Source organism: Lepidochelys kempii, chromosome 1, assembly GCF_965140285.1.
Source record: "Lepidochelys kempii isolate rLepKem1 chromosome 1, rLepKem1.hap1, whole genome shotgun sequence".
NCBI lineage: Eukaryota > Metazoa > Chordata > Testudines > Cheloniidae > Lepidochelys > Lepidochelys kempii.
In genome coordinates this window covers 244,526,036-244,670,214 of record NC_136380.1, presented here as the reverse complement: position 1 = coordinate 244,670,214, position 144,179 = coordinate 244,526,036, and the positions used below count along the sequence as shown (strand labels likewise).

General features: G+C 41.7%; 2 protein-coding genes across 12 annotated transcripts in view; both read left to right on the top strand.

Moving 5' to 3' along the window:
• Positions 1–47,068, top strand: part of CAPRIN2 (caprin family member 2) — a 73,981-nt gene extending 26,913 nt beyond the window's left edge. For 4 of the 9 annotated variants that reach the window (XM_073321318.2, XM_073321344.2, XM_073321302.2 and 1 more), the window contains 16 exons: positions 3,880–4,044; positions 4,739–4,782; positions 6,482–7,387; positions 8,295–8,336; positions 8,725–8,844; positions 18,246–18,377; positions 18,602–18,689; positions 19,603–19,658; positions 21,104–21,214; positions 24,157–24,270; positions 27,877–28,029; positions 37,520–37,703; positions 41,343–41,525; positions 42,603–42,703; positions 44,168–44,234; positions 46,155–47,068. In XM_073321318.2, coding sequence (XP_073177419.2) covers positions 3,880–4,044; positions 4,739–4,782; positions 6,482–7,387; positions 8,295–8,336; positions 8,725–8,844; positions 18,246–18,377; positions 18,602–18,689; positions 19,603–19,658; positions 21,104–21,214; positions 24,157–24,270; positions 27,877–28,029; positions 37,520–37,703; positions 41,343–41,525; positions 42,603–42,703; positions 44,168–44,234; positions 46,155–46,723 — 3,035 coding nt within the window. In that variant the 3' untranslated portion in view covers positions 46,724–47,068. The other 5 variants (XM_073321310.2, XM_073321334.2, XM_073321369.2 and 2 more) reach the window with 5 other exon arrangements.
• A 10,747-nt stretch (positions 47,069–57,815) lies between these two features.
• On the top strand, positions 57,816–126,466 carry IPO8 (importin 8). Of its 3 annotated transcripts, none has more exons than XM_073321276.2 (25): positions 57,816–58,105; positions 66,615–66,696; positions 69,084–69,240; positions 72,593–72,751; positions 75,558–75,714; positions 83,374–83,463; positions 85,919–86,013; positions 88,353–88,437; positions 90,829–90,963; positions 93,150–93,249; positions 95,047–95,123; positions 97,886–98,002; positions 98,662–98,751; positions 100,008–100,173; positions 100,739–100,899; positions 101,756–101,881; positions 103,823–103,889; positions 104,581–104,706; positions 105,197–105,294; positions 105,968–106,063; positions 107,623–107,843; positions 117,846–118,051; positions 121,055–121,276; positions 122,146–122,262; positions 123,052–126,466. In XM_073321276.2, exons 1-25 carry the CDS (start codon positions 58,022–58,024, stop codon positions 123,147–123,149), a joined length of 3,132 nt encoding a protein of 1,043 aa, XP_073177377.1. In that variant the 5' UTR covers positions 57,816–58,021; the 3' UTR covers positions 123,150–126,466. The 3 variants fall into 3 exon arrangements, with proteins under 3 accessions (XP_073177377.1, XP_073177392.1, XP_073177385.1); XM_073321284.2 differs by lacking the exon at positions 57,816–58,105 and adding an exon at positions 68,676–68,811 and having other exon boundaries at positions 66,294–66,696; XM_073321291.2 differs by lacking the exon at positions 66,615–66,696 and having other exon boundaries at positions 58,037–58,105.
• The last annotated feature ends 17,713 nt before the right edge of the window (positions 126,467–144,179 follow it).

Below are 144,179 nucleotides of genomic sequence, written 5' to 3'. Positions count from 1 at the left end.
AGCTGTGATCGGCCAAACCGGCACAAGCAGCAGGTAAACAACCGCCTGGCCCACCATGGGGTTTACCCTGGTGGGCTGAATGCCAGAGGTTGCCGATCGCTGCTCCAGTTTTAGCCAGCCAGCCAAACAAATTTTTCAGGACTCTGCCAGCCTTTACTTGGTCTTGAAGGTAATACTTGGTGCACTTCATTCCCACCCCTGCTCCCTTGAAGTGTTGTCCTGCAGTATGCAGCCCATCACTGTGCCCACACAAATTTCCAAATCTGCAGTATGCACACCAGCCTGTTAGCTCAGCTGAGGAGTCACACTTTCATATATTTTGCGCTGAGATGAACTTACAATAAAACCAATAAGTTTATTAATAAAGAACAGATTGAAGTGATACCAAGTGAGGATAATAGGAACAAAAAATGGTTACAAATAAAACAAGTATAACATGCTTTCTAGTGACTAAAATATAACTAGCTGAAATCTTTATCAGCTTCTTACTGAGCCTCCTCAATATCACATGTCCTTAGAGCCAGTATTCAGCTATCATAGATACAAAAAGCATTTTGCTTTACGCTCCCTCAGTGACAGATCATCACAATGCCTTTTCTCCCTCTTCTTATAGTCCAGGAAACTTTTGAAATGTGTCCTTTTGAGGTGTACTACTGGACTAAGTTCCTCTCCCCTGCTGTTTGTTCTTTGGGGTGCAGATGCCATGTCTGCTGCTCTTGTTATCATTCTGTAAACTTGCATTTTCTGTTGACTCGGTATGCAAATATAATTCCCATTGTCTCTGGCTCACCCAGTTTCATTTGCATTCAAGACTTGGAGAGTGAGGCAAGTCAATATTCCTTTGCCTGGGAAACCCTTATTAACCCTGCCTGGCTTACACATCCCATCCATCCATCAATCTTGCAAAGATCATGACCAGCATGATAGTTTTTTGATATATTACATGACATTCTTTGTCAAATACCATAACGATGTGTTAAGAGTTGCCATTACATGCTAGCGAACCCTCTGCCAGGGGGCATTGAGGGCTCTAAAGCACTGTAGTCTTATTGTATTAGAGGAGAGATCTTCTGTATGTTACTTAAACCCTAATAACTTTCAACCCATTTTCATTCTTTTCCTGAAGCTGCTCTGTCCATTTAATCATCCAGTCCTAGACCAAGCGCAAGCTGGATTTTACTCTGTCAACAAGCACTTGCATAGTTAACATTGTTGAAGCTGGCAGCTCCTCTTCCTCATTCTTGCCGACACTAGAGCATAGAATCCTCTTGGACTTTCTTTATGTGGGTTTCTCTGGCTCTCCTGTCAGTTTCACTTATTTCATCACTTGTTGTCTGACTGCTGTGCACCAGGGTCCCCTCATGACGTTCAGTTCTTGACACTTGGCTCTTCTGTGTTCTTTGTCACTATCTTGGCTAATAATCTCACCTAATGTATTGTTATATAGATCTAACTGATCCAAGGACCTCTTAACGCTAACTAGCAGAGGGCACAGGTGTACATAGTGGTCCAGAGATCCTCTGGATTGCCCAAAATGGGGTGTTATAAGCTTTCTGCTGAAAGCACATTATGTTGGTGGTCATAATTATTGAAAGATGTACAGAAGATATCTAAAGTTGTGTTTATACTGAAAATTATGTTCTGTAGGACTTCAAGTGACTTGCCTTTAACTACAAGGTAGCATGTATTAGACAAACTTCTCCAGGCAGGAGGTGGGGGGAGACTCATCTTCTTGGTGGGCCATTCTGTATTGTGTCTCAAAATAGAAATCTATTAACGTATCAAGTCAAATGCTAATGACTTCAGAATAATTACCAGGAAAGGGGGGTGGGGGGGACCAATTTTGCAAGTAAAGATCAAAAGATCTGGTATAGTATATTTAGGGTGCAGATTCACCTGCCGGTATCCTTCAGTCTGTGAGGGCAAGCTGCCAGTGCGCTTGATCTCATGAAAGGGATCTCAACAAACCTGGCTGAAAATTATGGGAAAAGAACTATATGGGTAAGCTATCCTGTAGGAGATAGGAATGTCTTGTGAGTTAAGGCTCTAGGCAGGTTATGATTTCAATATTGATTGTCATTTGAATCTCTGTTCTTAAACTTATTCTTGTTTTAAATATAAATGTGTGGTATGTTAAGTGGGGGGTAATTCTGAGTTCAAACTATCAGGCTCGTGTGTACTATTTCTTTGGGAGTAATGAATCTGAGAATTCAGTGGCACAGGAGCTGGGCAAAGCAGAGGAATGTCTGGTGTGCCTATTTCTAGCCTGTACACAGAAACTGAGGTCTACTGAGGCCTGGGAAAGTAGTACTTGTGTTGCCAGAGGCTGGTGGAGTCAGAGCTGATCCACAGCTGGCATAGACTAGACTTACTCACACTGAGTAGGGGGCTAGCAAGGTGCCTCACAAGCTTGCATACCCTGTGAAGCATCACACTAATGCCACAGGCTTGACTAAGAAGCTTTCTCAGCTTCATCTAAATGTCTAGGCAGAGAAACATGTGTACTCCTTTGACTACATGATCTCCAGCTCCTCCTTGGAACTCACTTGCCTCCTGTCCATTACTGTTATCGTTGACTGAGCTTTCCTTCTGGCAACCTGCCTCTTCTGAAACCCTTTCTCAGATGTGTCTCCCTCTTGCCTTGAAGTCTCAGCCCTCTCTACTCTAGTTTGTCAAATTGTACTGTCTGCTTTCTTGCACACCAAAACTAACACGCTATGCATCTTCATCCCCCTGTTGGAGCTTTCCTTCATGATCCTGTTAACATTTGTCTTGACTTCTACAAACTTCAGCCTAATATATCTGCTCTCTTTTTCTTGTCCAGTACTGCTCCTCGCTTCTCACTCATCTTACCACTACTAGACTTGCAGAGAAGTCTTCACCTGCTACACTATCTAAAACATCCTAATACCATCTGAAAATATCTTCTCCTTTACCTAGATGTTGTAACTTGTGGCTCAGTAATGTTTTACAGTTTTGCGTGATTAGTGATAACTTGTCTAAAATGCTATACAAGAAGTTTTTGCCTTTTGGGGTTGGGCTAGACCAGTGGTCACCAACCAGTAGATCTCAATCGACTGGTCAATCCTGGAGCCTCTGCCAGTCAATTTCAATCTCTGGCTGCTAACAGTCCAGTGACACAGCAGAGGTGGGAGGCAGTCAGGTCCGCATGCTGCTGCCCCCGTTCTGACTCCGCAGATATCATTGGCTGTGAACTGCAGTCAATGGGAGCTGCAGTTGGTGCTGTGGGGCGGCAGCAGCAGCTTATGCGGAGTCGCCTGCCTCCTGGCCCTTTCCCCTGCGGCCTGCAGAAACATGCCAGCTGCTTTGGGGAGCAGTGTGGGGTCAAGGCAGGTAGGGAGCCTGCCTTATGCCTGCTGCACCGCTGACTGGTAGCCACCTGTGGTAAGCACCTCCCGGCCAGAGCTTGCATCTTGCACCGCCTTTTGTATCCCTGCCCCAGCCTGGAGCCCCAACTTGGACCCAAACTCCCTCCCAGAGCTTGCACCCCGCACCCCTCACCCCCTCCTGTACCCTGCCCCAGTCTCTCCGCCCGGAGCCCCCAATTCCAAACCCCTCAGCCCCAGCACAGAACCTGCACCCCTGCCCCAGGCTGATGAAAGTGAGTGAGGGTAGGGAGAACAAGCAAGTGAGCAGGGTGGGGCCTCGAGATAGGGGCAGGGTAAATCCTGGGTCTTAAATTCAAAGTGATCTTGTGTGTAAAAAGGTTGGAGACCACTGGGTTAGACATTGTAGTTTCAATATAAAGCAGCTTCAAAGGACACATCTTCAGATTGTAAGTTGTGAACTTTTTTTAACCTGTCTTGCATATCAACATTTTTATATTTATATACATATATAAAATTTTTTACTCTTCAGATAAACATATGAAGGAACTATTATCCAAACTCTTAAACTCCAGATATTTTGAAAATATTCCTGTGCCTCGCAACATGCAAGTAAAAGAGGAATTGGAAGAGGAAGTAATGAGAAAATCTGAGAGACCAAGACAGTTTCCAAAAGGAGAGTCTGTCAAAGAGCCAGGTTGAGTATATTTCCAAGTGTAATTCCTGATCCATGTTAAGATAAGCTTCTCAAAGAGCTGAGTGTTCAGAGATCTTGAATAGCCTAGTTTTTATCAACTTAATCATATTGCAAGTATGCAGAAGCTTAATCCAGTGGATTTTTTTGGACTACAGTACAGCTAAATTCAGTTGGCAGATCAGTAACTAAAATATACTGTACAAAACTTGCAACCGTATATGTTGGTTTGAACACCACATAACACCAGTAAGGGAATGGTTTCACCGATACTAGTATCTCTTTGGATCAAAAATTCAGTTTAATCTATTTTCTTATCTAACATATGCTGTCTGTGCTTTTGACAACCTCATTGTTGAAGCTGTGGGAAATGCCTGTTGTAGGTAAATGTCACTTTTGAGTGCACTACTACAGTGCTTGGGTTATCGATACTGCAAGGGAATGTTTTTCTGAATCTTTCCTTTTTTTAATTTGTACTTTTAAGTTTAAAATTTTTACAAAACCGAAGTTTGGGAAGACCTAAGCTTCGTGTTTAATGCAGAACATAAATTATGAATGTTTTAGAAAATCCTTCAGATCAGCAATTGACTTAACTGTCAAATCAGTTTTTTTTAAATGGACTTTGTTGGGACACTGAAAGGTTTCATGTTTCTCTCTGTAATAATCTGAAGCAAATTAATGTCCTCCCTCTTTCTAGAACCCCTTATGAAGCTTTTGCAGTCTGAGATACAGCCACAAGAGGTAAAATACTGAATTTAACTGTTAGAATACATTTAATTGTGTTTAAAAGTAGTTACGCCTCTGGGTGGTAACTTAATTCTGATATTAGAGTCTTAATGTATTGTACAAAAGTTGTGAAACACTAGGAAACTGCTGTCCAGCAAAATTTTAGCCAAGATCTTAGAACAGAAAACCAAACAATGGTCTAGATATGCTGCTTCCAAAGTAGAAAAATTAAAAACTTAAAGCTCTAACTTTTAGCCTTAATCCAAAGGAACATTAACATTCCAGAAATATATGGGGTAGAATGTAAACCCCCCTGCTAAGGCTTAGCATTGAGCAGGAATGGTTTAATACGTTTGCTGACCCTTTGGAGCATTTTTATAAATTCAGTGGAAAAAAACAAAGCTTCAGATTGTGTAGGTTCAGCTACTTGTGTCTTTATTCCTGTTTCGAGAAGATGGATTCTCTAGTACTGCTGCATCAGACAATACACAATTACAAATACAGGAGTCTTCTAAAATGTTAAGCTCTTAACTTTTATGTTACCTAGATTTAACACTACGGCAGAGTTAAGAATGGTGTTCTGGCTTTGTAAAACCAAAGTAGGGGTCCCTAGATATTGATTTGACTATTAGTAGTTAATTGATACCGTAAAATTGCTACAGAATTTGGCCCAACAGTCTGTACACCACAAATGTCCTTTAAATCTGCTTCAGAACTACGAGCCTAATCATACATTTCAATAAGCAGCATCATAAAGCAGAAACTTTTTTTTGATACTTAATCCTGAAAAGGGGACCTTTTTGGCAGTTTGAAATGAAGCAACGTCTTTGTATCCCAACCTTCCAAATATCCCACTAGAGGGAGTATAGCAAATAAAACAGATTTTTTTATAGTATACTAAAACTAAAATTTAGTCTTCTAGAGTTTGCCCAGCCAGTTTAGACTTCCAAGTCTGTGCTGTAACTAATTAAGCAGACAGAACACAGCCAGTAAGTAGTAGTCTGTCATGTTCAGATCTTTACTGGCCTGTAGGCCTACAATAGCATAGCTACTAGCCTCTGCAAGCTACTTCCAGTTTATATCTAACTTCCTGGCTCTGAGCAGGAATGCACTGAGACTCGTTCTGGTGATTCAAACGAATTTTCTCTAGGATCTGGTCATTAGCTATGATCTGAACTTCCAGTAAATAGAAGAGCTAGTTTATTATGAGCTTTCAGGGGATCAAATAAGCCAAAAGAGCAAGGTCTTGTTCTTTAATGAAAGAAATAGTATTTGTACTATTCACACCAAGGTGTTTTAGGTGCTATACAGGATGAGGTCAATGTCCTGCAGAAATTACAACTGAATTTTAAACATGGCATGATTGTGGATAACAAATAGAGAAGCCATGGAATGAGGAAGGACAAGGGTAAGAGCAATAAGATTATATGGCTACTCAATTTGTGCATATTTCTAGATGTTTAAGTGTTCAATTCTGTTTCATTGTGGTGCTTCTCTACAACATGCTGGAAAGAGTAACTATTCAGTGTCTGCAATATTGTAGGATAAAACCAAGTCTCTTTGTACTGAAACAAAGCAATTCTTCAGCTGGCTGCCTGTTGTCAGTTTTGGTTAGGTCACTCAACTACAGAAAGTTTTTTTTTCTCACTAAAAAACTGAGCTAAACTCTGGTAGCAATGTTTTTCTTGAGCCACTAAATTTCTTTGGTCTGTAGTTTCTCAACAGGCGCTATTTGCCTGAAGCAGAATGCTCTATCAAGAAGCCTAAAGAATGCAAACCGTGGGAAGCAGAGTACACTAAAAAGCAAGAACCTCCAAAATCCTGGGAAATGCTTGTTGATATAGAAGAACAGGAACAAAAGAAGCAAAAGCAGGAATCTCTGAAGCCTTGGGAATCTTGTGGTAGGCATCAGGAACAGAAGAAGCAGGAATCTCCAAAGCTCTGGGAAGCTTGTGTTAGGGAAGAGAAGGGACAGAAGCAGGAGTCTTCAAAGCCCTGGGAAACTAAGGTTAGGGAGGAAGAACAGAAAAAGCAGGAGACTCCAAAGCCTTGGGTAATGCATGTTAGGGAGGAGCAGGATTCCCCAAAACCTTGGATAACAAAAGTTAGGGAAGAGCAGGAACAGAGGAAGCAGGAATCTCCCAGACTTTGGTCCACAAAAGTTCAGGAAGAGCAGGAACAAAGGAAGCAGGAATCTCCAAGACCTTGGGCAACAAACATTCAGGAAGAGCCAGTCCAAAAGCAAGAATCTCAAAGACCTTGGATAACCCAAACTAGGGAGGAACCAGAGCAAAAGAAGCAGGAACCTGTGAAGCCTTGGATAACCCAAAATAGGGAGGAACCAGAGCAAAAGAAGCAGGAACCTGTGAAGCCTTGGGGAACGCGTGTTAAGGAGGAACCAGAACAAAAGAAGCAGGAACCTGTGAAGTCCTGGGAAACACGTGTTAGGGAGGAACCAGAACAAAAGAAGCAGGAACCTGTGAAGTCCTGGGAAACATCTGACCAGCAGCAGCCAGCATCATCGCAGCAGTTACAGAATACTCCAAAGTCATGGGGAGCGGCAAATCTTATGCCAAAGGAGCAGATTGGGCCAAAGAAGTGTGATGTGGAACCCAAAGATGTGAGTTGGCATAGGTAGTATTAACTCTCATTAAGCTTATAATGTGAGTATTTCAGACTAAAGCAATACAGTAGTCAGAGGATTTGTAAGACTTGCATTGTGGAGTTCTGTATTCAGATTTCCATGTCACTTCTGAGTGGGTTAAGTCAGATTTTTAACTGATATCCTAAAGCTTGATGCATCTGGAAAGCAAAATGCTCTCCTTGCTTCTTGCATCAACCCCAGTAATACTGCGGTTGGGCCTCAAATGAAAATTACATTTTTGCATAAGACAGAATAGAATTCATTTAGCTCTTCTGCAGCTGATAGCTCTCTAAATGTCCACTTGCATTAACACTACAAATCAGGTACGACTCAAAGATCAGATACTTAAAGTACTATGTACAAATAGCACTTCAATAAGTTTTTAGGTTTTTAACTAAAATAGCTTTTAAGGGGTATTTTTACTTGATCTAGAAGTTAATCAACTTAATTGATGCTTAGGTATGCATTTCCAGACGAATCAATATGCTAAACTACTATTCTGGAATGTTTTGGAAACTCTAACACAGTGGTTCAGTTTAGTAACATAGACAATGCAAGGTTTTGCAGGATCCAACAACATTCCAGCTTAATTTTAAATTTCTTCTCCCTCTTCCCCAACTGTGTACACAAGTAGCTTGGAGAAATCGATAGAGTGAACAGATCAGTATCTGGAGAGGCATGCTTCCAAAGTAGAAATTAGGCTTGATCTAAATTTTAGTAAGACCATAGATTGCAAATAGAGAGCCACTGAAGTGGCCTGTACACAGGTATTGTCCAACTCTACTTCTTTTTAAAGCTGTCTTTCTTCAGTAAATGACTAGATTAGATGGACAAGATGAATATAAGATCCACAATACTGAAAAGTGGATATTCTTGTATCTAGAGACGGGATCGCAGACAGAAGCATGAATCTGAAGTGAAACGAGTGGGTAACGTAAAACAGTGGGTGATAAAGAATGTGGGAGTAAGGTTATTTAGCAAATCTTGAACACTTATAGTTAAAATGGTCTTCATAAACACTTTTCACTGTGGTATATTGTAAAGTTGCATGCTTCCACTCTTATTGGCAGTATGGGAGGAGAGGCTGATTTTTTTCCAGCTGATAAATCTCTCTAAACGTAATGGCACTAGTGCTCATAGCTATGTGCATAACTTGATACTGTACTAAAAATAGTTCAAAGCAATGTAGCCACTGTAAAGTACTCAAATGTTCTTAGCACTTTAAGATGGATTGGAACTTCTAGTGTTGGTTTAGTTTCTAAAGCTTATGTTTGAGGTGCTTCCTAATGAGATGGGCCTCTTATTTTATATAGGATGGAAAAACAGATGGATTAAGTGGTGGACATGGCTTTGATGCAGTAAGAAAAAAGGAGGTCCTCCAATCCGTCGGAGAGAGTTTTAAACTACCTAGGAGTCTCCAAAGCAATGTACAGGTGTGCTAGTCGGCCATATCAAACTAAAATGAGTCAAATATTTTGAGTATACAAAAACTGGGATATCTTTGTAAAGCAGCTGAATATATTTGATGTACTGCATTAAATGCAGCATACATATGTCTAATTCATCAAAATCTTGACCTGTGGAGGAGGGAGATGTGTTAACTGCCACATCACTTTAGCCTTATGTACTGGAACGTCAACAGACTTGCATTGTGCCTTGCAGCTTACTGTCAAACTGCATTACAAAGGAACAGTGATTTAACAGATAAAATACTGACTATAAGTTGACAGCATTTCACTTGTAAAATTAATAAACACTTAAAACAGTGGTCTCAATTCCATAAAGTAAGGATACGGACATAATTTAATCTGGCATTTATCTGGCTTATAGTGTGAACACTGTATACAGACTGATCTCTAACCAACACTGAGGATGAATAGGATAAAATAGAAAGGTGTGGCTTGTGTGCCTATGTTTAGAAACTAAGTTTTATTCAAGCTTTTAGAGCATTTGAGAAACTGATCTTTGAGTTGCTGGGGCAAGAATGAAGAAAAATTGCTTATAACTAGGGTCTTCCAGGGAGTTGAAAGAAGCCACTACATAAAATTAGCTTGTACAGGTTTTGTATGCTAGAAAGTAGAAAGAACCTTGTCATTCCCTTGTACACACTGGGAATAAGTTCGCTTTAATTCCCCCACTTTTCTGTTTCAGAATATGGATGCTTTTCCAGTGGAGTAATGTAGGTTCATTGAATATAGTTGTAGGCGCTGAGGACTATATACTCTCCTTTTTATTTATATAGATTTATTTTTAAAATATCCATCTAAAGCCCTTGACCTACCAGGTTGGGACTGTGGAATTTAAGCACTAAGTCTTAGGCCTCGTTAACATAGAGTTGCATAGGTTCAGAGGTATTGGTGTTAAACCAGTTCAATTATTGATGCAACTTTGTGTGGACACTCCTAACTTGATTTAGGTTTGGTGTGTTGGTTTAACCTACTCTTACCCTAAATATAAGCCAGATGACCACCTGTATGTCTACACACTGGCTAAAAGGGTACTTTGCAGTGTGGGTTGGCAGATGTGCTAGCTTTGCTCAATCTGGCATGCTAAAAATACTAATGTTGCTATAGAAATTTAGACTAGCTGCTGCCTGAGTGCAATCTCACTGGAACCCCTGGATACATAGTGGGCTGCTAGTTAGGCAGCCACCTCTGCCACAACAGCTGCTGCTATTGCTAGCATGCTGGCCTGTCTACCTATATGGGGAAGCGCTCTCCCAGCTGGTGTGAAGGCGTGCCCTTAGTCTGAATATTCTATAGGCTGAACTGACATACTGAGGATGAATATTAATTGTGTAGGCATGCACTTAATGTTTGCAAAAGCTTTAACTGAAAAATAAGTAATTTAGATATATCAAAGGCTAAACTAGGATTGTGTTCTGGATCCAAGTGCTTAAATTGTAAAATTGGAGGTCTTTAGTAAAAGCACAACTGACTTGAGTAAGCAAAACATTTTTAAAAGGGAAAACAAACTTAAAACCCTTACGTTTTAATTGAAATAGGCTGTCTTAATGTCAAACTCTCCTCTGACTTAAGAACACACATGAAATTTCAAGTCAAAACAAGTTTTTATTCAACATTTGGGAGCAAGTGGTAAAATCAGACTTACAGTGGAAATTATTTCAGCTTCAGTTAGGCTTTTACTACTGCTTGCTACAGAATCCATAGTAAGTCCACTAGTCTAGTGCTACTCAAAGTGGTGGTCTGCAGACCGGTGCCGGTCCGCGAGCCATTGGCTGCTGGTCTGCGCGCACATTGGGGGAGGAAAAAAATTGCCGGTGCCCCACACAGCTTGAAAAGCACTGCACTAGTCAGTCCCATAATGCCAGATGCAATGTCTAATTCCAAATCAGGAAGTAAACTTGGCTTAGAATCCATCTCAAGCATACACTTTGACCAAGAGCATCACTTGGATATATAAGCATATCTACTTCTGCTGTTGAAGTACTTCATCACCTGTACAAATCTAAAAACATGTTTAGAAAAGGCACCATGCAGCATGAGATGCGCTAAATAGTGTGGTACCTTCAAAATAGCCTAGTTTGTAGATATTTTCATCTCCTAGTTTGAAGTACTGAGGAATGACAAGCAGTGAACATTATGGGCTCTTTCCCACTATGTAAATTATCATCCAGTTGGTATGCAGAACTGTGCTGTATGATCATGCATTCAAATATGCTTAAATGTATGTAGTTATGGGTAATATCAGTATACTATTGCACTGTGAAGGTAGTTTTTATGTCTGTAAGCCAATACTGGATGGTACAGTTCCTTGTGCCTTGAATTATGTATGACCTGGCATAGATTCTCTAAATCGGAAAAATATATTAAACTGACATGGCTTCAGTTGCATGTGTTCTCAAAAGCAGTTAACTTTATACTATGGAGGTGACAATATAATTAGCAGTGCAAACTTCTGGCACACTGGAAACAGTACACCTCAATTACAATTGCCTGATAAGTGGACAGAGACTCCCCTCCACATTCAATTTTTGGTCTTTTCAGGCTTAGTTATAACTATTATAGATGTCTGCCCAGTGGTCTGAACCCACAAATTCATTTAGAGGCAAGCCACTGAATAGTCAGTGGATGATACTTTGTCACCATCAGCCAAGGTTGGATTTAAACAAGTGATTTACAGCTGAAAGAATCAGTAGTCCACTACCAACCACCATGAACATGTTGTGATTGTTGTGTATTTGCATTTTAGTAGGACTATCTGGAGTGTGGCAGGGAAGGAACATGCTTTTAACCAATCAGCTGTTGCATCCAATAGTGAATATTGTTTTGCACTATTTTTGCTTTTGCAACTAGTCTGAGTAATAGCCCTCTTGATTGTCAGAGGACCTAAAAGCGATCTGCAGCTTCCTAATCAGATTTCGGACTGAAAATTGAGCAGGGTATTGTTTTCAAAATGGGAATTAAATAAGCTTTAATGTAATAAAGACCTGAGTTTTCTTTCATAGTCCACCTGTTAGATTTGGATCTAGTGTGTTTAGTTCAGCTACACATTAACAGGAAAGTTCCCAGTTAGTATTGCTGTCCATTTGTAAAGCAATAGTGAGAGTTAAAGACCCAGGGGAAGCTGTTTTCTCAAACACTGTGGGCTTTTACTATATTACTTTAAAGTGAGGCTAGGCACAAAGAGTAGTCGGTCTTAAAGTCTAAACTGTCAGGTAACTCGTGTACCTTTCCCTGAACATACATGAGGCCTCTTTCCAGGGGTATACAGCAGTACATAGCTAGTTTAAATTCTTGAACATATTGGAGAGTTGGAGTCATATTTGGGCTGCATTATCCAAAGTACTTTTCTCTAGTGCTTAGGAGACTCCGATGCACATGTTATAACCTTGAGACTTTTTTTTTCTACTGAAGTGTTAATGACTAGTTTGGTAGAAACACACAAGTAAGATATCTGTGAACATTTGTGATCTGGGGAAGTAGCCCCACCTTGTAAGCTAAAGGAGCCTGTGAAAATTGATAGGCACATCTTAACTTTGCTTTCAGTAGCAGACTAGACAAATTGCAATCACCTGGGGACCAAATTTCCTTCTGGAGTGAATCAACCCTAGCCACTTCTGTAGTGTTCTTCTGGAGCGCTGCTTATGCTCAGTTTATTACTACAAAAAGTGCTTAATAGGCTGTAGCATCAGAATTGTGAATACACACTTGCCTTCATGAGGTGCAAACCACATGACCATGTAGGATCTTTCAGTGCCTGTCTTGTCACTTGAACTGATACACATTACATAACTTTGCTAACCACAATATCCTTCACACCTAAGACAAAAGCCACCTGGTATATTTTGGTAGAAGTTGTTCCTCAGGCAGACTACATCTGAAAACAGACAACTTTGTCTGTAAAAGGAAGATGCAAGGACTATGACTTTATATATTTTATGATTTAAACTAGATTTAAATCAACTTCACCTTCTCCATTGGTATTCTGTATCAGAGGAAACCTATTATTGCAGCATAATTTAATAATCAAATATAAGAATATATCCTGACAGGTATAAGCAAGAATGCTAAAATGGTGGTGGTTGTACATTCCAAGTTACTTCATGGGGTTACTTAAAAGCTAACTATGATAGCCAGAAAGCTTTTTAGGTACCATTTTATAAGACTACTTAAATTGAAGTCTTGAAGTAGCTCACAAAGTATTTATAAAAACTTCACAAACAACTTAAATCTCAGGCCATTTCAGTTGGCATGGTAAAACTGGAACAGTCTGTAGTAAAGTTCCAAACTCTTTTTGGGTGGGGGAGCAGGGAGAGGGGAAGCTTTTTAGAAAACCTCTTGCAACCTCACTCATAACCTTACAAAACATGGAGACAAACTGGTAGCTTTGTCTTTGAAGTCTCAGCCTCCTAGAATGCTAGTCCTACGACTGGAAGGGACTCAAGAGGTCCCCTGCACTCAAGGCAGGACTAAGTATTATCTAGACCATCCCTGATAGGTGTTTGTCTAACCTGCTCTTAAAAATCTCCAGTGACTGAGACCCCACTACCTCCCAAGGCAATTTATTCCAGTGCTTAACCACCCTGACAGGAAGCTTTTCCTAATGTCCCACCCAAGCTGCCCTTGCTGCAATTTAAGCCCACTGTTTCCTGTCCTAACCTCAGAGGTTAAGGAGAACATTTTTTTCTCCCTCCTCCTTGTAACAACCTTTTATGTACTTGAAAACTTCTCAGTTTTCTCCAGACTAAACAGACCCAGTTTTTTCAGTCTTCTCTCATAGGTCATGTTTTCTAGACCTTTAATCATTTTTGTTGCTAGTCTCTGGACTTTCTCTAATTTAGCCACATCTTTCCTGAAATGTGGTGCCCAGAATTGGACACGATACTCCAGTTGAGGCCTAACCAGCACAGAGTAGAGCAGAAGAATTACTTCATTTTCCTTACAACACTCCTGCTAATGCAGCCCAGAATGACATTTGCTGCTTTTTTTTGGTTCGCAACAGTGTTACACTGACTCCTCTTGCTTGTGATCCACTGACACCGCCCCGATCCCTTCCTGAGTACTCCTTCCTAGGCAGTCATTTCCAATTACGTATGTATGCAGCTGATTGTTCCTTCCTAAGTAGAGTACTTTGCGTTTGTCCTTACTGAATTTCATCCTATTTACTTCAAAGCATTTTTCCCATTTGTCCAGATTTTGAATTTTAATCCTATCCTCCAAAGCACTTGTAACCCCTCCAAGCTTGGTATCGTCTTCAAACTTTATAAGAGTCCTCTCTATGCCAGAGGTTCTCAAACTGTGGTCCATGAGCTCTGTTCAGATGGTCCACAGATAGTTCCCTTTAAGGTGTGTGCGTGGGTGGCTGCACACAACTTTGTCAGTTCCATAATGTGGGGCTGCCACGGCGGGGGAGAGGGCACATCCATCGCATGAGAAATGTAAGATATTACTGACATTAAAATGAGTTGCTTTTGTTTGTAGAACAGAAAGAATTAAGGTTTTATATAGTGCTTTTTTCCAAAGCACTTTACAATAGTTAGCTAATGGTACAAACATTTGGAAAGATCATTAAGTGGTCCACCAAGACCCTCAGCGATTTTTCAAGTGGTCTGCAAAAAAAGTTTTAGAACCATTGCTCTATGCCATTAGGTAAACCATTGATGAAGATATTGAACAGGGATCAGTCCTGGATCTGGTTCTGTAGGACCCCACTTGATAAGCCCTTCCATGTTGAATGTGAACTACTGATGACTACTCTCTAGGTACAGTTTTCCAACTAGTTATGCACCTACCTTATAGTAGCTCCATCTAGGTTGTATTTCTCTCGTTTGTTTGAGAAGGTCATGCAAGACAGTATCAAAAGCCTTACTGAAGTCTAGAGATACCACATCCACCGCTTCCCTCCTTGTCCACAAGGCTTTTTACCCTATCAAAGAAAGCTGTTGACTCGCTTTGACACAATGTGCTCTAAAGAAATCCATGCTGTTACGTACACCTATGTGTCTGCAAATTAATTGCATAACTTGCTCCATTATTTTTCCAAGTGGTGAAGTTAAGATGACAGGTCTGTAATTTTTCCAGTTGTCCTTATTTCCCTTTTTATAGTTTGGTGGTATCTTTGCCCTTTTCCAGTCCTCCGGAATAACTCCCGACTTTTTGAAGAAAAGCATTAATGGCTCATATATCTCCTTAGTCAGCTCCTTGAGTATTCTAGGATGTATTTCATCAGGCCCTTGTAATTTGAAGACATCAAACTTGTCTAAGTGATTTTTAACTTGTTTCCCTATTTTAGGCTCTGATCCTACCACATTTTCACTGGCATTCATTGATTTAGATGTCCAATTGCTACTAAACTATTTGGTGAAAACAAATTCATTGAGCACTTCTGCCATTTCCACATTTTCTGTTTCTTTCTCTCTCTCTCTCTCTCTCTCTCTCTCCCTCCCTGTGCCTCCCATCACCCACCGAGTAACTGACCTACACTGTCCTTGGTCTTCCTCTTGCTTCAAATGTATTTGTAGAATGTTTTCTTGTTGCCCTTTGTCTCTAGCTAGTTTTAATTTCATTTTTTGCCTTGGCCTTTCTTCTTTTGCCCCTGCATACTTTGTGGTGTTTATATTCATCCTTTGTAATTGGACCTAGTTCCTACTTGTTGATGTTTGGGAATGGAGGAAGGCAATATGGAATGCCAGGTTGCTTTTACAAAATTTCAGTTGGTCACAGCTTTGACTGCAGAAAATGCTTGCCATACTTTTTTTGGTAGTAGAACATAATAGCTTGCTCTCTCAGTAGGTGAAATCTTGTTCTATAGACTAGTGTCCTGACATTCAGAAGTACTGAGCACTTGTGGCCCCAAATTATTTCAGCAGGACTTTTGGCTGCCCAGCACTTCTGAAGAGTAGGCCAAAGTCTTGTGCTTATTCTTTCACTTAAACTTGAGTGTTACTGGAACTTGACTTCCAGCATTACACCAACACTGAAGTTACTGTAAATGAAATTGCAACTAATATCTGAAAATAGATACCAAAGAGATTCCATTGTATGAGTGCATACACTACTTTGTAGGATTGACACATATTCACTTAAGCACACCAAGGCAAAACTTTTGTTGGCAGGGAGTTAACTCTATATAAAGAGTGACCTAATTTCAGATCTTATCCACAATGTGGATAAGGTGGAGGTTATTACACATGAAGAGGCTAGCTCTTGCTAATTCTATACCCACCACTAATTAACTATCTTCAGTAGCTATATGTTGAGACGAAAAGGTAACTTTAATTCTGAAGTCCTCCATTTTACTTTTGGGTTCTCTTGTACACTGCCATTCTGCTTTTTGTATAATTGTGGGAGAAGATTTTCACATCTATGTGAAAGCATGAAAAGCCCTTTTTAGCCAAAAGTCCGTACAACGTGAATAAGAAGAGCACTTTTTGAAAATGCTTGTCAGGAGTGATGGAGAAATCTGTACATGGATGGATAGGAGGGAAGAATTGAGCAGAGAGCTGCAGGTGAGCAAAAGCCGATGGATGTAATATTGGGGTGGGGGAGGGGAAGAGTGAATGTGAAAGGCCCTAAAATTCTCTAGGGTGTGAGAAGGTTAGCAATGGCCTTGAGCTCCATAAGGAATAACTCCAGGCCCCAATCCTGTGCTCCACTAACATGGATACTGAGAAGCCAACCTGTACATACAGCTGCTGAGTTAGACCTCCCCATATGGTTGAGTCAGAATACCTCCCTACTAGAATACCTCCCTACTAATTGTGTAGCCATAGCATTACTGTGACTTATGTAGTGCTCACACTTACATAATTAAAGATTAGCAAACTCAAGTTCATTGCTCTTGCATAACTTGGACAGAAATTGATCTTCTCCACATAAGGGTATCCTATGTTTAATTGGCATTGTACATTCATAAAACTAAAGTAATATGGCTACTCTTCACCTCTGAAGGTGCAGCTGTCTAGCTACACAAACTAGAGAGCAGTGTACCTTTGGAATCTCATCATGTAGGATTGTTCACTTTCACGTTTTCCCATTTAAATGACTTTCCTTTTTCCAACTCTTCCACTTTTGAGATTACCTGGGCAGTAAATAAACACGCAGAACTCTGCAAGAACACACTCTAACCTAGACATGGCATGGAGTATGAAACATGTAACTAACTGGGGAATGCTTGCAGAAGGTACTGAGTAGCATTCAAATAAGACTACAAAGCTTTGGCTGTTTAGCCAAACTTTTGATGGTGGTTACTAGTGACTCTTGCATGCCTGTAGACTCTCCTGTAGTACTCCATTTCCGTCTGACCCGATACCTTGATCTGTCTCATCCAATGTAATTGGAATCAGGCCAACTTTCTTCCTGTGGCATCTTTTCCATCAAACTTGTATTTCAGAAGATCTAATACATAATCTAGTCAGTGCTAATACAGCATTGTTTCTTACAGTGCATTGTTTAGTTTTAAAAGTTCTAAAAGTAACAGCAGTTCTGCTATGTAACCAATCTGTTTTTTTCTGTTGAAAATTTCCCCTACCCCTTTCTTTGAATGATCCCCATTGTGGGGGAAACAACCACTCTACAGACCTTGGAATAAGCCAGAATAGATTCTGTGGATTGATCTGAATATATAACAAAGGTAAAAGACCAAAAGGTAAAGTCTGAAATGATCCACACAAAGCTGCATTCAAAAGTCTTTTTCTTGAGGACTGGGGTATGTGTATTTCATGCCCAATTCTGAAACTTGTGCTAATGCAACATTTTTGTAGGAAATGCCACACTTGAAACTTCAGACTGTAAAGGGCAAGTTTTTGAGATGTTAGTGCCAAGCAACCTTGTTTGTAGCTCTACCTACTTTTAGCTGCTGTTTCTTTAAAACACCTGGCAATGCCACCTCCCAAAAGACATGTACTCAGTATCTTATCACCCATGACTCTCTAATTGGCGGGAGGGGAGGAGGTATACTGCAAAAAATTTTTTGAGAATTGTGCAGCGTAGTTTAAAAATGCAATTCCTATCCAAGTTTAGTTTCAAAACTGCAGAGTGTTTAGCTGGACCGTACTAAATTTTGAGTGTTACTTATTTGGCTGAATAAATATACCTAATTTTGTCTTGAACAAAGTATCGCATATGTGGAAAAACGTAGTGAATTAATGCCACAAGCTTAATCCAGTGACTAGTAAACTGATTTCTGAAGTGAACAGACTGTGAACTTGTGCATCAAGTTTTATTCAGGAAATGCCAATAACCAGTTTAGCACTTCCTATTCTTTGGTATTTGATTTCTTAAACTTCTCTTCTTGTGAAGACACTTGTCAGAGTACTTACTGCAGGTTTTCCTCCTGCATCAGTTTATATCCTTCTTTCATTACATATTAGGTGCCTAAACCTGGACATCAGTCAACTGCAGAATTTTGCTCTACTTCTACTCTTCCAAAGGATCCTATACTAAGGAAGGAAAAACTGCAGGATTTGATGACTCAGATACAAGGGACTTACAACTTCATGCAGGTATGTGTCTTGTTTATCCTGCAATAACACCTGCAGGGCTTGGGTCCCCACTGTGCCAGTGGTGGTAATGTAGTAACTTGTTTTGTTAGTGGAGTGGACCTAGATACTATTGACTAAATCAATGAAAGATTTTAGCAGACTAGAGAATATTTAACTTCTGTGATGTTTTTTGATCTGAACAGTCCTAATTTTTCCCATTTCATGAACTTGGTAATCTTTCTAAGGAGTCCATCCTGGATGTTGATAAAGCTTCACCAAGTGCTATTTGTTCATCACAACCACCTTCAGTAACTCCAGCAGGTAGTCCTGTAGGTAGGTAGACTCTTACATAGAATCCAGAGTTCTTAAGTTGAATGGAGCAATATTTCACTTGCACTGTGCATCACCAATAGGCATAATGGGGGAACAAAATTCTATCTAGAATGACCATCTCATCCACAATGTCTAAATCTAATGGCTAACATTTCATTAAATGGCCAACAGAATAACTTACAGCAACACTTAAATATGCATTATGCTGCAGGGTTGTGGAACAGTTGTTGTCTCGCAACCTGAGACTTATACATGGTCAAGTTCTTATGGCTCAATACTTTCACCTCCCACCTAGGATTCAGTCCTTCAGATTGTACTTGTATACCTGTCTACAATACAGAATGTTTTATAATGAACTCTAACAACCTATGGAATTCCTACACATAGCTATTACCTCTGCAACAGTTAATACTGAACTGTCTCTAGTTAGTTATGCTGGTGCTATTAAGGCTTTAAAATAGTCCTGTTACCCTTCAAATGTATGGAGAAACTGTGTATTACAAAACAGGAAAATAAGTCAGTCGTAATGGGTATTGGGGAATGAAAGAATGTTCGTTCTACCTCTGTTGAAACTTTGAGTAAATTTGTCTTGAATAATTCAAGTCATCTTAGTGAAATAGCTGTTCCATACATAAGTCTTTCTGTTGCTGGAGACTGCTTTGACCTTTAACTTCACAAGATAAAACTACACTTCCTAAATGAGTGACTTACTTTAGGTTTTAATTTATTCAGCTTTCTGGTATGCTTACTGCGTGATGTATAGTAAGGGCAGTGTAGCTGTCCAAATTTCAGATTTTATTTTTTTTAATTTTTTTGGAAAAAAATCAATCTTTGAATTATGCTGAGAAGCTGTAGTTAAATTTAAGGCAAATATATGTTGCTTGACTAATCCCTTTCTCTTATTTTTACAAAGCTTCTAATGAACAGAAACTGCCAAGTCAAAATGACTTTCTTCAACAGCCACCACAGGTAAACTTAAGAGTACTGGTCTATAAAATTAAACAATTGTGATCTTTTTTAATAAGATATATATTGTGCTTTCAGAAATAACTGAGGAATTGTATAGGGAAATTATGCCAAAATAAGTCTGTCACAAGACAGACCAAATTTGATTTGGCCTACCAAATTAAGAGTATAGAACTTGATTTTAAAGTTTGTTTTTATAATCTCTGCAAAGTGAGCTCCCACCAGATATATAGCTCATACTCCAGGCTATATATCAAAAAAGCATTGTATGCCATCTTAACTTCAATGTAATAGCAGACGAGTGAAAATAACATTTTATAACCTCCATTTCACAGTATGGAAGATGTATTTGGATTTAGCTTTCAATTACCAGCGCAACTAGTAGAGAGAGAGGTGGGTAGGACCAACTTCTGTTGGTGAAAGAGAAGCTTTCGAGCTTGAGCTCCTCTTCAAGTCTGGAAAAGATAACCAGAGTTTTGCAGCTAAATAAAAGGTGGGGACAAATAGTTAAGCATAAGGAGTTAATACAAGTTGCAAGAAACCACTTAAAATGAAGTGAGTGGCTAATACCTCTGCAGTCATAAGACCAAGGAATGTTAGTAGGTTTTGAATTGTTGTAGTGAGCCGTAAAACCAGCGTCTGAGACCATGTCTGGCAGAGTTATGAATTTAAGTTCCCAGGCTAATCTTCTGAAGGTGTTGTGTAGGTTTGCTTTGAGAATGAGGACTGATAGGTCAGATATGGAGTGATCACTTTGAAAAGTGTTGGCTCACATGTGATAGGGTATCTTGTCTTGTCATTTTTTTGAGTGAGTTCATTTGAGAGTGTACAGATTTGTCTGGTTTCGCCCACACAGTTGGGGCATTTGATGGACTGGATGAGGTACATCCTATGTTCTGAATAGGCACATGTAGGATCTGCACCAATCTAGGTAATATGCAAAAATCAAGAGAATTGTTTGCATTGCCTACCTTAAATTTATAATAGCCAGGAGATGCAGTTGACTTTGCCTTGTCAGTGTGCCTATTACAATATTGTCTGAAGAGTAATCAAGCAGCATCCTCCAATAACTTTATAAGGAAAAAATTTCCATTTCACTTGTCATTTCAGACCACTAGCACTTGAGGTTTAAATAAAACTGTTCAAGTGGCTCAGCTAATATATTTAAAAGCAAATCTAAGAGCAACTTGAAGAAAAAAATTAAGACGAATTTTCAAAAATACTGGATGGCCAGTGTCCTATTTAGAGCAATAGCTAAATGTCAGGAACAGTATATAATGGCCTATAGGCAGACATAACTGTTAGCGAAATACCAAGCATTGGCACGAAACCACTCATTTATAAACTAAACCATGCACTTTAACAAAACTGTGTTTGAAGGCTTTTCAGAACTACTAGAGTTGTTGCCTCCAATCAACTTTATCTGACGTAGTTTCTCTCCCTGCCAGGCTGCTGCTTCTCCCATGACTCTGCATGGCTCAAATACTTCCTTAGCATCTGCTGATCACACTCTTTCTGGTTCTGAAACAGATGATCTTATGACCCCACAGATACCGCAGGTAAAATATCAAGACAACATTGACACTTCCCACTGGAGTTTCGTTGGCCTTCATTATGTTCCATGCAGGCTGGATTTGATTTAAATCAAATTGATTTAAATCACTAGTCAGGAAGACTCCATTTAATCATGGTTTTCTACATAAGTGCATTCTTGTTGGTGGTTATAACCTGAATACATATTCTTCACAATTCAGAGATGTAGGTTTTATTTTTAGAAGGTGTACACTGTACATTTTTAAACAGGGATTTATTTTAAAAAGCTTTCAGATGAGTTTTACAACTATATCAGAAAATGAATGATTGGTTATTTCATTAACCAAAGGTAATTGAAGCAGATACTTATGAAGTCATTGGGAGGTGAGCTGTCTCCAATTCAACAGGTTAATCTTTAATATTTGAAGGATTTTCTTGCCATGCTGTATTGGGAGGAGAACATCACCAGACAGACGTCTAAATTGTTTTATTTAACTGAAACAACAATGTTAAGTATTCTGAATCTTTTTCTTCAACAGCAAACATACCGTATTTTAACAAAACAAGCATATGTCCCTCGCTTCTGACATTTATCTTCAGACTTCTCCTTTTCCAGATCTATTCCACCCAACAATCTTCTATTGTTGAACTTCTTGAAACTTTGCACTTTTAGGGAGGTAAGGGATTGACTCTGTGTACCCAAATTTGCAGAGGGACAATAGAGTTGCAGTCTGTTTCTCAATTCTATATATTTAAAAACGTTTTTGCTGTTAAGTGTTACCTCTGGAGACACACATCCAGTTTGAGAACAGCAAAACTAAGCCTCTCTGGTATCTTCCAATCTAGACTGAGTCCTGTTGGGTAGATAGAAAGATTTACCTAAATCTGTACAGAAGCCTGTGGAACCCCATAAGATTGGGTCCCTAATCCCTGAACTGTTGAAATTCATTTACAAAACTTTTTTCGTAAACATTACTTGAATATATTCTCATACTATAGAATTAAAATATATAATCCTTATTCCATGATGAGATACCTTTGAGCTATAATGTATCTTAATTAACACTGTCTTTAGATAGGATTTTTCCTCAGAGCATTTGATCAAAAAAATCCAACTTAAATCAAAAATGGTTTGTTTTTGTTTAATTGATTTTTATCCACCCTGGTTCCATGTGATAACTCTGTTCTTGCAGAAACTATTTGGGGCCTTCTTTAGAGACATTGACTCCACTCAACTATTGAGTGGTATTGCTGATGAGTAACACGACTACCTTCTCTCCCTGTGTATCGTCTTGTTTCCAGGAACCAAACAAGTCTCTCACAGAAATTCAGAATTTCTAAGTCATTACACCAAGCACTGTTTTAAGGAAGTTTAGCATAGCAAGCACTGGCAAATACATATGTAGTATTGTGCAAATATGTTTTGGTTGTAAAATACTAACAGCATAAAAGGAAATTGGGAGGCGGGGTGTGTCAATTTTTTACCACGTACAGGAATTATCTCCTTTGTAGTGGCTTGAAAATACTCTACTGCCTTCAAGCCTGTAAGTTAGACAGATATTTGATTAAACAATAACCTACGAGGAAATGATTAAATAGGACAGTCTTGCTTTTTGAGGGAAAATTATTGATTTTCTGGGTAATAACTGGCTAAAGCAAACTAAGAATTCTGAAGAAATCCTCCCTTTGTGTTCACATTAAATACCTAAATATTAACATGAAAAGACATTTGCCTATCTGTATAGTCCAGCATCTACAACTGGCATGTAGCAGCACTGCTTTACAGCATGATGGTTTGCAGAACCATCTCCTTAAACTGTAAAGTAGTCCTGAATAGTTAAAAAACTTCCAGCTTTTGAATTGCTTTTCCTAAACAAAGTTGAGCTGCTTCCATTGGATGTAACTGCACTAGGTTTGGATGTCAGTTTTAATGAAAAATGACTACTTATTGTACTGAATTTTCATATACTTAAGGCAGACTAAATGGTTCATCAGTTTACACTACAAAACAACTTAGGACTAGTTATCACACTTCCATTGTTAAGTTGTAATGCGGAGTTAAGTGCCAGCAAATATTTCCACACTCCCATTTCCCCCTCTCCCTGGCTCCTTCTCTCACTGCCCAACCAATCCTGTCTCCTCCTCCATTGTCTCAATCTACTCTTCCCTCCCTCTGGTCTGGCTCTTGTCCCCTCAGCTTTCATGTCAGGTTGCTTCCTCCCACACTGTCTGGGTAGCTGCAGGGGGTTACTGACAGCACAGGAGAAACAAGCATCCTGGCCCAGAGCAGCTGGGAAGCTATAGCCTTAAGAGGGAGCATGCTTAGTGTCTTTGACGCATGTGCAGTCTGGATTAACAGGTAAGGGTCATGAGGGTATGCAGTATTGCTTACTGAGAATGGAGTCTTTGGAGCTAGCTGTTAAACTGAGAAGTTTTTACTGAATATGTGTAAACTGATCTTTCAGAGCTTTATAACTTGGCCCAATTTGCATAGATTTTTCACAAGAACAGCAAAAGGCGCATTCCTGCCAAACTTCAAATTCCTGCTCTAAAGAATGGGGATGCTATAACTTCTTAGTGTTCAGAATTTTAACACTGCAAAATGTTTTTCCCTGTTCTGTTTGGTAATTGCTGAAGGATTTTGGCTGAAACTTTCCAAACTATTCAGCCTAAATGGTTGGTTTGGCCTTGCCTATAATTAAGGATATCTTTGGGACTCCTATATTAAACTTACCACAAGAGTCAATATTTGAAATCTTAAAATGTTAAACAAGCTGAGTGTGCATCTTCCATGCTACACATGTAGTTTTGTAAGAGATCTAGATCTAAGTAAACACAGTAGGTCCAAAGTGAATGCATCAACACTATCTTTTATTATTATAACACTTTTTCAAATTATAAACTTCCCTATTTCTGCAACATTCTACTGGTAGTTAAGTTACATCTGTCAAGGTTTTTGTCCTTTCAGACATCAGAATCACTTTCTCAAGGGACCGAGACTTATACTTCATCTCAGCCACCTTATCAGACAAGCCCATGCATCTCTGAGCCAGTAATATCCAAAAAGATTGAAATTGCCCAGGTGAGTAACTGCTTTTCACATATGGTTACATCTCTGCTCATAAACTTTACTTGAACAGCTCAGTCAAAATTAACAATCTAAATCTGAGTGACTAGATGCTTCAGATATAAATTAGGTTTTCTGTTTTACTTAGTATGCTAAATACCTGGTCTCAATAGTGCATCTCAGGAAGCTGGAAGCCTTCCTTTTTGTTAACCCTCTGCTTAGAATCTTAAAATATCAGGGTTGGAAGGGACCTCAGGAGGTCATCTAGTCCAACCCCCTGCTCAAAGCAGGACCAATCCCCAACTAAATCATCCCAACCAGGGCTTTGTCAAGCCTGACCTTAAAAACTTCTAAGGAAGGAGATTCCACCACTTCCCTAGGTAACGCATTCCAGTGTTTCACTACCCTCCTAGTGAAAAAGCTTTTCCTAATATCCAACCTAAACCTCCACCACTGCAACTTGAGACCATTACTCCTCTAAGTGCAGGACTCTGCACTTGTCCTTGTTGAACCTAATCAGATTTCTTTTGGCCCAATCCTCTAATTTGTCTAGGTCCCTCTGTACCCTATCCCTACCTTCCAGTGTATCTACCACTCCTCCCAGTTTAGTGTCATCTGCAAACTTGCTGAGGGTGCAATCCACACCATCGTCCAGATCATTAATGAAGATATTGAACAAAGCTGGCCTGAGGACAGACCCTTGGGGGCACTCCACTTGGTACCAGCTGCCAACTAGACATGGAGCTATTGATCACTACCCGTTGAGCCTGACAATCTAGCCAGCCCTCTGTCCACCTTGTAGTCCATTCATCCAGCCCATACTTTAACTTACTGGCAAGAATACTGTGGGAGACAGTGTCAAAAGCTTTACTAAAGTCAAGGAACAACACGTCCACTGCTTTCCCCTCATCCACAGAGCCAGTTATCTCCTCATAGAAGGCAATTAGATTAGTCAGGCATGACTTGCCCTTGGTGAATCCATGTGGACTGTTCCTGATCACTTTCCTCTCCTCAAAGTGCTTCAGAATTGATTCCTTGAGGACCTGCTCCATGATTTTTCCAGGGACTGAGGTGAGGCTGACTGGCCTGTAGTTCCCAGGATCCTCTTTCTTCCCTTTTTTAAAGATGGGCACTACATTAGCCTTTTTCCAGTTGTCCGGGACCTTCCCCGATCACCGTGAGTTTTCAAAGATAATGGCCAATGGCTCTGCAATCACATCCGCCAACTCCTTTAGCACTTGGATGCAGCGCATCTGGTCCCATGGACTTGTGCTCATCCAGCTTTTCTAAATAGTCCCGAACCACTTCTTTCTCCACAGAGGGCTAGTCACCTCCTCCCCATGCTGTGCTGCCCAGTGCAGCAGTCTGGGAGCTGACCTTGTTCGTGAAGACAGAGGCAAAAAAAGCTTTGAGTACATTAGCTTTTTCCACATCCTCTGTCACTAGGTTGCCTCCCTCATTCAGTAAGGGGCCCCCACTTTCCTTGACTTTCTTCTTGTTGCTAACATACCTGAAGAAACCCTTCTTGTTACTCTTAACATCTCTTGCTAGCTGCAACTCCAGGTGTGATTTGGCCTTCCTGATTTCACTCCTGCATGCCCCAGCAATATTTTTATACTCTTCCCTGGTCATTTGTCCAATCTTCCACTTTTTGTAAGCTTTTTTGTGTTTAAGATCAGCAAGGATTTCACTGTTAAGTCAAGCTGGTCGCCTGCCATATTTACTATTCTTTCTACACATTGGGATGGTTTGTCCCTGTAACCTCAACAAGGATTCTTTAAAATACAGCCAGCTCTCCTGGACTCCTTTCCCCCTCATGTTGTTCTCCCAGGGGATCCTGCCCATCAGTTCCCTGAGGTGGTCAGTCTGCTTTTCTGAAGTCCAGGGTCTGTATGCTGCTGCTCTCCTTTCTTCCCTGTGTCAGGATCCTGAACTCGACCATCTCATGGTCACTGCCGCCCACATTCCCATCCACTTTTGCTTCCCCTACTAATTCTTCCCAGTTCGTGAGCAGCAGGTCAAGAAGATCTCTGCTCCTAGTTGGTTCCTCCAGCTCTTGTACCAGGAAATTGTCCCCTACACTTTCCGAAAACTTCCTGGATTGTCTGTGCACCACTGCATTACTCTTCCAGCAGATATCAGGGTGATTGAAGTCTCCCATAATCAGGGCCTGCAATCTAGTAACTTCCGTTAGTTGCTGGAAGAAAGCCTCGTCCACCTCATCCCCCCCGGTCCGGTGGTCTATAGCAGACTCCCACTACGACATCCCCCTTGTTGCTCATGCGTCTAAACTTAATCCAGAGACACTCAAGTTTTTCTGCAGTTTCATACCAGAGCTCTGAGCAGTCATACTGCTCTCTTACATACAATGCAACTCCCCCACCTTTTCTGCCCTGCCTGTCCTTCCTGGAGCACACTGTGCAAGCCTCCTCAAATATCAAAAGGAAGGATGTAGCTAGATAGAATTTATAGTTTATATCCATACATGACAGTACTCCAGTCATGTGAGTTATCCCACCAAGACTCTGTTCCAATCGCATCATAATTCCTTGACTGTGCCAGGACTTCCAGTTCTCCCTGCTTGTTTCCTAGCCTTTTTGCATTTGTGTATAGGCACTTGAGAACTTGTGGTTTGTCCTGCTCTCTTAATATGAGGCAGGAGCACTCCCCTTTCATGCTCTCCTGCTCATGCTTCCTCCCGGTATCCCATGTCCCCACTAACCTCAGGGCTTTGGTCTCCTTCTCCCAGTGAACCTAGTTTAAAGCCCTCCTCACTAGGTTAGCCAGCCTGCTAGCAAAGATGCTCTTCCCTCTCTGCCCATGTTGTAGTTTCCATAGGAAACTTAGGGTGAGTGTTAAATTAGTCTTTCCTATCTACAGTGCTCTGATATGCTGCCAAAGCATTTTTCTGCACTGATTGCATCACTTCATTTTAGCATTGGAAGGGACAAGTGTGGAGGCTTAAGCAGCATTAATGTACTTGAACATAGGCATTGACTTGGTACTGAACTGACCAAGCAAACTGTTTCAGCACTACTGTACTGACCACTTTGGTAATTAAACATTGACCCTTTCTGATGGGAAAGAGGTCACTATACTTATACTGTCTCTGGGATCAAGGAACTACTTTCTACATTTTGAGGCATACATAGATCTTTATACAATGGCAGGTACTTAATAATATCTTTCGCTTGTGGAAAAAGCTGTCCATGTCCATGTTTCAGAGTAACAGCCGTGTTAGTCTGTATTCTCAAAAAGAAAAGGAGTACTTGTGGCACCTTAGAGACTAGCTCAAATAAATTGGTTAGTCTCTAAGGTGCCACAAGTCCTCCTTTTCTTTTATGTTCATGTTGTAGTTTCCATAGGAAATTGATGATTGGTATGTTTACTAGTCCATGGACATTTTCACTTACTCAATAGGCTGTGATAGAAGTACTGATTGCTGAGGATGCACAGCAAGATTTGAAATTGTAAGCAAAAGCTATTCTGTTTTGCTGTGTCCAAATGTCAACCTGCAGAAACTGCTGACATTCAGCAATCTAGGCATTAGAACAAACTAACTTCTTGTGTTATTCCCTGATAACTATCACGTGACCTCATGTATTTTTGTTCCCTTCTCAGGCAACTATTCCCCTGCCAAGAGAGCCACAGTCACCGCTGCCTACTTCAAGCACCTCCATGTCACCAGTGTCACAGGGGCAAACCTTTCAGTCTCCTCCAGCAAGCAGCAGTTCTGTTAGCATAAATGCAGCTCCCTTTCAGGCAATGCAGACTGTAAGTGTATCTCTTGTAGAGGGTAAACAGGAAAGCATTCATGACAAGAATGCTTCCAAATTATTACTTCAGCCTTAAAACTATTAAATGCACCGTCCAGGTTTCAGCCCAAAACTTGATAGCTCATACTATAACTGAGGACCTCTCAATGACTGTCTAGTCATAAATTTTGGCTGCTCCTACCTTTCCTTCTGTGCTTCATTAGTAGGATATTTCCATGAGCTGAGAAGCTCTCTGCAGCCATTGTGTAGGTCAAAATCAAGCACTACAGCTCATTAACTATCAATTTTTATTTATAATAGGCCAGCAGTTGCAAGTGACTGAATTCCTAATTTGCTAATCTAATATGCTAATGAAATCTCAATTCCTGTTAAGACCCCTTGTTTGTAAACTTTTTCACAGTTGAGACCTGCTAAAAAGTAAATTGGCTCAGTCATGTTTAAAATACCAGTGGGGGTTGCTATGTAGCAAAATACTGGTGAGTCGCATCATACGCGCATTTAACTTGCGTGAATTCAACTACACGCACTCAACAAAAAAAAGAAAAATAACACAATACCTGTAAATAGTGCGGGCGATTCTGCCCACCATTCCACTCAATGAGCATATGCCCCAGAGTGAGCGTGGTATGGGAGATGTGAATCTGCTGTTCCCTCAGTTGGTCTCAGTTCCCACGTGCCTCTCATAGTGTGAGCATCTCGCCGCACTGAGTGTGATTCTAGTGTTTAAAGATACCGTATGTATTTTTCATACAACATGGTCCCTAAACACAAGCCAACTACTTCATCTGGTGCTCACCGAAGAAACAGCGATCTGTTTGAATGCGGGAGGAAAAACTGGCTATGTTGACTTGTTGAGAGATTGTATGTTGGTCTCCAACACAGCACTTAAATATGGCTGCAACAAAGCTAGCATTCATGCCATCAAGATTCGAGAGATTCGTCAAGCCATGGCATCAAGTGCTCCAATAACTGCTAAGGTGACGAGCCAGGTGTGTGATAAGACTGAAAAGGCATTAAACTTATGGTTGGAAGACATGAACCATAAATGTGAGCCTTTCTCGCAATGTGTTGCCATCAATAGGCAGTTAGCCTCTATGCGCTGTTCAAACCTCCCGCTGAAGAGGGACAGCCTTCTGATGAGAAGGAATTCAAAGCCAGCCAAGGTTGGCTTAACAGTTTTAGGAACTGCTTCAACCTCAAAAACATGCAGACCAGTGATCTGTCAAAGCTGAAGAACTGTTCTTTCAGTCACTCCGAGCCTTCGGCGGCACATCCTTCACTCGCTCCAGGCCTTCGGAGGCACTTCGGCAGTGGGTTCTTCAGGGCCGCCGAAGGCCTGGAGTGAGTGAAGGACCTGCCGCCGAAGGCTCGGAGTGCTGCCAGGTGTGTAAAAATTCACAGGGGAACCTCCCCAGTAGAGAGCTCAGGCAGGACAGTCCCATGGGCTGAAGTCTGGCCACCCCTTTAACAACCGGTTCTAAACCGGCTTCAAAATTTAACAACCAGTTTGTGCAAACTGGCTCCAGCTCACCACTGATGAAGTACTGGTGAAGCTGCATCTGCCAATGAAGAAGCAGCAAAAGCCTACCTTGAAGAATTAAAGAAAATCATAGTCCTTTTCTTCTATCTTCCAGAACAAGTTTTTAATGCTGATGAGACTGGCTCTTTTGGGGAAAAAAATGCCCAACCGCACTTATACTTTGAAATCAGAAAGACAAGCTCCTGGCTTCAAAGCAGCTAAAGACCATTTGATTGTTTTGTGGCAATGTGGCGGGGCATTTAATAAAGCTGGGCTTGCTCTACAGGGCTGCAAATCCCCGTTCCCTAAAAGGCAAGAACAAAAATCTCCTGCCTGTGTTCTGGCAATCAAACAAATAAAAAGGCTTGGGTGACGGCAGCATTATTTCTGGATTGGTTCCATAAGTGTTTTGTTTCTCGAGGTCAAGTGGTACCTCGAAGAGAAAGGACTTGACTTTAAAGTGTTGCTGATCATAGACAATGCTCCTGGCTGCCTTGCAGCACTCCGGTTTGTGCATACAAAGTCATCTGTCTGTCTCTCTCGTCCCCCCATACCACCTCAATCTTCCAACCTCTCGACCAAGGTGTGATTCGCTGTTTCAAGGCCATGTACACGAGGCTTACGTTCTCATGGCTACATAGCTCTATGGATGCTGATCCCAATCTTAATGTGATGGAGTGTGTACTTTACTTTATGGGCAATTTAGGGGATTTTCAAGGGTAACTTTGGCTATACGCTATTTTCACCTTATGCGCTGACTTTTAGAACCTAACCCATGCATAAGGTTCGACTCCACTGTAAGGCATTGCTTTCAAATAATGGGGTTGGCATGTTTTCTACTAAGGTTAAAACCTAAATATTTGACCAACCCAGATAGTGGTTTTATAGTTCACTGAGCTATGTCCAGCCATGCCTAAAGTTTAAGGATTTGGCCCTGTTTTCAGATAACTCAGTCTAGTCTGACTGTTGCTGGGAAAGAGGTGTAACTAAACCATATGAAGGGAAGGAAAACTGGAGATGCCTGAAAGGCATGCTTCAAATGATTGTTCACATGGATTCCTTTCTTCATGTGCCTGAGATCACATTCTCTTGGCCAGCAGTTAGTTGGAGCTGTGTCCTAGATGCCCCTGTGGCATTCTATCCATGGGCATAAAGGGTGGAACAGGCCCAACTTCCTCAATTCCTTCTTACCAGCTACGGCAGTTATATAGAACCCCTGCCATTTTGTCATTCTGCTTCTCTGCATCATGCTAGTGGTGTTGTAGTAGTAGTAGTGTTAGCAGTGTTAGTTTCTTGCCCACTGGCAAAAAAAAACCCCTGAGATACTTTGAGGCTAGATGCTCTCTACCCTACAGAGGGTCTGTATAGCAGAGACAAAATCCTTGAAACAAAATTTGCCCCTTGTCTGAAGTTGACACTGCTTAATCCGATACCTATTATGCCTAGAAGATTAATGTATTCCTGGGTGACTTTTTTTCCATGTATCATGCCTTCCCTAAACAGATTCAGTGCTGGAGAGGCTTGCTTAAAATTGTTCCTGCTGGAGCACACTATGCAAGCCGCCTCAAATATCAAAAGGAAGGATGTAGCTAGATATAATTCCTTCCCTTCATCCCCATAGAGGATTCCCTATTGTATCTCAATCACATGCTTCCTGCTCCATCCTCCCTTTGGGTAGCAGAGTGGGAATTGACTAGGGATTCAGGGGAGGACTCAGTCAGCAGGCAACTACCTTGGGCTAACAGGAAAAAAAGGAGGACTTGTGGCACCTTAGAGATTAACCAATTTATTTGAGCATAAGCTTTCATGAGCTACAACTCACTTCATCGGATACATTCAGTGGAAAATACAGTGAGGAGATTTATACACACACACCATGAAAAAAATGTGTTATCATACACATTGTAAGGAGAGTGATCACTTAAGATGAGCTATTACCAGCAGGAGGGCGGGCCGGCGGGGGAGAAAACCTTTTGTAGTGATCAAGGTGGGCCATTGCCAGCAGTTAACAGGAACGTCTGAGGAGCAGTGGGGGGTTGGGGCGGGGAAATAAACACGGGGAAATAGTTTTACTTTGTGTAATGACCCATCCACTCCCAGTCTCTATTCAAGCCTAAATTAATTGTATCCAGTTTGCAAATTAATTCCAATTCAGCAGTCTCTCGTTGGAGTCTGTGTTTGAAGTCTTTTTGTTGTAATATTGAGACCTTTAGGTCTGTAATAGAGTGACCAGAGAGATTGAAGTGTTCTCCGACTGGTTTATAAATGTTATAATTATTGACATCTGATTTATGTCCATTTATTCTTACGTAGAGACTGTCCAGTTTGACCAATGTACATGGCAGAGGGGCATTGCTGGCACATGTTGGGATATATCACATTGGTAGAAGTGCAGGTGAACGCGCCTCTGATAGAGTGGCTGATGTGATTCGGCCCTATGATGGTGTCCCCTGAATAGATATGTGGACACAGTTGGCAACAGGCTTTGTTGCAAGGATAGGTTCCTGGGTTAGTGGTTCTGTTGTGTGGTATGTGGTTGCTGGTGAATATTTGCTTCAGGCTGGGGGGCTGTCTATAGGCAAGGACTGGCCTGTCTCCTAAGATTTGTGAGAGCGATGGGTCGTCCTTCAGGCTAGGTTGTAGATCCTAGATGATGCGTTGGAGAGGTTTTAGTTGGGGGCTGAAGGTGATGGCTAGTGGCATTCTGTTATTTTCTTTGTTGGGCCTGTCCTGTAGTAGGTGACTTCTGGGTACTCTTCTGGCTCTGTCAATCTATTGCTTCACTTCAGCAGGTGGGTATTGTAGTTGTAAGAATGCTTGATAGAGATCTTGAAAGTGTTTCTCTGTTTGAGGGGTTGGAGCAAATGCGGTTGTATCACAGAGCTTGGCTGTAGACGATGGATCATGTGGTGTGGTGGTATACGTTGTCCCCAAATGCGAAATAGTTTATGGGTGAGGACAAAGTCACAAAGTTCAGCCACCAGGTTTGCCGTGACATTATCAGGGATACTGTTCCTGATGGCTTGTAGTCCATCTTTGTGTGGAATTTGGTGTAGAGGGCTTCTACATCCATAGTGGCCAGGATGGTGTTTTCAGGAAGATCACCGATGGATTGTCGTTTCCTCAGGAAGTCAGTGGTGTCTCGAAGATAGCTGGGAGTGCTGGTAGCTTAGGGCCTGAGGAGGGAGTCTCCATAGCCAGACAATCCTGCTGTCAGGGTGCCAATGCCTGAGATGATGGGGGGGGGGGGCCCAGGATTTCCAGGCTTATGGATCTTGGGTAGCAGATAGAATACCCCAGGTCGGGGTTCCAGGGGTCTCTGTGCGGATTTGTTCTTGTACTTTTTCAGGGAACTTCTTGAGCAAATGGTGTAGTTTCTTTTGGTAACTCAGTGGGATCAGAGGGTAATGGCTTGTAGAAAGTGGTGTTGGAGAGCTGCGTAGCAGCCTCTTGTTCATGTTCCGACCTATTCATGATGACAGCACCTCCTTTATCAGCCTTTTTGATTATGATGTCAGAGTTGTTTCTGAGGCTGTGGATGGCATTGTGTTCTGCACGGCTAAGGTTATGGGGCAAGTGATGCTGCTTTTCCACAATTTCAGCCCGTGCACGTCGATGGAAGCACTCTATGTAGAAGTCCAATCTGTTTCGACGTTCAGGAGGAGTCCACCTAGAATCCTTTTTGTAGTGTTGGTAGGAAGGTCTCTGTGGATTAGTATGATGTTCAGAGGTGCGTTGGAAATATTCCTTGAGTCGGAGACGTCGAAAATAGGATTCTAGGTCACCACAGAACTGTATCATGTTCGTGGGGGTGGAGGGGCAGAAGGAGAGGCCCCGAGATAGCCCAGCAGAAGAATCTGTCCTAAGAGTATAGTTGGATAGATTGACAATATTGCTGGGTGGGTTAAGGGAACCATTGCTGTGGCCTCTTGTGGCATGTAGTAGTTTAGATAGTTTAGTGTCCTTTTTCTTTTGTAGAGAAGCAAAGTGTGTGTTGTAAATGGCTTGTCTAGTTTTTGTAAAGTCCAGCCATGAGGAAGTTTGTGTGGAAGATTTTTTTTATGAGAGTATCCAGTTTTGAGAGCTCATTCTTAATCTTTCCCTGTTTGCTGTAGCGGATGTTGATCAGGTGGTTCCGCAGTTTCTTTGAGAGTGTGTGGCACAAGCTGTCAGCATAGTCTGTGTGGTATGTAGATTGTAATGGATTTTTTATCTTCAGTCCTTTTGGTATGATGTCCATCTGTTTGCATTTGGAAAGGAAGTTGTCTGTCTGTATCTGTACAAGTTTTTTCATGAAGTTGATAGTGTGGCTGATTTGAGTGGAAATCTATCAGAGGCTCGTTCACCTGCACATCTACCAATGTGATATATGCCATCGTGTGCCAGCAATGTCCCTCTGCCGTGTACATTGGTCAAACTGGACAGTCTCTATGTAAAAGAATAAATGGACACAAATCAGATGTCAAGAATTATAACATTCATAAACCAGTCAGAGAACACTTCAATCTCTCTGGTCACTCGATTACAGACCTAGAGGTCTCAATATTACAACAAAAAGACTTCAAAAACTGACTCCGAGAGACTGCTGTATTGGAATTAATTTAGGCTTGAATAGAGACTGGGAGTGGATGGGTCATTACACAAAGTAAAACTATTTCCCCATGTTTATTTTCCCCCCCCCACTGCTCCTGAGACGTTCCTGTTAACTGCTGGCAATGGCCCACCTTGATCATCACTACAAAAGGTTTTCTCCCCCCCCGCCTTCCTGCTGATAATAGCTCATCTTAAGTGATCACTCTCCTTACAATGTGTATGATAACACCCATTTTTTTCATGGGGGGGGGTGTGTGTGTGTAAATCTCCTCACTGTATTTTCCACTGAATGCATCCGATGAAGTGAGCTGTAGCTCACGAAAGCTTATGCTCAAATCGGTTAGTCTCTAAGGTGCCAGTAGTACTTCTTTTCTTTTTGCGAATGCAGACTAACACGGCTGCTACTCTGAAACCAGAAAAAAAATCCCTCCTACTATCCTTATGTGCCCCATCCTAGTACTTACATTTGTATTAGCCCTGGATGCTCTGGAGTGTACAGCTGTATTCGTGCAAGCCTACATTTTCTGCCCTTTCCAGGGTTAGATCCCCCTCCTGAAAGAGGCAGTATAGCTTAGCTCAGCCCAGTCAGGTCAGTTAGTATATGCTCAGATTCTGGAAAGGCAAACAGAAGATCCTCCTAGCTTCTTTTTTCCCCTGTTTCCAGGGCTGTCCAAACTACTATTGAGGATCTTCCCTTTGAGGGTAAATTAGCTTTATTTTCAAAATGAATGAGGTCCTCCATTCCCTAAAGGACTCCAGGGTGACTGAATTTTTTTTTTTGAACTGTGCATTCCAGCCCCAAGAAGGAAATAGTCTTCCTTCAGGCAGCATCCCCATGCCCATTACTATTGTGACCGCTTGCTTGGGTCACAGAAACCCCCTTTGGGACTGCCACCTGATGGGCCTAGACTACCTTTGAGTCAGTTTACCCTGCCAGCTTGGGACTTGGGCACCTTGCCTTGTTTGAGCCAGACACGCTTGCCTGCTGCAAACACAGATCCAAGTCAGAACCACGTCCTCCACAAGCTGCAGGCTTAACTGAAAACAGTATAAGAAGTGTTCCTGTCTCCAGCACTCAGATACCCAGCTCCCAGTGGGGTCCAAACCCCGAATCTCTTTTACCCTGTATAAAGCTCATACAGGGTAAGCTCATAAATTGTTCGCCCTCCATAACGCTGATAGAGATGCACAGCTGTTTGGCCCCCCCAGGTATTAATACTTTGGGTTAATAAGTAAAAAGGATTTTATTAAATACAAAAAGTAGGATTTAAGTGGTTCCAAGTAATAGAACAAAGTGAATTACCAAGCAAAATAAAATAAAACACACAAGTCTAAGCCTAATACAGTAGGAAGGTAAATGCAGGTAAATCTCACCCTCAGATGTTCCAATAAGCTTCTTTAACAGACTAGCCTCCTTCTAGTCTGGGTCCAGCAATCACTCACACCCCCGTAGTTACTGTCCTTTGTTCCAGTTTCTTTCAGGTATCCTTTGGGGTGGAGAGGCTATCTCTTGAGCGAGCTGAAGACAAAATGGGGGAGTTCCCAGGGGCTTAATACTCTCTTGTGGGTGGAGACCCCATCTCTCCTATTCAGAATCCGGCTACAAGATGGAGTTTTGGAATCACATGGGCAAGTCACTTGTCCATGCATGACGTGGTTCTTTACAGGCTGAGCCACATTGCTAGGGAAGCTCGGATATGGATTGGCATCTCTCAAAGTTCATTGACTGGGCACTTACTGAGAATAGTCTTTTCTCAAGAAGCTGACCAAATGCTGCACTGAGGCTATTTAAAATCAAACAAGTACATAGGCAATATTCCTAACTTCAAATACAAAAATGATACATGCATACAAATAGGATGAAAATATGCAGTAGATCATAACCTTTGCAGAGATGTTACATGGCATATCTAGCATAAAACATATTCCAGTTATTTCATATTTACACTCATAAGCATATTTCTATAAAGCATTATGGGGTGCAACATCACAACTATTATCAGTCTCGGGACTTCAGAGCCACTGAGAGAAGCATGAGAGCCATAAACACTTTGTGCAGCCTGAATTTTAGTGCTGAAGATAATGACTCATCCATGAGATGGGTTTAGATTTCACATTGCTTTATCCTCATGAGCTAGTGGTTGGTTTCTGGTGGCTGGGAATCTCTGCCATCCTAACATCTTGTGGAATTATAGGTAATCTATAAAAGAGAAATAATGGCCTTGCTGCTTTCCCCTGGATTATTATTATTTTATTATTATACCTTATTGGCCAATAGTTGTTTTTTATTTCTTATACTCTGTCCCAGCCCAAAAGAATTTCAAATTGCATAATCTCAGTATAGTGACAGACCTTCATATAGATGGCAGAGTAGTTTGCTTTCTAATACAGACTGCCTGGCTTGCCTTTAACCATTCAAGCGGTCTCCCACATTTCATAGTATATTTGTCACTGTACCATAGGATAGATGGCTACCTTAATATGTGATTTGCAGTTAAAATAGAAGCTGAAGTGCTTGCCGGTTGGGTACAATTTTGAATTTTTTGTCTCACTGAAGATGATAAAGGTCCTTGTAGTGCCCAGCCACTTTACAAGACACTGGTAATGTTTTCACTACTAGTATTGCTAAAGGTCAAATAAATCTTCCTTTTGAGATTCTGAACTTGTCCATGCATCATTCTTTTGGGAATGTTTTAAGCATTTTTAGGACTGACACTAAGCATCAAACAGCTTGTGTTCTGGCAGCTATTCAGAAAAGGACAGCCTCAGAAGAGAACTGCCTCTGCTTGGTTAGTATATATGTGTAGTAAAAATGAAAGCAGAAAAGCTGCGTGCATGTGGTTAGCTGCCAAGAACCTGTTTCTCAACTGAAAATTGTCTAACTCAGGTGGTGATGGGAATCCCAGTAGTGAGACTATTCACTGAGGTTGTAGTACATCTCTGGATCAGGATTTGGGTTTCAGTGAGTTTAGTAAAAGCAGGCTATTGCCAGCAATAACTAAACATTATAGTAGGAACTTTAAAAGGTTAATGTGTGGTGGTTGGAAAAAGGTGAGGGGTCAGGGCAGGGAGCTTGGGTAAGGCACTGGACTAGGGCTTGGAGATCTGAGCTGAAGTCAAGGCTCTGACAGACTGACCTGGTGATAGAGGGCTAGTCACTGTGCCTCCAGTCCCTGTATCTAAAATAGGGTTAACTCCCACATTTAGTCTAAATAGACTAGATATTCTTCAGGGCATGAACTCTAACCTACTAGGGGACATGTAGAGGGTGTAGCACAATTAGGCCCTGAATGCTGAGTCTTTAGGTGCTACTGGAGTATAAATGGTGAAGTGTTAACAGTTAAGCTTTTGCTTAAATAAAACCTACTTTTTCCAGGTATTTAAGGTGAATGCACCCCTGCCTCCACGTAAAGAGCAGGAAATAAAAGATGACTCCTCATACTCTGCAGGATATAACCAGAGTTTTTCTACAGCAAGTACACAAACTCCTCCTCAGTGCCAATTACAGTCCACTCATGTTGCAGAGCAAAACTCTCATTCACAAGAAGCTTTGCCAACAGGTAAGGAAAATTCTTTGTACATGGCTGTATCTTTTAAGTGACCCTCTAGACTGAAGTGACTATCAAACTGACACTTCGATCCATTAATATGCTCCTGAACCTCTACTGCTTTTAGTCCAGTAATCCCCTGCAGGTGCAATACAGGTAAAATGGAGTTCAGCTTTTATTCTGTTAAGGCTGTGCAATTGACCATATTGCTGTCATTCATAACCAGTCCAGATTGCTCTCACGGTGTGAAAGAGTACCCAGCCTGACTTTCAGTCCCAATTGGAGTTCGCAGGGCTAGCAGTCTGAAACGAGTTACTTGTACACAAAGTAAATTTGCCCAAATCAAATGAGCAAATGATCATTTTGACAGTCACTTCTTGGAGTAGAATTGTAATTCAAGGTGACCTGTTTGAGTGTTTGCTGAAGTGTACTATTTTGAAACCTGAATCCCTAACCTGGTGAAAAGGTCTGTTCTAAACCAGGGGTAGGTAACCTATGGCACACGTGCCAAATGCGCCACACGAGCTGATTTTCAGTGGCACTCGCGCTGCCCAGGTCCTGGCCACTGGTCCGGCAGACTCTGCATTTTAATTTTAAATGAAGCTTCTTCAACATTTAAACTTATTTACTTTACATGCAACAATAGTTTAATTGTATATTAGACTTAGAGACCTTCTAAAAATGTTAATGTATTACTGGCATGCAAAACCTTTAAATTAGAGTGAAGAAATGAAGACTCGGCACACCACTTCTGAAAGATTGCCGACCCCTGTTCTAAACAGTGAACATGCACACACTGGTTGCAGATACAATTTCATCTCTGTATGATTGTGTAAAATTCCCAGTAGGCAGATTTAGTCACCGAGGAGTGGTATTTAATTTTGTGTGATAGCAGTGAACTGTTAGTTAGGACTAGTCTGTCTGGAATCTCCAGTATGAGACTGTAACCTTTTGTAAGATATCTGTTGCAGTATTTGTTTCTAACTTTGAAATGCCTTGAACTACTTTGTGCAGGAATAAGTATGGTACAGATGGTACATTGGTAGTATTAAAGGTAACAAATTTAGTGTTACATGATTTCCATTTGCCCTCAGAGTTCTTTTATCTCTAAGATAGAGGCTTCTGTCTTAAGGATTAAACTCGTATTTTCAACGTTTTGGCAGGGAGGGGGGGAATTTTTTTACTCTTGTAGTGTGCTTTTTGGGGAACTCTTCTACATAACTCGTATTAGCTGGAAAGGTCCTGGGAACAGAGGTAGTGGCAGTGAGGGGAGAGCTATTTTGCACTGAAGACCAAATACTAAATGTATGGCCTAATGATATTGGAGGAGGTAAACAGGAAAGCCTTCTAAGAACTCCCAACTTAAATGTTGCTACCTTTGCCACTATTTTCATGGAGGTAAAATGTAGAACATGGATGGATAAATAAAATAGTTGATACACAATATGAAAATTGTCATAATTTGTAACTGAATCTCCCCCATAAATCTAAGGTTTTATGTCTCCATAGAGATAGAAATACCAAGAGTCTCTGTATTATGTTTAAGGAGTAATTAAGAGGGAGGTTCTTAAGCCATGGTAGGATGTTCTTGCAAGTCCCAGTCCAGACTGAAGCAAATCTGAGCTGGAAGATTTTTAAATTTCAGATTGTAAACAGAAGCATCACTAAGTTCAAAGGCAAATCAGGAATCTGTTGCATATGAAGTTGACACTGACTTGTCAGTAATAAAGTCATTCAAACTGTGCACTCAGATAAGCATTTACAGTTGCCTTTGACCTCTGAGATACTATGTGCAACCAAGGACAGAGCTTTGTTCTTAAACCTGTCTGAAACAGGGATTGCACAAACTCAGTCTTTTCTGTTTTGACAAGTAGAAATCTTGACAAATTTCTTGGTTTTTGTATAAAAACCAAGGGCATCTATCAAGCCTCAAGGCACTCCTGCTATATATTCCAAAAAGCAAAATTAAAGAGCATAAAACTCCCTCCCCCATAAATCTGATTCCCTTTAGAAACCCACTTCCACTGTAGCCTGCACAGATCCAACAAAACTTCATTCCAGAGTTGAGAACATTCTACCACTAGCCCCACGTAAATCCAAGGGAATCAAGTGTTCTTGGTGGTTGTAATTGGCAAGCATAACATGAGACCAGGGCCCGTCCTTACCCATACACAAAGCACGCAGCTGCATAGGTCACCAGGAAATTTGGGGCACCAAATTTCCTGGTGTCCTGCACAGCTGCATGCTGCTCCAGCCCCTGCTCTGGCTCTTCCCAGGCCCCAGCCCCGCCCCCACTCCCCTGAAGATTGCAGCCAGGCCTGACCTTGCACTCACTGTGTGGTAAGTGGAATGACCCAGCCCCAGCCTGCTCCACTCCCCTGGCTCCCAGCTGTGCTGCTGGCGAGTGCTGGGGAGCGGTTCCCCCCCTCATCCCCAAGCCTGAGCCAGGGGAGCGGAGCAGCCTGGGGCCCCAGGCCTCCACCGGGGGGGGGGGGCTGTGTGGGGTCCCAGGCCCAGCCTGCTCTGCTCTCCTGGCTCCCAGGCTTGGGGGGTGGGGGGAAATGCCCCCCAGCACTTGCTGGGAGCCAGGGGAGCAGAACAGGCTGGGGCTGGGTCACTCCACTTCCCACAGGAAGTGGCCAACCCCCCCTGCGGAGGGCACCAAAATAGCTAGGGATGGCCCTGCATGAGACACAGTAGTCTCGCATAGCAAATATCCCCAGTTATTTAGGGCTTGACAGGTCAAGCCAGAAACCAGTAGGAAAGTAGTGCAGATCATGGGACATTGGTGTCATGTGCTGCAACTGAGAAATACCATTTAATAGGTTAGCCACCACTTACTCCACCAGCTTAAGTTTCTGGATTGATCCATGGGGTAGCCCTATATAGAATACCTTCAAATCATGCAATGTTGAGGTGACAGACATGGACCACTGTAGCAAGGGCTGGATCTTAAGTCAATCTTGTGGCCAGGCACAATGATGGGCATTCCTGGGCGCTGCAATGTTGGGGTGGTTGGATTCCCTAGCTGCAAAGATTAGTAACACATGCTGGGAAAACAACCTTGATCAGAGAAGACTGGGCTCACTATATCTAGTTGTTTCCGCTAATCTTAGCAGCATCACCTCACTCTGACCTGGACTGAGCATCAGCTAACTAGCTCTCATTTATGCACCAAAAGTATTCATGGTGTACTGTGGCTGCCAAACTTAGTATGCTATCACCTAACAGGAGGACAGTGCTAGCTTAAAACAATGAATAACTCTTAAATGTCTATATATGGACTCAATTTGTCATGGCTTGTTACAGGAGAAATATATAGCAAGGCACTCTGAACAGACCTGGCTTGAATCTGTCCAGAATGGGTTCAACCTGATTCTTCTGAGAAGTAGGGTGCTTGAATAGTGGTACTTTGTAACAGTTTTATACCTTATTCATCAGTTCTGTTCAATGGTGAAAGGTATGGCACAAAAACTTTCTGTGGGACTAATGGGAGGAACATTATTTATTTCTTATTTTTAGTGCAGGAAATAAATGCTGTAAAACATACTGGATTTAGAGCTTCCATCCAGTATTAATTTCAATGCTGAAATAACTTATAGGTATGGTAATTCTGTGTCTCATTTCTTTTAATTTTTTTCCTTTCTTAAGCAGTTAATTATCAACCTGATGGAGCTGTTCCTGTAAGCAATGGCAGCCTTGCCTTTTATCCAGCACAGACTATTTTCGCCAGACCCACTCAGCCTTATCTCAATAGTCGTGGATCTGTTAGAGGATCTGCCAGAGGTGGGAGATCACTGACCAATTCATATCGTTCCCCTGGTGGATACAAAGGTATACTTTCACTTGCTTCCCACCCCCCCGGTGAAAGGATCAATTCTAGCTATAGTAGGGGATATAGCCCTAGAACCAGATACTTCTGTGCATTAATCCTAAGAGCTAATAGCATTGAAATTAGGAAAGTGTAACATAATGTATGTGAAACATTAATACTCCTCTGCCAATTACTACAAAATGCTAAAGAGCCCAGAGGGGGCTTGTAAGAGGGGCTCAACTGCCTGTGTTTCAACAGGCATGAGCACACTCCTCAACTCTCCTCTGTACCCCTCTGAACTAGTAGTAAACAGGATTACTGGATTACTTTGGAGAGGGATGGAGAGAGCTGAAAGGAGAGGCACTTGGGGGCCGGTTCTGGCCTGAGTCACATGTTTGACAATTCTGCTATAGAGTATGGTCCTACAGTTTGTGATTACATGGACTTTGGCAGATTGAACAAAGGATAAAGTATTACACTTTATCAATTTGAGTCTGAATCCTCATTTTCTATGAAGGAACCTCATTAGTTGCTGGTACTGCTTTGGTTTTCCTAGTACTAGTAGCTTACTATGCTCATCTGAGTAGTTTAGTGTTCACTTTATAACTACAACTGGCTTCGTCTTGTAGCAGTGTAAGAACTTGTCACCAGTTTATGATTACGGTAGTTCATTTTGGCAAAGTGCAGTGTCTGGGTGTTGCTTTAAAGTCCTGCATCTTCTGCAAGTCCAACATACTCAATCACTTTAATGGCAGAGCCAGTCTGGATAATACTTACAAGGACACTCTTGTGTCTGGGTGCTAGTTTTGTAAGTTCAGAAACTGTTAATGTAATGGAGACTCTTGCAGACCAACCATGTCTGGAATAAATGAGTTCTAATAAAACGCTGTTAATGAGTTTTAATTTTGACATCCATGATTATGCCATGCGTTTGACTTAAACACAAAGCTGCTCTGAAATATGGAATAAATTGTGCATGCGCACATTTTGTAAACTGTTTTTAAAAAATTGATGCTGACAGTCCCTAAAGGAAAATTCTTATTTGAATGTTGGTAACATAAACTGACTCTGGCATTTTAATTTTATATTTTGAGCAGGTTTTGATGCTTATAGAGGATCCCCGTCAATACCTAATGGCAACTACGGCCAGCTGCAGTTCGCTGGTAGAGATTATCCTGGAATTCCATATTCTCAAAGGGTAAGGATTTACTTTTCTTTCTTGTAGCTTTCATGTGTCCTACATTTTGCAGGAAGTTAACAAGGTTTGGCTACAAACTAGGAAGTGAGTTCAAATTTTATAATGCAAATTTTTTTTCGTACAATACACAGTGCTGTTTTACTATTGTTTCAGATGCCTCTTCTGCTAAATGCTTTGTAAAATCTGATCTCTACCTACTAATCTTGGCTGACAACTAGGTTTAGACCTGAGGCTTGCCTTCCTGACACAGCGCAAACAGGATGTTGAAGTGGAGGAATTCTTTCAGGACCCCTTGTAGTTTGATTTTTAGACTGAAGATAACATACATTGAATGGTCTGTGTTCTCTCCAAGCAGGTTAGATGCTGTTGGCATCAGAAAACTGACAAATATGAGGCAATTTTCTTGCTTGCACATTCTTCAGGGGAAAAACAAAATTGCTTATTTCCATTTTTCAGAAGGTTGCATTAGACAGACAACCACTATGCTAATCTGCCATGGGTTTGTATTGTCATTCTGTGCTCTATTGAGGGCGCAGGAAAACTGTACAGTTTGGATTGTAGGACCCTTCATGTCATCTTAATTCCAGTTTGAATGGAATAGTATCTTTCCCAATGCCAGCTTGCTTTCCCAATCTAGAGGAAAGCAAGTTGGCTGAAGTTCAAAGTGGGTAGGGCTGGTGGATTTAAAACATGCATCTGCTCCCTGTGTTGGGAGGAATGCCTACCCCAGCATGGTCTTCTGCTTCTGGGTTCCTATGAGCACCAGTAGCAAATACTGTCTCCATCTACACACAGCTACTGAGATTCCTCTTGATAACAGACTGCCAAATTATTTATGCCTTGTTGGAATGGAATGAAAGTAATGTGCTGTACCAGGGGCTATCATTGATTGACTGGTCATCTTAAGTAGCACTACTCATATGGAACCATGTTCGAATGTCACTAGTTTGACTTACACTGAATTGCAAATGGAAATACTGTATTGACTTTAAATCCCCACATGGTTTGGGTCCTGGTTATATTGAACGTTGTTCCAACGCCTGATGTCTGGGATGCTCAGGCTAATATGCCAGGGGTGGTTCTCTGAAGTTTAAGGAGCTGCAGGTGCATAGTGGTAGACAGGAGGATGCTCTGCTGTGAAATCTGTTCTTCACTGGCTCAACAGAGCCTGTATTAAGTTTCAAGAACACTGCAGTACCTAAGAGGGTAGACTGAATGGCTGGAGTTTCACAAATAGGAAGTTGATCTGTCAGTATTGACTTAGCCTCTGGACATATGAAAAGCAATTTATGATCATGTGTATATTTTTTTATGTCAAAAATAAACAATCCCCAAGCGTATACTGATTAACTCTCTAAGCAAACTAAAAGTTAATTGCCTGTGCTACAGAATGCTAACTTTCTAGTTGGTAGTCTCATTCTTAAGATAGTTAGGAGTACTAACTAATACTTTTGTTCCTTCTAGGATGTTAATTACCAGCAGTGCTATAAACGAGGCGGAGTAACTGGCGGTCCTCGATCAAACTCAAGAGGTAAGGCTAACATGATATCTCCAACCATGTGCATAAAATCTTAAAATGCAATTCTGAATATGTAATGGTAAAAAAGGCATAGGGGTCAAATATAACTTGGATCAAACTTCTGCTGTTCCCAAGTAAAAATCCGTTTCAAAGTGAGCACTAAACTTTTTGTCTGGGATCTCCAGTCTGGCAGTCCTCCCTGGCTAATAAATCATTGCAAGCACTAAAGATTTTGCAACTAGAACAGTTTTTAATTCTGACAGATCTAATGGTCTTTCATATCTCCACATCTGCAGTGTGAATAGAAGTAGAAAACTTTATTTAAGATTAATAGAAATATTCACAGGATGCAAAACTGGCACCCTGTGATCTGATAGCTAATCCGATTTCCCTCAAGTCTTGGTTGGCCAGCTAAGAGTGTGTGTGTGTGTGTGTGTGTGTATGTATGTATGTATGTATTGGCTATATATGCACAATCTTAGCATCTGTCTGTAGGTAAGCTGGCTAGCAAATATGGATCCCCAAAACGTGGGCAGGGTTACGCTTATATGGGAAATAGCTTTCAGTGTGAAGCTGTCATTTTAGATGCAGCGTAACTTCTCTCCAGGTTGGAATATAAACACTAAACAAATAGCTTTTGAAACTCAACCTTACTGATCCTGAAATTTTTGAGTACTAATAGGATAGTCTGTATCAGAAAAAAATAGACTAAAACATTATAGGGTGGGGGAAAATAAGCTTGCTGTGAGTGAAGGGAAGAGATCCCTGCTTTTTATTGCTGGGCATGAAATAAGTGAGGGAGTGGGCTGCAGACCAAAATCTTAATTGTTTACTTTAAAAACACAATTTTGGTTTTGAAAGCTATAGAAAAGCTAGTATTACCAGGTCAGCAACTTTAGAACTAAGATCTGATCGTGAAATCCTTAAAGTTTCTTGTTTTAGGTTACAGATGAGAAAATAGACAGGAAGAAAATTGCTCATCAGGTAGAACTCGAGGTAGAACTCATGGTAGAGAGTACTTCAGAAGAAGGGAATTGAGGAAACCAGATGACTAAAAGAGAACCGGAGACTCAAACAATCTTGTAGCAGAGGACTGAGACAGTATACTATTTCAGTTAGTGTTACTAATGGAATTGATATAACTTTGGTTTATACTAAATAAACTAACATTTTAAGTTATCTTGTAGGAAAAACAGAATTTGCCTTGAACATTTGAGGTGACTTGTGTTTACAAAACCCACTAGTATTACATTCATCTCATGTTCTATCAGTGTACTGCATCTTAAAACTTTCTGGCACTTGAATGAACAGCTAATGTAGTCTTTTACCTTTTTTGGCAGGGTGCAGGAAGTTGCTTGAATATGGTTCAGTTTCCGATTAACACACTTCTCATATCCATGACAGTAGGATTGCATTCCATATTTGTCCAGAGTAAGCCATCAGGACACAGTAGGACTGATTTCAGATTATCAAACTAATTTAGCTTTCATATCTCCTCCTGAAAGCTTAAGAGGAGGGGTGCTTCTGAAACCTTAATCCTCCAATTGGTCACCATAAGACTTAGAGCTAGTCAGTAAAAATAAACATCCCCTACTCTGAGAATCTTCAACAACTGGGGTACGCCACTTTGGGATTAATCCTACATGGCAAATAGTTCAGCTAAAGCTGTATTTATAGCTGCTGCGATATATCCTTTAGGGTGTGGAGAAAGAGAATAGTGAGTAATCAACAGTCATTTGTTTAGCAAGATAATTTTGACAGTGACTAAAGTTGGTTGTTCTCGCAAGGCTCCATTGACTATTTATTCTTGTAATAATTGCAGTATGTTTATATATACAGAAACTTTCAGTTCTTAACCTTAAACCTGCACTTTGAAAATTATCTTTCTGTCCAATCTAAGACTCATTTACCGTTGCTAATGATCTTTAACAGCAGGATGGAGTGATTCTTCTCAGGTGAGCAGTCCAGAAAGAGACAATGAAACCTTTAATAGTGGGGACTCTGGGCAGGGAGACTCCCGCAGCATCACCCCTGTTGACATGCCAGTGACAAGCCAAGCTGCCACCATACTGCCAGTGCACGTTTATCCTCTCCCGCACCAGATGAGAGTTGCCTTTTCTGCTGCAAGAACATCTAACTTGGCCCCTGGAACTCTAGATCAGCCCATCGCATTTGACCTTCTGCTGAATAACCTTGGAGAAACTTTTGATATTCAGCTTGGTAGGTTTAATTGTCCAGTGAATGGCACGTATGTCTTCATCTTCCACATGCTGAAGCTGGCTGTGAATGTTCCACTGTATGTAAACCTTATGAAGAATGAAGAAGTCCTAGTGTCTGCATATGCCAATGATGGGGCTCCAGACCATGAAACAGCTAGCAACCATGCTGTCCTACAGCTTTTCCAAGGGGACCAGATCTGGTTACGTCTGCATCGGGGTGCTATCTATGGAAGTAGTTGGAAATATTCTACCTTTTCAGGATACCTTCTGTATCAAGACTGAAATCCATGTAATGTTTACAAAAAAGCTGCTCCAAACAAATTGGTGGAGGGGGGGAAAAACTAGCTTTGCACTTAATACCGATTTCATAGAAATAAGGTTCCATTATCTGGGAGATGGTGGTCCTGTTTTGCAAGGTGAAATCCTGGATCGGGTTACTGAATCAGCACTAATTTGGCACTTTATCAATTGTGATGTAGCCTTGCTAGTTAAGCTGTGAATGTATATTGTTTGCACTTATCCTTTTACTGTATTGATGTCCAGCTTACTACACTACTGATATAATTGCCTCAAGTATGGGCTATTCACAATGCCTTGTTGTGCCTCAATAAAACAAATTAATATGCATTTTAGTATTTTTTATAATGTTTTTATTATACAACTCTAGCCAGAAACCTGGTCCACTAGCTTGTGGTGTGAAATATATTGTATTTTTAATCATGAAAATTAGTCTTCACCCTGAATTTTAGGAAACTGTGCTTGAATTGTTGAATTCTTTAGATGGAAGAGACCATTGGCTCATTGTTCCCCCTGCCAATGCTGTATGTTCTCCAGACCTCTGTCCTTTCCAGTGCTCAATGAATCAAAGTAGTGGCTTGCACACTCCTGTTGCTGGTATTAACTTCTAGATCTTTCCATTAAGAAATTGCTTTTGATTCAATCTAAATGTTTCATTGTTCTTAAATTTTATTTTTAGATATCCCAGGTAATATAGTTATATCCCTCTAAATTTTTCAAGGGATGTTCACTTCAGCCTCCCTTTAGTCATCACCTAGCCAGTTAATACGCTTCAGAGTCTTAAACTTAACAGTTCTTTAGCCCCCTAATAATTTGTTCTGTATATTCCTTTCATTCTGATATTCCTTGTATTGAATTGCAGACTTGAAACCAGTGTTAAGTGCTGTATAGAGGGTAAAACTCCACTGTGGTGTATGTAACCCAAAATCACACTTGAAAGCCCAAAAGTGCTGCAAACTCCTAAGTTGTTGACTGTCCCAAGTCTCAATTTGGTAAAATTCCTTTGAAATCTTGCTAAATGGACTTGAGTTTTTTCAGTTTGCAGTTTCTATCTGAACTCCAAGGTGTATCAAGATATTTCTCACTCCCATCTAAAATTTAACGATATTTAATATGCAAATCTCGTTAATTCTCTTTAGTTAGCTTAAGTTAATTGGGTCTCATTTATCCCTGCATCAATTCATTAGATAGCTCTTCAGTGTAATATTACCATATATCAAAGTTCTTCAACCAGTGTTCCCTCAGTGTTGATTGCTCACGTCCAGTTAACTGGAGTATTTAGGTACAGTTTGAAGGCACTGAAACGCAGGGCTTCAAGTATAATGTAAAATGCCATCATTCTGTGGTTTCATATGTCTCAATTACTTAATATGGTATTTATCCAAAGAAGGGAGGAGGGTCATATGCAGAGATCTGTTTTAACTGAAGCTTCATGGTCTGTTTATTTCTAGTTCCAGTTAGTATCCCTGACTCAACTGAGGTATTTAGAATATGCAGCTTGATGTGTATTTCTAGGGATAAGTTCTACAATTGATAGAGCAAGAAAAGCAGCTCTATTTTTTTATTGGCTCTGCAACAATAAAATGGAAGTCCAGTAAGCAACTAGAACATGGAATACAACAGATCTGAAGGAAAAACTTGCCATTTTAGGCGGTTTGGATTACCCTACTCAGAGTTCATCTTTACTCTATCAAACTACACTACCTTCATCTGATCATGTAATTCTGTCCAAACTGTCAATTCCATGGCCAGGAAGGGCCATGGTGATTATCTAATCTAACCAGTAGAATACATGCCATAGAACTTCCCTGAAACAATTGCTATTCAAACTAGAGTGGGTTTTTTAGAAATCTAGTCTTGATTTTAAAGATTTCCAGTGATGGTAAATTGTTCCAGTGGTTAATTACTGTCACTGCTGAAAATGTACACCTTATTTCCCATCGGAACTTGTCTAGTTTAATCTTAAATCTAGCAGACAAAACCCAAAGGCTGGAAGAGCCACCCTTTAACCTTCACTTAAGCTAAACCAAGTTGTCTGGCAAGATTTCTATAAAGATGATGGGTATCCATGGTTCTGTTATCCCCTAAGAATCTAGATTTTTCTCCATTCAATTGTACTAAGGTTACTTATCAAGTGATAACTGCAAAGATCACTTTTTGAAGACTATTTGCTTTGTCTCAATCCTCTGATTTCTCCCCCCTTTTCTATGGCTCTTCAAAAATTGCCCATAGTTCTGTGAATTTGCTAATATCCCTAACACCTTGGTATGCAGATCATCCAGAGCTGTGTTTAATTGGTGAATACCTCAGTAACCTTAATCCCACTCCAGTTGTGTAAGTATAGTGTAAACATGCTAGTTTTGACTCTCCACAGTAAAGTGTCCATTAGGGTGGCTTCTCCTTCCCTTCATATCAGGCAGTTCCCTATCAATAGAGATTAGGCTGCTGGGGGTATGAAAGTCCTAACTATTTTTTAACTTTGAAACTGTTTCTAGTTTTCAAGAAGTGCTCGCTTTCACATTAGTTTCTTTGACAAACTTGCTTCAAGTAATCCGGTATCTTTGCATCAGGGTAAACCATAGATTCAGCTTGCAGTGATTTTTTTTCTCCCCACCCCCCACAGGCATATATAGGCAAACTCTCAAATGTATGTGAAGTTTGACAGGGCATAAACTTCTCCTCCAGGCCTCAAACTGTTTTGGATTCAATCAACACCTTTGACCACATGGAAGCCAGTGACTGAGCATTTCTTGACATAAAGAAAAGGAGTACTTGTGGCACCTTAGAGACTAACCAATTTATTTGAGCGTGAGCTACAGCTCACTTCATCAGATGCATACCGTGGAAACTGCAGCAGACTTTATATATACACAGAGAATATGAAACAATACCTCCTCCCACCCCACTGTCCTGCTGGAGGTATTGTTTCATATTCTCTGTGTGTATATATAAAGTCTGCTGCAGTTTCCACGGTATGCATCCGATGAAGTGAGCTGTAGCTCACGAAAGCTCATGCTCAAATAAATTGCTTAGTCTCTAAGGTGCCACAAGTACTCCTTTTCTTTTTGCGAATACAGACTAACACGGCTGTTACTCTGAAACCTTTCTTGACATAGTTTAGGATATCACTTGCTCTTTATACATTTGTCCTGGCACCATCCTACAGCTTCACTGAGATGCTGCTTATGCTGCCTCTTGAGTCCCTTTATGCCTGGTGGCTTGCTGCTTCAAGTGAGCCACCAGTACTCTTATTTCAGTTGCTGGTCAAGCTTACTCACCCATGTCAGTCTAATACATTTATCAACAGTCAAAAGCCTATAACTGCTGCCTGACTTCATACTGTTTCCTTTAAGCTTCCTTAATCCACATCTCTTATCCAAAAACTGACTCCCCTTCCTGCATGATCATTCCAGTTTGGCTTGCCTGGATTTTAGCAACTGTTAAAGCCTTTACAAATTTTTCTCCAGCTTCCCGTTCCATATGTTGTCTTAATAATCTAATGCAAATATAGAAATGATTCAAGATAGGAGACACAGCTGGTAGTAATTGCATATCCCAGTTGACCATGCTGCTTCAAGTGAATTTTCTAGCAAAAACATGACTGCATCTGCGTGAGATGTCTTCACCAATCCACGCTTTCATAACAGGTTCAGCCCTAGTCATTAGCCTGGACACAACTGCCTAGAAGTTTGCAAATTACATGGAGGATGAACAGATTTCCAAATAAGCCTTTTCAGCTACTCAAAATACGTACTCTGGACTATAACTGTCTGTAATAGTATAGCTCATTCTATGCAAGTGAAAAGCATGAAGATATGCTAAAGTATACTAATTGAAACCAATTCTTACCAATATACAATTACCTTGCTAGTTAAGGTTGTAAACAGAACAGATTATGGATGGCTGTAGTAAAGAATGTCATAGTTCATAATTTTATCAAAACTTGAAAGGTTGTGGTTTATGCAATTGCCTAAATCTTTTAACAGCTGAAATTTTACACATTCTTAATTCTACACCATGCCTTTTTTATTAAAGCTACAACTATACAAGGAATTAGTGTAAAACACACAGGCCAGTACCTCAAATGCCTGTCTTCCTGTTTACAGTTCCTGTATTAACTACCAGCAAGGCCTCTCAACGCTAAGGATTTTAACAGTGGTAGTCCTAGACTAGACTAAGTTCTAGTGTCCTCAAAATCTAGGCCAGTGGTTCTCCAACTTTTGCACTGGTGCCCCCTTTCACACAGCAAGCCTCTACGTACAACTTCCCCCTTTATAAATTAAAAACACTTGTTTATATATTTAACACCATTATAAATGCTGGAGGCAAAGCAGGGTTTGGGGTGGAGGCTGACAGCTTGTGTGCCCCCCCATGTAATAACCTCATGACCCCCTGAGGGGTCCCAACCCCCAGTTTGAGAACCCCTGCTCTAGGCAGCAGCACAGACACAGTTGAAGACTAGTACTCTAAATAAAAACATAGCAGCACACAAGGTTCAAGAAAGCACCCAAAACAAAGTGGAGAACATTCTGAGTTTTGATCATAAGCACAGAGTATATCTGAAAGCTGTGTGCACAAATACAAGGATATGTTGCACAATCTCAGTCGGGGCTGGCACCAGCTTTCCAAGCAGGTGCTTGGGGCGGCAGTCCGTGTCCAGTGGCGGCAATTCAGCAGCACCTCCGCCACTCTTTCCACCACCGCTGCGGCAATTCAGTGGCGACTGCTTGGGGCGGCAAAATTGGTAGAGCTGCCCCTGATCTCAGTTTCGTGTAGCTGCCTAAACTTAGACTGGTTGATGCCCTGGTCCTTCCTTTTCATCCCATGCCTCTCTACCTACACTGTGGCAATCTTTGGAAATACTCTGTGTAAATTATTTTCTTTGAACTCCGTTTTAATCTATCAGAATATCTTCAGACTAAAACAATACCTAGGTTTATATTCTTTTTGGGAGAGCATTTAAGCTTGTACATCTCAATGCCTTTTGAAAATGTTTAAGCAAAATTGTGTGTATGTATATGTGTGTATATAATAGGGTTAATGTAGACCTTTTCTGCACACTTAACCCTTTCACCAGCTCTTTATTCAGTTGTTGCTTTTTGAATAGGTACACTGTTAACACATCTGTGCAGGATTCAGATTTAAATGATTTCATAAATCTACAGAAAAGAGGACAAAGCTACTCAGTTCTTGGTAAATCTTTTTTACCTGGCTAAGTCTTAAAATATGGTAGTATCATAACTATCTTATAATGGCTGCTGGAGACAACTTGTGTCCTGCCTGTAAGGTAAGACAATTTTAGCATTAGATTTTGTTTCAAATTCTGTTTGTTTATAGTATACCATAAAACTTAATGGAATAAACTTGAAATGGCAGCTTTGAAGCTGACAAGATTTTTGCTTTTTCAGGCCACAAGTGTATTGAGACAGCGATATGAATGATCTGCCAGAATTGTCATATTTGACATTTTTTGTAGCTAAAGAAATCCTACATCCTGCTGTGCTACAATGCAATATGTTCATTACTCATCCCAGTAATGTCACCTTGGCTTTGCCATTTGCCTCTTCCTCAGAGACCACCTTCAACACAATAGACTACAGTTATTCTGCTTATAAAATAGGTAATAGATGAGACTAGTTCAGAACTCTGACAGTCAAAGCTTTGACTGTGGGCTACCACAAATAGCTTTTGATCTGCTGCAGATTTGCCTTCCTAATCATGCTAGTATCAAATCCTGATATTTGTCTTTAACTATTTGGCATATGGAAAAATGGCCTTGTAGAACTAACCATGTTGTTGGAACTAGATAAAACTAGTTCATCTTACGTGGACATTTATGAATTAGTCTTTATCTTTACAAGTTGAACTTGAAATATGATGCTTGCCTTCTAACTGCAAACAGTATATTAAAAGTAGCAAATATGTTTGTATTTATTGTCTGAATCATTTGCTGAAGGATGAGAAGATCCAGGGCAGTAAGGCTAAAGCAGAGTCTGTGAGACTGCTCCATGCTGGTAGCTTCCAATTGAAGCCCATTTGCCCCTCTCCCTGCCCCTAAACAGACTCCAAGAACAGCACTTTGAGCTTGGTATGACATCCGGACTCAGAGGCGGTCCCGGGGCAGTTAGTGGAGAGTAGTGATAAACAGCCTTCTAGAGTAAAATGGAGCACCTCTTCCCCCTAAATCTCCAGGGGGGAAAAAAGAGGTCAAAGACCTCTCTTGGCTTTGCCACTAAGGAGACTCTGTGACCTGGTACCAGTACCACTAGAGCTTCACAGGAGTACACAACCCACAGCTTGATACTGATATTGAAAGGCTTTAGGCCTACTCCAAATGGAGTCCCACAATATGCAGGCCCATTATGGATAAAAGTGGGGTTATCTATTACACTATCTGCTCAGCTCTTTGGCACTGAATAGACCTTTGGTGCCAGGAAAACCCTTGGTATTGAGCAAAAGAGTGGTACAGTCTCAGTCAAGTACTTCATCTCCTATAGGAACAACCCTCAACTAGGACCTCATTCCTCTACCTTCAGATATATGTGGTGGAAGGACCTGAAGGTGTCTGCTAGCTGAAGGGTTACATTTAGCTTTGATGTGGGATATGAGAATTTTCCCCCCTACCAACCTCCTCTCCCTGCCTGTAATGCAGCATCTATCTCTTATGCCTGTCTCAAGTGCCTGTTTCTTATGAGTGTAAAAGTTTATTCTTCAGCAGCTATTAGTGGTGATTTGCCCACATTCTCATAGGGTCCACTCCCCAGAATTTGGATTTGAAAGGAAGTCTAGGCTATCCCATAGTCTTTTTGTTTAGAGCAATCAGGCTCCAATGTCCTGGTACCTATCTCCCTGATCTCCTTCTCCATTTCTTTATAGTGCCCCACTGGGGCAGCAGTAGAACCCCTGGGGCCTTTTAAGGAAATACTATCCTCATGCACCCTCTTATACTGAGTGAGTCTGGCAACAGCCCTCCCACCCTCAAGCTCCTCCAGTTCAACTCCAACAACTGGAAGAACCCTTGAAGGAAAAACTACGCATTATCAGCCCTGGCAGAAATCCTTCCTGTGTCATGGTGTCTGGCTGATGAGAGCTTTCAAGAGCTCATGAAAAGAGTAGCTGAGGCACTCCAGATTCTACCTGAAGTTCTTCAAACTATTAGATGGTCTTATATGCTTCCATGTCAGGACAAGTTGCCTCCCAATTCAGGCCCTCTTATAGCCCGCAAGAAATGTGGCAGACTCGTCCTACCATTTCCCTGACTGCTAAGAAGACAGAAAATAGTAATGGGAGAAGAATATCTATGCTCCCCAAAAGTGGCAGCTACAAATGAAAGGAATAGGCAACCCTACTCCTACCCATCTCAACCTGAAGCACTGAGACTTCTGTCTTTAAAATGTGTTTTAATCTCCTTTCCCACACACCCATCCTAGATAACCAGTCATCTAAGGCAAAGAACAATGTTACTCTTACACATAGATGTGACTTTAAAACACTGAAATACCTAATTACTTTTCTGTCCAATAGCAGGCTGAATTGTTGAAATGCTTGGAAACTGTTACTGGACCATTCTGACTTAGTTTACTGTCTCTTATTTAAGCGAAAACCCCAAACAAAGAATACTATACAGCTTGACTTTTTTTTAACTTCAACATAGAATCGTCTCTTCAATGTTACCATCCTTCTTATAAAAGATAGAGCATTACATAAACTGTCACTTATTTGTACAAGAAATGAGGAAATACTGAACAAACTGTCATGAAGGACAAGATCAATTTCTTATTAAAAATGCCAGATTTGCTGTAATGGGAGTGAATGTAGGACAGCAAGGTACTTAAATGTAGCCAGTTTAAAGCTGTGTTAGTTTAAAGCTGCAGCAGAAAACCATATAAGCAGAAACAATATCCCAGAGCGGGGTGGTGTGAAGGTTTTTGATGCAAGACATTGGTAAGGGTCTATACTGCATTTTACATCTAGGTTAGTAGTTTCATTCTAGGCCAGAATAGTATTACAATCTGAACAATGTGTGATTTATGTGACATGACTTCGTAGTCTTAAAATTTTAAAAAGCACCTAAGTCATTTGGGAGCCAAATCTATGTTCCAAAGTGCCTAAGTCACTGGGGTACTTTCAGAAACTGTCTTTGTTCACTTGGCAAGGGATAGGTACACAGGCCATACATAATTGCTATCATATTGTAATTGGCTCCTTAACTAGTAGTCTCAATAGAGAAATGCTAAAGTTACTTTCCAATTTAGGGGGGATAATGTAGAGCCGTGGTTCTCAACTTACCATTGTGTTATGTAGGCTGCAGGTTAAAAGCCACTGCGCCAGATACCCACTGGCCTGCCCAGCCCTGTGCTGCCAACCTGCCCCTTCCCCTGGGGGCCAGACCCACACCACACACTGCACCAATCCCCTGCCCAGCGCTCCACTGCCCAGAGACACCCCCCTCACAAGACTTGTATGCCCAGCACCTGCTGCGGTGGCGGGGCCAGGAGTGGAGCCCCAAGTAAAACCTGGAGGTGCTGCAGCACTCCCCGCACACCTGTAGTTCCTGGGCATCTGCTGCCCTTTAGACACCCCTTCACTGCCCAGAGCCCACCCAGCGCCCCACTCTCCCGCACCCTGCCCCCCTGCCGCAGTCACTGACCCCACTGTTGGCAGGAGTGCTCCAGCAGGGCTGCTGACACCTCTCCCCCTCAGCCGGCCCCACCCCCTGCCAGACAGGGAGTGGCAAATCTTGATTTTTTTTTTTTATAGCACACAGTGGGGCTGCAGCAGTGTGCTAATTGGGCTGCATGTGGCCTGTGGGTTGAGAAACAGTGGTTTATAGAAACTCATACTGTAGATGTTTTCAGGAGAAGAGAGTTCAAGCAGCTGAGTAGGCAACTTGGTAGTCTTAGCGCTCCAACTATTAGTCCAGGCTGTTGCCTGGAATATTTTCTTCACCCTAACTCCAAGGGAAGCCACTAGTGAATATTTACCTCTTACATTTTGCATGGAACAGAAAATCTGTGCGCTCCTTAACAATTAAAATTGTCCAATTTAAGGAAAACACAAGTAAGGCTGCCCCCTTTCCTTCTTTTCTTTCTCCCCCTGCCCACAATTCAATTATCCTGAATACTGATGTATGAGTGTAGACTTATGTATCCTGGGAATGTGGCTAACCTGACTTCAATGGAGTTATGCCAGATTAACATCAATATAGCAGAGTAAAATTTGGTCTTATGAATAAACAAAGTAAAATTTACAACTATGCTAACAATGAAGTGAATACTGATTACCTGCCAAGAATTCAAAGGCACAACCAGAATTTTCCTAAGGAGGGGGCCCAAAGTGGAAGACATGGAGGAGGCAGCATGAGATAGCTGGCCAGGATTCAGGGGAGCAGGGTCTGGGGGAGTCCTAGGGCTACAGCTCCAGGAAGAGCTACTGCCCGCCTCTGCACCCTCGGCCGTGGTGGACACTGACAGCTTCAGTCGCCATTTCTTCCAGGACTAGTCCCAGCTGAGGACCTCTTATCCCACTCACCCACTAGAGAGACCAGGACTAGCTGGGATCTCTTCCTCCACTTCTCTCCCACCAGAGTGATGAGGAGAGACTGAATTTGTGGTAGCATCTATGGCCAAGAGGACCACCCCCCTATCTGCCTCCCATTGCACCCCTGTAAGAAAGTGAAGGAATTTCCTTTACCCTACCCTCCTATTGTATTTGCACAATTGGCCAGGAGCATTTTCAAGGCTTTTATCTCTCTTTGGAAAGCTTAGTATTGGTCCCTGGAACTAGTTAACTGCATGATATAGATGTCAAACAAGTGCCTGTGGGCTGGTTCAGACTAGCTTGATGTATTTATTTGGCCATCAGGGTAGATACAGATTCTTTGCAATGTCTAATAGGACCCCTACAATTACAATACCGTGAAATTCCAGACTTAAAAAGCTGAAATCATTAAATTTATGATTTTTAAAATCCTAGGATTGTGAAATTGGTAGGACCCTACTGATAGGAGCTGTAGGGAAACTGAATTTGAGATTCCTGAAAGGCGGAGACAGAAGTAGATAAAGCTCTGAATTCCAGGACACAGAGAAGGCTGCTGTTTTCCACACTGAATAGTTCCTCACACTCTGGGAAGGGCCAAGACCTGTTAACCTGTAAAATCCAAAGCCCTTTTTAGGGCACCACCCTGAGTAAAACACTGGCCTAAAAGCACAATGGATTGATTTAAATCCAAGTGGAAAGCCTCAATTTAAATCAGACTATAGTCAATTTTTCTATTTGTATTACAGTTATATACTAAAGAAAGGTGCATTCTCATTGGTTGATATAACCATTGAAACATGTTGATTTTCAACTAACTAGAACCTTTACACTAGATTTGATACATCTTTTTGCTAGTAGCTTGGAGGGTTCACTGTAACTCTAAGCAATTATTTCTTACTCTCACGTTTTAGAGAAGGAACAAAGTAGAGCCACCGATCTTGGCCTCTAAGGGACCTGTACTTCTCAAATAGAGAATCCCTGCTCCGCTAGCCGGGCAAGCACCGGAGGCATCTTGAAGAAAAGCCTCTGGTTCAGCCAGTTTCCACCCTCCTAAACAAATCTGTCAGCTGGAGGGGCTCGGGCAAGGATCACCTCTACAAGCTTCGGGGGCAGGGGGCAGGAACACCTAAACCCCCCACACGCCTTCAAGCTGCTGAGTGGAGCAACTTTGTCCCCCCTCCCATAGACAACCCCCCGGAACAGTTGCCAGGGGAACAATCTCTTTCTCCCCCCCGCTCCCCCAGGAAAAAAGCTGGAGGGAGTAGCCGTGCCTATGCTCCCCCGCCCCGCCAAAAAGTCTGCCCTGGGGGAGGTGCACCCCTCCACCCACTTAAGAAAAACTCCAGCTGGGTGGCGACCGGGGGCACCTGTCACCCCCCAGTAAAACAGTAATGACAGGACCAGCTGCGCGGGGAGGACGGTCAAGGAGACAAGTTTCCGTACCACAGCATGGCCGCCCCCATGGGGGGGGGACAGGGCGTGCCGTGGCAGCCGCCGTAAAGCAGCTCCGCAGTGCCACTGTCCCTTTCCGTACAACAGTATGGTGGCCTCCTTTCCCTGGCCCCGGCTGCACGAAGCTGAAGGCGGCGCGGTGGCCGTAAAGCAGCCCCCGCTTCCCCACGCCTGGCTGTCGCGCGCGCCGGTGCGAGTGGCCGCGGGGAGCGGAGCGCGCTGGTGATTGCGGGGCTGGGCGGGGGCGGCTCTCGGGGCGGCGAAGCGCTGCCTCCCGGCGTCGGGGGCGACATGGATCCCAACAGGATCATCCAGGCCCTCAAGGGCACCATCGACCCCAAGCTGCGCATCGCGGCCGAGAACGAGCTCAATCAGGTGAGGGGGGCGCGGCGCCCAGGGCTGGGCCCGGCCCCCCCGCCGGCCCCTTCGCCCGCGGGGACGGAAGCCCGGCCCGTGGGGGGCGGGCGGGGGGAGTCCCGGTGATCGCCCCCACCACCCCTACCCCCACCCGCAGCTGGGCGCCCGGCGGCTGGGGGAGTCTCCGCAGTGCGCTGCCTGTCCCTCGCCGCTCTGCCCCTGGCGCTGCCCGGGGCCGGGGCCGGGGCCGGGGCCGGGGCCGCCTCGTCTCTGGGGCGCGGGGGCGGCGCTGCTCGTCCCTCCACCACAGCCTGTGTGTGTCTGTGTGTGTGTGTGTCCGGGGGGGGGGGGGGGCTCCCATTCCCCCGGCCCCTGGCGGGCTGCGCTGCGGCTCTTCCCCGGCTTGGCCAAGGGCGGGCGGGTTCGCTCGTGGGAGGGTAAAATGGGGGCGGCAGAGGGGTCAGGGAACCCCCCGAGGGAGCCTGGGCATCACCGAAGCATCCTGCCCGGGAGCTGCTGCCAGCCGCTGCCGCGCGGTCAGGCGGCCTGTGAGCGCGGTCAGCCCCGGGCCTCCGGGCGCTGCTCTCAACCCGTCGCCGGACCCCGGCAGTGATCGTCAGGAAGGAGAGAGCTTGTGGTGCTCATCTCTACTGGTAGTGATGGGGGGGGGGGGAGCAGCATCATATCCCCCCCCCCCCGCGTCACCTGAGCTATCTATTGAGCTTGTTCATCCTGCCTGTGCAGATGGGGGAATCTGTCACTTTCAAGCATCTGACAGCTGGTTTTGTAGCCTCTGTGGAGTGGTGATAAGGGCAGAGCCAGCTCGGCCCTAGGCACCAGTGGACTCTAACTACAGGCAGCTCCTAAATGGAAACAGTGCTTAAAGGGAAATTTAAAAAGGTATAAACCTGAAGTACAGTAGGAGTGTTTCCACAATTAACAGGAAAATCTGCTGAGACATTTTGTTGTGAAAAGAATATTCCCCTGCAGTGTTTGAAAGCTAAGGCACCGCTAGTGCAACTGGCTATGTATGAACAGACTTCTGTGCCGCTGTGGAGTTCCTCTGACTTCACGGGGATCCTGTGTGGTTACAGAGGTCTGCCCATGTGGCACCCGTTGCAGGATCAGTGCCTTAACTTTCTTAACTAAGTTTGTGTGCTTAAAGATATGAGTCAGGAAATGTCAAAGTAAAGGTTGCACCTGAATTCTTAATGTGGTGGTCTTGTACATGTGCATTAAACTTGAAATACATGGTTGTGTACTCGTTTTTCAAGTAATAGACATAATATACAATACTTCAGTACATTGTATGTGCAGGTTGCAATGCTCATGTGCCCCACACCATTCACTATGAATATTGTACATTGACTCTCATGGATTCCTGACATATACATTAGACATATAGATTATGTGGTGTTTGTGTATGTAAGGTTCTGGAAAAACTGTGATACTCTTTCTCAGATATCACAGTATATCAGGTGGTCATATATTAGACTATACTGTAATGGCACGAGGGTGTACAGTTAAGATTATGCCTGCAATCATAATTTTGACACTTTCTGAGTTTTGGTTTGTCATACAATCTTCAAATTCTCCTAATATAGGTATTTTGATGGAATATAGAAGAATAACTTCAGTTTTGAATTTATTTTGAAGAGGCCCACCTTTTGGGGTCTTCACTATGTTAATTGAAATGATTAGTAAGGCTTCCCAGGATTCAGGTTCAGTTTAGAAATTTGTCCTTATTCTAATTTTCTACACCTGCAATTTAAAACCACTTCTGAATTAGTTATATCTAACACTCTCACTTTTAGTGGTGGCAAGTTCTGTTCACTGTTGATTGAAAATGGGCATTTGAAATGCTGTGAGGGGTGGTTATATCAATATGTGGCCACCTTCTTTCTTTTACAAAGTCCATATTTATCTACAAACCACAAAAACAAATGCACCCAGTGTTTGTTTTATCCTTATTAAAAACAACATGTGGGAGCAAAACTACAATAACAAACTGCTGTATGTTTGGCAGGGTTAGAGCAAAAGAATGATGGTTTGGATTCCTGGATTCTGTTCCTGACTGTGCCATTGACTTGTTGCACGAGTGTTATAAAGCTTAAAGAAAGTTTTGAAGATTGTTAGGGTCATCAGATGAAAGATGTGATGACTGCAGATTACTAGTAATACAATTGTTATTCAGGATTCTGGTTCAGTTTCAAGGTTGCAGGGGTACTTATCAACAATATTTTAAAAAGCATGTATTTTTTTAAGGAAAACTGACAGGATTTTTTTTTGGTTTTAAAAAGTGATTCCTGAAATTAAGAGAAATACGTAATATTTTTGGAGGCTTCCTGTTCCTAGAGTGAGTGAGCATTATGGATTTAATTGATATGTGTCAGGTTATCTTGTTATTACATACTAATGCATACAGCACTGGCTTTAACTGTAATCCCTCAGTGAATGGAACAAAAATGTTGCCTAAGGAATGAAAACTGGTAGATATTAGATATTCATTTTTGCCCTTGGAATTCTGAAACATTTCAGTGCTAACCTCTGGAGCAAGGCTTTAAAGCCTTGTCAAACTTTAGTAAATCCTATGACAATATTGACCTGGAATTACACACTTTCATATCTCAGAATTCAGATGCTGATTTATGTCATATACCAGCGATTATATCAAGAATACACCTCTTTTGGTGACTAATGGCTTGTCTAAATACAAAAGTTATACCACCTTATACTGGTATAGTTAAAGCAGTACAACCCGCTTAGTGTGGACACAGTTATATTGGTATAAAGATGCTTATACCAGTACTACTTTTTCCTGTGTGGGAAGGGGAACAAGCTATGCCAGTATTGCTGGGTTCATAGTAGAGGCTGTACTGGTATAACTATTTCAGTAAAAAATAAATAAAGAAATAAATCACATCCATAGTTAAAATAGTTTTGCTGGTACAAAACCTTTTTGTTGTCCAGGCCTAAGTCACTTTTGATGAAACTGGCAACCTTTTATGGTGCCACTAGCTCTTTTTTATATAAGCCTCAGTTTTGATACCCCCACCCCTAATTCTCAAAAAAAAAAAAAATCCTCCTTTGACTAGTGTCCTTATGGGTGCTCTACTGTAGGTGTGTTTGCATCCCTGCATCTCTGACTGGAGAATTTTCGTGACCGTCTCCGTTCAGCCTGTGCATGCGTTGCTCCCCCCCCCGCCCCGCCCCGCTCTGCCACGAGGCTAACCATCACAGCGATCCCTGATCACTGTGCAGGCAAATCCTCTTCAGTTCCTTCTCAACCACCCCTGGCTAAAGACAGAGATTTAGCTGTCCAATAGCGCAGATCATTAACTTCTTCAGAATTGTTAATTTCAGCTACCTTTTTTGGAGCTTCCTTTTCTTTTTCTTTTTTCTTTTTTTAATCTTTATTATTAAAATAAATCCTACTTTATTTTGGACATAATTTTTCTTCAACGCTCTCCTTCCCCTCCCTCAGGTCTGGGGACCCCTCTGGACAGGGTATGCCTGATGAATTGGGCTTCAAGAAGTGTCTTAGGCCATGTCTACACTACCCGCCGGATTGGCGGGTAGTGATCTATCTATCGGGGATCGATTTATCGCGTCTAGTGTAGACACGATAAATCGATCCCCGATCGCTCTGCCATTGACTCCGGAACTCCACCACAGCGAGAGGCGGAAGCGGAGTCGACAGCGGAGCTGCGGCCGTTGATCCCGCGCCGCGAGGACGCGAAGTAGGTGATTCTAAGTCGATCTAAGCTACGTCGACTTCAGCTACGCTATTCTCATAGCTGAAGTTGCGTATCTTAGATTGATCCCCCGCCAGTGTAGACCAGGACTTGGTTGCAAGGAATTTATCCTGGTGACTGATGGACTCAGTGTGTCCACTGCCTGGGGAGAGAACGACATATCATAAAAGTGCGGTTTGTGCCGACAGCTGAAGGTTAGATCCAGAAAGGTTAGAGAACTAAGACGCAAGGCTCTCTTAATAGAGGTGGCTCTTCAACCACCCTCTGAGCTGTGTCAAGATCTGGATGATGGGAAGCCTCACTGCAACCCTCTACTTCTAAGGGAGGTGAGCCCAAGAAGACACCCACAAGCCACTCACGCAAAAAAGGGCCGTGAGAATCCACAGCAAGCCCCGACCTAGCCGAAAATGATCTCTGTCTTGCTCACTGTCATCAGTACTGATGGCACTGAAGCTCTCTAAGTCTGGTACCCAAGGCTTGCACGGTACCACCCCAACAGAGCATGTTGTGGTGCGTAAGGACCCAATGGGCACAGGCAAGGAATCATCAGTACTGACTGGGCATGAAAAATCCACAAAAGCTGGCCTGGGGAAGGCTCCTACGGTACGGACATTGACATCAGTGCCATCTTCGGCATGCCAGGCACCAGCGGACCATACTGTCATATCCAGATCACTGACTCCTTCGGTGCAGATATCTTGGCACCAGCAATCACCAACGGTACCTTTAGCACTGCCGGACTTCCAGTACTCAACAGACCTTTTGTGTCAGATGCACTGGATTCGCCTTTATTCAGTACCGGGGCCTCAGTACTGAGTCCACCCAGAGCTCCAGACTCACCGGCAACATCATTCCATATCCCACCTTTTTCATCCACTGAGTCTGATAGTGAGCAAGAAGATGTGTTCTCCCGCCGCTCCTGTCACCACCCTGTGGTGCCCAATTCCAGTATGGACCTCAGCCATACCATTCCTCTGATCCCCAGCCTCCTTGGTATGGGCAGCCGCTGTACCAACCACTGCCTCTCCCCAATGGCCCTAATAGGATTATTGGCAGGCACCCAGACATCGTGCCTCCCCCGACTCTAGTGTGGTCCATCAAGAGCCAAGGAGACATCCTCCTTCAGCTGCTCCATCGAGGGAATCCTAGCCCCTTGAACAATTAAGAGAAGAACAAGAGGCGGAAGTTGAGGAGGAAGGTATCCCCCATACTAATTTCTCATCGTCATCACCAGACGGGGTGCTTTTAATTGTAGAACAAAAAAAGTTTATTATTTTTTTTTATATAGCGCTTGTATCCAAAGCGCTTTACAATAGTTATCTAACAGTACAAACAACATACGGAAAGATCATTAAGTGGTCCACCGAGATCAGCAATTTTCAAGTGGCCTGCAAAAATAAAAGTTTGAGAACCACTGTTTTAAAAGATTCCAGGGCTACTCTTCGATCGCTCAGAATCTACATGCCTGGGCAGAAGAGAAAAGATAGCTTTCAGCCTTTATTCAGACCCCATTTGTCACATTTCATCCCAGAGATTGTAAGAACCCCAGAGAAAGAAGTCCATGTTCCTCAAATGGAAACCATCGGACTCAACCTCCTTCTTCACAGCCATCCACCTCAAAATGACAGTTTCGATGGGTTAGTCAAGGTGCCTGCAGACCATCCTCCTCAATGCTATCCAATACTGGAAAACCTCCCTCATCCCTATGGATGCCGTCTCACCCTGTTCCGCAGCACCTGCGAAAGGATAACCTCCGACAAATGGGTTTTGGAGATTATTGGAGATGGGTACTCAATCCACTTCACAGCTCCCCCCTGCCAACACCCGTCCCCGTCTGTCTTCAGGGACCCTTATCACAAGAGCCTGCTACGAGAAGAGATTGACCATCTCCTCAGCGTAGGAGCTGTAGAGTCAGTGCCCATACATCTAAGAGGCAAAGGCTTAGAGTTAGGGTTACCCAAGAAAAAGGGAGGTTGGAGACCCATACTAGACCTCAGAGTGCTCAACAAATTTGTCAAGGCTCAGAAGTTCAGGATGGTCACATTGGCAATAATTATCCCAGCGTTAGAAAAGGGAGACTGGTTCTCGGACCTTGACCTTCAAGATGCTTACTTTCACATTTCAATCATACTGAATCACAGATGATATCTCAGATTCACACTTGGTCAAGACCACTACCAGTACAGAATACTGCTACTCCCCTTCACAGTGTTCTTTTGTGACAAAGTTCTGCTTAGACCACATCCAAAGTTCACCCCAAATTGATTTCCGCATTTCACATGAATCAACTCATTCACTTTCCAACTTTTATCTCAAGCTCTATCAGAATAATAGGGAAGCCATCCTCCATACGCTCGACATAAGGAGAGCCATGGCCTTTTATTTGGACAGGACAAGAGTTTTTAGAAAATTTCCGAGACTCTTCCTCGCTGTTGAAGACAGGTCTAGAGGTACAGCGATTTCAGCACAAAGACTCTCTAAATGGGTCTCAAACTGTATCAAACTTTCTCAGATTTGCAACTTAACACCCCTATCTACAGTCTGCACGCATTCTACGACATCGGTTTCCTCATACAGTGATACCCTTGGAGAATGCAACAGACAGAAATCTGCAGAGCAGCTACCTGGGCATCTGCACATACCTTTTCAGAACACCATGCCATCCTGGGGGACTCTGCCGCAGACACCAGATTCGGCGCCACAGTACACTCATCTATAACAGACTCGACTCAGAAGCCCCAACCTCCAGTGGGGGGATACTTCTTGGGAGTCACATACAGTGGAGCACACATAGGGACACTATTCAAAGAAGAAGAAGTTACTCACCTTGTACAGTAACGATGTGTATCCCTATGTGTGGTCCATGACCTCCCCTCCTCCCCTCTTCTTCGGAGTTCTCATCATGAACTCAGCGGCAGAGAAGAAACTGAGGCGGGTTTACCTGCACACCATTGGTTAGCCTCATAGCAGATGATGGGGAGCCGGGGGAGGCAATGCATGCGTGGGCTGAGTGGATGCTGCTAGCAACATTCTCTGGTCAGCAGCACAGGGATGCAGATACATCTACAGTGGAGCACCCATAGGGAAATTACGCAAAGAACCACCATTGATACTGCACAAGATGAGTAACTTCTTTCTCTGAAATTTTGTGTGTTTGAGGGCTTTTATGAGCCTTCTTGTGTAAACCAACCCTCCCTGGGTATAAGGGTATAGTGTCAAGATGGAAATCTTTACCTGGTTTGCTGAAAAACCTGGTGGGAAACAAATAGACTCTGATCTTTCTGCTCAGAGTTGGCAAAAGTGGCCTGCCAGTTTGTGCATGATGGCCTTTATCCAAGACCAGTGATCTAGATTCCTTGAGCCCATATCATTCTCCAGAGCTCTTACATATTTGTTGTGTTGCTAGCTGTTACTGCTGTGGCATCATGTCAGGCTATGTTGACACTACAGCTTATGTCAGCGTAACTTATGTTGCTCAGGAGGGTGAATAAATCATCCCCCTGAATGACGACATAAGTTACACCAACATAAGTGCCGGTGTGGATACATTTCATTATGGAAATTATCATTATCTCATTATGGAAATGCTACATCAAGGCATCCGGGCCATGAGAAAGAGACCTAATCGTGTATTTCTGAGCGGTTGAATGAGGTGCAGTCCAAGAAATGACGTAGTGTAGTTGTGTTCGATTTTTAGTTAAAGTTCTTCCCTTTCAGCTAGGAAAACTATCAAAACCACTAGAACTGCCAAATGGTAAGCTATCTGAAGAGTATTGGTAAAGCTCTTCCAGAGAAGATGAAATAAAGAGAGCAGCTGGCATGCAGACACTGGCAAAAAGCTCTCTTTGAAACATCAAATGTCTGGAGCTGAGAGAAAAGAGATCATAACTGACTAATAACTACAGATGTTGCTGAGGCTGAAAAGTCACTGAACCATGCAGAGTTCCCTATTCCTTATGCAGGAGGATGCCCATTGAATTGTGGCAGTATAATGCTATCATATTTTCACCTTTTAATCGAGCATGCTTTGCTCAGAAGTTCACTAAGCAGTGTTTCCACTTAGAAGTTCTTCAGATGTGCTGAAAATGGAGTGTCTGAAAAGTTCCCAGAAAATACACAGAAACTTGTGGCTTTGAAATCTAATCTGTCTGCACTTGATTTTAATTATGTATGGCTACTCCAGTAGGTTTTCCAGATTTTTAACTTTTCTCTTATGTTACTATAAATTTAATTCAGCAGTTATACTGCATATAACAAAAACATTTGCCAAATATACTTCAATGTAATTTAAACGATTTACTGATTTAAAAGGGAGTGTGGTAGCATTTCCATTAAACTATGAAGTATTTCTCACCGAAGTGCTGTGTGTCTGTGAAGCAAATCAATATGCATTTGACTCTTTCTGGGTAAGTTTTAAAAAAAATAAAATAATTCAGAGACTTCTGCAGAGGTTTCTATTATCTGTAGTCAGTTTTGTCTCAGTATTTAGTATCTCAGAATCTCCAAAAAAGTGCCTTTGTCTCCTCACTAATGCCACTTCCTTGCCTATATGTTTTATAAATAAAGTTTTATAAATAATTATTTATGGTGCTGGAGGGGGTGAATTCGACATAAGTGAACTTCCTTTCAAACTTCACGTGGAAAGTCTCAGAATACTGTAGTAACTCTCTCAAAAATAGTCATCCTAATTTTCTTACTCATTTGGCAATACAATAGTTTAAAATTTTTAAAAAACACGACTTTAACTATTGGTTGTTTTGTATAAATTTCAGTCGTACAAGATCATAAATTTTGCTCCCAGTCTACTACAAATCATAGTTTCGGATCAAGTTGAATTTCCAGTACGTCAAGCAGGTGAGCTAAATTCTTGTTTCATTTTTTTCCTGTGGTAAAAAGTCAATAAGATATTAAAACAAAGTGGTGAGCTATTGTCATGTCATTAAAATTAACTCTATTTTGGCCTTTAAATTAAAATAGTTCGGTGAAGGAGCCCTAATGACTTGGTGATTCGCTTTCGTGTGTGGTGGTGAAATCTGGTTATGGCACACCAAACCTTCTCCCTTACTTTCCTGTGTTTGTAGTGATCTCTCTTGGATTAGTTTTATTTCCCTGCCTTTATGGGCAAAATTTGGATATATAGGAGGGCATGAGGAGATCAGATTTTTTCTTATGAGGAGAGGTGGAGCCCACACGAAGAGGGTATGTGGAGATCGGGGGATCTTATCTGAATGGGTCTGTCACTGTTTTGAATTCTTAGCTTAGAGAAATAGAAGTCCTTGTTAACATGGACTGAGTCAATGCTGGATACTTACAGACCCTTCCCGCAAAAACAGATCTCAAGAAAGATCCCTTAGATAAGTTATGGGTATAAAGCTAGCTAAATGCATCTTGAAGGGATTCCATATATGCATGTGACACCGGGTGTGTGGTATAGTTAATATTAAGCACGTGTGTAACTCTTTGCAGGATCAGGACCTAAATTTTTTGTTTGTAGAACATGTTGATTAATCCTGTACAATAGGTGGCTAAATGTGAACCTTTAATTAGTATAGCAAATATTCCACTTTTCCAAGAAGAGTTTGATGAGGGTTTTTCACTCACAGTTCTCTTTCTATCATATGAAATAGAATTTTCTATAGAAGGTGGGGGGGTGGTTGAATTTTTGGAAAAAAAAAAAAAAAGTTAAAAAGACCAGTTAATCCCCTGAGTGCACTGGGGCATGCTGATGTATGTTGTTCATCTTGTTGGCCTGTATATTATCATAGATAATCCAACTGTGAATGGCATTGTTAGGACCATGTTGGCACAAAGGGAGGCACTTAATTCAGGATCCATGTGGTCATTTTAATAAAACAGAGTCTTATTTTCATTTGTCAGAACAAAACAAATTTATGTGTGGAGCATATTTCAGTATTTTTTTGTGGAGGAAGGAGGTGGGGAATGGAAAGACAGTACATTTATACCAAATTGCTAAATCAGCAGAATGCTACAGTTGCTGTGAGAGCAAGAATTTATTCAAAATCACAATCCATGTGGAAGCACATGTCCTGGTGTGACCTCAGTGTGTTAAGCTATTGTATTGGTCATTCTGGTCCTGTTTTTGTCTGAATACTCTGGTCTGTCTGAAAAACAAGTTTTTTAATTTCTGACATCCACTTGACCCTTTTAACACGCTTTGCACACAAACTACAGAATTTGGTTAATACTCTTCAATCTGTCAAAATTGAGAAAAATATTCTATTTGAATGTGCCTGATTCATGCTTTAATATGCTTTAAAATCCCAATCAAAAATTAACTAAAAGAAAAAGAGTGAAAGGATTAGTATTCTAAAGGTTTATTAAGAACTTTCTGCTAATGCTATGTCTGAAAGAATAGTTACAGGCATTCTTTAGGAGTAAATGATATTTTCAGCTAAGGATTACCAGATACCACTTTTTCATGACGTTTCATATGAGGCGATAGGGAACATCTCCGCGGAATTACGGAGAATTTTATTGTGAGATAAGGCTTGGGGAAGTTACAGTAGACCTCTTTGCTGGAATAAAAGGTATGCTCCATGCCAGTTCGATACCAGGCATTTCCCCGCAAGTAGAATGTACGGGCCATGCATATAGTTATGCTTTGTTTTAAGTCAGCCCCGCAAAACTCTACTTACTGAGGGTGAGTAGGTTATTCTGAGTGAAATACTGTAATTTCCATTTGTTATAACTATGATAGATGCGTAGCTTTTGTGCCTAGGCTGGTAAATTGTTGTGACAGTTTTGCAAAGCTGGTTGTAATAAAGAATACTGTCCTGTAAAGGCTGGCTGAAATAATCCCATATTCTGTTTAGGACCACACATTTGACCCTGATGTTTCTAGTGATGAAAAGGTTGGGTTTGTTGACTAAGATCTCCCACAACAACTGATGCTAAACTATCTATTTGATCTTATATTTAGTGTGACACTCTTCTTCAGAACTGGAAAAGGTACTAAGAGCTCTGTGTTGCTTGAAAGCTTCTCTCTCTCATCAGTAGATATTGGTCCAATAAAAGATATTGTTTCACGCATCTTGTCTCTCTAATATTTGCTAAAGGATAGACATTCAGTCATTCTTAGCCTTCTGCCCTGTTTTGTTGTTCAGCATCACTTTGTGCCACCTTCAGTTGTAATCCACATTGAATGGTAGGGACTTCGCTACAGAGCTGAATTTAAGCAATCCTCTCCATGCTGCTATGTTAGGATTTTTTCTGTAATTTAGCTGCCATTTACCTGAAGAACATGGTGACACAGTACTGGCCGGATCGGGAACCGCCACCAGGAGAAGCAGTATTTCCATTCAACATTCATGAAAATGATCGCCAGCAAATTCGTGATAACATTGTGGAAGGAATTATTCGGTCTCCTGACTTAGTGAGGTACGTTATACTGTGCAAATGTTGACTAAGAGCCTGACTTTCAGAGGTGCTCAGCCTCCGCAACTCCTTTTATTTGTCTCATTAAATTGGACTGTTTTTAACTTGCAAGTGTCTTCTGCTCACAATAAGAGATTTACTACAAAGCATAGAAAGTTTAAAGTAACTCCTGAAACTTGGTCTAATCACTTTCTGTTTATTTTACTAATTCAGAGGAGATTGGTGCATGGGGCTGTCACAGTAGTTATTTCAGCCTGCCACTGACCCTCAATTCCAGATAAATACCATTCACATCATAGCCTAAAAATGTATTTTTTTGTGTGCAAAGTCCTTTATTCAGCTGCTTTTATTACTTTTATACATGTTGGAAGAACTTATTTCAATTAATGTTTCTGGTACCAATGTTTTACAGACCTTAGGAAAGCTAAGATATACTTCTCTACTTTTGAGGACAGTGGTCTAATTCATAGGTTTATGACTGTTCATTGGCCTAAGTAAAATGAGTTTGATAGTATACATCAGGTTTCCAGCGGACCAGTATCCCTGTTTATAAAAACAAGAACAAACCCTTTTCCTTCACAAATGCTAACAAATGGCTTCCTTGTTGGTAGAAAGGTACTTGTGGGGGAATTCTGTGCCCAAAAATTAAAAATTATGCACACAATATTTTAAAATTCTGCATATTTTGTTTGATTATATTGTGTTATTTTGACACACCAGTTTCATTTATTTTGGTACTTTATTTCAAAATACCTGTCAGCAAGTATGTCTAACAATACAGACAACAAAAAAGATTCAGGAAATGTTTTTTGACAAATAGATTCCTTACTAGCCATATTAATACAGAAGTTTGAGTAATAATTCATTTATACTACAATACAGAAAATTACTTCCTGCACCCCTGAGAAGCAGTGCAAAGGCTTGGGAGAGTCAGGGGTAATGGGGAGCTGAGGGAGAGGGAAGTAATTGCTGGGAGCCTGGGAGAGAACCTGGAGGCTTTGTTGAGTGTGGGTGGGAGATGGGTTTTTTCGGGGTGGGGGCGGGATTTTTAGGGAGTTGGGGAGCCTCCCCAATGCAGAGTTGGCTGACCCCTAGCATCTCCCATTCATTCAGGCACATCTGTCCCCGTCTTTCCTTGCACTCCCCTTCCCCTGTCCCCATGTGTCCCTGCACTCCACTCCCATTCAGCCTTTCGCTCTTTACTATCACCCCACTAGCTCCTGTGCCGCTGCCCCACTCTTCCCCTTCCTACTAGCCCTTCTGAACCCCACTCTGACTCCCCCAGCAGCCATGTGTGCCCCGCTCTATCCGTCCCCCCATATACTGTCCCCACCTCAGCTGGCCCCACAAGCATGTCACTGTAAGGAAAAGCAGCCTTTGCTCCTTCCCTCTCTTTGGCTGGCTGCTCCAGCTGGTGAGCCAGCTGCCCTCTCTTCTGATGCCACAGCAGCCCAGGTGGGCGAAAGGTGTAACTGCAGTACCTCTCCAGCAGAATGTATTATTCTGCAGAGGAAAAAAAATCTCCAGGGGATGTGAATTCTGCATGTGCGCAGTGGCACAGAATTCACCTAGGAGTAAGAAAGGTAAGGATTGAATGGCCGCAATGACTGAATAGTATCGCACACACTTCAGTTCTCATGCCTGAATTGTGAGACTCTCACATTTGAACCCTTTTTTTCACTCACGTTTATATCTGAAATCTCACTGAATGGAGCTCAGGACTGGGAGCAGGAGCCCATGTATTTCAGTAACAAAACCACTGAAATATGGCCTGGTCATCCCTCCATCATGCGAGCAGGGCAAGGTCTCCACCATTACAACACCCAGCTCTGGTTATTTCCTCCATGTTGGTGGAGTGTGCCCTGCCTCCATCCACTGCCTGCGGAGCCTGGCCAGAACCTTATGGGCTCTCCGCTCCCAAACAATCAACCAGTGGGGAGGCAGTAACTGGAACTGTGTGGGATGGGGTGGAGTCAGATCCTGTGTTGATGGGGCAGCAGAGCATAGCATAGTGGAGTGGTACGAAGCAGCAGCTTCACTAAAAGACTGCACCCATGAGAAACTCAATCTTTAAAAAGAACTTTTTCTGGAGCTGTGACTCCCTCTGTGTTTCTGTAATGTTGGTATTAGTATTCAGAAAATCCCATGCGTTACAACTTTTCCAACTTGAGATCTCTGGTGCTGGTGACTAGAATTTCTATTAAAAGCAGTGGTCTCTCCAGGCTGAGGTTGTAGCACAGTGTAGGTGTGCTTGCACTGCTATTACCTGTACTGTTACTGTTTAATGGATAAATAGAGTCCTACAGTCTCCCCAGGCATTGTTCCAGAACCACAGTCAGCACTAAGTTTGGCTATGTCTACCCTACGCGGCTTTTAGCGACATGGCTGTGCCGGCACAGCCATGCTGCTAAAAGGCGCGCAGAGTAGCCTCTGTTTGTCGGCAGGAGAGCGCTTTTCCTCGACAAAACTTTTGTCGTTTCGGGTGTATGTGTGGGGGTTTTTTTTAATGCCTCTCGGTGACAAAAGTTTTGTCGTTCGCTTGCGAGTGTAGACAAAGCCTTAATCTGAAAAGCACAAAAAAGTAGAGCAATGCTGTGGAGGTTGTCACCTTCTGCTTGCCAGAGCAATGGTAGGAGGGTGCAGATACAGAAAGATGGCAGTGTGAAGCACAAACTGCAAAAGGATGAGAGGGAGGCAAAGCTGAAATGATTAAAAGATTGAGAGCCCCTTGCTGAATAATGACATCCCTTCTCTGAGTGTCTGTATGGAAAATTGCAAAGAGAATTTTTTACAGTAGAAAATTAGGTAAAGAGAAGATATTTTTGCAGACTTTTTTCATCCCTTGGCAGAGTCAAGAGCACTGATTCCTGGATGATCCAAGGGAAATCATAATTTGGTGAGGAAACTTCAGGCTGGATCACACACAAGACAGTTTCATGTTATAAAAATTTGCAAGCTTACATTTTTTTGTTGTTGCTGCTTTTAATTTCATGGGCACTTAAAAAAACCCCTACAGATTAATTTTCAAAGGGTAGTGCTAGTAGGTTTCATAAAGAAATTGTATGTAACACTTGGTAGGTGTGGAGAGATAAGAGGATGGGAGAAAAAAGCAGCTAAAAAAGCCTGAAGGATGAAAAGTGAGTTCCCTTAACATTAACTTCAAGTCTTTTTTGTTCTTCCTTTCTCATCTCCTGGCCCTCCGCCCCTCAAACTCTTCCTGTGTTCTCAAAGTATGTATAATCCAGTACATTGTATCCATTAAATAATGAGATTCAAGATCAGGCCTTTAATATAAACTGTTGGCTGTTAACATATTTATCTTCTTATAACATGTTGCTTTTTCTTCCTTTTTTAGGGCCCAGTTGACAATGTGCCTCCGTGCTATCATTAAGCATGACTTTCCTGGCCATTGGACAGCAGTTGTAGACAAGATAGGCTATTACTTGCAGTCTCAGAACAGTGGGAGCTGGCTTGGTAGCCTGCTATGTTTGTATCAGCTGGTGAAAACTTATGAGTAAGTGGATTTCCATCAGTAGAATAGAAATCAGGGTTGTTATCTCAGCTGATTTCTTTACTTGGAAAGAAAGACAGAAGAGTATTGACAATTCTGAGGGGAATTCAGATGAAGGATGGGAATTTCTGATGCCCATATGCTTGCTTTCTTTTATGTAAATGACAACTATTCATCATGTCTATATTGACAGCAATTTGAGAGCAGAAAATACAGCAGCAGTCAGAGTTTTAGGGTATGTCTGTGCTGCAGAGAAAAACCCATGGTGCAGAATCTCAGCCTGGGTCAGTTGGCTCAGGCTGCAGGGCTAAAAATAGCAGTGTAGATGTTCCTGCTCAGGCTGGACACCAGGTCCTGAAACCCAGTGGGGAAGTGAGGGGGTCTCAGAGCTCAGGCTCAAGCCTTCCCGAAAATGTCTACACTGCTATTTTTAGCCCTCTGAGCCTGAGTTAGTTATCCCAGGCTCTAAGACCTGGCACTGCGGGTTTTTCCTTGCAGTGTAGACATACCCTTGGTGGGGTTTTTTTTTGTTTTTTTCCAATCTAACTTTTTTCTGTTTTTTTCCCCTTGAGTTTCTTCCTTGGGTATTTTACTTGAGTAGAACTATTTGTGAATAACCATCCTAAATGTATGTAACAACTTTGTTCTAAGGCTCCCAAAATGTTTTATGCACCACACACAAGAATCATGATCTTTAGGTTCTGGTAGTGCCCAAAATGTGCTATGCACTGACCAAACACAGGAAAACATAGTCTCTACCCCAAAGTGTGTCTGACCTTATCAGACAAGCAACATAATAGAGTATGGGAGAGGATTTCTCTCAAATACATACATTTTACAATGTAACTAAATGTCAACTCTCTTTATTGTTGTGTCACTGAAAGTGCAGCCTACTTGGGTCAGAAATTATAGCCAGATAGCTAATCCACACACGACAGCGAGGTGGGGGGGAGAAGGAAACTCTGAGTCACTACCACAATCTGTATACTAACATGAAATGCCCTGGGTCAGCCAGAACTTACCTGACACACTGGTTTGCAAAGTATAATAAATACATCTTTGAACCTGTTTCATGAGGCAGGACCTGAAACACCTCCTTTTTTTTTTTTTTAAACTGGATTAACTCATTTATTTGTAGGACTTGTCTTCCTTTTGACTGAGTTTATGGAAGTGTGGAGTGGGGAGAGGAAGAGGAAGTATGAAGAGAGAATCTGGGAGTAATATTGATACACACAATACCTAGTGCCTAACAATCCATCAGTGTGTAGGTCTATGCCAAGATAAAATCTTGGAATATTTTATCCCTGCTTCTTAGGTAGGGATGTCTGTGGTCGACCCATGCTCAGAATATTTTATCCCTGCGTCTTAGGTAGGGATGTCTGTGGTCGACCCATGCTCTTTCATGTAGAGGAGCCTCTTGCAGTGAAGTCATCACCTTTGTCCAAACTGGCCTGTACCTTTCTTGTTTCTAAAAGAGCTAGATTGTGTAAAATGGGAGCATGTGGGGAGGCAGGAGGAGGGGGGGAGGGGCAAAGTAGCTTTGGATTGTAAGGTTGCTCAACTAATCTGTCCTCCACAAGGCTTAATGAGCAGTAATAGCCTTGCTCAGTATGGAATCCACGTGGATTTAGAAAGTATTGAAATGTAAAGTTAAGTCTAAAACTGAAGCTACACTCTGTTTTCCTTGACATCCAACTTTTCTAACTGTATTCAGGGCCCTGGCTGTGTAAACCACACAGATAGCAGTTTGCACAGATGCACCGTGACACTTAGAATTTCTCAAGAGTTGCTGCTTCTTTACAGGGCTTTCTGGCCACTGCCAAGAACTGAGAGACTGATTAATTCTTGGCCACTGCCAAAATGTGGAAGTCCACATTGAAGGCTAAAGTACTTTTTCTTTGTGAAGGAGTAGAGCCATCTGATGGCCCTTAGTTATTGTAATGCCGTTTGTAGACATTTGGAGAAACAGCTATAATTTACTGGATAACAGGATACAACTTATTTTCTAGGTGTGCTTCAAAAGAAAATGCTGGATTGTGAATATGGTATCTGCTTTGTTGTATTGTTATCCAATACTATGTATACCCTGGGCCTGATTTTCAGAGGTGCCAAACACTCTCTACTTCCTCTGACATCAGCTGGAGCCACAAGCATGTGGCATCACTGCAAATTAGTCCCATTCGTTATAAAATTCTTTGACCAGTTATTTATATTTATAAAAACACAAACATATGAATGTTAAAAAGAACCCAAAAGCATAGCCAACCAAAAGAGCTTTCACTATCTGTTGAAGGCTGTTCACTTATTTACTGAACACCAGCAGTGAGCTCAGTACTACAGGAACGTATAAAAAGTCATAGTCCCTGCTCCAAGAAGCTTACAGTCTATTCGCAAGGAAAATATTATGTATTATTTGCATTACTGTAGCACCTAGAAACCCTAGTCATAACCCAGGACTCCATTATGCTAGTTGCTGTACAAACACAGAACACAGAGGTGGTCCCTGCCCCAAGGAGCTTACAGTCTAAGTAAGATTAATGCCACTATGGGCAGGACTAATGTTTACTTAACCTTTGTTTTGACATTTTTCCGTCTGTTGGTAGAAGGGTAGCATGCATTGTGTAGGCTGTCAGATGAAGGCTGGAGGAGGAGAGAAATGAATAAACACTACACTCATGAATGTCAGGGGGTTTTTTTGTGTTGTTTTTTTTTTCTAAAGAAGGTAGAATAATTTGATTGTGGGGAAGGAGTAGGCATTAGATCTGGGAACACTCAGACCTGAGACATCTATGTTTGTCCTCTTTTGCAGGTACAAGAAAGCAGAGGAGCGAGATCCGCTCATAGCAGCAATGCAAATATTCCTGCCTCGGATTCAGCAGCAGATGATCCAGCTTCTTCCTGATAACTCCCATTACTCTGTACTTCTTCAGAAACAGATCTTAAAAATCTTCTATGCACTTGTGCAGGTAGGTTTCTGTGCACCGAGAGCAATGTAAAATTGTAGATTGCTGGGGACAACAGCCCACTTACGCGCACAAAGCCAGCGTCATAAGATACTGCTGATTCTGTACATGTATATAATTAACCAGCTAGCAATTCAGAACAACAAAATGTGTTGCACTTACCTCAAAATGCTATTCCACCACACTCATAGGGTTCCAAAAAGCCTTAGCACATACAGTCTTTGCAATATGCCCTAAAAGTTAATAGATTGAAGCCATTGTGGACTAAGAAGAAGGAGCAAGTCACAGGGCTTGTCTAGACAAACAGTTAGTGCACAGCAAACTGGGGTGTAAATCTACCTTGCACGAGCCTACCACATGCTAACTGGCTATGTGGACCCTGCTGCCGTGTTCTAAATTCTTTTTCGAGATGTGTTGCACATGTCCATTCTACTGGTGGTGTCTGTGTGCCCAGAATATGGGCATCGGAAACTTTTCCCTCAGCAGTACCTGTCCGGGTGGCTTGAGCGTCCTCTGCTGTTGCACGACATCATGCAGTTATAAAGGGCAGAGCCACCCTCTTCCCCACTCAGTTCTTCTTACTACCCATGACAGTCATTGGAACTGCTCCGGCAACATTTGTCAGCCTTTGTGTAGATAGTCTTATGTTTAGTTGTAAATAGTTTTGGAATTTTTAATAGTTTTAAAAAAAATTCTGTTGCTGTTTCCCGTTTGGAGTGCTGTGGCCGGTGCTGGAGTATGCCCCCGGCACCAGACTTCAAGGCCTGTGCTTCCTGCACAAAATCCTTGCCGTGAGTGATCTGCACGACTCACGTTTTAGATGCCTGGGCAAGACTCACTTAAAAAGACCAGAGCCAATTTTTTGGGGACTTTAAGCCTAGGACAAAGGAGGACAGGGAAGCTAGGCTGAAGTTCCTGCTAGTGGAAGAGGCACTGAGATCACCGTCGTAGCTATCCCAGTCTGAGTTGATAACGAGTGCTGCAGCTTCAGTCAGAAGTGTGCCTTCATGACTGTCCAAATCCCGGTGCTGGTCTCCTTCTCTGGTGCTCAGGCAGAGATATAAACCTTCCAAAGGGGCTTCAAATCGAGGAAGATCTCTACCCTCCAATCCAGCTAAGGAGGAACAAAAGAAGTCGAGTAGAGTGCATTCCAGTTAAAAGTACTCCTCCTCCAAGTATGTGGCAATAATGGCACTGTTGACTCCGGTGCCAGTACAGGCTCCGAGTCGAATCACAAACGGTACCCTTGACTTCAGTGGCATTGCATCGGTCAGAGATGATCTTGGTACTGGCTATGCCAGAGGGGTTTGCCGCAGCAAAACACCTAAGTCTATCTGTACTGGTGTCTCCAGTGATACAGGAAATAGCTGTCCCAGTGCCATAAGATTCCCAGAACTGACTCCTGTCGTGCAGCTTTCAGTACCGCACCACTCTTCAATTTACAAATCAGCCTACCTGTCGGTACTGTCGACGGGGAAGCTGGCAATGACGGCATTTCTTCAGCAGTCAGGATCTCTGCACCGTTCCCCCATACCGATGGACAGCCCTTCCATGGTTGGTTTGATGGAGAATTCTCTTCTTCAGACTCTGAAGCAGAATTATACGTCTCTCAGCCTTGGGGCAAGACTTGCCGTTCCACTCCTAGACCCTACCACCACCCAAGATACCTTTGGGATCCTGCCTCAGGGCTTGCTCCGGTAATGTGGCCAGGAGGCCCATGGGGCCCAGTCCCTTATCAGCTGCCTTCTTGGAACCCTTGGGGGTCTCCTCTAGCCTTCAGGTCATCCCCACACCCTTCCTATCTTGATCCAAGTGAGGCGACTCATTGCACTGTGTTGAACCTGCTCATGTGTCCAGTACTGGGCCTGATACTGAGCAGCCAGCAGAAGAGATTCAGCTGAATCCTGAGTTGACTTCATCCTCTCCAAATGAGGAATTTCCTCTGGGACAACATCATCCCCTCCTGAAGGTGTATCAGGAGTTACTATAGATGGTGGCTTCGGACCTGGACATTCAGTTCAAGGAGTTCAGGGAGCCCCTCATTGCCTCATTTTATCTATAATAAGTTTATCTCAAGTGGTTTTGCCAATCAATTAGGCTATTTTGGAGCCTAAAAAGTCACTGCGGCAGACCCTCATCTTCGTTGCCTCCCACATGAAAGCATGTGGAGCGCAAATATTATGTGTCCTCCTAGGGATTTGATTGCCTGTACTCCCATACTTCTCTAGGGTTGCTAGTAGTTGCAGCCACTAATCCAGAATGCCAGGGTCCTCAAGTTGCCACCCCTGAATTCAAAGATGTAAAGAAGCTGGATTTATGTGGTAGAAAATGATATATGACTGGGGGGGGGAAGGGGGTTGCAGCTTAGAATTGCCAACCAACAGGCTCTGGTGGGATGTTTTAATTGTAGCTTGTGCGGTTCTGTGGCTAAATGTAAGGACCCGCTGCCTGAGAATGCTAGGCAGCAGTTCTCCTCATCATGTCTGAGGGCAGGTCAGTGGCGAGGACTTTGCTTCCGGGCAGGTTAGGTTCTGCAGACTTGGCTGCTAGGTTCATGGAATCTGCAGTTTCTGTGAGAAGGTGCTGTTGGCTGTGGTCTTCCAGTTTACCCCATGAAGTCCAGCAAACTGTCCTGGATTTTCCCTTCAAAGGTCCTTTGCTGTTCTTGGAGCAAACAGATAGCAAGTTTCATGACTCAAGGGCAACTTTGAAATCTTGTGTTTTGTATACACCTGCCCCAGCAAGAAAGCTCTATCAGCCTCAGCAGTCATGCTGGTGTACAGCTCTGGCTCCTCGTAAGGACCTGTTGAAGAAGAAGAGCAGGGTTTTTAGGCTTAGTCCTGCCTCTCAGCTTCTGCATCAACCCCTAGCCCTTCTAGACACCCAGAGAGTGTTAAGTAGACATGCTGGTGGCTCAGTCGAGATCATCATGCTGGTCTCCGTGATTCCAGATCCTGTTTTACCTAGTTTTGCAAATTTTCTGCTACTTCCTCAGTGCTTGGTTCTAAATTACTTCAGACCAGTTGGTCTTGAGCACTGTGGAAGTGGGATATACCTTCCAATTTGTTTTCACCCCTCCCTCCCTTTTCAGGGACCTCTCTCACAAGCATCTCATCCTGCAGGAAGTTCAAGCTCCCCTTCAGATGTGTGCCACAGAAGAGGTTCCACAAAGTCTCAGAGGGACGGACGGTGTTTATTCCTGTTATTTCTTAATCCCAAAAGCAGAGGGGGTGTGTGTTTGTCTCAGACCGATCTTGGACTTGTCTTCTTAACAAGTATTTAAAAAAAATAATTTTGCATGGTCACCCTAGCTTCAGTTATCCCCTCCCTGGAGATATAGGGACCGGTATGCCGCCCTCAAGCTGAAAGATGCCTACTTCCATATGGTGATCGATCACGCTTACAGAAAATATCTCAGATTTCTGGTAAATCAGAATCATTGCCAGTTCACTGTACAATTGTTTGGTCTATCAGCAGCTCCCTGACCTGAAGAACTCTGTGTAAACTCTCAAAAAGCTTTTCTCTCTCACCAACAGAATATGGTCCAATAAAAGATATTGCCACACCCACCTTAGCAGCTCCCAGTGTTTTTACAGAGGTGTTGGCAGGTGTGGCTGCATTCCTCAGAAGATCAGGAATGTGAGATTATCCCTGCTTGAATGATTGGCTGGTGAGAGGCTGATCCAGGATTCAGATGATGTTCGGTGTATCTCTAATCCAGTCAATTTTCGGTGCACTGGGTCTGTTAGTCAATGCAGAGAAATCTCTCTTCTTCCCAGTCCAGAGGATATAGTTTATAAAGGACAGTGCTGGACTCATCTTAAGCCAGAGCTTTCCTTTCCAGACTGTATGTTTCAGACAACTTGGGCCATTGTTATGGATCTCAAGTCTCACTCAGTCATAACAGTACAAAACTTTTTGAGGCTCCTGGGGCATATGGCCTTGTGCACATATGTGGTCCAATACGGCAGACTGGGCCTAAGAATTCTTTGGTGTTGGCTGGAGTCAGTTTACTCACTGAAACTATTTTCCTTTAAATTCAGTAGCAAGGGTGCCCTCTCAGGTTCTTGCCTCCCTAGATTGGTGGACAAGTCTGGACAATGTATGCAGTGTTGTCCTCTTACTCACGCTCAACTGACCCTCATGTTAGTGACAGATGCATTTGCATCTGCTGGGGGACCCATCTTGGTGCTCAGGGACTATGGTCTTCAGGAGACCTGTCTTTACATAGCTTTCAGTTCTCTGACATTTATATCAGGCTAGCATGTTAGGTTTTAGTTCCGCAGGTCAAGGGGAAGGGTCTATTAGTTCTCCCAGACAACACAGCTTCAATGTTTTACCTCAATAGGCAGGGAGAATCCTATTCTTTCTCGCTCTGCCAAGAGGCAGCTTCACTTTGGGAGTTCTGCATTGTCAACTTGGTAGACCTCAAAGCATCGTACCTTCTGGGGTGCAGAACAATCTTGCAGAGCACCTCAGCATATCATTTACTACTCACCATGATTGGATCTTCACCTGGATTTGCTGAGACATATCTTCAGGTGGTGGGGATCTCCCCAAATGGACCAGTTTGCCACGAGAGCTAAGAGAAAATGTCAGCAATTCTGTTCCCTGCAAAGTCACAGCCAGGGTTTCCTGACAGATATGTTCTTGCTTCCTTGGTTAAGCAGGTTACTCTGTTCTTTCCTGCCAGTACTGGTTATTCACACGGTATTGCTGAAGATAAGGCGGGACCAGGCCGGAGTCATACTCATAGCCCCAGCGTGGGCCTGCCAACACCGATTCTCTGCTCTCTTGGATCTGTCAGTGAAGCCTCTGATTTCCGTTGGACTTGGAACTAATTTCCCAAGACCATGGTGGACTGCTCCACCTGAATCTACAAGCTCTTCATTTAACCCCATGGATGCTCCATGGTTAGATGATAGAGAAGAGTCTTGTTCAGAAAAGGTGCAGGATGCCCAGCTAAACAGTTAAAAGCTATCTACTGGGGCTACTTAACTTTCTAAGTGGAAATGTTTTTCCATTTTAGGATTTCATCTTCCTGTTCCTCCATCCAGCATGTTCTAGAATACCTATTGTATCTGAAATACCAATGGCTGGCTGTTAGTTTGATCAAGGCACACCTAGCAGCTATTTCTGTGTTCCAACCTAAGATGGATAATGGTCTGGGTTGGTTTTTTTTCTGACATCAGTGAGGTTTCTGAAAGGCCTCGACAAGTTGTACCTTAGGTGCACAGTCCTGTTTCTCCCATGGGACCTGAACTTAATGTTATCAAGGTTTATGCGTCCTCTGTTTGAGCCTTTGGCTGCTTGCTGTCTACTACATCTATGAATGAAGATGGCATTTTTGGTAGCCATCACCTGTGCAAGAAGGGTAGGAGAGCTGTGTGTGCGCTAATGTCTGGGCCTCCCTGTACAATCTTCTTTAAGGACAGGGTTTACTATCAGAGATTTGTCCCAAAGATGGTGTCCATGTTCCATGTCAGCCAGCCAGTTTTCTTAGCTTTCTTCCCAAAACCACACTGGCAGAGGAACATTTTCACACTCTAGACATACAAAGAGTGCTGACGTTCTACCTGGATAGATCTATCCTCTCAACTGATCATGGCGATAATGGACAAAATGAAAGGTCAACCAATCTCTACTCAAATAATTTCTTCTAGGATAGCCTTATGTAACAACATGCGCTAAGATCTGGCTAATATCACCCCGCCAAATAGGATCACAGCTCATTTGACAAGATTGCAAGTGGCCTTGGCAGTTTTTCTGGCAAATGTTCTCATTTTGGACATTGGTAGAGCAGCAACCAACCTGGTCCTCGTTTCACATGTTTGCTTCCCATTATGCCATCAAGCAGGCCTTAAGAGATGATGCTAGAGTTGGATGGGCTGTCCTCCAGTATTTATTAAGATAAACTGTGCTTCCCCCCTCCTCTTTCATGGCTTGTGAGTCACCAAAAGTGGAACGCATGTGGCAATCCCTCAGCGAAGAGTAAACGGTTACTAATCTGTTTCATAACTGCTGTTCTTTGAGATGTGTTGCACATATTTATTCCATGACCCACCTTCCTACCTCTTGGAATCAGAGTTCTGTCAAGAAGGAACTGAGGGGCCAAGGGAGCTGCTCTGCCCTTTTATACCTGCATGTAGTGATGTGCACAGCAGAGAGCGCTCAAGCCACCCAGATGGGCACCACTGAGGGAAAAACTACTGGGTGCACAGATACGAAGAGTGGAATGGAGGTGTGCAATTAGTTTTGAAGAACTACAGTTATGGACCAGGTTACTAACCATTATTTTCCCTAATGTGCTTTTCTGTTTGGGATGGATTATTGGGTGTCACCATTTTAGGCCTCATCAGGATGATGGGCGATGCTGACGTGGGGGTATTTTATAAGCTGGGTGAAACCTGGCTATGGCGTGAGTTAAAACCACATTGAAATTGATGTGTGAGTACGCCCTTCACTTAAGATAGTTCTGAGACAGTTAAGGGGCCATGTCAAAAACAAGGCCTAATAGAGCCTTCCCAAAATTTTTGGATTGTGTGCGTGAAGGGACTTTTCCTGAGTATTTTTTTGGGTAGGGGTATGTGCCTGTGTGGGAAGGCAGAACAGACAAAAAAACAGGAAAAGACTGAAGAAGCAGCTGAAAACATGGTGGCTGACCATAGAAGAAACTTGGGAAGAGGTTTTTGGGTCAAGGGTGTAAGCTAGAAAGAGTGCTGTTGGTGCTGTGAGCAAAAGAAGCTGTTTCTTGCTGTTTGATTTCTTTTGTGTTCAGAAACACAGGACTTGGTATGTTCTTTATAAATAAACAAAACTGCATCAAAGAAGAAATACCCGACTATCACCAAATTCTCCTGCTAACTGAAACAACCTGGTAGATCCCAAGTTTGCTCAACAAGGATAACATTCAAAGTGCACTAGGGAATTTATTGCGTGGCAGCAGGCTCCATGTGGCCAGTTATTGTACAGCAGGCTAGCAAGAGGAAAATTACACCCCTTGCCATGCACTAACAGCTCATCTAGACAAGAAGCTCTCACAGAGAATGTCTTGTCCTCAACCCCTTGCTTATCTACTAAGGAGGATCTAGCTCGAGTGCCTCACTTAACAACACACTTATCTCGCAAATGTCCTATAAAAGAGCCAATATGATCCCTGCCATTTCCTCCAGCTGCTTTCTCCAGCTTCCCATCGCCAGTTTTGTCTGGATGGAGCCATAAGAAGCTTGCAAGTTGCTCTCATCTATGTGCCAGTCTTAGATATTGTTTGGGGCACTTGACTACATCTTTTAGCTCACACAAAACACAGAGAGAAAGAAGGGTGTCTTCCATGTATTGAAAATACTGCATGTTAATTGCTAGGCAGCTTATCTTACATTTCTCACTCTGTTCACTGCTTCTCTAGAATCAACAGTATTTCAGCTTGATTGACCACTTATCTTTTAATTAGTCTGTTTTGTTGGCTTGATATGTTTTCCCTTAAAATTTTTCACAGTCAGCTTTAGAGGTGTAAATTTGCAATTTTGCACTATAATAAATAAAACTTGTTTAAAGAGAAGCTACAGTTTCCAAGAGAGGTGTAAATAATGTAGAAATGCTTTATGTTCCTTTGAAGAAAATTAACTTGATTTATCTTTAATTTTTCTTCTTCCCCTGTTTCAGTATGCGTTGCCACTCCAGTTGGTGAATAACCAGACCATGACTCAGTGGATGGAGATTTTCCGTACTATCATCGATAGAAATGTGCCTGCTGTAAGGTTTACTTCACTGGAGAAAGACTGACATTGATTTCTTTAGGGTGGGAAAATGGGGATGGTCCATGTGGAGAGGTTATTGAACTCATCTCTAAAGATATCATCCAGGCAGGAATCTCACTCTTAGGACTAGTGTCTCTGATACAAGTCATGCTCTTAAGATTTTTGACTGTTCGAGGTAGCTGAACAGTATATACTCCAATTTTGGATACTTCAGAGACTCCAAAACGTTTTAGCCAGTTTGTTTCAGAAACAGGAAGGAAAAGCTCACCACGAACATATAGATATGTAATGTCCACTCCATGAACATATAATGTAAACACACAATCTGTATCTGTTCCTGCCATCCATCCTTTTTCCTCATAAAAGACATAAATAATTCCAAAGGAACGGGTTTAAGAACAATATCAACAGGATGAACCCACATAATTTAAACCCTCAAACTCTGAAAGAAGATGGGTGGGTAAGAGTCAGTTTTCCAAGATATGTTCAGAGAAGCAGAGTTACTAGGTATGGTAAATCTCCGTTCTGAAAAGATACCTTCTGTACAAAATTCTCATTCATGGAGATTAAGTAGCCTTGGGGAAAATAGCACCAATAAACACTTTATCTGATGCCTGTTTCAGGCAAATATGAGCAAGGAATTAGGAAGGGTTACTAAATTTGACACGTTAGGGAGGAAACAAATTCTCACAGAGGGTTTGGACTCTCATGTCCTGGAAGCAGAATCATAGATCTGTGAGATTGAGGCTGGAAACCTGCCAAGAGACTGAATAGAAGCAATAGTTTACAGTCTACTCCTGGGGGCATTCTGCACCAAAAAATTAAAATTCTGCAAATTTTATTTGTCAAAATAACACTACGTAATCACTCCAGTTTAAATTATTTTGGTAATTTATTTCAAAATACCTGTCAGCAATACAATACAGACACACACAAAATTTTCCCCAGGAGTAGAGAGTTAAAGAAACCCCTATGACAACCCAGTTCCTGTTTCTCTGCCCTCTTCCTCCCCCAGCCAATATCCAAACCCCCTTGCCCCCCGAGCCTAAGGGCATACCACTCAGGGCATGCTGAGAACTGCAGCTGCCAGGAACCCTCTAGCTCAGTGGTTCTCAAACTGTGGTCTGTGGAGCACCAGTAGTCCGTGAACTCCATTCAGGTTGTCCGCGGATAGTTCCCTCTAAGGTGCATGCCTGGGCGGCTGCACATGAGAGAATGAAGGGCCACCCACCTAATTAGTGGAGCCGTGCAAGTGTGGCTCCACTAATTAGGTGGCTGGACCCTGGAGAAGACGCACATGTAAGGTGAGGTGGTGGCCTTGGGAGGGGTGTGGGGGGTAGGTGGGAGGGGGCAGTGGGGTGAGAAGAGGGGGTGGGGGGAATTTGGGACGTGCAGGGCTGCGGCAGCCAGAGAAAGAGGTCACTTTCCCAGCTCCAGGGCTGCAGCTGCTGGGGAGAGATGACTCTCCTTCCCAGCCTCAGCTCTGTGGCTGCTGTGGCAGGGGAGCGACCCCCCTCCTTCCCAGCCCCAGCTAGGAGGCTGTTGCGGCAGGACAGAGAGGGCACATCCATCGCATTAGAAAGGTAAGACTACTGATATTAAATATGAGTTATGTGCTTTTATTTGTAGAACAAAAAAACATTTATTATTATTGAGGTTTTTTTTTAATAGAGCTTTTATCCAAAGCGCTTTACTATAGTTAGCTAACGGTACAAACAACATTTGGAAAGATCATTAAGTGGTCCACTGAGACCCTCAGAAATTTTCAGGTGGTCTGCAAAAATAAAAGTTTGAGAACCACTGCTCTAGCTCCTTCCCTCCCCCCAGCAGTGTCTTCTATGTGCGAGCTCGGCTCTGCTCGGTCCAGTGGCCCTCGTGGCAGCTAGCAGCACTGCAGCCTATTTTTGCAGGGGAAAGGAAATTCTACGCGCACAACGTTAATTTCTGCAAAATTCTGCCATGTAGTCAGTATACATATATACATAACAGTAACCTGAGCCCAACAGTGATAAATAGTTCCGTAATTAGATTGTATTTCAATGCATATGCAAAGGGATGCACAGGGGTGATTGTGCAACCTTAACTGTGGCATGTCCTAGTTTTTGAGTGCTTCCCTTCACAATCTTATTCTCCTAACATCTTTCGTATGAATGTATGGTATATGTATATACACGTGATTATTTTATATTGTATTTAATATGAGAGTGCAAACATAAATACAGTAAATACAGCTTTTTTAGATGGGTCATTTTCAACATAATAGTACCTTTGGAGGATCACATCAAAAGAAAAAAATCCTATCGTATTTTATTCTGGTAGCTAATATTATCACTATTAATAAAATAAAATGTTAATGTTTGTATCTGAATTTGTATTAATTCACTCAGTAAGTGGGGTTTTTTTTAATTTAATTTTTGTATACTTTGGCTGATTGATTGATTGATTTGTAGGAGACATTACAGATTGATGAAGATGATAGGCCAGAGCTGGTGTGGTGGAAATGTAAGAAGTGGGCATTGCATATCGTAGCTCGTCTTTTTGAACGGTAATACAGTGATTAAAAACTAAAGTGGCATAAAAATGTTAATTTTTACTTAGCTATCTTTTATAGATATTGTTATGCAGACTGTATATCCTATATTCATACTGCACGGGCATGATATATTTATGATGTATGTATGTGCAGGTATTCTGAGAGATAATATACGAGTGGTAAAAGCCGGGGACTGGGATTCCTATTTCTGGATTTTGATCTTAACTCTGTCACTCACATTATATGTGGCAAATAATGGAATTTCTCTGTGTCTCAGTATGCCCATCTGTGAAACTGAGCTAATGCTTAACTACCTCACAGGGGCATTGCAAGCTTAATTGTTTGGGAAATGCTTGGATGAAAAACACTGTAGAAGCATAAATGATTTATTTTGATTTCTTGTCTGCTCGTCCTGGGAACTTTTCAGAATAATTTTTTGTCTTGTCCTTTGCCTGGTGGAGTGATGACCAAGGTTTTATTTCAGACGTTTTTCTTCATATTCAGCATATAACTTGCAGATTTTTTTACTACTTTGAGACATTTTTAGGCTGATTTAGATTTGAAAAAAGAGATTCCTAGATATATATGTATGTAGATATTAGTGTCTTTAACCCTGAAGATTCTCAAACTCTTTACAGTCTATTGCATATAACTTTTCATGGAACAGCGGGGAAGAAAGGAAAATCTCTGGCAAAGGACTCCAGGGGAAATATATTTCCAAAAGATGCCATGGCATCTTTGTCTAGTAGATCAGACATTACCTCTAATATAAGGTTTCATCCAAAAGACTGAGTGACAATAATTTACCTGCCCCTCAATTTTGATTTGGAAAGATGAAGGGCTAAACTGACCCTGCTGGGATTTGAACCTTTAGTTCTAGGGAGTTAGGATGTTCAAAACTGATTCCTTAATAGTTAAACCATCTGTTCTGGGTAACGTAGTGACTAATGTTTACCAAATTTAAGATTAGTTCTGTTGAATCCTGAAAGATATCTCCAAAGAAACAAAATGCAGATTGGGTTAAGGTTGGAAATATATGTATGTATCTTAAATTTAAAAACAAATATTTAGAATCTAGAAACTCTGAATTACAGTTTTTTGTGGAAGCCTAACACTTCCTATCCCTGTCCACCATCCTTCTCTGATTAGGATTACAGTTGCAATAATGAATATTAGAGCAGTTTAGAAACTTTTCACATCAACTAAACATTTAAAATAGAATACATTTTATACATGTGATGGCTCTTGTTTTTCCTCTGTGGGGAATGAACAAACATATTTATCTGCATGCTATTATTTTAAACATCTATTTCCATTTGAGTGTTTCATCTGACAGTCTGTAAGCATAACACTATTGTTACCCTCCTTAGTTAAGGGTGCAGTGACCTTTTTGAGGAACCTTGGGCTGGCAGGGGCTGAGAATGCTTTGAAGGTGGTGCAAGCTAGTGCTTTGCCACCATTATCTTTCATAAATAAAGCTATTAGTTTGTTACAGGAAATCAAAATGATGCTCTGATTATGGAGAAAGGCAAACATCACACATTTATTGTTTTTAATTTTAAAAACTCAGGTTGCATTATTTTAAGCAAAATATGCTTTTCCAATAAAACTGTTAAAAACAATATAACTGATCAAACTGATGTTGTAATGCCTATTGATCCGATCCTGAATGAGGATCTGCTACCATGTGACAAACCAGTAGCTCTAATGTGAGTTCCTGCTGTCTGAGGCGTCATTACAGTCCGGTTTCACTTGCTAGTTCTCAGTGCTTCCAGTAAAATTCATTCAACTTTTCATCACTGCGTCTGCCTGCCCATGTTTAAATTCTGAAATATCAACACAGGAATATTTTTTAAAAAAACCAAAACTATGGGTTTAGGGGGGAGGGATAGCACAGTGGTTTGAGCGTTGGCCTGCTAAACCCAGGGTTGTGAGTTCAATCCTTGAGGGGGCCATTTAGGGATCTGGGGCAAAAATTGGGGATTGGCCCTGCTTTGAGCAGGGGGTTGGACTAGATGACCTCCTGAGGTCCCTTCCAACCCTGATATTCTATGATTCTATGGAATTCATATATCCTGTGACAAAAATGCAACTTTAGTTATTGGCTACAACATTGTGCTTTGTGCATAGGTAAGAAAGAAGGGGAAATGGATCATTGTGTGGGATATAATGGCCTAGAATGATGTTTGTGGAAAGAGATTATTCAATGTATATATCTCTGGTGAAAGAGGAGTTCTGCTTCAATGGCTTTTGTATGTTTGCAAGCTTAATCAAGGACTATATTGTCTTGGTAAACAGAAAACTTCTTTGCTTCAAAAGTGTAAATACCTGTTTCCTTTTTTTGTTTAAAGGTATGGAAGTCCTGGAAATGTAACAAAAGAATATTTTGAATTTTCAGAGTTCTTCTTAAAAACCTACGCTGTGGGAATCCAACAGGTAAGGATGTTGTTTCTTGTTTCTGAATTAGGATAACTTTCTGTAGAACAACCCTGTTATCTTCCTGTAGCATCTTCATATAAGACATAGGACCCTTTAAAGAAACCACAAAAAACTGGTCCAATACACATTGTAATCACGGAGAAATGGCTTGGAACTCTTGTTAGTAATGATATTTCCATCTTGGGGAAAATAATCCAAATTGCAGTGATGCAAAAGGAGGGAGACATCCAAAAATCTGCAATGCAGCAAAAAATGTAAGGGTGATAGGCAGGAAATGCTAGTAAAAAGACTGATGCAATTTGGGCTGGTTACACAGAGGCATCACAGCAAAGAAGGTCTTATTTCTAGGTCACGCTTCCTACGTGGTTCTGCTGCAACTAACCCTGGAATACTGAAATCTGTTCTGGATGTGTCATTACCAGGAAGACATAGGTAGATTGGAGAGAGTTAGGAGCTGATCAGAAATACTCAGATGGAATGATTTTCCATTGGAGAATGCAGGAAGGTTTGATGGTTTGATTTTTGACAAAGTTGCAATGGAAAACATAAAGATTTTGAAACTGTCACTCTCCCTGTTGTACTGTCAGCTCTACAGCTGAGGGTTCTGGGCTCCCAGCTCTTTTCCAGCCTGCCTGAAGAGCTGACAAGGAGCGGAGCAACCAGCTCAGCTAGGGCTTTCAGGCTCCTGGCTCCTTCACAGCTTGCTAGGAGGACTGCAGAGGAGGTGGAAGCCCTGAGAGCTACGACTCCCAAACTCCCTGGCTCCCAGCTCAGTCAAGGCTTCCAGACTCCCAGCTCACCTTTGGCCCACCAGGCAAGAGTGCAGGGAATTCAGAGCCTGGGAGCCCCAGATCAGAGCTCCTCAGCAATCTGGTCTTCCAGGGTTCGCATCTCTGGTGCTGCCTGCCAGGCAGACTGCCCCAGAACCTGGGCTGCCTTCCCTTTTGTAGAGAACGTCAAAAGCTTTGGTCTAAATCATAATGAAACCAAATATTGAAATCTCTGTGAAACATAATTGCCTTTCTGTGCACAAAAAAGGTCAAGATTAAATACGTGTAAGCTTGGCTAAAAAGCCCAGGAGAGAGAGGACATGATAATTCTATGTAAATTTGAAAGAGCTACACATCAAAGGAGATAAATTATTTTGGAGGTACAAGTGATACAATTAGAAGTAATGGATGAAACTGAAAGAAAAACTGTCCCGTCACTTGAAATACTTAAAACTTAGACTCTCTAAAAGACTAGGAAGTGTACCTTAGGGAACAATTTGCCTTTTAAGGCAAATGGACTAGTTGATCTACATAGGTCTTTTCCATTTCTAGCTTTTAAGTTCATGATTCACCACGCTTCTCATATGTATTGAGTGCTGTAGTGAAACCATATTGCTAAGTATTCATTATATATTTATTGCTTGTTAAGTGCTAACATTGTGTTAGTGACTGTATGAGATACAGACAGTTCCTGCCCCAAGGAGCATGTAGTAGAGAAGACAAATATAAGACCCAACTCCCAGGGAGCGCAAGAGAAAGGTATAGGTTCACAAAATATGCTACAGTGTGTTTACTACTCTACTATGAATAATTTTTATGAAACAGAACTGCCCTTTTGAAAATAAATGACCAGAGAATATTTTGTGGTTCGTGTACTTACCAGTTCTCTATCGTTGTTAACTCATAATAGGTCTCCTGTCATTATTAGTGACCTACTGTAAATATTTTCTTACTTGCTATATACACAGAAACCTTCTATTTATAGAGGAATACTGTAGAATGAAAGGTCCCAATTGTTGCAGTGGATTGCTGTTCTAATCAAAGAGAATGAATGTGATCTAGTAGTTATAGCAGGCAGTTGTTAGGACTCCTTCCCCTCTTCCCAGCTTTGTCATAAACTTGTTGCAACCTTAGTAAAGTCACTTAGAGCTCAGTTTTTAAATTTGGATTCCTCAAAATTTGGCACCTAAATTTTAGTCACCTAAATCCTATTTATAGATTTAGGTCCTACCATTATCTACCAAAGTTTGGACATATAGCCCTTAACATCTGTGCCTTACTTTTCCCCCATCTGTAGAAATGAAGATATAACTTACTCCACTGAGTGCCCAGGCTTATATAGGCCCCAATCCTGCAAACACTTATGCATGTGTTGACTCTTACTACTGTTAGTAATTCTGTTGTGGGAGAATTCCTGGTAATAAAGGTTTGTAGTCTCAGAACTTCAATGTTTAAATTATTACTGATGTTTGGATAAAAGGCATTATAGAAATGATTAATACGTGAGCTTCTACTTAAAATTAAATTGACCTGTCAAAATGTCTTCACTATAAAAGATTAAATTGTGTGTTTAAAATCTTCATGCTTCATTAAAAAAATAAATTTACTATTCCCTTAGGTTCTCTTAAAAATCTTAGACCAGTACAGGCAAAAAGAATATATTGCTCCTCGTGTGCTTCAGCAAATCTTAAACTATCTGAACCAAGGGGTCAGTCATTCTGTAACTTGGAAGCAGATGAAGCCACACATACAGGTCAGTGTGAAAACACAGTCATAAACATTTAAATAACGCTATTGCCATGAGCTGAGGTTGAGACTTCTGCTGTTATGAAGGGGCTTGGAGAATCTCTCTCACTGCAGTCAATCTGGAAAAATAGTTTGCACTGAGATGTGCTTGTCTGTTACTTTATTGTTCTGTTTACCTTTTGCCTTTATTGCAGATATTTGCATTTGAATAAGAGCTTTTTACGTCCAAGAACAGCTTTTTACTTTGCTTGATCCTGCAATGAAGTCATAATCTTATGTTTTTGATTACTCAGTCTTTTGCCTTTGGGTATGATTCCTGCAAAGATACTGGAACAAATTATTAAACAATCCATTTGTAAGCACCTGGAGAATGATAGGGTTATCAGGAATAGCCAGCATGGATTTATCAAGGTCAAATCATGCCAAACTAACCTAATTTCCTTTTTTGACAGGGTTACTGACCTAGTGGATGGGGGGAAGCTGTAGAAATGATATATCTTGATTTTAGTAAGGCTTTCTACACAGTCCCACATGACATTCTCATAAGCAAACTGGGGAAATGGAGTCTAGATGAAATTACTGTAAGTGGGTGCACAACTGGCTGAAAGACCATACTCAGAGTGTAGTTATCAATGGTTCTCAGTCAAATTGGGAGGGTGTGTCTAGTGGGGTGCCATTAGACACACCCTAGCAGGGGTCAGTACAGTATTAATCAATGTTTTCATTAATGACTTGGATAACAGAATGGAAAGCATGCTTATCAGATTTGCATATGACACCAAGCTGGGAGGAGTTGCAAGCACATTGGAGGACAAGATTAGAATTCAAAAGGATCTAGACAAATTTGAGAATTGATCTGAAATCAACAGGATGAAATTCAAATGAAGACTAGTGCAAAGTATTTCACTTAGGAAGGAAATATCAAATGCACAGCTACAAAGTGGGGAGTATCTGGCTAGGTGATAGTACTGCTGAAAAGGATCTGAAGATTATAGTGGATCACAAATTGAATATGAGCCCACAATGTGATGCAGCTGTGAAAAAAGCTAGTATCCTTCTGAGGCGTATTAACAGGAGTGTTGTACATAAGACATGGGAGCTAATTGTCCCAGCTGGCACTGGTGAGGCCTCAGCTGGAGTACTGTGTTCAGGTTTAGGCACCACCCTTCAGGAAAACATGGGAATAAATTGGAGGGAGTCCAGAGAAAGGCAACAAAAATGATAAAGATTTTAAAAGCCTGAACTAGGAAGAAAGGTTAAAAAACCTGGGTATGCTGAATCTTGAGTAAACAAGACTGAGAGGGAGCCTGAGAACTGTTTTTCAAATATGTTAAGGGCTGTTATAAAAAGGATGGTGGTAATTGTTCTTCATGCCCAGTGACAGTAGGGTAAGAAGTAATGGACTTAATCCACAGCAAGGGAGATTTAGGTTAGATATTAGAAAAAACTTTCTCACTATAAGAGTAGTTAAACTCTGGAATAGGCTTTGAAGGGAGGTTGTGGAATCCTCATCACTGGAGATTTTTAAGAACAGGTCAGATAAACACCTTTCAGGGATGCTCTGGTTTACTTGCTCCTGCCTCAGCGCATGGGGTTAGGCTTGATGACTTCTCAAGATCCCTCCCAGTCTTACAATTCTATCATTGTAACTATAGATATTTAAAATTGTCTGCACTGTAAGATAAAGGAAGGGAAGACGAACTGTGAGGGAATGAGCTCTTGTTTAACCACTTCTTTTGTCATTAGAACATGTGGGAACAGATAAAGAAAATGATTTTCATCTCCGTATCATAAAGTCCCCATGTTTAATTAACTTTATCAGAAGATAAATCCCATGAGTATTAGGAGGATGAGGGAAAAGTAAAAGATCTACTCTCATCTTAGTACCACATTTTGAAATCCTTGCACAGAATGATATGTTCTGCTTTTATTAGATTGTGCCCTGTGGTATATTCTTTGTGTTGTACTGGAGTATGGTGGAGTAAAACTTATTGCTGCCTTCTGAGTCCTTTGAAAAACGCAATATGTGTATTGTAAGATTATCCCAGTAAGTAAAAATAATTTAAGAGGATTAGTTAAACGAACTTTACTTGTGTACGAAAAGGTACAATGTAGTAAACATTTTGAGAGGGGGGAAGCTGTACTTGAAATATGTTCTGTGCACTTGAACATATTTGATTTCTCTGCTCTTAGAGTATATCTGAAGAAGTGATTTTCTCCCTAATGTGTTATAAAGATGAGGATGAAGAGCTGTGGCAAGAGGATCCATATGAGTACATTCGCATGAAATTTGGTAAATGTCTGTGCTTAGTGTTTGCTCTCTGTTTTTGCTGTAATTGTGCGTTATAGATCCCTAGATTACAAAACTGTATTTGCCACTATGCCACTGTAGTTGTATCTTCACCAGAGTTCAAGGGAGACTCTAAAAGTGAGATGAATTGTTCTTTAAAGCCTACTCTGTAAATGTAAGTGGGAATAAGCTAGTTTTGTCCATTTAAATAATGTGCTATATTTATAAGATCGGCTCTAGAAAGGTTGCTTACCCACTTCAGAACAAGCTTGACTGGTCACTTTATTCTTGCCCTTCCTCCCCTTGCTGCTTGGGTACCTGATGCATGTTTTCTTAGATTCCCCCATTTTTCTCACTTAAACACACCTTTAAGGCCCTGTATTGAATCACTGTTGTGCTTAGACATGAGACCCTATTGTAAAGCAGTGCAACGCTAGTTGACCAAAGGGGGCTTGACATACCCACCTTCAACAGGGTTGGAGTACATTTTGAGTGCCACTTATTTTTATTAAAATTTTTGAAATAATGAGAAATAGGCATTCTTTCAAAAGACAAATGTAGGAGTTAAAGTGTAGATTGCATGGGGCCATATTATGAGTCCCTTATTCCCCTTTCAGGAGTAGTCCTACTGGAGAATAGGTTTTTTTGGGTTTTTTTGTAATAGTATAGGAAATCCTGCTGGAAAAGTCTCTAGAACTAAGCATCAGAGAGGGAATTAAGATTTAAAAATACCAAAACTGGTTAACTTTTAGCTAGCATTTTATATAAAAAAGTGTCATTTAGATTTTCTTGGAATAGTAGAAAATAAAACCTAGAAAGAGGTACTGTAGAACAATAAGGCATCATAAGATATTAATATTCAGGGGGCAAAGATGTAGCCAACACGTGAGCATCTGAATCCAATTCTGAATCCAATCCAATGGACAAGCATTTAGTTCTTATTTTTTTCTTATATAGCTGAGGCACTTAGATTTTGCCTTTTTCATTTGTAAAAGGAAAAAAGAATGAAGTTTAGGGAGAAATACTCAGGGTGTGAAATTCAGTTCTAACAGTATATTTAATATTCTGCGTCTGTGCTGACTTGGGAGATACCAGGAAAAATAGAAATTGCCTTCTTATTTCTAGACCTCGTTCATTATCCCATCTGTTATCTGATGCTGCAAAAATTGAAGGGAACACTTCAAATTCATGTAGCAATATTTTGCAAAATAGAAGAATTTTATAAGGTATATAATACACTTGCAATGTGTTTCAAGGAGGATTAGTTACAAGCAAGGACGTAAAAAAAATCAGCTTTTTTAGTTCTTTGGTACAGCCATAGATTCAAGAGTACCCTAAATTCAAATACGTTTAGATTTAATGAAGTTTTTCATAAGGTCTGTCACTTTTTATTTTTAGTGACATGAAACCACAATGGACTTCACCGACATACACATGGCACTGCAGTATATTGGTGCTGCTACTGTAAATGCCACCATTAAAAATTTTGCCACCATTTACTACGCTGTGATATCTTAGATACCACAGAAAAAATAAATCTCTCAAAAAGAGAGTGATTGGTATTTGGTATATTGGGAAGGTAGTTGACAAAATAAACACTGGTCAAAGGTGACCGACACTCAAGTTATCAGAGTCCATAGGATGAAGAAGACCATGAATAAATGTAATGTTCTTTTGTCACCCTGGTTCTGTGACATCCATCCAAAGCTCTTACTCTATGTATATTTGAAAATGATCTGTGAGAATTTTATTATTAAATTGTACTCAGTGACTGAAAACACTTTCTTTAAATATTGTTAGATGTGTTTGAGGATTATGCGTCCCCTACAACAGCAGCCCAGAATCTCCTCTACACTGCAGCAAAGAAGCGAAAAGAGGTACTGAATTATTCTTTTTAAAAAAATTATTCTTTCTTTAAAAGGGCATCTGTCTATCTCAAATGGTTCTGTATTAACCTCAAGCCTTGAAGAATCTACCCTGCACTGGATGAGTGCTATCAACTTCTATATAATCAAAACTTCAATTTCTATTTTTAAACTAAGTTTCTAGTCATTATGGTTGCAAAGATTCACCTTCGAGATGTGAACTGAGTGTGAACAGATGCAGTTAATGTCTTCCCAAGTCCACAGGCAGACAGCCCCAAAATCTCTGAGGCCCAGAGCTTCCAAAGTGGACCTGATTCACATTAGTCTTCACTGTTGCTATTTAGAATCCCGTGGGGAGCAGTGAAACTGATGAGAATCAAGTTGGTTTCAGTCTGCTGTTTCTTGGGAAAGCTGTGGACAGGTGTAGAAGAAACATGCACGAGAACTACTCACTGGGGAGGAAGACCCTAAACAGTAGGAGAGACCCCTATAGACCATCATCGTGCAGCAGCCAGGAAGGCTCTTGGGTAGCAAGAGAGAATACTTCTCCCTTCCAGCAGCCAAAATTGAGAGATTTAAATGTACTTTTTAACCTACTAGCCGGAGGTAAATAAGTCAGATTGTTCTTAGAGATTGCTTACAGATAGCACCTTGGCAGGAATCCCAACATCCTCCCCTTCCCAATATCTGGGTGGAGGGTTGATTTCTCGCCTAAATGTTGCTTCTGAACAGCAAGGGTATCCCCCTATTTTCATATCAGTCTTTGGCTAATAGGTTTAGTCTTTTGGCTACAAGATATGTGGTAATGTTCTCAACACTGTGTGAGTGAGTGGGGTAGCAGGAGATGAAGGGGTTGGATAGAAGAGAGCTTGATGATGTATTAAAAAAAGAAATGCAATATTTAGAAAGTTGATGGGAGAGCTAACAATTTATAGAAGAGAAGGTAGGAAACACAGTATATGGAAAAAAATACTGAAAACAACCAAGAAAGGATAGACCGTGAATTTTTATAGAGTGGGGTGTGGGGTAGGGGGAGATGGAACAATAGCACGAAATCTGGAAAGGATAGAAGTTATGAGGAAAGCAATGAGAAAGTTGCATTTTAAAGTATATTAAGTTGATCGGCAGTGATGTTAACTATGGTGCATGATAAACAGTATATTGCTATTTATATTCCCTTAAATGGCAAGGGTTATGGTTTTCCTGGCTAAGTACCCTGGTGGTTCAGGCTGATAGGTGTATGAGTAAATTTTTCAAGCTCTTATTATCTTTCTAGAGCAGTTGGCTGGAAATGGATATGAAACTTTCCTTTGCTCAAAACCTATTTTAAAAAACAAACAAACAAAAAAAACCACCTTGTAAGGCAACATCAAGACTAAAAGCTTTAAACACAAATCAAGAAATTCAAATGCTAAGCATCTCAGAGACAGGTATACTTTCTCATGTTGCACAGATGCATTTTTCATTGCTAGTTAATTTGTTAAATATATATCTTAATACATTACCAGGCAAAAAACTTCACTAAGTTTCACTTAAGGTTTTAAATATCTGTCAGCTAGGTAATGAAAAAGCCTTTGAGACAGTGTTGTAGTTTTCTTAAAGAACACAGACATTATCCTGAAAAGTCTGTTCAGGTTAGACTGCAAAAAATCAAGAATTAAAAAGTGTAAAGATGCAGTATTAAGGATAGCCAAGCAACTTTGTCTCTGCCCCTTTCTCTGACCTACCTTTTTGTGTAAGATCAAACAATTTGAGTTTTTTGATATATACTTCAGTGTACACTTTTGCTTTGAAAAGTGTCAGTGAAAATGGCACCTTCCCATGGACCTGCTCGCTTTGTGTATTCAGAATTATCTCTTCTGATTTTAGCTAGTAAAGTAAACAGCTAAGATGGAGTGAGCTCAATTTGATTCCTTCGTTTGCATGTTTGTTAGAATTATTTACTAAGTTCTGAACAATTGAAAGTGAAGGGGTTGCAAAGGTTAGTAGTTAGAACAAAACACATTTGATATTGGAAGTAATTTGAGGCAAAATAAATATGAAGCCTCAGGCTGCTGTTTCTAGAGTAACTTTTCAGAGTAGAACCAAGTCTGCAGCTCTGAACACTTAAAAATCTACTTTCTTATATACTATGATCTTTCCCCTCACCTACCCCAACGTGGTTCCTTGCCTGCCGCCAGCCCCATTGTAGTAGTCTGCATTGGGGTCTTTATTTCATGAAGTCTGTAAAGTATATAATGTATGTGAAATCACATTAAATAAATGATTCTGCCAAGAGACCTTTCCAAGTCTGGTAAAGACCAATAGATTGGTTGTAATCTGGAGTTTCTAGACCTCACTGTTCTGGAATTTATATAGAACGAGTCAGAAAAGAAGTTAGGAATAAATTTAATAAGTGAGATTACTGCCTTGTTTGAACCCCTGTATCTCCAGATCACGTCTTCTAATTTGCTTTGAAGTTTCAGACAAAATTGTGCCTCACTTATGATCACTAATGTGAAATTTCAGGCAGATGCATCTATTCTTGATAAATGTGAGGATTGTGATTAAAAAGAGGCTTATAATAGGGCTTTCCACATTAACTGGAAAGAGACTGCCATGTTCCCATAATACATTATGGGCAATGTGGGTTAGTTCACATTGGTACTATATGAAAGCTTTAAGTTCTTGAGTTTCCAAACTTTAAAGGAAAGATGCTAATAAACAGATTTAAATAGTTCACTGATGCCACATGCAGATTATCCTCCATTTTGTTTGTGTCTTACTATGTTTAGGTATTACCGAAGATGATGGCATTTTGCTATCAGATCCTCACAGAACCAAACATTGACCCTAGGAAGAAAGATGGAGCATTGCACGTGATGGGATCTCTAGCAGATATTTTACTGAAGGTAAATGGATGAGGGGATATAGTATGTGTATGATCAGAATCTGTTATCAACTGTCCTTTCTAATTTAAAACATTAATTTTTAAAGTGTGGCTAGCCCTGAAGCACACTTATGAAGTCTGTGAAATTTTTGCTGTGAAATACCAATATGAAGTTCTTCTTCTTAAAAAAAAAAAAAAAAAAAAAAAAAATGAAAATTACTTCAACCACTTCTTTCTCTTCCCATTTTACAATCAGCCCTGTCTGTCAGACTACCCGCCTTGTTACAGAACAGTTCCTTGTGCTGTCCTGCTTTACTGATGAAATGGGACCAAGTTACAAAATACGTTCCAGCCACAATTGGAACCTTGGATACACTGATTACCATGCCACCTGTCCATAGCAAAAAGCAGCTACTGGTCTTCTAGATTCTGTTAATAATGTTTAAAGTGTTCTAGCAACATGTTGTGTAGCCTGCCAGCCTCCCATTCTTCAATATGTGCCTCTTGCTCTCACATCAAAATGCCATCTAGAAATTATTCTACATGTATTAATGGGATAGAAATAATTCATTTGAAGGCAGAGAATGGTTTTATTAGTCTGAATTTGACAGTTAATGTGGGTTACTGAATAATACAGTATATCCAAACGGCTCCAACTTAATTTTTTGTTTATTTCAACAGAAGAGTGTATTCAAGGATCAAATGGAGCTGATGCTACAGAATCACGTATTTCCATTGTTCATGTCTAACTTGGGATATCTCAGAGCAAGAGTAAGTTCACCAAAGTTTATAGACTGCAATATGTGTCTGATTATTTTCTTTACAGGTTTATTTCACTCTGATAACAGACTGAAATGTAGCAGTTCCCACGTTTCACAAACAATAATTTACTTCTCAGCAACTCCATTGTACAGAAACCTTTTCAGCATTTTGATCTGAAATAAAATTTATTTATAGATGTTTGAAATTCTAGGTGATCCATTTCTGTATGGCTCACTTTCAACTCACTGTTTTGATCAAATTGGGAAACTTGAGCATTGGATATATGGTAACCTGTGGAGGTCCTTATCTGATCATTATGTCCAGTTTCGGGCACAATACTTTTAAGAAGGATGTGGATAAAGTGGAGAGAGTCCAGAGGAGAGCAACTAAAATAATAAAAGGTTTAGCAAACCTGACCTATGAGGATAGGTTAAAAACTGGGCATGTTTAGTCTTGAGAAGAGAAATGTGAGGGGGCAACTGTTAAGTCTTCATATATGTTAAGGGCTGTTATAAAGACCAGTTGTTCTCTAAATCCACTGAAGGTCTGACAAGAAGTAATGGGCTTAATCCACAGCAAGGGAGATTTAGGTTAGCTATTAGGAAAATCTTCCTAACTATAGGGACAGTTAAGAACTGGAATAGGTTACCAAGTGAGGTTGTGGAATCTCCATCACTAGAGGCATTTAAGAACAGGTTAAACACGCATGTCAGGGATGGTCTAAGCATACTTGATCTTGTCTCAGCACAGGGTGATGGACTAGATGACCTCTTGAGGTTCCTTTCAGCCCTACTTTTCTATGGTTATATGATTATTCAGTAGCAAAACTCAGTAGTTTGAGCTAAAGCCAAATCCAGTTTTCAGAGAGCAGTTAATGCCACTTTGAGGGTGAGCGGGATTTAATCCCTAAACTCTTCCCCCCTGTGCCCACATCAATCAGTAATGAGTGATTAATTTTCCTGCTAAGTGTACATCTCATTGCCTAGAAGAAAATTTTAAAAAAATAAATCCCAAGCTCTCTTGTTCCTGTTAGAAGTTTAGTATAACAATTACAGTTATATATTGAATCTATAGATGTTTGGGGAAAGGAGCAGAAGAGCCACTGTAGTGTAAAACCTGCACAGTATGTAGTATTTACTCTATAAATGTGCAAACAAAAGAGCAACGATTTAAAACAGATAAAGAACTGTTAGCATGTGACTGAAATTCTTTGAAGAATTCTATTACTGCAGTAGCTCCTGACTTGCTTTCTTCTTGTACGACAGTCCTGTTGGGTTCTTCATTCATTCAGCACTTTGAAATTCCACAATGAACTCAACCTAAGGAATGCAGTAGAGCTGGCAAAGAAGAGCTTGATTGATGACAAAGAAATGCCTGTCAAAGTAGAAGCTGCCATAGCTCTTCAGGCATTAATAAGCAATCAGGAGCAAGGTACGCTACAATGTTTCATTTAAGTATATACTGATAATTTTCCCTGCCTAGATGACATGTTGCTATAATTTGCTGTGGATGTATATAAACGGTTCTTGCATTTAGAAATATAGATCCCTGGAACACGTAATCACATTTAGACAAGTTCATTTGCTCATTAGCTACAATATACATCATGGAACATTGGTTACAGATTTTTCTGACAGGTTTCTGAGTCAATACAATTCAATTGACAAATCGAATGGTATCTTATTTCTTGACATTGAATTGAAACAATGGGTATGTTTAGGGCCAGATACTAGATGTGCATGTCTCTCATGGAAGTAGATCATTTATGTGGACAGAATTCTAAGTGGTGGGGGATGTCTGAGTGTATATATATTATGTAATATGCTTGCATCTAAAAAGTACACTCTTGTTAGACTGACTCAACTTTTACTGGAAATGAATTGTTTTAAGTGTTTTTGCTTAAGAGAACAGTAAGGTTCCTAATAACTGAGAGAGATTGTATATTTGTTTTTATGGAAAATTGATCTTTCCTAATTTTGTTTTGTTGTCTTATTAGCAAAGGAATATGTGAAGCCGTACGTCAGGCCAGTTATGCAGGAGCTGTTACACATAGTTAGAGAGACAGAAAATGATGATCTTACGAATGTTATCCAGAAGATGATCTGCGAGTACAATCAAGAAGTAGCTACCATCGCTGTTGACATGACACAACATCTGGTAAGAGACAGTAGAACAACATTGTAGTCACAGTCATAGGCCTAGCTTATTAAACATTGCTGCAAGCTTGTTTGAAATGAGCCTTTTTTTAAAAGGACACTGTCAGGTTTAAAATCATAACTTTAAAAAATTCCTATCTATATTGCTTACAGCTTCTTTGATTATTTAAAATAAAGAATCTTTTAAAATCTGATTTGCTTTTCACTGTTTGTTCTGTTTCCTTTTGGATTTCAGCTTGGATGAGGAAAATAGATGAGTCATCTAGTTTGTTCTGTTTCAATTCTAGTCTTTCACCCTTTGCCTATTCATGCAGTAGCATGATGGCATCAAATTCTGGTCTGCATACACTGCATGTGTTAGCTCCAAAATAAGCTGTTTTCACTGATGTTTTTAAAACACTTTACTGAAAACCTATCTATCAATAGTAGCTCTTGTAAACCATCCCCAAATGTAAATTTGGGGGCTAAACTACCTGACAGTTTCTCTTCAAAAAGTCCTTAAAATTACAGTAGTTTTGGCTGTTTTGATAGCTATTGCTGTTCTAAACAAGCCAGAATGTTTAATAGCTTTGATTATTTAACTTAAGCGACTTGCCACAGTTAGGTTTATCAGCAGAGGGAGGAGAAGGTTTTTCCATTTCCCAAACTTCCCAGTTCCCTTACAGAAGTATCAGGCATGCCTCTCACCACTGGTGGCTTCATCACAGTGAATTAATTATTTAATAATTTGAGGACACTGCAGCCACTTCATTATCCGTCAAAGGGCAATCCCTCGTTTCCTACAAGGCAAGCTGGAAGTATGAGTTGCCTCTAGAAGAACTGTCTGCTTTTTTCTTTTTCTTTTCTTTCTTTTTAAGGCTGAGATATTTGGTAAAGTTCTTCAGAGTGAAGAATATGAGGAAGTGGAGGACAAGACAGTGATGGCAATGGGAATCTTACACACCATTGATACTATTCTAACAGTTGTGGAAGATCACAAAGAGGTGAGATGTCTCTCAGTTACATATCTAGTCTTCTCTCCTTTTTTTCATTACAAGCAGTTTTATGTATATATTAAATTGCTTGAGTTGAAAAGAGCATGTAATAGTTATGTAGCTTGGTGTATTAGGATCAAGTGATTCCTCTTAGTAAACGTGAATTTAAAGCTCAATGTAAAATGCTAATTTTCAGTTGTACAGTTCTCATCTTTAAGAGATAATTAACATTTTTGAGGAAATAACACTTTAGCCTTTACTACAGCAAATATATTACTAGAAAGTGTTGCAGATTGTTACGAATACATTTTAAGCTAAATTCTCCCCTGAGAATGTTTGCTATAATTCACAGTAACAACCAATAGATAACTATTGGTAATCGCAACTTAGATTTTGATGTTTAACTCAGCAGTTACCTGGATGGAATTGATGGAGTTTGATCTACATATTATTGTACTGCAGGATGAGTTCTTGACTTTATATATTCATGATTTTTTCCTAATTTCATTACTAGGTAAAGCTCAGCTTAGGGTTGTCTTCTGTTTTTTTCTGATTTTATAACTGTGTTGATTGAGGTACAAAGGAGGTCAATTGACTTGCCCCAATGTCACACAGTCATTGGGTAGTTCTGAGCTTAGCTGGTATTACAGCACGAAGATGTTTTCTCCTTCGTGCTGCTTCCTTGGTTATACAAGTTCTCATCAAAAGAAGAAACCTATTTTTGAGCCATATCAGTCATCTGACAACAAATGTTTGAAAAGATTTTCTTGGTGACCACTGCATTTTGTCTAAGATTTCAAAGTATCTTCAATTTTTCATAAAAGATCTTTTTCGAAATTTAGAATGGAAACTAGGATCTAAAATGAGCTTTAGCACTGTTAGCTTGAAATACTGTTCTTTGGGGTTTGTTCAGGTTTTAGTCTAGTGGGCATCTATGTTAAGTTAGTCTTTTTGTGAGAACTTAGCAGTTCACTGTTTTGTAGTATGCAACACAAGATAATGCTTAACACTTTATCTCAGGATCTTTTACACATACATGAACACCTCAATTTACTGCCTTCTTATGGAAATAGACTATGGTCAAGATTTGAAAAAGAACCTAAAATTAGACTCCTAAATCTGTATTTAGGCATCTAAACAAGTGGTCTGACTTCCAAAAGCACAAGGAGCTCCATGGGAGTACCTGTGCTTAAAGCTGAGCATATGCTCAAGAGCTTTGCTAGACTGGGGGCAGAGTGCTCCACACCTTGCAGGAGTGAGCCCTTAATGAATGTTGCTGATAATAAAATTAAATGTCCTTGTTTGTTGGTTTTATGTGGGCTTCTAATGCGGACCTACACTTCTCTTTTGTGACTCTGACAGTTTTCACCCTTAAATACAATCTCCCTGCCCAACAACAATAAAATAGCTACTCACAGTAAAACCTGCTCATTCCAGCAAATGGCACCCTTTCCCCCGACCTCAATACAATCATATACTGTCTTCTGGGAAGATCGGTATGGGCCACAGGCAGGAACATTTTTTCTTGCTCTCTTTCCCCTCACCCCATTCCTTTTCTTCCCTCCTCAGCCCTATCAGGTTTCTGTGCTCAGGTCTGTCCTCAGACCATTTGGATGCAGCAGCTGGAGCAAGGGGGTGCTCTTCCAGTGTGATGGAGCTCTCGGCTAGTGTATGGGTAGCAACCATTAGTTAGGAGGTATTAAAATGATGATCAATCTGTTAAGTAAACAGTTCTAAGGAGGATATTTGGGAAAACTAATTTTTAAAATAGCTTAGTACTTATAACTGAGTGTGTCCCTGTAACATTCTGATGATGATTGAAAGTGTTTAAACCAGAATGGAAACTCTTTTTCTTGAAAGAACTGCTTAGTCAAACTGAATTAGTCAAGTGGATGGATCAAGTTACTCTGATTGTAGCTTTTTAAATAAACTGTCTTATTTTTATTTCAGATAACTCAACAGTTGGAGAGCATTTGTTTACAGATCATTGGCCTCGTTTTGCAGAAACACGTAATAGGTATATGCAGAAGCTGGCTTTTTGAAGTATCCAATTTGTTTTATATGGCAGAAAAAAGTTACTAATACAATATTTTTAAATCTAAGAGAGCAAATAGTACTCTCTTCCTGCCAAGTACTTTGTCAGGACTTCAGCTCAGGCTCGAATAAGCCACTTCTCTCAGGTCTAAAGGAAGTTCATTTTTAGTTCTGATTTGGGTATCCTGATCTCCTATTTTCATGTCACTAAAACTATTACAGTAAATTACATTAGCTTCTGTGCATTGAAGCACTGAAAAGCATCAAACTCAGTTCCCTATAACATTTTAACTTGATTTGAAATTGAGGGGAAGTGACCTTTGACAGTTGGCAGTTCCCTTTATTAAAAAGCTTCGGCGTTTTATGGCAAAGTCTGTAAATTAAAACAAATCCTTAGAGAATGGGAAAAAGTGCAAAAATGTTTTAGAAACAATTTCTTTAGTTTACTGGTAATGTATTTTTTCAATGCTTATAAGAAACAAAATATAGTGTGATTCCTCTTTTTTGGAATTTTTCAGTCCATATTCTTCAGTCTCTTACTATATAACATTTTGCCTTTCCAAAGCTGTCTGCTCTTTGCTGTATGGCCTGAGGGCATGTGTTTGAAAGATTATGGTATTTGCAAGCAAAACTTCTCTTTTACAGACCCCTACCTCAAATTTTCTTCTCTTCAGAGTTTTATGAAGAAATTCTCTCCTTGGCATACAGTTTGACGTGCCAGATGATTTCCCCCCAAATGTGGCAGCTTTTAGGTGTTCTATATGAAGTTTTCCAACAGGATTGCTTTGAATACTTTGCAGGTATGGCTGTTCCCCAGCTGTAGTGTATTGTAACTGTTTGTGGATGCAGCTTCAAAAAGCTGTCTTGTGGAGTTACTTTCTTTTAGTCCGTATTAGTGAAAAGAGCACATGTGCTTGGGCCTTGTTGTGAACACCCCAGTACAACAGTGAGCTCATGCCACTGTTCTTTGCTTGGAGAAATTTGGCTGAATAAGTCAGTCTTATACATTGTACTAGGTCCAGAGCTCAAAGGAAAATCCTAAAAATTATGAAACTATCAATTCATTAGCTAAAATGTAGTTATGTCTGTGCTAATTCTTTTTCTCTGTCTACATTTAAAAATCCCACCTTGCAAAGGCATCTGCTAGCGCAGATAGCTGTATGCAGAAGCGTTAGGACTCCTGTCACGCTCAGGTGTCCAAGCTAGTAGATCCCATTGCAGGGTCAGGGCCTTAATGGTTAGAGTTTTGGGGGTGTTGCTTTTATGTAAAATCTTTTCTTGTTTTTTTAGATATGATGCCTCTCATGCACAATTATGTGACCATCGACACTGATACTTTACTGTCTAATCCAAAACATTTAGAAATCATTTACACTATGTGTAAAAAGGTAAGACTTGTATTTCTTGTCATAGTCCTCATCCTTGATGTTTGAGCATCAAATATTCAAGATAAGAGTGACCAAAGCTTGCCATTTGGTGGTTGTTGATTGGTCAAGATGAAATGATAAGCCTTAGCTCGGTTCCCAGTGGACGCATGACAGAAACCACTTCCGCAGTTGTAACTGATTTCCTCATCAGAGAGGCCACAGTTTAAATGGACATAGGAACTGAATTCCCCTTTCATCCATGAAGCATGTGGATAGACCATTGTGGAAGAAACTTGCCATTCTGTTGCTCATGTTGTACCTGTTCTGTGGAAAACAGGACTTCACTTTGTCAGGCTGTTAATCTGCCATTATTCAGCAAAACTGCAATCACGTGGCAGAAAATACCAATTATCAAGGATACTCATAATAACTTTTAAAATAATGTTTTCCACAAGAAAAGGACAAGCACTGAAATAACGTCATGGAAAAATGTTAATATTTTTGAAGAATTTTATGGATTTTGCAGACCCTAAGGTCACAGTTTGAATTCTCCAGTCTTGTGCTCCTTCACCATGGTTTCTTATATATACATCTCTCCATACACATGCTCTCTCTCTCGTGTGTGTGTGTGTGTGTACTTCCACAGCAGATTGCATACGATGTTGTTGGGCTGAATTATCATTCTTCTTGTTAGGTATTAACTGGAGATGCAGGAGAAGATGCAGAGTGTCATGCAGCCAAACTTTTAGAAGTAATTGTTCTTCAGTGCAAAGGGCGGTGTATTGACCAGGTAATGTATTACCAATAGCTTTTTATAGATTTGATGCTGTGTGTACACTTCTATATAAATACAACCACATTCCTAGGAGTTTAGTAGATGAAAAATGTAGATTTAAGGAACAAATGTAGGAAATCAGATGTTCTAAATGGAATTGTTCTCCAGCACACTGACTGTGCAAAGGATGTAAATGAGTTCAAGAGATTTTTTGGATTTGTTTCTCGTGGAGGAGATTAAAGTACATGGCATCTTGAAAAAGCAAGAAAATGGGATTAAAACTGAACAGTAAAAGACTGGTACCTTGGGTAGGATTCTCTTTCTGTTTCCTAAATTTTCTCCTGATAGCATTGCTTGTTCTGAATTGAAGGAGAAATTTTAATATATTGTTATGATTTAGAATTTAATCATGCAAGTCAAACTACTGGAGTTGTTTCCCACAGCAATATGAACTCAGACTTTTTTTATGATTAGTGCTGTATTTTGAATTGCTGTGTATGCTGTAAAATGCATAACTTAATATTTGCAGTATGGCTGTATTATGGTTGCTGTGAATACCATAACTACAAATTTCCTGGATCTTTGTATATACATTTTCAACCACTATTTGGATTAGTGTAATTTTGGATTAGTGTAATTTTTCACATTAAGGGCTAAATTCTTCTTTGTTATTCCTGTGTAAAGCCCCTGCTCTGCACAGCAAGAACAGATTGTGTCCATTTGTTCCTGGACCCTTACATTTACTGGATAATTCTGAAGTTAATTTAATTGAAATCAGTAGAATTCCACTCATGTAAATCTGGAGTAATTGAAGGGAAAATTTTGCTCTTTTTTTTTTTTTTTTTTTTTTAAATGAGAAATCTGAAAGGGGTGGAATTAAATCACATAAATTTTCAATGAAATTAATGTGTAAAAGCACCACATCTGTGTTTAATGAAATGATTGCACATGGAAAGAAAAATTTTCTCCCATGCTCATAAATATTCAAACACATTCCCAAATATGCACTTGGGATATGCTTGCACCTTCTTATAGGGAACTATTTATTTCATAATCTAGACATAGAAACTTGCGCAATGCAAATACCTGTATAACTATACTCTTTGCAGACTTTTGTAAGAAGATTTTCACCATACTTTGTTACAATTTGGCAGAATATATATTTCTTACAGAAGGTTTATGTATATGTCTTGTGAAGCTTTAAAACTAAGATGTTTTTGATTTAGCTTAAGACAAGAAAATATTTGAGCTCTTTTCCCAAAGCTGGAAAATGCCGTTTATACGCACTAAAACAAATCCTACCAAATTTCCCCAAAATATTTACCTTTGTGTTGAGACTAGCCATAACTTTTAGTCCAAAGAAAGCTTTATCAGCATGCAAACAGAGTCTTAAGGTGAAGGTACACTCTTGCTTTTATATTGGGAAATGAATATACTGTACTATTATAAGCTACAAGCAGAATTCCAGTTGACTCTTTGTCTTCAGCAGGTTTGAGACTGATAAATGCTTTTAAATTGTCATGCAAACTGGCAGTATTTTTAACATTTAATTTTTTCCCCTCCTGTGTCCCCAGTGTATCCCACTCTTTGTAGAAGCTGTGCTAGAGCGATTAACTCGAGGAGTTAAAACAAGTGAGCTTCGTACCATGTGTCTTCAGGTTGCCATAGCTGCCCTTTACTACAATCCTGACCTACTTCTGCACACATTAGAGAACATCAGATTTCCACACAACCCTGAGCCCATCACAGCGCAGTTCATAAACCAATGGATGAATGACACAGATTGTTTTCTTGGGCAAGTATTAAGTCTTTCTCTTAAAATCCTTGTTTATCATTTCTTGGCAGCAGACTTCCGAGCTTGTTTTGAATCCCTAGTCACATTGATTGAAGAAATTAAATTCCAAAGCTAAGTTTAAATAACAGTAACCCACACCAAAAAAATCTAAGTGCTGTAGTGCAGTTAAAGGTGACCTGCACGTATTAAGTTTTTCTTTTCTGTTACATGCTGACTATCCTGCATAGCAAGTATAAGATGGCATTGAGCACGTACTCAATTTTAGCCTCTCAGGTGCCCTGAGGTTACAGAACATCTGCCTCTGCATGAGATGGCCCAGTATACACTTGGCTGGGGATCTCAATCGCTGAAATAGGGAACCAACCCAGCAGGATTTTAGGGAAATGATTGAGTATGTGGAGTGTTTATACAACTTTTTTCTATTCTAAATTTTTAAAATGCACTGAATGTAGTGTGAGGTTTTTTTATTAAAAAAAAAAAAAAAAACCTAAACCATCCCCAACCAAAAATATCCTCTACTCTGTTCCTAGTCGCCTCCCCCGCCTCAGTCCGTCATCCGTCCCCCCCCCCCCCCCGCAGAAAAGAGGCTGGCTTCATGAATCAAAAGGGGCTCCACGGTTGACATTGCCAGCATAGTGCATACTGGGTCATCTCAGCAAGATGTAGGCATCTGCAATCATTTGTGACCCCAAAAAGCAAAGAAGTCTAACATCCTTTACATGCTGAATGGCTTGTGCTCTTAATTCAGGACATTTGGCACATAATATTTTTGAAAGCTAATGTTTTTTCTAAAGTTTGTTGGGGCACTGGTTTGTTGAAGCAGTGGTTTTCTAAAGCTGTTTGTTTTTCTTAGGCAGTTATTGGCTAAACGTTGGGCAGCATCTAACCATGAAAGTCATTCTGATCCAAAATTGGAGCTGTAACTAGCTTTCTGAGCCAATTCATTACAACACTGTTGTAATGTCTTACTACCATATGTAGTCTGGAAAAAATACTTAGTTTTGGGGGTGTCCTCTAGGATCCCACACCCATTCTTCCTCCTTTTACTTGTAGTTTTTCCCCAAAGGTCCTTGCATTGCTTTGACCCTCCCTCCTATCTGAAACCCTTTTGCATGGCTATCAGCTTCAGCCAGAGAATGTGTACGTTATTGGCTGCAGTGGTTGAATTAGTGCAGGGTGCAAACAACACAAACACAGTTTTAATTAAGCCAATGCATTTTGCGCTTGGGTTACTTTGGTAGAGGCAGGTGGGGCATAACCAGAAAACAACTGAAAGGTAAAATGTCTCATGACATGCCAGGTGCTTGAAAGGCATATGCCATATGCGTAGAGTAGGTAGGTTTATCTCTCTCTTCCTTCTCTTTACTTTTTAAAATGTATTACTTAGATGACACAGTGGGAAGGGGAACAGTTTGTAGGCTGCAGCAAAGCAGGGAAACCCAACATTTCTCAGAGGTTTTGGTGAACTTCCAGGTCCTGTGTGCACATTCTGCCAGTTGGACCAACACTGCCAGAGAGTTGCACATAGCAGTGTGGCAGAGAGGCCAGTTGCTGCAGTATAATTTGGCTATAGACAGATGCCCAATGGAAAATCTCATCCTAGTATTTTAGGTAATGGTTTAGTAAGGATTGGTTGGGGAAGATAATATAGCTTAAAGAAATGTGAAGTGTGTCACAAAGGTTACTTGAATTGATGATTGAAAAGTAGGGAGGATATTTTGTGACAGTGTCGGCAATCTCATATTAAGGAATTCATGTACATTTCTTATAACATGTACATGGCCATACACTTCTGTATGTCTGTTCGGAAAGCTGAGAATCTCCTCTGTCCAATGGTATAAAGCTCCAGTTTCTTGTTATGCTGGATTACAAGGCATTGGAGCTGAAGCCTATCACTGGTCTAAAGCCTTGAATACCAAGGGGAGGGATGGAGAGTGAAGTCCATACTTCAAGAGAAAAGATGAATATGTCTCTTTTTCACATAATTGTCCACATGGATCCCATTTCTGGTTTGCACATGTCCTGGATTCATGAATGAGATTGGGTTCTTCTGGCCAGCAGTATCCATTGTGGCAACGCCAGCACCCTGGATGCTCTCGCTCCCCTTCCTTAACCAAGGGCATAAGGGGCAGAGCAGCTCCAACCATCCCTCTGTTCCTTCAAACAGCTCATGCTTTGTCTTCTTTTATTGTGCTTTACACAACTTAAATCTCTTTTGTATATATCGTTAGTATATTAGTCTAGATAACATAATGGTTAGTTTTTCTGATTATTTTTATGCCTCTTGGCTTAAAAAACCCCAAAGCATAACTTGTTAATATTAGGGACTTCCCCAGTACTGGATCTAGCTTCTGTGGCTGAAGCAAAGTCTGTGGGGTTCAAAACTTGCCTTTCCTTGTGATGCTCTTATTCCATTGAAGGATGGTCATATGAAATGCCTCTTTTGACTTGAGGAAGTGTGTAGCTCAATGGATGTTGAATTTTATCATTTCTTTTTGAAAAGAATTCAGAAGGCAAAAGAGCCTTAAACTATTCCTCCTAGATCATTCAATGGGAGCCTCCTTAGAACTGGAGGAAAAAGGCTCAAATAGGTTTCATCCCTGAGTGCTCCTATTAGCCATGTTAGATTCCAAGTCATCGAAGGCTTGTCTGCTGTAAGAAAGATTCCAGACCACAGTGGACCTTGTCAACCACCTGCAGGCTTATTCAAAGACATTAGTAAGAGTATGGCTCATGCTTCTGAGTCATATGACTTTGTGTCTACATGATGTAGTTTGCTAGACTTCAACTATGCTCCATGCAAGGATGGTTGAAATCAGTGTATTTGCCAAGCAAACATCACATGAGCATGCAGGAGACAATCCTACAAGTTGTGTCCTCATTAAACTGGAGGAAAGATGCATTACGGGTGTTTAAGGGATTACCCTTCTCCTCCCTTCTGCCAACCAAGACTCCGCTCAGGCATGAGCAGCTCATTTAGAGCACTTGCAGACTCTGGGCATGTGGTCTCAGCAAGAAGCTTGTCTGTACGTATCTGTTCTGGAACTCGGAGCCATCTGCCTGGCGTGCAGAGCATTCCTTTCCTCTCTTCAGGGATCTGCAGTCCAAGTGCTGACAGACAACATCACAGAGGGTGGAGCAAGTCATCTCCACTCTGTCAGAAAACTGATCGGCTTTGGACTTGATGTATTTACTGTAAAGAAAGTAACTGTTCTTTTAGGTTTATTTAAAAATATGGAGCTGCTCAGTGACTTGGAGTCTAGAACTAATCCATGGGGGTAGGGGAAGTTGAGCTGGATTAGACTGCCCTGTATAGGTGAAGCATAAATAGAGTGTATCCCCTGGATACTGTACATTTGTGGTGCACATCTGTACGTATATAATGTGCTTTGTTTGGATTGTTTAATGTAGACTGAAATGTGTATTGTGTAGTTATTTAAGATTGAATTAGAGTGAGGGTGATGAAGAGACCAGTAAAACCCATCATGTGTATTATTTGTCATCTTTTCCTCGATGGCCTGAAATTTGAATGAGCCATTTTTTGCATGGTCAGTGTTTACTCTTCCTAGTAAAGATTCTTCTACAGAAACGAAAGTCAAAAGGAAAACTTAATTTTGGTTTGAACATGTGAGAAATCAGTAGCTGAATTCTCTAAAAGCTGAATAAGAAGGTTTAGTTGATGAATAGGAATCATTTGACTTCAAAAGAGCCAGGATTTCACTCATAATTTTTTAAAAACTGATGATTTGTATTTATTTAAGCACAAGATCTGATATAGGAAATTAAGGCTGGTCCAAACTCTGTAACCTAAAGGAAATGGCTAATTATCTGCAACTCAGAAAGGAAATGCATTGATGTGGCTGAAAGAAAATTGATTCTTGACACAAAAGGGGCAGCTAATTAGTATAAGAAAATCTTGCTGGTTTCCCTTTGAATTTCCTAAGATTCAATTTAAAGTAGAAAAGATCCTTTAGCTCCTTCTGTCAATTACTGAAACAAGCATTTGTGGGCTACAGAAGGGCTTGCAGATTATGAAGACTGCACACAACATGTTAAAAATAGACTTGCCTTATGGTAGTATGCTGCGCTTCCATTTGGGGAACAATCTGGATCCTTAGCACTCCAGGCTGACAGTGCTGTTGAGGTAGCAAGGAAAGTGCATGTGTGGTGAAAGAGTGTTTTACATTGCTGACCAACTGACTCAGGATCAAACACTAGCGAACACCCCAGGGAATTGTGTCCAGGCCACCTCATGCAGGTGGAAGGGTTGCTTCAGTCTGGGCCTATGGTGGGGAGAGAATAGATGGATGCTAGAGCATCCGTCCCCACTACAAAAATGTCCTATTTGGTTTGTTAAATCTTCTTGGTACTTGATACAGTTCAGGAGTGTGTTATGCTGAGTCTTTGAGTAAGATGATTGCTAGGTCTGCTGTTCATCTGTGGTTGACAGGCAGAAGAAGCAGTTCTTCTTTTGTCTCAAGTTAATTAAAATTGGCCTGGTGCCTGAGTTTCACCTTTCCTTCTGGGACCTCTAACACCACATTATATTTCAAGAGCACACATTCATTCTTGCAACTGCTCATTTAGATGCTTGACAACATAGGGAGAGAAATATTCTATATTTGTGAAACTATTTGGGTTAGCTCCTAAGAATAAATCCATTTTAAATGTTAATACTTGAGTCCTCTAGTCTCCCTTATTGTCCAAGAAGGGGAATTTACTAGGAAGCGGAGGCACTTATTACTGTGTCTTCTTGACTTTTTGCTGTGTTCCATTTTGGAGTTGGCATTACGTGCCTGTGAAGCATTGAAGCATATTATAAGATGCTTCACATATTATATTATAAGTATATTATAAGTATATTATATAAATATATATAATTATATATATTATATTCATATTATAAGATGATCACATGACATTCACTGTTCTGGTGCACGTATAGTAAAATTAGTTCATTGCACTGTAGGGACTTGAAGAAATTTCAAGGCTTCCAGTGTCAAGCTACAGAATGTGTGTGGATTTTGGGACTATAAGGGACTGCTATCATAGAAAGGAGCTGCAGGAGATGGGTGTGCAAGGATCAAAATTCAGGTTTTTTTCTCTCTGGTCATACAAAATTCATCTTGGTGATCTTGTACAGTTGTGCTTTGCACATATACAACACCTTTAATCTAATAATATCAAGGGACTGTACAAATATCAAGCGTTACAACACCATGGTGTGCGTAACTGGTGGTTGTAAGCCCATATTATTGATGGGTAAACTGAGGCACTGAGCAATTACATTTTTTCCCCGTGATTGCAAAACTGAAAATAGAATTCAGGAATCCTGAAATCAGGAGGGTGATAGCTCCTAGCCTGCCTTCCCTTTTGTGTGTGTGTGTGTGTGTGTGTGTGTGAGAGAGAGAGAGAGAGGATATCGTTCATGCTCAGTTGCAGTTGATAAATTTCTCAAGGCAATTAATGAGGGAGATGGCAAACAAAACACGCAGGCAAAACACACAGCTTGATATGCTGGTTGACTTTGCCTTCCCTTGGATGGACTATTGTAGCCAGAAGGCTGTGCTTGCTCTTTTTAAGTAGCTTATTTCTACTGTGCATCACTCAGAAAACAGAACTGCTTTGCTAAGCCCAAATGGGACTAACGTACTAAGAGGCCTAATGAAATCCTGAAAAATCCCCATTCCTTATTTTAGAGTAAGCCCTTATTTATTACATCTTTGTAATAAATAAGCCCTGTGTAAGCCCTTATTTATTACATCTTTGTAACCATTTGTTTTGCTTGATGCCTGTCTCAGATCTGGTTGGGCACTCCTGTCTGCCACTAGCCAGACTGCTGTAAAGGGAGTCTCTGGATCTCTGGGTGTTTTAAGCCTCTGGTGTCTGAACAGAGCTCAGTCACTGCCCCAGTCTTGGGGCCTAGACCCTTTGTCTAGTGCCCATTCCTGAGATCTGGAATCCACAGTCCAGCTGCCTAGTCCCTGGGCTCAGTGCCGACTGCTCAAATTCCTCTGGAAGCTTAAATGCACTGTTTACTTAAAGGTTTGGAGTTTTTTTAATTAATAAGATGACAAGTAATCACAGTTAACCAAATTTATTATGAGCGTTAGGGATCAGTCAGCACAAATACAGAAAGATACGGGTTAAATATTTACCCTTCCATTGATCTGGGGGTACAACCAGCAACATGGACTGGCACAGAAATATAACTTGCTGCTGAATAGTATATATACCTTAGGTTGTTACCATCAATGCAAACTCCCAGTTTCAGTAGTTTGTGTCATTCTTACCCTAATATTTCCATTGCCATGCATTTGCTATCCAAGGTTGTTGGAAATTTTGTGCCTAGTTTCTAGCAACAATTATATCAGTTGCTTATTATTGTCAGAAACTTCGGCAAAATACTACTTTCACTGTGAACTCCAAAACCAAAAGCTTACACACACTTTTTACTGTATTTCAGGATAGAGGGTGCTTTGAAAAGTGGTTCGCTTTAGCATAAGTATGGATTCTATTAAAGATTTATAATATTAGCTAAATAATTTTGGTAACACCCTTATCCAGAACTCCACCCAAAAGTGTAAATCTTCTGGTAGCTCTCCAAAGGACAACGTGGAAGGCGTACACATAACACGAGCAGACTTTGCACATAGCATTGTTCTTTAATAGAAGTAGAATTACACAAATCTACACAAAAGTAATAAACCCTATAATAATTTCCCCTCCCTCTGGCTCACCCTTTCTTTGCGGGACCATCTGTATTCAGGTAGGCAGGGTTCTTCTCCCTTGGCTCATCCAGCTCCTGCAGCAGTTTCCCTCATCTTAAGCTGGTGAAAATTGCCAAAAAGAGCCAAAAGATCAGCTTCTGTCTTTCAAAACCTTCTAGTCCCTCTGTCAGATGACCCCTGCATCAGGAGGATGATCATGGACACTTACAGGTGACTTCGTTGTTGGATGTCCTGTCCCATGATAAACTGTTCTTCCGGCTGTGAGCCAGTCTGTTGTTGAGAACTGTTTAACTTCAACGGGAGAGCACTTTAAGTCAAGTCTTATTAGACTTATTTAGTCAAGTCTTATTGGCTTATTGACTTATTTAGTCAAGTCTTATTAAGCTTTTGCCACTACTCCTGTTGGAATTTAGGTCCAAAATGGAGGTAATGGACAATAGAGAGAGCAAAGTACTGCATATTCAGAATGGAGTTTGCAGCTTGGTAAAGATACATACAGAGAATGTATAAATTGTGTAGATTTCTTATGAAATCTTATGACTAAACTGGGAGGAGAGGTAGATACGCTGGAGGGTAGGGATAGGATACAGAAGGCCCTAGACAAATTAGAGGATTGGGCCAAAAGAAATCTGATGAGGTTCAATAAGGATAAGTGCAGAGTCCTGCACCTAGGACGGAAGAATCCCATGCACCGCTACATACTAGGGACCGAATGGCTCGGCAGCAGTTCTGCAGAAAAGGACCTAGGGATTACAGTGGACAAGAAGCTGGATATGAGTCAACAGTGTGCCCTTGTTGCCAAGAAGGCCAATGGCATTTTGGGCTGTATACGTAGGGGCATTGCCAGCAGATTGAGGGATGTGATCGTTCCCCTCTATTCGACACTGGTGAGGCCTCATCTGGATACTGTGTCCAGTTTTGGGCCCCACACTACAAGAAGGATGTGGAAAAATTGGAAAGAGTCCAGCGGAGGGCAACAAAAATGATTAGGGGACTGGAACACATGACTTATGAGGAGAGGCTGAGGGAAATGGGATTGTTTAATCTGCGGAAGAGAAGAATGAGGGGGGATTTGATAGCTGCTTTCAACTACCTGAAAGGGGGTTCCAAAGGGGATGGCTCTAGACTGTTCTCAGTGGTAGCAGATGACAGAACAAGGAGTAATGGTCTCAAGTTGCAGCGGGGGAGGTTTAGGTTGGATATTAGGAAAAGTTTTTTCACTAGGAGTGTGGTGAAACACTGGAATGCGTTACCTAGGGAGGTGGTGGAATCACCTTCCTCAGAAGTTTTTAAGGTCAGGCTTGACAAAGCCCTGGCTGGGATGATATAGTTGGGGATTGGTCATGCTTTGAGCAGGGGGTTGGACTAGATGACCTCCTGAGGTCCCTTCCAACCCTGATATTCTATGATTCTATGACTTAATACCATGGTATGTGTGGCCTTTGACTAGGAATGGAATTGTAGGAGCTTTTTTAAAATGGGTAAAATGGCTGTCTCCCTGTAAGTTTTATTGCAGACCTTGCTATTACAATATTGTTTTAAATGTGCATCCTGTTAGTTTCCCCAGTCTCTACATGCATTGACCCATCCTTCTAGTTCTAAGAAATACTAACTCTGCAACAAAAGTGTCTCTCAAGAGCCTTTGTTTTGTTAGATGTCATAACTTGCATGGCCACACCATATGAGAAATGTAACCATGTTGAGACTATGGAAAATGGCCAGTTTGTTACCAGCTGAAAACATCTTATGATCAGACAACTAAAAAGGGATTACTACCCCTTTTATCCTTTCCTCTTTCCCACCCCGTTACAGTTTTGTTAGCAATAACATTCTGGAGTGGATCCAGGAAACTGGATAGGACTGCTGTGTTGCATGGAGGAGCAAGGGAATGAGAACCTGCCAGCCAGGTTGGCAGAACATCTTTTAAGGTAGCTCAGGGAAAATTATCTTTCCTGCAGGATATTTCTTGTCCTATCTGGAGTTCTGCACAAAGCTGTCAGTCACTGAGAATTTTTAAAAACAGAGTTCCTTTAATAGCGAAATGCCTTATAGTCAGAAATACAGTTGAACAGTGTTTCTAGTACTACCCAGTATTCTAAGTGCAGACTAAAGAGTGTCAGACAGTAGATAAGGATTTACCCCTGTTCTGATGGCAATTGTGATGCTTTTGCTTATGCAGCCCAAAAGCACTTAAAAAAAAAAAGTGATTGTGTTATAAGCTCTTACCTAATTTCCTGCATACGGTCAATATTGGGGATCTTTCAGCTGCCACTTTCCAACCAACTACCTCCCATAGAATATCTTTGGATTACTTTTCCCCAGGTGTGTTAATTTGCATTTTTCCTGATTGAGTCTCCTGGTCCATTATTCTGGATGCCTTTGAATTATTTCTTTCATCTCATTGATATTTGCAACGTCTCTCAATTAAATGTAATCTCCAAATGTAATGTACAATTTGGACTGTTTAAATCAGGGGTTCTCAAACTTCATTGCACTGCGACCCCCTTCTGACAACAAAAATTACTTCGCGACCCCCGGAGGGGGGACCAAAGCCTGAGCCTGCCCAAGCCCCACTGCCCCAGGTGGGGGGGCCAAAGCCTGAGCCCCAGACAGGGGTCCTGTAACCTGAGTCCTGCTGAAGCCCTCGGGCTTTGGCTTTGGCCCTGGGCAGTGTGGCTCAGGCTTCAGCTCCAAGCCCCAGCAAGTCTAAGCCAGTCCTGGCGACCGCATTTAAAGGGGGTCGTGACCCACATTGGGATCCTGACCCACAGTTTGAGAACCTCTGGTTTAAATAAAACCAGCCCCTGTGGCACTCCATCAGCTCACCTGCCCCCCCCCCCCCCAATTCAGTATATTACTGTAGGTCATTGCTCTTTGCTTATGGTCCTTTTTTTTTTTACCAGTTTTCAATCCATATGACAGTACTCCTATTTAAACCAATTCAGATAGATTTTCCAGTCCAGTTTAGTGATGTACTGCATCCACCGCTTTACTGAAAATCAGATCAATTACATCATTAACCATGTTTATTTAGCATTACATTTCTTTGTATTTGAGAATCCCAATCAACAGCTCTAGGAAGTTAGCCAGTATGTGATAGGTGAGCAATCAGTTATTACATGCCGTACTTGCTACTGGGAATTTTGCATTTAAAAGCCTAGCGGAATAATATATTTAGAGCTGTTGTTTAGTATTGTAACTCTGCTCCTGAGTCCTCTGTAGTCTATACAAAGGGACCCGTTCCTCATGTAATATATTTGCATTGTTTTAGACTTCATGACAGAAAGATGTGTATAATAGGACTGAGCATCCTAATGGAATTGCAAAACCGACCTCCTGCGGTAGATGCTGTGGCTGCCCAGATTGTTCCTTCAATCCTGCTCCTGTTTCTGGGATTAAAACAAGTGTGTGCTACTCGAGAATTTACGGAACATGAAGACCAGGCTAAAGACGAAAAACACGATGCAGAAGATAATGGTAAAATCTCCCATTTCCACATTGTGGATTTTGTCTGGATTTAATTTTAAATGTGTATGAAATGACTGTTCATTTTAAGACTCTTCAGCCAGTCTGCTGAATTGGTCTGGTTTATTGGATGCTTGGAAAGATGCTTTTGTGAACTGGTCATTCCTCTTAAAATTAATGCTAAAGCCCTTTTGGGTGTATCTATGTCACTCTTCCTGCAAGGGCAGTTTTGTTGGAAAATAATAAAAGCTGCAAATCTAGGTGCCTGATCACAAATGTGCTCTGTAAACCAGCATGCAGGAGACTCCTGACTAATAGGCCAACAGAAATTTGGCAGTGCTGTGGAGGCAGCATTCTTGGTCCCTGGGAAAAAAATGTCCCCAGTAGCTACCTCTTCCACTAACTTAAAAAGCAATGATAATGGCCTTGGAAGAGATCTCTGGAAAGTCATCTTTTCCCAGATGAAGGGTGGCAAAAGGAAAGGTGGATTAAAAAATGACTTTTTGAAAAAACCTGATATTTTAATTTAAATGGGAGTTTTTGATTTAAATAATATAGGTTTATTTTTAAATGAAAATTTATTTACAATTAATTTTAAGTTGTAAGGAAAGTCAAACCACTGAACTAGTGAAGTCATTGGCTCGGCATCTAGAACCAGAGTTGGTTGACGTGCTAAACCAGCTTTTGATAGCAGTAGCTTCTTCTGCAGGAGCAGAAAATATTTTCTTCATTTTAGTTTAATCAACTAGTTCAGTTCAATGATTAGTTCATTCAAAGTTAAGAAACCAATTGTGAGCTGAAAAAAGCATAAAAGCTTGTTTTCCTCTGATAATCTATGAATAAAAACTAGGTGTGAGAAGATGAGATCTACTAGTTCTAAAAACTTGAAGGGCAGAAACAATCAATTGAATTAACTAGCTACAGATAATGCTTCCTTTGTTTGATAAATCCATTTTACATGGAAAACCGTGTTTTGATGAACTTCATTCTATTGTACCCAACATATTTGAGGTAGTTTTGTTTAATAAAACAACTTTAAAGTGCTCTTTTTGTGCACTTTTAATTGAATTCCAAGTTCCAATCTTAATAGAGATTGACACAAATCTTGAGTAAAAAAGAAAATCCTCTAGTAATTGCATCATTTACCATTTTCTAACATCATAAAATATAAAAATTAAGAATGTGAATGAATGTAAATTAATCTATATAATTTGTGGCAAGGCACCTTCTCGGTCTGACCAAACTCAGCTGTTTTTAGCCCTGGTGAGATGGGCTTGGGGTAAAACAGTCCGTCTTGGCTGCACAGGGGCAGTCCACTCCTTCTCTCAGCTAGTCTTTTAGGTTGTTTTTTCTCCCTTATGGGAGGGAATGCAGCCTTCCCTCCTGGTGAAGCTTGCTACTACTGGCCACTTGACTCCCCCCACCTTTCTCCCAACAAGGGAGGGTTTAAAAAAGGTCTCAGGCAGCCCTTAGTTTGAATCAGCTGATCCTAATTGATCTCAGATAACTCCCTTCTCAGCTGAACCTGATTGACCTGTGGTTACCCCTCCTCAGTTGATAGGGAGAAGGGCCTTTTAACCTTCTGGGACTGTTTTCTACACCTCCCCTCCCCCTGCCCCTTGCAGCTGTCTGTCCTGAGTTTATCACAAATTCCTTAAATAACTGTGTATAGATAGTATATACGCCTGGTTAGCAAAATGTACCAAATTTAATGGAAAGGCTATATTTTGTTGCAAATCAACATGCTACCAACCAATGAGAATCAGTCTTTCTTTAGGAAAATAAATAAATGCAAAATGAGATTAAAATCAATTATTTATATCCAAGTTTCCTGCTTACTGTTTAAATCGTGATCAGACTCAGTGATGTAAATTACTTGGTTTAAATCAATCCACCCTGGCACAAAGAGCCTTCAGGACAGGTTTACAAAGCAGGAATTGCGATGATCAAGATTCCTGTGGCAGAGAGGCCTCCTCCTAATCTATCAGGCGAAAAGGAAAAAAAAATCCAGAGAATTTGCCGAACGGGAGAGTGTATATTACACAGCATTAATGACAGATTATTTTATTGTCCGAATATATCTAATTTGCAGTATGAGATAAAACCATTGTAGGCTCTAATGCTTAAGATGGGTACAAATGAAATGCTTTTAAGAGGTGCAAGTTTCAGACATAACTGTAATTAAATTGAGTTGCCTCTGCTTATTGAGCATAAGAATGTGGTACAGTAGCAGCACAATCAGTCCAGTAGCCATGTGCTACTCAGATCTCTGGACTGTGATTTGCCTAAAACCCCCAGTCCCACCCATTCCAGATTGCTCTCCATAAGCCCGTAGCAGATATGACCAATTCCACTTACTTCCTCCAGCTGACAAAAGAAAAACTTGAAACGCTGTTTTTAGCCCCCCGTTCTGTTCTTGAAAATATTTCTTAGATATTTTGGCATACTAACTCGAGACCTTGCTTAAGTCAGAAATAGCGATGTTTGGAACTTCGATTTCAGGTTTTTGGTTCAGGGTATGATTGCTGTTTCGTAAATACGAAGCTGGGTAAAACAGCCAAGGGAAGTTGTTTTAAGTGTGTGCAGTTAAGAGAGCGCTCTAAAGGTTGGTATGCAATAAATTTGACAAATTTAAGTGTATATGTTTGTAAAGTCCAAGTAAGTCTTTATTTGCTGTATTTTATTAAAAAGCAAAATGACAGGCCATTTATATTAATTTAAAAGAGAAACGTTGCTGTTTTGCTCAGTCTTTTACTCACAAACTAATTGGGTACATGTGAGAACAAATTTCAGTTTCACACTTCCAAGGTGTTATTAGAAACAAAGCATAACTGTGCTCTGAAATGTATGAAATATTTTGGTGGCTTCCTTTTTCACATCTTCTAGGTTTTGGTTTTTTTAAAAATTGTCCCTTTTCTGGCCAAAAATGTACATATACATGTTTTGTCCCTTAATATTTATAATTACTGAAAGCATATGATGACTTTAAAAAGAAAAATGTTGATACATTTGCAGAAGAGATCCCAAGTGACGAAGAGGAGACAAACGAAGTGGGTCAGGCAATGCAAGAGAATCATGGAGGAGGTGGTGGTGGAGAAGATGAAGATGAGGATGACGATGACGATGATGACTGGGATGAAGATGCATTGGAAGAAACTGCTCTAGAAGGATTTAGCACTCCTCTTGACCTTGAAGATGGTGTAGATGAATATCAGTTTTTTACACAAGCACTGTTAAGTACGTACATGCCTGTATGCATAATTGTGTAATATGATCATTCAGAGACACTCATGTTAATAATTGTTTAAAATCCTTATCTGCGGTGTTAGTAACCTCTTGCACTATTAAAACTGAAAAAATAACCTAAGATCTTTTTTGTATGTTTGCTTCACCATTTGTGCTGATTTACCTGAACTTGGATTTTTGAAAATTTCCCCCCTTTCTTCTAATGAGTTTCACTTTCTGATTCTCCTGTTCTAACATAACCATGAAATCTTTGGCTAGCACACACTCGTGGATACATCTATAGCTGAACAGGTGTTCTAACTGAAAAAGTCCTGAAATAATTTCTGTTCATACTATCTCTATTGCAATTTTTCAGACAAAACCTAAATTATAGGGCCTAAACTACTTCAGCGTCTTTTGAGTGCTCAGATAGAAGGATTAGTCATTTTCTAAACTGTCAAAACCCTAAAGGAAAAAGCTTTTTTCTCCTGTCCAGAAGTTTTAACAACTATAGTTTTATTTTTAACTTTGAAATGAGTCTAATTTTCAGCATAACAGATGCATTTTGACCGTGAAATTGAACATGGCTGTGAATATTGGGCACACTTTGAAACATCATTAAGTCCCTGTTTCCAGAAAGCTCTCAAGCACATGCTTAATTTTAAGCTCCTCAAACCCCAAACCTTTTGGAAATAGGCCAACTTCATCTGTGGTCTGAGAAGCTGACAGAGGTGCCAAGCCAGTGTTGAGGTGTGAGGTCTGTGTTTTTAACCACACTCACAGATCTCTTTTTATCTCTATATCTTTTTCATCTTGTCCTTCTGAAATAGTCTTAAAACACAGGTTGATAATCATTTTGCATCCACTCCTTGTTTTGACAGCGGTTCAGATCCGGGATGCAGTCTGGTACCACTCACTGACAGCACCACTGAGCGATGATCAGAAGAAACAATTACAGGAAATTTACACATTAGCAGAACACCGGCGAAGTGCTGCAGGTCAGTCATTTCTCTTGGGCTGTTATGTGTTGTAGGGACTCTGGAACAGAATGTGCCTCTGTAACAATTAGATAGGGTGCAGTAGGCCAACGTGAATCCCTGTGCACTACTTGTCTTAGAGGAGGTTTGCGGAGGCTTATGCTGTCTCTGCACTGAGATGAATCTCACGTAGAGATTAACATTGCCTCTAATTTGTAGACTTCTATCTGCCAGATATAGTTGTTTAAATAGGGACTGAGCTAGATTTTCAGATGGATTTTTCACATAAAAAGTAGATTAAGGGTATGTCTATACTACCTACCGGATCGGCGGGTAGCAATCGATCCAGCGGGGGTTGATTTATTGCATCTAGTCTAGACATGATAAATTGACCCCCGAGTACTCTCCTGTCGACTCCTGTACTCCACCACTGTGAGAGATGCAGGCGGAGTCGACGGGGGAGCGGCAGCAATCGACTCACTGCAGTGAAGACACCGTGGTGAGTAGGTCGATTACTGCATTGATGGAAATAAGGTCATTAAACCGAGGAGCATGCAGAGCAATGTCATGTATAATTATTTCATAATAAATTAATCTTTCAACTTCTGCCCTAGAGAGGGGTGTGAAATGTTATTTTAAAAAAAAAAAATCTAATCTGCAATTTATCCCTGCCGTGGCAGATCTGAGAATGAAGTCTTGGTCAATAGAGTTTGTTCCACAAGCTTCCTATTCCGCACAGGACTATGTAGATCAGACGCAATTGCTCTCTACTTTTTTATACCCCTTTTCTTTCTCTTCTGTGAATTCTAGAGACTAAAACGATAGAACAACAAAGTGGCTACACGTTTGACAACAAAGGACTGATCACAGCATTTAACTTTGGTGGAAATGCTCCTGGAGGCAACTGAAGGAGAAACTGCAAAGGACTCTGGGAATGGTTTCATCATTACATTTTATTATAAAACAGTCATGACTTTTGAGTGTGAGGGGGAGGGTAATCTGATGCTCCAGATGGTTTCCCTTGGAGACAGCAGTGTGTTTTCTCCCCCAGACTGCTCTTTCTAGCCAGCTACTGTAATGTTCAAATTCTTGTGGTGTTTTTATAATTTGATGGACTGAAAAGAAAACATCTGCCCTCAAGGAAACTGAATGACTGGGAGGGGCTAGGTTGAATCTAGTTGAGTTGCACTTCTCAGGTTTTTGCTGTGCAGAACTGATGGATTCATATGGATAACAGTGCCTTCTGTTGTATATGGATTATCTGAACAAATGAATTTGAGTGTATCGTAATTTTTTTAAGTGTAAGGATTCTTCTAGATGCACTGTAAGCCTTGGTTCCATGTTTTCCTACTATCTGTCTTGTACTACATGACTTAGTTGTTTGTTAATTGTATATACATTGCTGGTTTCAGAAACATCATCTCAACTTCCCTCCTTGGTGTAGACCTTTGTATGTTGGGCATTCTTTTGGAATTGTAAAGCATACTCTGGGGCTTTCAAGGGTTCTTACCAAAAAGCAGGTTTTTCCCTTGAGGCAACAGTCACCTCAGCCCACGTCCTTGAGATCTCTCCATTAAGACCGCCCACTTGCGTTGTAATGGCACTCATGCCCTGGCAGGTTCAGATCAAAACAGACGCTGATACCAAATAGTTTCCATCTCCATAAGTGTGTGAGTGATCAATCTCTGGCCCTTGCGAGTAGATGAGCTACATGACAACTTGTCTCCTTTATTGCTGAATATTGGGTTTTATTTTGGGACCCTGTAAATTCTTTTCCTTTAGTGATTCATTATCATTCCAGCTATCGTACTGAACAACTGGGATCCATACCATTTTAGAGCAATAATTTATCTTAGTGGAGGGGAAAGCAGATCCAAATCTTGCTTTTTTTTTATGTCTGAATTTCTACTCTGCATCCCATCTGGCTCCTCTCCCAATGCTGTAACTTAGCCATGTTTAATTTTTCCCACGTTTAAAACATCAGTCTCTTATACTCAAATATACACAAATACCTAATTGTGTGTGTGTTCGTACAGTGAAACTTGTCTTAAGCAGACACCCAGCTAAATACTGATGTGCACGGAAACCCTTCTTCTATAACTAAGAGGTTAAAGTTATAGTGGAAATGATGGGGATACATTAAAATGGTTAAATATTTTAAAATGAAGATTGAAGGTAGAATCTTTAATCCATGTTTCATGTCTTTTTTGTGTCTGATCACTTGTTCAGGGCTTGAAAGTGTTTACTAGGCAACTGTTACCCCAAGACTGACATGAAAGGTGAAAAGCTCTTTGCCTGGGGTGGTACCCAATTGAAAAAGCTCAACTCTTCCTTCCCTTCCCATCACTTCTTCAGCTACGGGGAAGGGTGCTGTCCTTGGACCCTGCTCAGGACTCTCATCTTTTATACTAACCTGTCTCTCCTACTGCCCAGCTGTGAAAATACACCTCTCCTGTTTTTCCCTCCTCCTGCCCCAGAATCTTCTGCCTGCTAGAACTGCGGGGTGGAGAGAGGTCCTCTGCTGCTTTAGCCCTCTTCCGCCTTCCTGCCTACTGCTGTGGGAGTCATGTGTCTGCTACTTTACCCCTCCCTCAGCCTCATTGTTAGGTCCTCTCCAATGGCCTTCTCTGCCACTGCTTAGTTTTTTTCAAAGCAGCCCCAGAATGAAATTGACTTGGTTCTTGATAAAAAGAAAAGGAGGACTTGTGGCACCTTCGAGACTAACAAATTTATTTGAGCATAAGCTTTCGTGAGCTACAGCTCACTTCATCCGATTTGTTAGTCTCGAAGGTGCCACAAGTACTCCTTTTCTTCTTGTGAATACAGACTAACACGGCTGCTACTCTGAAACTTGGTTCTTGATAGTTTTCACTGCTGCTATTCAAAACCCTGGGTGCAGCAGTGAAAAACTATCATGTCGCTTAGATCTGCTTTCATTCCACTAAAGCCTGAGAACACTTTGAACACTTGAAAATTCAGGCCCCAGTGCCTTTGCTAATAAAGTGAGTGGTGATTTTGGATGTCCAATATCAGACTCTTCAAAGAGGGCAGAGGCTTGGTACTTTTTGAAAAAGTCATTGGTCACTTTCCAAGATTTAGGTCTGGAGATATCCATCTAGCATGTGAGGGAGACAACACTTCATACTACATCACTTTACATTCATTTCACAGTTGGGGGTTTCTTTACAACCATAAAAAGCTAGAAACTTGTTCTCAATTCTAAACAAAAATTATTCAGAAGTCGGTGGCATTGATTTCTCCACACATATTTGGCGGTGGAAGCTTCCTTTTCGCCATTGGGCATCTGGCAAATGGAATTTTTAAGCCCTGTGTTCATTTATGTATAAAATGTTGATGGTCAGTCAGTGGGATTTCCTTCAAAGCCTCTCCTCCCTCCAGAACGAAGAACAAAAGTGATTTTTTTGTAGTTTTCAGAAGTTAACATGTTCAAGCAGAAATCTACCACTGTATAGCGCTGTCCTTGTGTCCACCCCTCTGAGTCTTGGTTGTTCCCTTAACGCTGCTGCTTGTATACTTTTCAAATGAACTGCCAAGAAGATTTCATCCAGATGTTTCTTACAATGGACTTGAATTGCTATTTGGAATCTCACAGTTGTGGTCAGAGGGGAGATTTTAGGATATGGTGCACAAAAGGGTAACTAGCTTTCTCCTTCCCATGAGATTGAGTAAATGTTTCTACTGGCAAAAAAACAAACATAAATTTATACCCTTTTTGACACGGTATCAATTAAAGAAATAGTCCAAGATTTATTGGGCTCCAGACTCCCCTTTTACATGTGGTTCTCTTTTAATGTGATAAATGTGCATTCATACACAATCATAATAGGTAAGGGATTGTAGGGATTTCTTCTTGAGATGTGTCCAGCATGTACTACATTTAGTACAAATGTGCATTGCTGTCTCATGTTGAAGCCAGGGTAATCATGGAACGTCAGATACCAGCAACATTGAACTGAGCAAGATGTAGTTGCCCTTAGAAATGCAGAGACCTATGAATGTATTGTCAAATAAAACAAAGGTTGATAAAAGTAACCTTTGCTGCCCTGTGCCAGCATTCACGCCGTGTGAAGGTGACTGTATGGATGCTATGGGTGCTTAAGTATGACATTAGATTTGTGTAGGTTATAATTATAGCAAGTGTTAACTGATGTGGTAAAAGATGTTTTTCAGATAAATTAACCGGTCCTGGGTGTGAAATTTCAAATGCTGTTTTGTCATTCTTAAACTTCTGGTTATTCTTATTATTCTTTTGGTTTCCTCTTTTTGCTTTGGTGGAGTCTTTTTTTGAAGGGGGAAGAGTACAGTCTGTTTTTGCAACAAAGCAAACTCTACAACCAAAATGACTAGCTCCAGGAAGAAAGCAGGATACCAAACTGAAGAAAATGTACAGTGATTACAGTTGACATGCTTTGGCAGAGTCTGGGTCAAAATATGTAAACCATGTTCTGTCGAGTGTCCTAGTAAGATTCTTTGCTTCAGTGGGAAGAGGGTGTTTTGAGGGTGGGGGCTGTGAGAGAGGAGGTATGGAAATAAGTGATTTACTACTTCAGAATCTGCCATTTGTCCAGGTGGAGAAATTTAGTCTCTACTGAGTGTTAGATTACATCACACGTTAGTAGACAAGAGCAGCCATCGGAACTGTAGGATTTTGGAGCCCATCAGGCAACACTATACCATGCCAGCCTGATTTCTGCACGGCTGCCTTCAGAGCTGGACAGCCGGCTAGCTGCTGCTGCTCTCTGGCCACCCAGCTCTGTAGGCAGTGCAGACAATAGCTTGACGACCCCCTTTTGTGTTAGAACCACCGTTTGATAAACTCTGATTTAAGGACTTTTCATGTTTATATTTTGCCATTTTAAAATACATATTGTGATAGAGCAGGCCAAGGAGCAGTGGGAGAGTGGCCAAGGGGAGATATATAAGCCCTAGGCTAATTAAGGCATGATTTCCTGTAGACTAGGGAAGGTTACTACAGGTTAATTTGATCACCTGTAGCCAATTAAGGTCCTGTCAGGAACCATATAAAAAACAACAACCCTGCTTTAGGCAGACAGGGTGGAGAGAGGATTGGAGTTTGGAGGTGTGTTGCTGAGAATTGAAAGACCAGAGAAAGGGGGAACCTGTCCCAGCAGGGCAGGGAGACTCCCTCCCTGAGCATCAACGACCGAGGGTAACCCTACCGAAGAGGGTAAGAAACCCACAGGGGATGAGAGGGGTTGGGGCTCAGAGTGAGGAGCAAACCCAGACCCCTTCCCCGCTTCCCTCCTTTACCAGTAACAGGGCCCTCGCTCCCCAAGAGCAGGGGCAAGGGAGTTGCATCCTAGCCCCCCCCACCATGAGAAGTGCGGGACCCACCGTTCCAACATCGGTCATTTTGTCACAATATTCATACTTTGTTACAACACTATGAAATTGAAGATTTAAATATTTGAAACCATGAAATTCAAGATTTTAAAAATGCTATGACCATGACATTTATAAAAATGGACCATGAATTTGGTAGGGTGCTATCCATGACACAGGTAGGTCAGAATACGCAGAGTCCTGATTGTGAAAGAGGCCAGTCTTGCCAAATGTGGCGCTAACATAGATGAATGGTTGGTGCATAGAACTTGATCTTTATCAGAAAGAAGGAAAAAGTTACACCTTCTAGTTAAAGTTCTGTGCCATCTCTTGTTAATGTCAGCCAGTACTGTGGGCAACTCCCCATGTCTCTGCTTCTTCAATTGTTCTCAGTTCAGGAGGCTTTGTTGCTCTTCAGGTGGGCAGAGAATCATATTTCCCCAATTCCAGCAAAGCACATAATGCAGGTACCTTAACAGCTGCTTGATTGAGCAGAAAAGCACTTTATACAGGTGTAGACAACACTCTCTCCTTGAAATGTTACATGTGATCAAAGCAAGTGGGGTGTTGTCATTTACAAAAACAGCAAAGGTCCGGAGACCCTATTCCAGGAAAAGATCAGAAAGCCTTAGATATAGAGAGAATATATAGACTGGTTCAGTTAGAATCATAGACTTTAAGGTCAGAAGGGACCATTATGATCGTCTAGTCTGACCTGCACAACGCAGGCCACGGAATCTCACCCACCAACTCCTGTAACAAACCCCTAAACTATGTCTGAGCTATTGAAGTCCTCAAATCGTGGTTTAAAGACTTCAAGGTGCAGAGAATCTTCGAGCAAGTGACCCGTGCCCCACGCTGCAGAGGAAGGCAAAAAACCACAGGGCCTCTGCCAATCTGCCCTGGGGGAAAATTTGTTCCCAACTCCAAATATGGCAATCAGCTAAACCCTGAGCATGTGGGCAAGTTGCCTGCTTAATATATATATTATCCTCTAATGCCATTACTGGTGAAAACAAAATAATTTATAAAGGAAGGTAGATCTAAATATATCTTTTGCTTTGGACTGGCAGAGACATCCCTGGTCCATGCATCTAATTGGGATGCTGTCTGCAGACATACTCATTTGCCTTTTAAGACAGGATCAGCTGAGTCAATGTGCAGTCTTGCTCTGGAGACTGAATTTGACAGCCTGACAAGTGAGAGAGCAAGTCAAAATTTGGCTGGCTGTGTTGGGGTGTACTTTCCAAGCTGACTCTGAGAGGGCTGAATTGGGCCCAATCAACCAATTAGGCTGCAAAGGGGGAGACTTAAGCTGGAGGAATATAATTAGAAGGGGGCTCTCCTGTGAGGGAACAGGTGGTGCTTCTACAAAGCCAGGAGGTTGGCAACAGTATGAAGGCAGCAGGAAGGAAGCCTGCAGTCCCCCTCCATGAGGCAAGGGAGAAGAAGCCTCGTAGGAAGGAGTCATGGGGAAGAGTAATAAGGTTGTGGAGATGCACACCTTACCTGTTCACTAAAGGGCCCTAGAATGGAACCCAGAGTAGAGGGTGGGCCTGGGTTCTCCTACCAACCATTGCAGAGTGGTACTGTTTGAGGGGCAGACTTCCTGAGTTACTTGTTGGAGTGCCAGGATCAGGGCAGTGGGTATGTGGACTGCCTGGTGACATGTGGATAGAAAAGACAGAAGCCACGGGCGAAGGGGAACCCAATTAGAGGGCTGAGTCAAGAAGAGGCTGGAGCAGCTCCTGGAGTGAGAGAGGGGCTCTACTTACCAGAGATGTTGCCTCCTCCTGGTTGTTTTGGGTATTAGCTCTGCATGGTTGATTCCCCTTCCTGCCTTTGTGCTCCATCTCTCTCTCTGGAGCCCCTCTGTCACTTCAGGAGGTGCTCCAGCCTCTTCTTGACTCAGCCTCCTAATTGGGTTCCCCTTTCCGTACACTCCTCCCGGTCACACACTGTCTACTAGGTAATAGATGTGACTCTTTCCTCAAAAACATTTAACAAACTTACTCTAGACTGTAGCTGAACTATTAGCACTAGTGTTTGCAAAGGGTATTCAATCCTATTGTATCCTTTCTTCAAGATTGTCTGTGGGTGTCTGCAGTAGGGGTCCTTAACCCTATTTAGTGTTCCAAGGATCGCAGCCAACTGACCAGCCATTACCTGACCAGATTTTGGGAACAGCAATTCAGAAAATCCCCCATGGAATTTAAATATGTGGTGATATGGGCATTAAGAAAGTGTCCATTTGAAATAATGAGATCAATTTCTCATTATGTTTTAGATCATATACACGGTTCTTAATTTTGGTTAGCTCTGCTAGATATATACCCAAGGAACAGTTCTATATATTTGGAGAAATTACAAGCAGAAGCTTTTCCGAACATGCGGAATGTGGTACTGTATACTTTTAAACTCCTAAATCATTTTCAATATTAATGTTATTGGTTAGGGGGTTTTTTTTCCCCCTCTTATGGCACATGCCACATTAATCTCATTTGTAGTCTCTTTTCATATTGCTTTAAAAAAATCTACTTGCAAAAATAGCCAGGAATTACATTTTTCACAAATTCAGAGTTAATACTTTCTTTCACACTGATGTAGCAATAGCGGGGGAGGGATAGCTCAGTGGTTTGAGCATTGGCCTGCTTAAACCCAGGGTTGTGAGTTCAATCCTTGAGGGGGCCGTTTAGGATATGGGGCAAAAATTGGGGATTTGTGAAAAATGTAATTCCTGGCTTTGAGCAGGGGGTTGGACTAGATGACCTCCTGAGGTCCCTTCCAACCTTGATATTCTATGATCTATGTGTCTATTTATTTGCTGAGATGGACCAGCGTCAAACCCCCTTCTCTGTACCAATTAGAAATCAAAGAAAGGCCAGGAGGGGCCATTCTCCTGCGTCCCATAAAGGGAAGGAGAGGGCTGGAGGAGAACAAAGACCCATGAGGGGCAGCTCTTCACCTCCGGACGGAGGTCGGGCCCCAGCTCCTGCTGAGCAGGCTAGCCCACTCCAGGACCTGCCTGCTACCCTGGAAAGTGGCAGAGGCATTCAGCACCTAGCAGTGCCGTCCACACCAGAGGCCTTTCAGGCAGCAAAGGACGTTCTGTCCCTACCAGTGCTGCTCGTACCAGCCATGCAGGTGCCTCACGCTAGGGGAAAACCTGCCTTGGGACCCTTCCAACGGTCCCCATCAAGGCGGATCATCACCTGCATCCGGACCTGCTATGAGCTAGCTCAGGCCGAGCTGCCACCTATAGTGAAGGCCCACTTGACTAGGCCTCAAGCATCCTCGGTGGCATTCTTGGCACATGTCCCTATCTAGGACATCTGCAGGGCCGCGACGTGGTCTTCAGTACACACATTCACGACGCACTACGCCATCACCCAGCAAGCAAGAGATGACGCTGTGTTTGGCAGAGCTGTGTTGCAATCGACACGTCCACGAACTCCTACCCGCCTCAGATGGTACAGCTTGGGAGTCACCTATAATGGAAAAAGAAAAGGAGGACTTGTGGCACCTTAGAGACTAACCAATTTATTTGAGCATAAGCTTTCGTGAGCTACAGCTCACTTCATCGGATGCATACTGTGGAAACTGCAGAAGACATTATATACACAGAGACCATGAAACAATACCTCTTCCCACCCCACTCTCCTGCTGGTAATAGCTTATCTAAAGTGACCACTCTCCTTACAATGCGTATGATAATCAAGTTGGGCCATTTCCAGCGCAAATCCAGGTTTTCTCACCCTCCCCGCCCTTTTTTCCAAAAACCACACACACAAACTCACTCTCCTGCTGGTAATAGTTCATCCAAAGTGAGCACTCTCCCTACAATGTGCATGATAATCGAGGTGGGCCATTTCCAGCACAAATCCAAGTTTAACCAGAACGTTTGGGGCGAGGGGTCGTTCACCTGCACATCCACCAATGTGATATATGCCATCATGTGCCAGCAATGCCCCTCTGCCATGTACATTGGTCAAACTGGACAGTCTCTACGTAAAAGAATAAATGGACACAAATCAGATGTCAAGAATTATAACATTCATAAACCAGTCGGAGAACATTTCAATCTCTCTGGTCACGCAATTACAGACATGAAGGTCGCTATCTTAAAACAAAAAAACTTCAAATCCAGACTCCAGCGAGAAACTGCTGAATTGGAATTCATTTGCAAATTGGATACTATTAATTTAGGCTTAAATAGAGACTGGGAGTGGCTAAGTCATTATGCAAGGTAGCCTATTTTCCCCTTGTTTTTTCCTACCCTGCCCCACGCCCAGACGTTCCGGTTATACTTGGATTTGTGCTGGAAATCGCCCACCTTGATTATCATGCACATGTAAAGAGAGTGGTCACTTTGGATGGGCTATTACCAGCAGGAGAGTGAGTCTGTGTGTGGGGGGGGGGGGGGGGAGGGGGAGGGGGAGAAAACCTGGATTTGTGCTGGAAATGGCCCAACTTAATTATCATACACATTATAAGGAGAGTGAACACTTTAGATAAGCTATTACCAGCAGGAGAGTGGGGTGGGAAGAGGTATTGTTTCATGGTCTCTGTGTATATAATGTCTTCTGCAGTTTCCACAGTATGCATCCGATGAAGTGAGCTGTAGCTCACGAAAGCTTATGCTCAAATAAATTGGTTAGTCTCTAAGGTGCCACAAGTACTCCTTTTCTTTTTGCGAATACAGACTAACACGGTTGTTACTCTGAAACCTACAATGGAATGGAGATGAACAAGCACTCAAAGAAGAAAAGACAGTTACCTTTTTTTGTAACTGGTGTTCTTCGAGATGTGTTGCTCACGTCCATTCCATGACCCGCCCTCCTTCCCCACTGTTGGAATTTACGGCAAGAAGGAACTGAGGGTGGGGGGAGCCGGCAACGCCCCTTGTACTGTGGTATACACCCATCACTCCAGAGGGTGCCAGACCCAGTCCCCTACGGATACCAATGAGGGAAAAACTTCCAGCACCGCTGCATGTGGCGAGCACACACACCTACAATGGAATGGACAGGAGCAACACATCTCAAAGAACACCAGTTACGAAAAAAAGGTAACTCTTTTTCTGCTCCGCTGTAACATATTCATTCCCCCCCCTTTATCAGTGCTTGCTTGGAATTACTAAGGTATCTAGTGCCTAAGCAGACACACTGTATCGAGTGGGCAGTGTTTCTGTGGAACCCTATTAGTTGTAAATATTAATTGCTCGCTAAACCTAATTCTTAATGTCTGGCTATGGTGTATGTGCGCGTGTATGCGTGAGGTATTCCCTTATTCAGTTAATTATTTAAATGGCATGGTTTTTAATCATATTGGGAAAGTTTTAAGTATTTCTTTTAACTGGCGGGTGGGTTGTTTCTGGATATTCGGTGCTCAGGACCTGGAGAATTTTTAATCCATCCCTGCACTGATTGAGTTAGCATGCTAACAATAGAAGTGTAGCCACAGTGGCCCAAAGCAGTGGGAGCTGTTAGCTGTCCTGAGTATGGTTCTGTCTGGGACCATAGTTACATACTGGGACAACTATTCCTCCTGCTGCTTGGGCTCCCACTGCTACACTCCACTTTTGATGTCTTTGCTCAATCCGAGCAAGCATTGGCATATCTCCTTGAGCTGGAAATTACACCTCCTGCTCCGGTGTAGCCATAGCCTACACAGAACTTGCAGTTCTGGAGAGGGTCTGTCTAAGTTACAACACCCTCCCTGGACAGCCCTATGGGATGCTGAGCTTCCTGGAATCTCCACAGTGCTGCACGCACGCATCCCTGTCTTGACATACCCCTCCCACCCTCTGCCTCACCCCCCGAAGGACTGTCTTCCATAGAGCCTTCACCAAGGGAATACTCTTCCTGCCGAATATGGGGCTTTGAGATCCTTTATGCTGTTCCAGACGTTTTACTTGATATCAAGGGGCAAGAACGGGGATAAGATTTCCTTGCCAGGTCTCCAGATGCGAAGGTCTAAGCATTCTGCCACCTAGGCCTTTAGCTATTACCATTAACTTTAAATTGGGCTTCTCTGAGATGTTCAGAGGCAAGGAGCTAACTGCAAACCCCAAGGCTGGCTCTCTGAAACATTTCTCTCATCTTCCCCAGAACACAGACTCTCACAGCTCTTCACTGATGTCTCCAAAGAGATTAAATCACACTAAAAAAAATTAAACCGATTGACTCTTTCACAGCTGTGCACATAGAAACCTCCCTGTGAATGTACAGTAACTAAGAGACCTTTTGAATTATAAATAACCATGTCTGAGAACAAATGGGGGTCAGGGGCTTGCTGGATAATGGACAAGCTCCACTGCAAACTATGCTACTAAATGTCAATCCAGAGATGCTATAAATCCAACTAAAAATAGTTCCGATGGTTTTATGTTTGAACACACAAGCTCCGAGCTCCACACATAAGAAAAGAATAAACAGTGTGGGTGGCATAATTGTTACTTTTTTTTATATCCCAAACATATGCTTTTAGCAATCAGGACCTCATAAATTCTAGCTCTCTGCTTGTCAGTATTACTTTGGCTTCCCAACAAGGGCCTTTCTACTGCATTGGCCTCACGCCAGAGCTATCATCTTGCCTCCACTGATGTCTGCAGGTCTTAGGGTCCAATAAAAATACTAATTTAAAAATATAGCGATATGAATGAAATACAGGGCTTCACACGTAGAAATAATGAAGTGAGGTCGCTTCGTTTCAGAACTGCCTTTTTAATTATGATCTCCTTCCCCTCGTTTATGCCCTCTGCCTCAAGCTGGGAGCAATACTCTCATTCAGTCCCAAAATCCTAGGCTTTTGCAGTCTATGCTGCAATAGTCTCCACTTGATGATCAGACACTAAAGGTTGAATGGGTCTGTCTGGGGGACAAGACTGAGAGCCCCAGAAAGCTACAGGAGCCACTTGGCAACATGATCTGCTTGCACGGATATCTTCAGAACTCTGAGTCTTGTTCCACTTCATACGCCCTCCTGTAGCAGGACACTGACCTGCTGCAAAGGCCCAAATCCAACCCTCTCTTGTGTAAGAGAGTGAAACTGCTATGCAATTAGAACACTTTGGGGGAAATGAGTCTAGAACACCATGTTAGTGCACTTTCGTTGGGGACAGGGGAAGTATTATCATTTTTCCTTCTTGTTTATGCCTCCAATCTCTAATTCTTGGTCTCTCCAGCATATACAGAGCTACCATCTGCCAAAGCCTCTCAGTGACAGTCTCCTGAAGTCTAGGATTTGATGTCTTCTGAACCTATATGGAGACCATCATCTCCTCCTGTATGACCTCCAACCTTTCCCTATTCAGACCTCAAATCACCAGGAGTATTGCCAGCCTCAGAACAGGAGAACTTAGCAAAGCTCCCCTTGGCGTTGATTCACTGTGCCCAATCAGCCAACAGATAGATATCACTTGATGTGCGTGAGGTTTCCCTTCTGGGGGCAGAGTGCACTCCTATAGTTTTATAAAAGATGCTTGTCCTATCTGCAGTGAGTCAATGGTAGATTGTGATTATAAAATGTCATTGGTGTCAAGGAAGCTTGGGGAAAAATCAGGTACCCACATTTTGTTGAGTGTATCTTCAGTAACTTCAGTGGAATTACATCAGGGATAAATTTGAATGATTCCTCTGAAGAAAAAAATAAAGTCAGAATTTTATAATATAGTGCAGTAAGGTGGCAAACACAAAAGCTAATATTCCAATTTACAGTATAACACTGTTCAATTATTCATAACCATCTCCAAAAAAAAATCTCATTTCCAGCCAAAATTTGTAATACTTCTCCAGCACAGAGATTAATCTTTTCTGAAATTTGGAATAAAATTCAAAATTAAGATATGTTAAAGTTAAGCCAGGAAGGGCAAAGTATTTCTTTTTATTTAGATTGCAAGCTCCTTGAGACAGAAACCTTTTGTTTGAACTTGCCTAGCATGGTCTATAAAAATAATTTATGCCTTCTTGTGAACGTCACTCAAACTGCTCAACTTTAATGGCTAGGGGATTAAAATTGCACACGTGAAAAAACGGGTGAATATTTTATATTAAAACCCTACTCTAAAAGTTCATGTGTGTCTAGTCCTCACTGAGGAGTAGTCATTTGGCAATGTTGGTATTTACAAAATAAATAAAATTTGGCTTTTATGCATGAGCAGTTAAAATGCTTCATCACCAACGTTTTTAGCTGGATTATTGCCAGCGGCGCTAGTTGTGAAATGAAGTCTTTTGTTTTTTTTCTCCCCTACAGTGTGAACTTCAAAACCTATAGCATTGTGCACAGATCGAAATAGTTTGACCCAAGAGTCCCAAAGATTGGGTGTTTTGAGTCCTGCAGTTCATAGTATCCTAGAAATATAGGGCTGGGAGGGACCCCGAGGTCATCTAGTTGATCCCTCAGTGCTGAGGTATGGAGTGGTACAGTTCTGCTTTGTACATTTCCCTTTTTCTTTTATTTCCTTTTAAGGCAATGAATTGCAAAAGCCAGTTAATTTTAAATTTTATTATTGTTTAACTATTATTTAATTTTAAATTTTTAAAAATTTCAGGTAATAAGAACCTGTTACTTAAGAAATTTAACTCATTCACATTAAACACAAACACAAAGTATTTTGGATTACTTGTTTTGCTGATATGTGGACACTTTAATGTACAGCATATACAATGTGGGTGAGTGTATATATATATAACACACACACACACACACACACCCAAGCAACCGGAGTTTGGGCCCCTTGTGCATATGCATTGTGATACACTCTATAGTTATATGATTGCATACTATTTCTTTCTACAGGACCCTTTCCTCGTTCAGCGTGCTGGATCGATGGCGCTCCATTGATTAGGTATCTTCATTTTAAATGTGCGTCATCCATTATTTACTGCACACCAGCCAAACCATGCACTGAACACATGGGCTTTTTCTCAGGAGCTTTTTATGGCACTTCTCGTTGTAGCAACTGATTGTTTCACAAACATTATTACATTTATTTTTACAATTTACCTGATGGGGAGGTGGTCTCAATATCCCCATTTTGGAGATGTTGAAGTTAGGCACAGAAAGATTAAGGATAAAATCATCAATAATATCCACTAATTTTGGGTGCCCAGCTGGAGATATCTAGTGTTTGATTATTAAAGTTGTTAGCATTTTTATAGCACATTGTATGTTCAAAGCAGAGCTTCAATTAACTTCAGTTTCATTAATGCGATTCATTAAATTGGGCCCCACGTGTCTTAAATTGGGTAGTTAGAACATACTGTAACCACTGGTGGCAAGTTTGGGGTGGGGGTGGGGTTAAGTGACTTGCCCAGCATCACACAGGATCTCTGTGGCAGAGGCAGGGATAGAATCCAGTTATCCAGAGCAGCATTCCACTGCTTAACCATGAGACTGTCCTTTCTCTTCCTGCAGTCCCCTGCTTCATTCACTACACATCTTCCAACTTCCTCAACAAATGAGGCAGGGGGCTTGCAGATAAGTCAGGTTATGCAGTGAATAAGTTATTCCTTGGGCATCATCAGTCCAGTGCACAGAATAAGGCCAGGGTCTTGTGGGGAAAAAAGGTGATCATGTAACTAAAGCCTGTATCACAAGGGGAACAAATAAGAGTGCATAGGCAACCTTAATCCTGGCATTCCCTAATCTTTTAATCTATGACTGTGAAATCTTAATCTTCTTGTAGTGCAGACTTTTGTGTGTAACTTCCTACTTCTTGTTGTAAAAAACAAACAGAAGGGGAAAAAAAAACAGATTTTTCCATCATGTGGGAGTCAATATGGTACCACATAGGTCATCAGCAGGGTTGAGAGCTTTTGATCCACAGCAGAGTCCTCTACCACTGAACTAACAGTCGTGGTAGTAGCTTGGGTTCTCCTCTATGTGGACCAGCCAGTAGAGATGGATACGCCATATACTCTGTGGTGGAATTCACCGCTATTTGCTAGACACCCAGCGACTATGGAGACTCAGGAATCCAAAGTTCAGTTCCAGGTTCTGTAGAGAAGCGTGCTGCTCTTCTGGTTATAGACCCTTCTGCTCCTGTCACCACAGCCAGTCTCTGTGCCTCCCTACTTTCCAATCCTCATCAGCTCCTGTCTCCTGTGCTCCTCATACTTTTGCATTTAAGTCAGCCCATTTCATTCTTTTATTATGTTTGATCGTGGGGAAAAGCTTTTTGTAAGAAGTCTGACTATTGTGTTTTATATTATTAGTCTTTAGAACTCTCAAGTTCCATACATTTTGCCTTTATATATTTGCTCTTATCTTGTCTAGTCTGCCTTTTGAATCTGTCTGCTCGGTTCCTTATATTCTCTTGTATGTTCTTTTGTCTCCAAGCCAAACTCTTTCATTCTGCATTAGCGGGGCTGTGTTGTGAGCTGGCGGGGTGATTATCTGAGTGTCTGTCTCTGAGACCATTGTTTGACTACTGTTGGACTGGTGCTCATTGCAGGGACTGTTCTTGTGTATGGGTATGTCTACGCTACGGAATAAGGTCGAATTTATAGAAGTCGGTTTTTTAGAAATAGGTTTTATATATTCGAGTGTGTGTGTCCCCACAGAAAATGCTCTAAGTGCATTAAGTGCGTTAACTCGGCGGAGCGCTTCCACAGTACCGAGGCAAGCGTCGACTTCCGGAGCGTTGCACTGTGGATAGCTATCCCACAGTTCCCGCAGTCTCCGCTGCCAATTGGAATTCTGGGTTGAGATCCCAATGCCTGATGGGGCTAAAACATTGTCGCGGGTGGTTCTGGGTACATATCGTCAGGCCCCCATTCCCTCCCTCCCTCCGTGAAAGCAAGGGCATACAACCATTTCGCGCCTTTTTTCCTGAGTTACCTGTGCAGACACCATACCACGGCAAGCATGGAGCCTGCTCAGGTAACCATCACCGTATGTCTCCTGGGTGCTGGCAGACGCGGTACGGCATTGCTACACAGTAGCAGCAACCCCTTGCCTTGTGGCAGCAGACGGTGCAATACGACTGGTAGCCGTCATCGTCCTGTCCGATCAAAACAAGAAATAGACCAGATTTGTTTTGTACTCATTTGCCTCTCCCCCGTCTAGGGGACTCATTCCTCTAGGTCACACTGCAGTCACTCACAGGGAAGGTGCAGCGAGGTAAATCTAGCCATGTATCAATCAGAGGCCAGGCTAACCTCCTTGTTCCAATAAGAACAATAACTTAGGTGCACCATTTCTTATTGGAACCCTCCGTGAAGTCCTGCCTGAAATACTCCTTGATGTAAAAACACCCCCTTTGTTGATTTTAGCTCCCTGAAGCCAACCCTGTAAGCCGTGTCATCAGTCGCCCCTCCCTCCGTCAGAGCAACGGCAGACAATCCTTCCTCCCCTTTTTTCTGTGCGGACGCCATACCAAGGCAAGCATGGAGGCTGCTCAGCTCACTTTGGCAATTAGGAGCACATTCAACACCACACGCATTATCCAGCAGTATATGCAGCATCAGAACCTGGCAAAGCGATACCGGGCGAGGAGGCGACGTCAGCGCGGTCACGTGAGTGATCAGGACATGGACACACATTTCTCTGAAAGCATGGGCCCTGCCAATGCACGCATCATGGTGCTAATGGGCAGGTTCATGCTGTGGAAGGCCGATTCTGGGCTCGGGAAACAAGCACAGACTGGTGGGACCGCATCGTGTTGCAGGTCTGGGACGATTCCCAGTGGCTGCGAAACTTTCGCATGCGTAAGGGCACTTTCATGGAACTTTGTGACTTGCTTTCCCCTGCCCTGAAGCGCATGAATACCAAGATGAGAGCAGCCCTCACAGTTGAGAAGCGAGGGGCGATAGCCCTGTGGAAGCTTGCAACACCAGACAGCTACCGGTCAGTTGGGAATCAATTTGGAGTGGGCAAATCTACTGTTGGGGCTGCTGTGATGCAAGTAGCCCACGCAATCAAAGATCTGCTAATATCAAGGGTAGTGACCCTGGGAAATGTGCAGGTCATAGTGGATGGCTTTGCTGCAATGGGATTCCCTAACTGTGGTGGGGCCATAGATGGAACCCATATCCCTATCTTGGCACCGGAGCTCCAAGCCACCGAGTACATAAACCGCAAGGGGTACCTTTCAATAGTGCTGCAAGCTCTGGTGGATCACAAGGGACGTTTCACCAACATCAACGTGGGATGGCCGGGAAAGGTACATGACGCTCGCATCTTCAGGAACTCTGGTCTGTTTCAAAAGCTGCAGGAAGGGACTTTATTCCCAGACCAGAAAATAACTGTTGGGGATGTTGAAATGCCTATATGTATCCTTGGGGACCCAGCCTACCCCTTAATGCCATGGCTCATGAAGTCGTACACAGGCAGCCTGGACAGTAGTCAGGAGCTGTTCAACTACAGGCTGAGCAAGTGCAGAATGGTGGTAGAATGTGCATTTGGACGTTTAAAGGCGCGCTGGTGCAGTTTACTGACTCGCTTAGACCTCAGCGAAACCAATATTCCCACTGTTATTACTGCTTGCTGTGTGCTCCACAATATCTGTGAGAGTAAGGGGGAGATGTTTATGGCGGGGTGGGAGGTTGAGGCAAATCGCCTGGCTGCTGGTTACGCGCAGCCAGACACCAGGGCGGTTAGAAGAGCACAGGAGGGCGCGGTACGCATCAGAGAAGCTTTGAAAACCAGTTGCATGACTGGCCAGGCTACGGTGTGAAAGTTCTGTTTGTTTCTCCTTGATGAAACCCACCGCCCCTTGGTTCACTCTACTTCCCTGTAAGCTAACCACCCGCCCCTCCTCCCTTCGATCACCGCTTGCAGAGGCAATAAAGTCATTGTTGCTTCACATTCATGCATTCTTTATTCATTCATCACACAAATAGGGGGATGACTACCAAGGTAGCCCAGGAGGGGTGGTGGAGGAGGGAAGGAAAATGCCACACAGCACTTTAAAAATTACAACTTTAAAATTTATTGAATGACAGCTTTCTTTTTTTTGGGCAATCCTCTGTGGTGGAGTGGCTGGTTGGCCGGAGGCCCCCCCACCGCGTTCTTGGGCGTCTGGGTGTGGAGGCTATGGAACTTGGGGAGGAGGGCGGTTGGTTACACAGGGGCTGTAGTGGCAGTCTGTGCTCCAGCTGCCTTTGCTGCAGCTCAACCATACACTGGAGCATACTGGTTTGGTCCTCCAGCAGCCTCAGCATTGAATCCTGCCTCCTCTCATCACGCTGCCGCCACATTTGAACTTCAGCCTGCTCTTCAGCCCGCCACTTACTCTCTCCAGCCCGCCACCTCTCCTCCTGGTCATTTTGTGCTTTCCTGCACTCTGACATTATTTGCCTCCACGCATTCGTCTGTGCTCTGTCAGTGCGGGAGGACAGCATGAGCTCGGAGAACATTTCATCTCGAGTGCGTTTTTTTTTCTTTCTAATCTTCACTAGCCTCTGGGAAGGAGAAGATCCTGTGATCATTGAAACACATGCAGCTGGTGGAGGAAAAAAAAGGGACAGCGGTATTTAAAAAGACACATTTTATAAAACAGTGGCTACACTTTTTCAGGGTAAACCTTGCTGTTAACATTACATACATAGTACATGTGCTTTCATTACAAGGTCACATTTTGCCTCCCCCCACTGCGTGGCTACCCCCTCAACCCTCCCCGCTCCCCGTGGCTAACAGCAGGGAACATTTCTGTTTAGCCACAGGCAAACAGCCCAGCAGGAACGGGCTCCTCTGAGTGTCCCCTGAAGAAAAGCACTCTATTTCAACCAGGTGACCATGAATTATATCTCACTCTCCTGAGGATAAGACAGAGAGATAAAGAACGGATGTTGTTTGAACGCCAGCAAACACACACTGCAATGCTTTGTTGTACAATGATTCCCAAGTACGTGTTACTGGCCTGGAGTGGTAAAGTGTCCTACCATGAAGGACGCAATAAGGCTGCCCTCCCCAGAAACCTTTTGCAAAGGCTTTGGGAGTACATCCAGGAGAGCCGCGAATGCCAGGGCAAAGTAATCCTTTCACATGCTTGCTTTTAAACCATGTATAGTATTTTAAAAGGTACACTCACCGGAGGTCCCTTCTCCACCTGCCGGGTCCAGGAAGCAGCCTTGGGTGGGTTCAGGGGGTACTGGCTCCAGGTCCAGGGTGAGAAACAGTTCCTGGCTGTCGGGAAAACCGGTTTCTCCGCTTGCTTGCTGTGAGCTATCTACAACCTCCTCCTCCTCCTCCTCATCTTCTTCGTCCCCAAAACCTGCTTCCGTGTTGCCTCCATCTCCATTGAAGGAGTCAAATAACACGGCTGGGGTAGTGGTGGCTGAACCCCCTCATCATAGAAGCGGCATGTTTGGGGCTCTGACCCAGAGCGGCCGTTCGCCTCTCTGGTTTTCTGGTAGGCTTGCCTCAGCTCCTTAAGTTTCATGCAGCACTGCTTTGGGTCCCTGTTATGGCCTCTGTCCTTCATGCCCTGGGAGATTTTGACAAAGGTTTTGGCATTTCGAAAACTGGAACGGAGTTCTGATAGCACGGATTCCTCTCCCCAAACAGCGATCAGATCCCATACCTCCCGTTCGGTCCATGCTGGAGCTCTTTTGCGATTCTGGGACTCCATCATGGTCACCTGTGCTGATGAGCTCTGCATGGTCACCTGCAGCTTGCCACGCTGGCCAAACAGGAAACGAGATTCAAAAGTTCGCGGTTCTTTTCCTGTCTACCTGGCCAGTGCATCTGAGTTGAGAGTGCTGTCCAGAGCGGTCACAATGGAGCACTCTGGGATAGCTCCCGGAGGCCAATACCATCGAATTGTGTTCACAGTACCCCAAATTCGAGCCGGCAAGGCCGATTTAAGCACTAATACACTTGTCAGGGGTGGAGTAAGGAAATCGATTTTAAGAGCCCTTTAAGTCGAAATAAAGGGCTTCATCGTGTGGACGGGTGCAGGTTTACACCTGCTAAATTCGACCTAAAGTCCTAGTGTAGACCAGGGCTAAGTGTTTGTTTGAAAAGTGTGAATTGGGAGAGCTTTGTTCCAGCTGGGCCTTGAGTAGTTGATTGAAGTATGAACCTGGTAAGGCTTTGAGCTGGGGCAACTGCTTCAAGCCAGCAGCCTTCTAAAAAGCTTCACCTGGTTCACACATCAATCAACCAACCAAATGAGCAGCAACCAGAAGAGAAGCAAACAAAGGGAGTTTGCCTGGGAGAGAATCCAAAGGGTTTTTGCCTCTCAGGCAAACTCATGGAAAGGGAGACATGACAGCAGCAAAACAAAGACACTGGATTTCAGGGAGGCGGACTTCAACCAACTTCGAGAAATAGTAGGCAAGGTCCAATGGAAAGACCGATTAGGAAGAAAAGGAATCAAAGGGGCTTGGCAGTTCCTAAAAGATGTGATACCGGAGGCTCAACCTCAAGCTATTCCGATGCAGAGGAAAGATAAGAGCCACAGAAGGCCAATGTGGCTGCGCAAAGAGCTTTTTAGCTACCTAAAAACCAGAAGGGATACATGCCTCCTTCCATCCCTTGTATGTCACTAAGGAAGTATACAAGGGAATAGCTTGAGCACGTAGGGACAAAATCAGGAAAGCCAAGGCAAAGAAGGAGTTACAGCTGGCAAGGAATGTTAGAGACAACAAGGGCTTCTTCAGATATGTCAGACAAAGACCAGAGACGGTGTGGTTCCACTGCTCAATGGAGAAGGTGAGCTGGAATGGAAGGTGACAGGAAGGCAGAGCTGCTCTATGCCTACTTTGCTTCAGTTTTCTCACAAAAAATAACATGTGACTCAACGACGAGCGAAGTTACCATGGACCAAAGGGGTAGGGATGTAGGTCGGAATAAGTAAAGAACAGCTCAGAGATCTTCTGACCAATGTGAATGAATTCAGATCAGTGGGGCTTGACGCTGTTCACCCCAGGGTTCTAAAGGAATTAGGATCGGAAATCTCAGAGCCACTGGCAATAATATTTACAAACTCATGGATGACAGGAGAAAGGTTAAGACAGTGCCCATTTTTAAAAAGGAGGAACCTGGAAACTATAGACCAGTCAGCCTGACTTCGATACATACGAAGCTACTGGAGCAATGTATAAAACATTTAATTTGCGAGGACATGGGCTGCAACCTGCAGCACCTCAGCAACTGGGAGAATGTAGACGGTAAAGGGGGGGCAATGGGATGGGGAGCTCCCTGCAGTCAGGGGAGCCAGGGAAATCCCCGCTACTTCAACCCACGGGGGCAGCCCCCCCAGGGAAATGCAACCCTCACAAGCACATAAGGAGCCAACGTAGGGGGGAAGCTCTAGGTTGTCCAGCTCAAGGGGGAGAAGCCCGCAACCCGCCCTATTAGCTGAAATAGTCTTAAAACTGAATTAGAAAAATGTGAATTTACTCATGGTTTGACATGAATTGTCTTTGGCAGAATGCCAAAAGAGTCACTTTGGCACACATCAGGTTCTTTCTACATTTTTTTCCCCATAGCTTATGTGATCAATTGCAAACTTTGTTTTAAAACAGTTCTCACCATTGACTGAAACTTAAAGTTCTTAATACAGTAATTTTACCTCCGGTTAGGATTATTTCTTTTAATTAAATTACTTTCTGGAATTGTGACTG

Excerpts from the sequence above, each read along its gene's own strand:
- IPO8 (XM_073321276.2), top strand. The coding sequence starts at position 58,022 with ATGGATCCCAACAGGATCATCCAGGCCCTCAAGGGCACCATCGACCCC. Across the intron at positions 83,464-85,918 it reads TCGATAGAAATGTGCCTGCT|GAGACATTACAGATTGATGA; the intron begins GTAAGGTTTACT and ends ATTGATTTGTAG. Across the intron at positions 95,124-97,885 it reads CAGCAAAGAAGCGAAAAGAG|GTATTACCGAAGATGATGGC; the intron begins GTACTGAATTAT and ends TACTATGTTTAG.